The sequence below is a fragment of the Astatotilapia calliptera genome, chromosome 23, assembly GCF_964374335.1.
Source record: "Astatotilapia calliptera chromosome 23, fAstCal68.1, whole genome shotgun sequence".
NCBI classification, from domain to species: Eukaryota; Metazoa; Chordata; class Actinopteri; order Cichliformes; family Cichlidae; genus Astatotilapia; species Astatotilapia calliptera.
In genome coordinates, this window is record NC_137443.1 from 14,854,091 (window position 1) to 14,998,269 (window position 144,179).

Here is a 144,179-nt window from a genome sequence, read left to right on the forward strand (position 1 = left end):
AATTACTGCAGAGAGGGAGAGAGGTGTCTCTTTCTGGCAGGCACAAATTGAATGGGCTATTTGCAGAACAAATTGGTGTTTGAAGTCCTTGCAAGACCTAATAGGTCTGAAGGAGGGACCCGGTAATGGCTGATGCGCTTATCTGCGGAGTCTGCGGCCTCGCATGAGCTCGCTGCTGCCGCTGAAACAATGCTGCTCTTCTCCAGAAGGAGGCTTTGATGCAAAAAAAATCATCTCGAAAAGGAAAGGAAATGGACCTGAAGAGTAAACAGACCCTTGTGTTTTAAATTGGAATTTCAATGGCATGAAAATCACGCCGAGTGGATTTGTTCTCGACCTTCTAAAGCACAACCTAAACATAGCGATTGTTAGCAATGCGTCACTTTCAGAGTCCCGGTTCTGAACATGCTGATCGAAGTCTAGCCAAGTATCTAATACGACTCTGATGCGCAAACCTGAACAAAAAGAAATATTAAAAAAACAAAACAACAAATACACACCTGTTACCTTGAACATCACAACAAAAGGCTTTAATGGAACTAACAGCAAATCCTTTGGGTCCTGTGGGGCTTCCGGGATGGGGGCGTAATGGAGAGGAGTGCTTGGTCTGTGGTGGTGTTTCAGGAGGTGGTACAAGTCAGAATAACACAAATGGAAGGTCCCACTTTTCCCAGCAGGACACTGAATTAACGCTCACGTCACTCATCTCTGGTTTTAATGTTGTGGCCGATTGGTGCGTATAACAGATACACTAAACAGGACAATGTAACTAAATCCGTGGCTCAGGTAATAGATGGGCTTCGATCCCATGCTAAAGTATCCTTGGGCAAGACGCTTGAATGCCAACCTGCTTGCTATGGCGGGCGAACAGCTTGCATGGCAGCTCTGCCACACACCAGACCATTTAACAAACAAGTCGTTTCCTGGCAGGAACACCACTTTAACATTCTCGATTTGTATCTCTTTGCTTGCTTGCTTGCATTGTTTGAGCATGCAGGTACTCGCATGTACCTGACAAATGTCTAGCTTTGATTATCCATACATCACATTTTCCACCTCAGCCTTTTTTGTAATATTTACATTTTGTTAAATTTCCAGCACTTCCGCTCAGCTTTCTTTCTTTCTTTTTTTTTTTCACGGACAAATCGACGGGAGATGCACATCGATACAGGTGGAGGGAAATGGCTTTAATGGAACGGAGCCATAGTTAATGTTATTAGTAACACCTGTGCCTCTCTGACTACGACAAGCCAAAATGTCTTCCAGTGTGACAAAGGCAAGGCAGCTTATTAATGCTGCACATTTCATACACAGCTGCAGATCAAAGAGCTTTACTAATAGTGGAAAAAAGTGGGCATATTAAAACATGAAAATGATTATTAATAATGAGGAAAATGCAACACCAAATTGAGGACAGAAGTTCATTTATACACAATAGTAAGCAGGTAGGTTTATGTTTGGATTTTGTGGAACACTCTAAAAAGTTCGTATAGACAGAACGGCTCAGTATCAAAAACAAAATTAATCAAGCCGAGGTTTACTTCACAGGTTTCCTGAAAATCCCCCAAATTTAAACCGCCTCTCAAAGCAATTTAGCTGTAGTGGTAGGTTTATTGAATGTTATATAAAAACTGTTAACTGTCCCCTAATTTTCCAAAATATAAAGCGTCCCTCCCACCCGACCATCCCTGAAAAGAATCCAGAGACAACATTCACTTCTTAAAAGGAATTATGGAAAATTCCCAGTTGCTGCTTTCATTAGTTTTCCCAAAAATATACTTTTAGGGATGAAAGTCGGTCTGTTTTATTCATTTTTCAAGCCCTATTCTTTCTTTCTTTTTTTTTTTTAAATTCCATTACCTACAAAACTACTTGAGCTCGGTGCTTCAAGTATTTTACAATGAATATCTGGTACTATGGCTCTATGGATGTGGACCCTTGTGTAGCTTAAGTTAACAGAGTGATGGACGCTTGAAGTCCCGGAAATATTTGGATACCCGATCTCTGACAGCAGATTTGGATTCCTGCAGAAATCACAATGTTGCTGGTTGGGGACTCTTTTTGATTCACAGCTTCTCATATGCAAGATACATAATAACTCTATGACAATCCAAATCAGCTGAATGCTTTCACAGATATTAAATAAAGATATATATTTTTTTAAAAACCACACATTTCCACAACATATCAGTGTGATATTCCTCAGGTTTGAATAACTCATATTTATAAATTGTAGTTTTTTTAAATTTGATGAACTGAGATGGAAAGAATCCAGTGTAACGCACCGAGTGGACATACCAGAACTGAGGCAGGAAAGTTTATATTCATATTCAGTTTCACAATCATTGCATTAAATTAATCTCTCATAACAATTCGTATATTCTATGTAAATCATATATTGCTTCATACTACCGGTTTTCACCCATTTATGGACTAAATGCATTTCTATCTAGGCTAGCAATAGTCAGATTCGCAAAAAATTGAAACGATCTCAAAGGATAATTCCACTTTTTTTTCTTTTTTTTTACATGAGATTCAAATGGGGCTTTGGCTAGAGGTTCTATGAACCTCTTAAAACAGGAATTTTTTGTGTGGAAAAGGGGAGGATAGCTATGTAAACATCATTAAAATGTGGCAGTTTTAATACTTAGAGGACTGCAAAATGCTTCAAAACCATCATCCTCATTTAGCTTAACTGTCGCATTTGATTTAAGGGAGAATTATGAAACATGATGCCCATCCATTGCTGCTATTTCAGAGGTGATAACTGCAACATGCATCCCCACTTTCACCTGCATATGAATGGCTGTCAGGCTGCAGAAGCCTTTGAGTATCAGATTTAAAAAAAAAGAATTATCCTTTAAGTTGATTTTGGTTTAAAGTGATCTCAGTAATCCACATCAGAACAAGACCATTTCGTGCTACACTAACGTTGGCCTTTTCCATTATGAAATCCGCTTGGTTCCATTAAGCTGTTTACTCTCTCACACAGATAAATACATGCATACACACATGAATATACATAAGCCGTGCACGTGCGTACTAACAGATTTCATGAGTCATTTTTCAAATCAACTTATTGAGTCAAATTGCTCAGTTTGGGACTTAATACATATGTGAGAGTTTGCTTTGATGTGGTAAACCAGAGTGAGGGCTATGGGATCCCACCCACAACAATGAAGCACACTTAAATGGCACGGCAGCCTGAGGGAAATCACTTTGCTTCAACTCCAGCTCCTTCCTGCGCTCACTGGGGAGTCTACTGATGCACCACAACTGGATTACTTATGATTAGCCACCTTGTATTTATTTCTAATTAGTTTACGTCTTCATTCTGCTGCAAGTTTTTGATTATCATTTATCTCGATGTGATTGGAAGAGTTTTTTTTATGACAGAGTGGATGTTGTGTTCTGCATGACAGCCTGTGCAAACCGAAGACATCTGCCAAGCTAGTTTTATCTCCTTTTGTTTACTGCATCCGAAACAATATACTTAACACCTTCCAGATGCTTTGAGATAATAACATCAACACATTAAATCCATTTATTTATTTATTCCATCCTTCTAGTATTTCCTCTTTCTGAAATAATAGCATACAGAAAAATCTTCCAGCAGTTTGGCTCGGTGGATGATGCTTTTGTGTTATGTGTGCACAATTTTGTCTTCTTGGGTGCCATTGGGGATTAAATTAAACGTCGCACTGTTGTCCGGTTCATAGTCAGTTTTAAAATGAAGATAATTACTGCGACTTAGTCAGGATGTGTTCATATAGTGCAGTGTGTATACTACATCCATGTGGAAAAGTAGATTTTCACAAGACTCTTTGCAATTACATGAAAAATTAAGTACACCCTCACTGCTTCCATAGGAATTAAGAGGATAAGTAGCAGCCAGGTGCTGCTAATCAAGTGCACTTGATTAATTGATCATCAGCAAGTGTGAACACCTCTAAAAATGCAAAGGTTTTGGCATCTTGCTTGTCTGAAGCACTCAAGTCTGTAAATGAAATTGCAAAAAAAGAAGCATCATAGGTTCTACAGGCCTCAGTTAGCATGCTAAATGTTTAAGATCATAATGAAATGACACCGTTTTAAAAAGACTCAATAACTACGGTTTGTTTGGAGAGATTTGCTGAAGAAAACCTCAATATTTAAAAAAGAACATGACAGCACAGCTCAGGCCTGCAAAGGTGCATCTTAACAAACCGCAATCTAGACCACCTGGGACCTTAAGAGAACTGCAGACCTCAAGATACTGAAGCAACACTTTGAAGAAGTGGGAGCCAGAAACGGATAAAGTCATAAAGAAACTGATTACTTCAGTTTATTGCTGCTAAAGGTGGTTCTACAAGACACTGAATCATGGGGTGCACTTAGTTTTCCACAGGAGTCCCGGTGAAACCTTTCAAAATAAAATGTTATATACTGTTTGTGTAGTATATGAATTTGAACAGACTTTTCTCAAATTGAATACAGTGAGTCCTGCACTTAGTCAGACAACCATAGACTGTATGTAAAAGATGGACGTAGCCACTGTGAGGTCTAGTTTGTGAATGTAGCTGCAATTTATATAAGGTGGCATTAATATGAAAGATACTTCTTATGTGATGTGGCCAGGGATACGTTCTTAGAGGATGAAGAAAGGGGGGAAAAAGTACAATCATGCTTCTAGTGTTATTTACACTAGAAGCATGGTAAATGGTAAATGGCCTGTATTTATATAGCGCTTTTCTAGTCCTTAAGGACCCCAAAGCGCTTTACATATCCAGTCATCCACCCTTTCACGCACACATTCACACACTGGTGATGGCAAGCTACATTGTAGCCACAGCCACCCTGGGGCGCACTGACAGAGGCGAGGCTGCCGGACACTGGCGCCACCGGGCCCTCTGACCACCACCAGTAGGCAACGGGTGAAGTGTCTTGCCCAAGGACACAACGACCGAGACTGTCCAAGCCGGGGCTCGAACCGGCAACCTTCCGATTACAAGGCGAACGCCCAACTCTTGAGCCACGATCGCCCCACGATAGAAGCATGAGGAGATGGCTAACCTCAGAAGAGCTTAAAGCAACATCGGCATTTTTAAAGTTCATTAATTAATCCATTATCCATCCACCGATCTAGTAGGGGAGCTGAAGCATGTTGCAGCTGCCATAGGGTGAGAAGGGACTGGACACTTTGTTGCAGGGCTAACACGGAGAGACAAACAACCACTGACACTCACATTCACACTTCTGGGCAATTTAGAATCACCAGTTAATCTATTCCCTCTAACTGAGGAAGCGAGAGTACCCAGAGAGAACCCACGCAGACAAAGAAAGGCCTCGGCCAGATGGTGGATTTGAACCCAGGACCTTCTTGCTGTGAGGCAACAGTGCTAACCATTGTGCTACCCTAATTAATCCATTAATTAACAGTAATTCATTAATTATAACCTACATACGCTCTCAAGTTTCAAAAACTATGTCAAGCTTTACTAGCTTTTCCCATTTTTGGGAAACAGCTGCTGATTGTAGCCTGATGTGTAATGAACCTATATTAAAGCGATCAGTTTCACATCTATCAAACTAATCAATAAAACCATCAGGAAACGGATCAACATCACTTCCAGAAGGATGAACTAAATCGGTGTTAGACTAAAGCTTATTTGTTTGTTTTCTTTCATTTTATCTTTTGTTAGGTTTGTGTGAATAATTTCCCTTCCTTTCTCCGATACTCCCTGTACTTCTTAAACAGAACGTTCTCTATAGCATCGTTCAACTTCCATTTCTTTATTTGTTCCTTCATTAGTTCATCCAGCCATCTGTTTTCTTGGCCAGACTTGATCAGATTTTGCCAAAACCTGTGAAAATTATGCATCTCACTTTCACGTTCCAGCATTTCTGTAATTACACTGATGAGGTCCAAGGGGTTTTGTCTGTTCCTTTGTTCACTTGTATCTCATAAACCATTTATCAGGCTTTCACTAAACTTGAGAAAGTGAAGCATCTTTTCCCTCAGATTTCTAATGATTACGGGTCACAGTGAAGATTCAAAGGTGTATGCAGTTTCCTGCCAGCACTTGGCAAATCTTCACCTATAAATGTATCTTAGAAAGTCTAATTTCCATTAACTTTAACACCATCAGACATCCATAGACTATCCATACAAAGGTTACCAGAATCTCAGCTTTCAGTGAAACCTGAAGCCCCTTAAAAACACCATCATGGTGTGAAATGCGCTTCATAATTGCCTTGTTTCAGCCCACTGTGGAATCAGCAAACAACTGAAAATAATGCCTGGGCACAGCGCTCAGTTACTTAGCCGGGTGTTCAATAACACACAGAGAGGGACATGCAAATATTAGTGGGGTGATTATTGGCAGTTGTGTTTGGCCTAAAGTAGCAGGTAACTCTATCCTCTCCATTATGCATGCTGTGAAGTGTGGTGCGAGGTGCACTGGTAAAGCGTTGCTTTTAACTGACCAGAAGAGGTTCACTTTACACTCAGATGTCCTTCACGGTGGAAATGCACTCGTAATGCAATGAGAGAAATGAAGCACCTCATGCACGCAGGACCTGAAGCCACCTTTAGGCAAAGTGGAAATTGGAAAAGTAACAAATAATACTTGAAGAATTTACAGCTCCATCAAAGAGCAAATTGTTTTGTGTTTTTTTTTATTTAAAAGTGAATTTTTCACACATTTCAATTTGAGTCATAACTGATGTCCGTAACAAGAAGCAATCCAAGACGCTAAACATATGCCGAGGCTGAAAATTCTTCCATATCACCTTTGCATGAATTGAGTTACTGAAGGATTTGTATATCTGGATTTGTAAAAGTTTGTTATATTCTAACACAGTGCTTCCTAATGTTTTTTTCCCTTCACTTCTATTTGATATGTATTTGTGTAGCTGTGATGCAAAATGCTCAATTTTAATCAACCTCACAATGGTAAAGAATCCTTCCAAAAATTCCTGGCTCCAGATCCAAATCGATTCCAAAAGTTAATTGTTTCTAAGCTGGGCCAAGTCCCAACTTCTGTAAGATTTTCATGCAAATCTGTCCATAACTTTTTGAGTAATCCTGCTAACAAACAAACAGACAATCTGAACCGATTAGATGACCTCCTTGGCAAATCATGGCAGAAGACACCAAAGTGTTTTGAGACCATATGAAAAATAAATATTGCTTTTTCTTATGAGCAATAAACGTGACTTTTTTTCACTTATTAAACTTGATCTCAGATTTTTTTGTAAGCTTTCCCTTAAATTACACTATTAGCTGCTTATAAACGGATTACATTTCTTTGCCTTCAAACTGCAGCGTCTCTTTTAATAAATAAATAAATAAACACACAAATGGAATGGGAGCCACTCGTTCTCTGCTGACATAAATGTTTATTTCACAGGAGAATATTACAAACATGACATCTGGCTCATATTAAAAAAAGAGGATAAATACAAAAGGAATGAGACAGTCAACAGTCGTGTCATGTTTACTTTCTCGTGCACGCACGCACACACACACTCGCACACCATCTCCTCCCCTTTTACTGGTTTGACTCTTGAAAAGCATTCCTTGTTCCATTTTCCCCCATTCTCCTCAAGAATGTAGTAACAATAATAATGCATTAAGTGGGCTGAGTACTCTAAACACTCAGAGCTTCCTCTCACAGTAAGTGCAGAACCAGTTTGCCTGCTGTTGAAAGCATCTTACACACAGTCCTACAGAGAGTGGAGAGTTTGCCTCGGCACCCCCACCCCCACCCTTCTCTTTCTGCCTCGCACACGCACACACTCACAGACAGACACAGAATACGCTCCTATCTGTAAGTCTAGGTGAAGAAACTAAAAACACCGTCGGGCTCTCGTGCTGTCTGGTGAATCTGAGGACTTCTGCGTCTGGTATCGTTGCTTTTGTGCAGGCATCCTGCAGAAAGAGTCCCACCTGAGTTTTAGCGTTCATCGTGCTTCTGTCTGCTGGAGCCACCAGCATGGTGCAGCTCTGAGCAGGGGGTTAAATCCCCCATAAGAACAGCAAAAGGTCACCAAATGCTGTTGTTTATCAGCCATCCTGAAATGAAGCACCGAGCGAGTATCCTGTGGATTGATTTTAGCCCCTCTACAGTGAGCGGCATCGCAAACACACCATAATCATTATGTCCACGCAAATACTGCAAAAAATATAAAAGTAGTAAGGCTGTAGGCTTAATGACTGGGCAAGCTTACAACCAATATGTTTTTGTTTGTTTTTGTAAATATGATGTAAAGAAAGTGAATTTCTGTAATAATTCAATATGTGGATAAACATTTTTATTTTTGACATTAATGCCTTTATTACAGGGGAGCACAGGGGTACACAGAAAAGCAAGGTTATGGCACCCCAGCTTTAACGCCATCTGTTCTATATTACTGTGGCCTATAATTGCCACAAAATCCCCTAAATCACAATATGAGAAGGAAAGACATATAATTTAATTAAAATGACAAAAAAGAAGAAAAATTCACTTTAAAAAAGTCTGATAAGCCAAAAAAGTTTTAAAGCAAATTATGTCACAAATTTTTCAGGTTCCAGCAGACAAGATACTAAAGAAAGATTAAAATGATGATATCGGTTCAAATAAAGACATTTCAGATTTCTGACTTTAATCTAGTCGCCCAGATAGAACTTCCTGGTATGGAGTAGTGAGCTTAATTTGGGAACTCTTCTGTCTTGTCCAGCTATGGTTCAGTTTAAAAAACAAAAAAAACCCCAAGAAGATGATGGACAAAATTCAAGACTTAAAAACAGTACTCGACAAATCAGTGGGTGACATCTTGACAGCTAGTTCTATAGATAAGGTGTTTAAAAAATAAAACTCAAATTTTTTGGTCATTTTGTCATTTGAGGAAACATATTGGTTTCCTCAAATGACCAAACACAGCAGTGTTATAATCCTAAAAACCAGCCAACGTGTTAGCTTCCTGAAACGCAACCAGGAGCGCGAACAATATGCCGGCTTTTTCCTCTTCTTTATTTCTAACCACAATCTGTGAATTTTCTAGCTAGCAGTGGCCAGAAATGATAACTTTAGCAACATTGTAAAGGACACAGTCGCACATAACTCAGCCCACTTTCTCACTAATGTTGTAAAATGACCACTGTCACATATTAGCACGACAAAGGCTCAAAAAATAAAGACAGGCAAGTATTTTTACGATAAATAGGCTACACATTGAATTAAGTGTATGTGCTGGGTATTAGCACGTCTTTAAGATTTTAAAAACTTATGATGTAATGATGATCTAATCTTATGACCTAATATTTGGTATCTGCCCCAGGTGCCAAAACAGTAGTCGACAAACCAGTGGGTTTCTACATGATGGCGTATTTTTGCACTATTTTGTACTGTTGTAACATGCGGGAGAACAGTGACACACTTCAATTATATGAAGCCGAAATAATTTGGACCATTTTTAACTGTTGATGTTGCCTCAGTGTTCCTTTGCTTCCTTTGCGAAATTCACCCAGACTGTGACCACTGCTAGCAGAGGCATTACACTTCAAACTATACTAATAACAATGCTGTCTTTTAAGCATCTCTACAAGCAGCTCAAAGGTAGCCTACAAGCAGAGCGAAGGAATTTCTCAGTGTCTTAAAAGTTGGAGCCATTAAAGAGCACTAAATCAAGTTTCCAGTTGTCTCAGCAAAGAACTGTGTGATTTGGCATTATCTTTGCAATTACAAGGAAGGGAGCTGGATCTGCCTAAGATCTCTCTGTCTATGCCCTTTACACACACACACACACACACACACACACACACACACACACACACACACAGAGCGAGAGAGTAAGAAGACAAGCACTCCAGGGAGAGGAAAATACACCTGAGGATATCCTCTTTGATTTCATAGCTCTGCCTGAGTCCTAAATTAACTTATATACCATAGTAATATAAAAAGTGGGTGGAAGCAGTGAGTTGTGGTTGAGGATGGGGACAGTCTGTGTGCAGCTAAACTGAGTTATGTCTGTTAATGACTGCATCGCCATCTTTTTGCTGCAGTTGTCATATCCTATTAAAGGAAGTGCGTCATTAAGGGAACAGATTTCACAAAGACCCGAAGACAAAAATGCAAAGCACAAGTCCTGCAAGTGAAATTTCTTTTCGTCCCCCAGTCAATGACCTATACATGTAATTACAGGACCAGTTCAAGCAGCTTCAAATATACCCTGAAGAATGTCCTGCACTATCACTTCATCGCCTCACAACTGATGTTTTTTTTTTTACCCCCTATTCTTTTTTTGAAGGCATTACAGCTCGCTGTTTCTTCATATGTCACAAAGATTCAGAATCTGTGACCTGAAACAGCCTGAGGAGAGCGACTTCACAGGCGGTTTCCTCGGGGACTAATGTGTTTTCAGAGCGGCGACCATCTTTTTCCCTGTTTAATGAGCTCAGTCATAAATAAATGCATGGCCTTAATTAGCCTGCGTGTGGTGGGGGCACTGGAATTAGTGTGGAGCTGTGGAGATGGAGGCTCCATGCCCGAGTTCTTCTGGAGATGGTGATCTGGGCGTGGGGAGGTGGCCTTTAAGCAGATGCTCTCCTCGCTCTCTGCTGGTTGAAGCTTCCATGACTCCCTCCTTTCATCTAAAGCTATTAAGCTGCTTCTCACCGAGCTCCTTGGCTGGTGGAGGAGCTTATACTGGACAGTTGGTCACACCAGTGTACACACACACACACACACACACACACACACACACACACACACATATATATATATATATATATATATATATGCATGCATATATATATATTAATAATAATGGATTGCATTTATATAGCGCTTTTCGGGGCCCTCAAAGCACTGTACAATTCCACTATTCATTCACTCTCGCATTCACACACTGTTGGAGGCGAGCTACAGTTGTAGCCACAGCTGCCCTGGGGCAGACTGACAGAAGCGAGGCTGCCATATCGCGCAATCAGCCCCTCTGGACATCACCAGTAGGCGGTAGGTGAAGTGTCTTGTCCAAGGACACAACGACCGAGACCTTCCGGTTACAAGACGAACTGCCAACTCTTTGAGCTGCGATCGCCCCGATATATTAAGATTATAAGGTAAAAATAATTAACGTTTTTTCATTGAGCATTAAACTGAATTGTGCCCTTAAAAATTCCCCAAGCAAATGACAACAGTTAAAAAGCATTGAATCCTATAATGCCATCAATGAAAATGATAGTTATGTTGTAATGTTAAGTTGTGAATAAGACTGAAAAAGTGAGCAAATATAAAAATAAACAACTGGCTAATGTAGGCTGCAATAGTTAATCTAGCTGAGGCTCTGGGGCTCATGTAAATGTAATAAAACCTTGGGGAGATAATTTACTATTTCTTATTGTAAAGCTGTGTGTATTCACATGATGTATACTAAGGCAATTAAAAAGTATTTCTTTCCTTTAAACACCAGCTTAAATTTAACCACAGTTGGCTATACTCAGCTTTACTTTTCTCCCTTTTATTTTTATTTTTTTTTACTATACTGTAGTCAAGGTGATGTGTAATTTATGCCCTTTAGCAGCAATGGACTCTTGATATCAGTAATTTAATTTATAAAAACTGGACACTATGTTTAGCTACAAGCAGGATGGTTAGCTTGCCAGGTTATAGTGGCCAGAACTACCGATGATCACCTCTTAAATGAACAAATAATTACCATCTAAAACAAACACATATGCCCATATTTATAACATACTTGCCATTTTTAGTTACTTCAGGCACATTTTTGGATGGTTTCTATCTTGAAATGGGTAAGTATCTTCTTGAATGAGCATCACAAATTCTCTATTACTTTAGCTACATGCTAACATGCCACTTTTCCAGTTAGCTGTGCCCTGAAAAATAATACTTAAAACACAACAGTCAGCCCATTCCTGTGTTAATATCTTCTAGCAAGTATTTATTCATCTAAAAAATGTATTATAATCCTAGCCACAAATGCTAACACTGATAATAGGCCAGCCTTCTTAGCCTGTAAATGAGAAATCTAGTAAATCCAGTCCATACAAAACTGTAATTATCCTAGCCACAAGCTAGCATCCCAGCTAGTACAAGAAACAAATGTTACCAGTGGAGAGTGCTCCAATTTTGTAGTGCTTTTGCACCCGAGAATTTATACGGTATTCATGTGTATTCATGATATTCATCTCTTTCGGCTAGGGTCACCACAGTGGATCACTTGCCTTCCTCTTACCCTGTCCCTAACGTTCTCCTCTGTCACACTGACCCTCTGCATGTCCTTTACGCTTGGTCGTTTTCCTCTTTTTCTTCTGCCTGGCAGCTCCATATTTAACATCTTTTCCAATTTATTGACCATCTCTCCTCATCTTTGCTCTTCACATTATATCCACAACACCTCAGTCTTGCCTCTCTGAGCTTTCCCTCTGATACAGTCCATCTTGATCACTCTTAGCATCTTCAGCTCTGCCATATTCAGGTCAGCCTCTTGTTTATTTTCCAGTCCTATCATTTCCAAACCAAACCAACTCATCCACCTTCACTGCCTCTGCTTGCATGTCCACCTTTCCACCTGTCACCTTCTCACTCACACACATGCATTCTTGTCTTGCTTCTGCTGCAATTCCTCGTCTCTCCAGAGCGTACCTCCACCTCTCTAGGCTCTATTCCACATCCTCTGAACTCTTACTGCAGATCACAATGTCGTCTGCAAACATCGTAGTCCACGGAGACTGTCTGACCTCATATGTCAGCTGTCCATCACCACTGCAAATAAGAAGGGGCTCAGATCCCTGATGTAATCCCACCTCCACCTTGAAGCCATCTGTCACTCCTACTGCACACCTCACCACAGTCTTGCGATTCTCCTGCACTTCCCTGAGATACTCCTGACATTATCATGCAGTTGTATCGTACATTCATTCAAATCTGCTCAGACTTGCCATGTTTTTGATGTCCCACTCTATGCTACATAATTATTCAGCTGATGTAACTTGTAATTGCTGTCCATGTAATATGACCAGTACATAGTATATTCTAAAAACAGCAGACTCTAAGACATCTGAGAGTTAAAAGCGCATGATAAAGTCTCTCATTATCGGTGGGGCAGACTGATGCAGTCGGGACAGTGACCCCGTCGACTGGGAGAGTTGCTCAGGTGGGCCTGAGCTTGAAGCTTGCACCCCGCAGGGGGACATAGATACTTCTCGTGACTGATAGATGTGTTTTTAAAAGTGAGACAGTGTGCAAAGAGTTGTATTTTACTGTTTAGAGGATACTTGTGATTAAAATTTCTTTCAGATTTCTTTGCACCACTCTTGTCCATCCTGAACTGATTCATAAATGTCAAACGGACTAATAAATATTCTAGTTTGTAAAATGTTTAAGAGCAACAGATAATTTCTAAGAGTAATGAAAGGAATGAGTAACTGAGGGCCTGTCTACTTATTTTCATCTGGAAGCCATAACTGTGCAAGCAGATCAGGTGGAGCGTTTACAGTATGCAGGTGGTGACAAAAACCATTAGTGAAGGATGTGCATGCCTGTTGGGGACGTGGTGACTAATTCAGCTCTCGTGTTGCTTTCTAAGTTACAGTGCGACTACGAGAAGGCCAGGGGCTCCGCCCCTCCAGCGTTGACCAGAACCCGAACGCACGCTGTTGACTAACCAGCCTCGCTCTGATGAAAGCAGAGAGGGGCCTATTGTCTCTCTTCACCGGTGTGTTCGTGGTCCACTACATCACCGCTCTCAACCATGTAAACAGCTCTCACAGCAGCACCCTCTGCCATCTCCACGCACGTCAACATTTGGATAAAAAACAATTTGTGGATAGTGGTCCAGCATGAGGATTGTAAAAATACATTAGGAAGGGACATTAGTAATATTACAGGGCCATATGTGTGGCAGACCACTGAGGTCACCTGACACTGAAGGTCACCTCTTGCAGTTGAAATTATTAAGTGCTTCCCCTCTAATCAGATGAGACGTCCCACATACTGCCCGTGCACATAGCAACCAGTTTATTTATAAGCCTCAAACTGAAATGACCAGTTGGTTTAATTTAATAGTGAGCAATAGGATTATACATGGAAACAAATGACCTAAGTGGGGGTACTCACTACAAAAAAAAACAAAAAAACAACTCTTTTAACAATGATGGAAACCACGGACATGATGTCTCCCAGTATTATTTCATTATTGGGTTTAGCCCCTGCATCTGTCAGCTAGGCCTGGCTTCTGGATGGGCCCAGCTTGTGTCCAGACTGACGCACAGCTGCTAGCAGCTCGCACAGACCCACGCCCCGGCCATCCCACACTCCAGGGTCACAAATGGGAAGGGCAGCATACTATCCCACCACCAACCACACACCCTATTACCCAATTACAATTCAATTTCCCAGCCTGCTGCGGTCAAAAGAAACAACACGTACTCTATCTGCAGATCATGATATCTGTTATTTCGTCTCCCACATGCTCCCGGTGGGGAGCATCTATTGTGGAGTCGAGCCTCTTTAAACGTGAGGAAGAGCAGACATTATTTAATGTGATGGAGTACAAGGGGCCGATATCAGCATACGAGCAGAAAGCTCGAATATGTTGTAGCAAACCATTTCTCCTTTAAAAAGAGTTGTGCTGGTGACAAGATTTCTTTTTTGTTATTATCAAGGAATGCAATTAGACTTCAGCCTTAATATCTCAGAGGCTGTCACATTCTCAAACTACTCTGCTATGCTTGCCAACTGCAATCAGAAATAACTCTGTCCCTTCAACTTAATGAAAAACAAGTACTTGGCTATAAACTTGTAGTCATCCTCTATCCAATCACATTGTCTTGAGTAATTAAAATGATTAGCTTAATTAGCTTAATTAACTAAATTTGACTACAGGACATGGCCATATGGTGAAGAAAAACAAAGATGGGAGCTAATTAAAGTTAAAATAATGCAGGTTTTAATTAACTCAACCCTTAGGCATCAACATTTTCAAATTTATCCAAGCTGATAATTAAAAAGTCCTCTTGCCCAAGCAACATTTCTTCTCTGAGCTAATTAAATCTGGAAATAAATTAGCAACATGACGCTCCAAATATTAATTCCTGCTAGAAGATGACTTCACTTTCTAATGAAATTAATTAGCTGCACTGGACCCTCAATCAGATGCCAGGCGCTGTCCGTGAGCATAGACCTCATGTAATCTAGCGCCGGGCGAAGGGCCCGAGGGCAGAAATTTACAATTGTAATGAACACTCTTTAACTGTGTGTCTCTCTTAATATACCAAATGAACATGTAGATCTATTTATGCCAAGGGCTTCCTCATTTATAAAGGAGTGGTAGGACCAGCTAGTTAAAACTTTTTTTTTTTCCAGAAAGAATGTGTAGTGTGAGAGAGCGCATAACCACATAGCTGCCAAAAGCGATGCCAAGACCAGCTTCAGCAGCCTGTAAGGTTCCACAGGCTGTGCCTGTGTGTGTGCCAGCCTATTACAGAAGACCCTCATGAATTCACCCCCCTACACTCTCTTGGCAGCTTAAGGGGATGACACTGTGGATGGGGTGGGGGGGGGGGAAATGCAGTAAAATGTATCCGTCTGCATTTTCAAGTCTTTACTGTCCCAGTTGCCTATGCATTTAATTTACTGTATATGTATCAGGGCAGTGCTGCAAAACAAACTTCATTATGTGCCATTATGACTCTGTTGAAACAGATGTCTAGGGTGTGCGACACCTAAAAAAAAAAAGATATATTTTCATTTTTAGAGCGTAAAAATAGATGCAGTTTACTGCATCAGTGGAAAAGCAGGTTACAACGATTCAAACAGATTTAAAGATTATGATTCAGAAGATAAGATCAAGATGAAATTTTAATGATCCCCACAGGGAACAAGCATAAAAATTAAATAATGACAGCTAAATCCAAAAGTTCCAGCTCGCGGTGCCAAGACAACAAGGCAGGTACAGGATACAGTTTCTGATAATATATCTCAGTAATGTGCAGTAAAATCACAGTTTAGGCCAGAGGAAGCGAACGAAGCAGGTTGAAGGAAGTGGACTACCTGGGATGATTATGCACACCAATCTGCCGCGCTTCTTGTTAGCACACTTGTTTTATTTTCAATAATTAAGTGCGTACAAGCCTGATGCTCAATGACGCCGATCGATACGACGCACTTTCTGTTCAGCAGCCTGACACACAAACAAAGATGCAGAGAGCAGACGAGGAGGCTCTCCAGAGGCTGCACCCTCTCGCACATGCTTGTTACAGCCTATTGGCGGAAGTGCGGCGTGAAGGGTAAACCTTCATTCTACTGCACCGACTGAAGATGCTCCGGCCTTTGTGCTTGAGCGTGTTCTCTCAAATGTCTTTAAAATTGAGATAATTGTGTTTACTGGGCACAGAGTGGCTTTCAGTCAGCGCAGGCCACAAACTACGAGGGGGTGGGGGGAAGCAGCTCTTTTGATTCTGTCACTTTTTCAATAATTAATGCTCTCCTCTGGCAATTTTGATCCGATATGTAAATAGTTTCTCATCCCATTATGCAGAACATTGATGAATGTGACAAAAATTCCAAAAGATGACAGTCCAGCTCACACAGTTGCGGGCAAACATTACAATAAACTAATGACCCGACCCTTTAATGTCATCCCATCAGAGACATTAGAGAATCTGAAATTAAAGGTACAGTTGGCGCACACGACAAAGTGGCCATCTCATCTAAGTGGAATACCCACATCAGTCAGGATGCAGCCGTGATGCGCCCGAGCTGAGCTTAAAGCTAGTTATAGCTCACATCAAAGGAACGTCATCGTGCCCAACAGCTACCCTTGCCATTTGGATCCCACTGAATCCGATCCTTTAGTTACATTTTTCAAGCTCTCTCTCCTCCAGCTTCCACGCTTAAACACCATTAAAATGGAAAATACAGTGTTTTCTGCATCAACCCCGGCCTTCGTTATTTCACAGACTTGTCCTTGTTATCTTGATCGCAGTAAACAAGCCGCATATACTCCTCTGAATTCTCAGCTCTAGTGCGGAGTTGTCTGACAAAGTGGTCAAGAATGTAGACACAATTAGCGCTACAAAGAGATGTCTGGATATCAACGAGGTGGTGCAATGACCTTTAAAACAAAGGATTCTAAACACCGGCATCACAGAAGTGCGCTGGCTGCCGCCATAAGGCTCCAACTCATTTATTTCAGGTGGTTTTCATGTGTTCTGCTTTGAAGAATAATAAATCTAGATGCTCTAATCACGCTGCTCCAGGCTGTGACTCTTCCCTTAGATATTAATAACGCAGAAAAGTATACACAAGCATCAGATTCAGCTGAATCCATACGCAGCTTTTAGACAAAGATGAAGCATCTGATGCTGATTGTTTATTTGATGTTCGGAGAGCTACTTTCCTAATTATCCTGCCGCGGATTACATTATGAAGGAGTTTTTTTCCCCTCCTTTCTCCTCTCTTTTTTGATGCTGATTCTCTTTAAACTAGTTCAACAGAGCATGACCGTGATTAACTTTAAAAGGTCATTTAAAATAGCTTTCAGGGAGCACGTGATGAAACCTGGTTGAACGTTTGGAAATGATGTACTCTGAGATGAAGACCAGTCTCGCCCAGCGACCCCCAAAAGAATACACTTTATGCTTTAATAACCCCCTGACAGCATACAGAAGTCATCTCGAGACCTCCTGGCACATGTACCTGCAGAAAAAACAAGCCGTGTCCGCGCAATAATACATCAAGAATCCTTTAAATGAGTCTTAACATGTCTCGGGCTGCACCTCTCGTGACCTACCTCAGACACGAAAGGTTAATCCATGACAGGGTTAAAAACTTATCTGGCCTTTCTGGTCACATAACATCCCAATTACTTTAACAATCTCACAGTGAATGGAGGAAGAGGTGGTGGTGGGGGAGGCGGTTGAGGAGGGGGGGCTGGCCAAAGAGATGGGAGGGAAGAAAAATACAATAGATAAAAGTCTGTCTCAGAGTAAAAGATAAGTTCTTATCTTAATCTAATGACTCCACAGCCTTAATTTGTCAGACCTGGCTTGCCTGGAAGGGGAAAAAAAAGGCAAGTTTCTCGTGCGGCGCTGTGTTAATAAGAGACATCTCTCAAGTCTCGGTGAAAGAGGAGAAAGGATCAGCGGCAGAACATTCAGTGGCAACAGCAAGATGTGCTTCGCTCCGTGGATGTAGTTTTTTTTTTTTTTTTCTTACTTGTGCTAACAGTTGCTAATTAGCACCTTATCACCCTCCAAGTAGCTCCATACTGCGGAGACGCCAAGCACACGAGTATTTATAACCCAGTGACTGAGGAGATAAACAGCTCTGCGTGGCCGATGGCCAGATCAAACATTCTGCTGGTGTTAAAGAATTATTTAGCTGCATTGTTCTAGACAAAGGAGACGTCGCCTTTCAGATCACTTTCACCTGAACTGTCTGCTCCAGAGGCCGCTCTGTTTGGCAAGTTTAGGCGTCATCATAATACATCTCTGAGATGACTTGGGGGGTTGTGGGAGGGGGTGCGTGTATATATATATATATATATATATATATATATATATTTTTTTTTTTTCAGCCAAACTGCTCCTGTGTTAGCGCCTTGCTAATGCCACGAGTGTGTTCATTTACTGCATGGATGCATCCTTTGGAATCAAACCCTTAAACCTGGCAGCGTCGCTGACATGCTTTGCTAACAGAGCTACACACAACCAGACTGACGCAAGTGAAAGGAAAAAAAAAAAACATGTCTCTCGAGCTGCAGTTTCTTTGATGAGACAAAGAAAATAGAATGTGAGCTTTGTGTGAGAGCAAATCTCAATAGATTAATTTGAAGTGTTCACTGAATTGTGATTCCTTTTAATTAATGATAGAATTAACTGCTTTGTTAATGCGTTCCTGGAGGAAATGAGCTGCTGGCAAATTCTGCGGCGAACAAAAGGGGGGCACATCTCTCTTGACATTTATACAACTTTGCCAGTGTCAGGGTGCAACAGCTCATGCTGGGTAAAATTTGTCTTGAAGGAATGTTTTCCTGCACTGTTTGGAGACTGATTCAAAACTACGACTGGCTCCGACATCAGTAAAAGGCGCCTAACTGAACTCCTGGTTTCCTGGTAGATAAAAGGAGACGTGCTGAGGTTTTACACTCAAGTGTTTTATTTTGAATTCTGCTAATCAGCTAACCCCGACACGACCTCTCTCATTTTTTCTCCAGTGTCGGGTGGGTCAGGTGCCCTCAATGCCACTTCAGTGAGCGGCGACGGCGTTGGGCTTATTCCTTCCTGGGCAGATGTGTTCTCTGCGACCTCTGGGAGGTTGAATCAGTTCACATGAGCCGGTTCTCTACCTGCTGTCCCTCCAGCGCAAACTGCTGGAGGGCAAAACAAGAACTACCATCACCACATGTAATCCAAGATGGTGGAATCAGAGGCTCACTGGAGAGGCAGCTTAATGATATTGAGGACAACAACAGCAACCTGCCAGCCCTGCAGGTGGAAACACCTGAGGGTCTGTTACTTCAATTAATAAAAGCACAACACATGACTATGATGACCTGGAACTTTCTTAAAACAGGATAACAAACAACAAACTGTGAGCTGTGAATGACTCTGTCCAAACTATTTGTTCTCCCAGGCGAGGCGTGTCAGTGGAGTCAGTCATGTTGTAAATATGCACATCATTAAAGCCTGATATCTTCTTACTAAGGAATTCAAAATGACTGACCACTCAAATTTTCGCATAAAAAACTGATTTGAGAGAATTTTTGACCCTTTCTGAGTAGAAGCCCGGGTAGAGTTTATTACATGCTAGCACAGTGGGCCCCTTTAGAGGAAGTAAGCTTTAGAGAAGCTTACTTCTGCAATTCCAAGCAGTGTCTCTTGTTGCTTGGCTTTGACGTGACCTTTACCTCAAAACTATTTACATTGCTGATTTTCAAGAAAGTAAAACTAAAACTGACAGATTTTGCAATGCCAGTAAAAGTTCAACGGTGTCTTTTACAACTAGGCTTTGTGGGTTGTGCTTGAGTTAATGAATTGCATAAAAGTTCATATATGTTATAACTTGATTTTGTGAATTTAACAACAGCCAAAGTCACGCCCCAGATTCCAGATCCTTTACTGTAATCTCGTCCCTATTTTCATCTAACAGACAAACCCTGTTTAAAATAACTTTAACGCTTCTGCCCATCCATCTACTCATCCAAGTTCACAAACCCATGTGTACTGTACTGTAGCAGTGTAAGAAGGGCTGATCTCCCACTCAAAGTCTGTTGAGTTCCTCTGCTTGAAGCCCGGCCTTTGCTGCTCTCCTGTCTGGCGATCTGCTTCTGACATCTGACAATATCCACTTAATTACTTCCAATAAGAAAGAAAAACTCGAAACAACACTACCTTCCACTGGATAGACCATTATGGACTACATAAGACAATTATGAATGGCTGCTACACCCAGCAGTGCGCGTATGGGAGCCAGTGACCCGGCGAGACTAGTGAAAGAAACAATCTGCTGTATTAAAGCACCTGACAACATCCACGATGCTTATTACAGCATTTTCTTTCACCCCCTTCACTAAAGTTTTTCACAGCGTAGCAGCATCAATGCACCGTGTGCTTTCTGACAACAACACCAATGCGTTTGTGGAGAAGATTTCATGTTTCAGAATATTTTCTGTTTGACGGTGTGCTTTGTGATGATTCTGTGTTCGGGCAGAGACAGAAAATCATTGAGATTTCAGGAACAGGGATATTGGAAGTGGATTTGAGTGAGTGTTACGGCTACATCTCGGCAGCAGCTCCTAACACATACTAAATTACAGCGCGTCCACGCCCATACTCGATATAAATCCATCAAAGGGGATTGTGGTGGTGGTGTGGCAGTTACATGGTTTCATTCAGCCACTGAGGGCATTTAATGAACAATTTGGGCCGTGTCTCTCCAGTGATTTCACACATGAATCCTTTAGGAAAAGCAGATTTTAAATGGGTGTTTACTCAGTAAAAGCGGCGTGTTCTTCACTCCTGTACCGCCGGCTGTCAAATGACAGCACACTGTGCTCTTGAAAAGGGCAGGCGACCCGTGCAGCTCAAAATTTAATGACTTTTAACTCGTCCTGATGGATTGATAGGTACATACAAGTGTTGACATAAGATTTTAAAGAGGAGCTTCACCTATTGAGCAGAGTTGCACTCAAGGAGCATACATTCATGCAAATGTCACCTTGTGTGAGTAGTACTTCCCCCACCGACCCCCAACAACAGCTGCATATTCTATTCAAGAGCAGGGCAACGGGGCATCCATATGAGCATAATATCACCGAGCAGGCGATTCCCTGCATGGACCTGTCGAGCATGATGTACGTAGCAGACCGGTATCTTCCCCAGCAGAGCTCAGATTGTTTTGATATTTTTATTAACATGTCCTCAATCATAAATCACTCTGAGGGGAAGTGAGGCCGATCCCTCCTCTCCACGCGGCATCAGATTACAGGTAGAAGACAAAGCTATCGGACACCTCGCCACGTGTCCTGCGTTTAACACTTCTTCCAGCCGCTGAACACTTAAATTCAGTTTACTTTCAAACATTAGGACGCAGCGGAATACAATATACATAATATTATGTAAATCGACTCTCCAATATAGCGGCCGGGACTCAAAAGCAGCGTTCTATCCTTCATCAGTTTTTATCAAAGCTGGAGACAAAACCAGCCGGACGGGCAGTAAGCACTTCTCGCAGTGTCAGGATGTGATGTCATATCGCTTTAAATAACCTCGCAGGATATCATTTTGTGTTACTGTGCGTCTTCTGATGTTATCTTCACAAATAGGGGACAGATTAATGCATTGTTTAAGCACAATACGGTGTCCATTTGCATCACAATAAGATTCCATTTTTTTTGACTTCTCAGCGAGCGCTCCGTGCCCCTGACTCAGGCCACGTGGCAGCCGTGCTGTTCTGCAGCCACACACATTTTCATGTCATACTAACTTGCCAGTGTGCGCAAAACTGTCACACTCCCTTAGAGGCTCTGGATGCTATGCGTAATTCCTTTAACACAAGGCCGTGCAGATATCCTTATCATTGTTGTAATGGCGTGCTCATGCCACCCTGCATCCTGCGAACTTGCACGAGGCAGCTGGTAATTCATTTAATTTATTCAAGTCGACCCGCGGTGGATCAGACCGCGCTGGGCTCCTGTTGTGTTGATGGCTGGAGTACACGGACGGACACTCAGCAGCCTTCGTCCTTCAGAGGTGATCTCAGGGCCACAGAAACATCATTCAGGACTTTCTATCTGCAGCCACTTGCTCAAATGTGAAACTCTGGAGGCTCGTGGAAAGGTATAGAAGCAGTGCGTCACAACAACAAATCAAAATGTTCTACTTTAAAATGATGAAAGCACTCTCCTGTCATCATCAGAGCAGAGCCTGCCTTTGTTTGCTTAATATGTAAACACCATCTGTATTTTGTTTAATCCTCCTCAACAGGTAGCCAGCTCTAAAGCGGATCCCCTGTCACTTGCAACCTAGGACATTTGGCGCTCTGACACGCTCATTCGAATCCGTGTGTTGGCGCTTCAAAGCAAATATCTTGTTCACATGTGGTCTGAAGCGCTGCGGGTGTGTTTGACTGGATCTCAGTCAGCGAAGAGCGGGAGCTTTATCTCTCCTGATGGATCTGGCCACTCATAATGAGGTGGACTCTTCTAATGAGCTCTGATTTCACAAAGCCCTGGGCTTGAGTTCAATCTAATGAGTGAGGGGCATTAATAAGTTTGGGTTGAGTTTTGCGAATGTGCTCCGTGGAAAATTTTTATTAGGAAACAGAACGATTCGGGTTCCCCGATACGTGACAATATACACATCTTGGATATATTATGGTCTAATTAGACATTTGTAGGTAGCGCTTTTTAACTGCAACACATATTGTATCAGTGTCATAAGGTGATTATAGAGGTGATGCACTTGTTAACAAATCAAATGCCAGTATCAAAGGCAAATCCTCCTTATATTAGTACAAATTTATTGGAGTGAAGAGTCTGTCCTTCCCACGCTGTAATTAGATTGCCTACCTATGCACAAAGGAGTCACAAGAAATGAAATGGCAGGTAATCGAGTCACTTTCTTTCCTCGCTACTGCAGTCAGTGCAAACGCAATATATAGAGTATGCAACATATGTCACACAGAGTAACTATAACAATATATTTTAAAAAATGTATCACATGTAAAAAATCATGTAAAAAAAACCCCTCCAAAATACTGCAATACAACTTCTTCAGATTAGTCAGTCTAAACCCTAAAGACGTTTGATTTGCAATACTGAAAAGCAGCAGCACCAACTGTGTGTAATGTGAAAGACATCCCTAGAAATCATGAACCCACAAATACACTGCACTGCTATTCCTCTCGGTGTTGTGGAGCATTTTAGTGTCATTTGGTTTACAAGCTCAGATAAATCCAATTACACAGCAGCAAATGACACAAAGAAAATAGCAAGTGCACATAGTTGAGCATCCACAAACTAGACCTAGACACATTTTCATGCAATGGTGGAGACCAAAAGTGAGCTCAGTGTAAAATGAATATTGGACACATTAGCTGTTAGCATGCTTTACAATATCAACTTTATAAAGTTGCATTATCCCTTTGCTACTATGATAATTCAGCAGATTTATGCAATAAATAATAGTTAAATTTGTTGACTAAAATTTGGAATTGTGCAATTTACTATATTCCATAAAATCTCTTGCTGTGTGTGTGTGTGTGTGTGTGTGTGTGTGTGCGCGCTCTACACGAAATATATTAAGTCATTAAGTTACTTACCAACCATTTTAGCCTTTATGCATTGTGTCATGCTTATTTCACCACAATAACTTGTAATAATTTGTATCCACGAAGCTTCAGTTACTCATGATACATTATAACGCCAATTAGGTTACCTGGCAACCACCTAACAACAGGCTAGAATGACCTATTTTTAAAAGATTGACGTCTACCACCTCATCTTTTTTTTTTTTTTTTTAACTTTTCTCAGGGTGATTAAGAAAATGAACTCACCAACAGCTCAATCACACAATAATCATTAATTAGATTTAAATTTTTATTAATCTACCAAATTACTGAGTTGTTATTTCAGCAGTGGATTTTCCTAATGCTACACAGCATATTGCTCCCTTACTGTTATCACATGATCTTACTATTTCCACCACTGATAAATACTGAACAATGTGATAATGTGCTGATGGTGGTGGTATGCTCCTACAGTACTATGGGCAGCTGTAGCTCAGGTGGTAGAGTAGGCAGGCCATTAATCATACGAGTGGCAGTCCATTCCCTCTCTCTTTTTGTCCATATGACAAAGTGTCCTTGAGCAAGACACTTTAACCCAAATTATTCCCACTATGTGGATGTGGTGAAATATGTTTTGGACAAAAGCGTCAAACAGAAACAAACTAAGAAAAAAAAAACACAACCTGAAGTCACCTGGAAGCAGCAGAATGCTGATGACACACAGGAAGTTAAGGACAGAAGAGGACACCGGCCAGGATTCGGAAAGGCATTTGTCTTGCAGGATGGTCTCGTAACCTTTCAGTCTGCCATTTGCGGAGATGTCTTGTCGGTGTGTATAGATGTAAGAGAGCCCACTGGAGGTGTGCCCTCCCCATGTGCCCACCTGCCTCTCTTACTGCAGTCTGCTGTGCCATGTGGAGCCCCAGATGTAGCCTACAGAATAATCCACACTTGTACACTCATGAAGGTGTCCATCTGGTCCCACGCACTCAAATTAAGTCCCAGAACCCATACAGGCGTCGGGACACTGTTGTTGTGGCATTTAACAGATTCGAGAGCATGAGATACTGCTGTACTTCTTCTATTCTGTCTGTAGGAATGCCCGAGCTGAGGCGCTGCACAGCTGAGAGTCACTTGGCTGTGACTGGGAGGTGAAACGGAAAGGGACTGAGCAGGATAAGCCTGCAGAGCTCACTGCTAGCAGAGCAGAGCGAGGAGGATCTTTTTACATTAGCTGAGCCTCGGGCACATGCAGATAACAGCAAAGCTCCTGCCTGGCAGGAGAGGCACCAACACTGCAGCCCTGCATCACAGCTGGCAATGTTTATCCAATCAAAATAAAAGAGCGCTTTTTATACTTCAAGGTTTTGTCTTCACATCTGAATAATATCTCATGTCTTTGCTTTTGACTAAATATAGACTGACCTGAAAACAACTGAATACAAACATCAGATAGAGGCCCGCCTCAGTTTATAATAACTCTCATTTACTTTAATCCCCCCCCCCCCACACACACAGTGATTTAACAAAGGACAACACTCACTTATTTGACTGTTTAATATACAAGACAGTTTCCTATGAAACACATTTATACAGGAACACCAATTTACAGCACATTTGAGCGAATACTGAAGGAGAGCTCCACTCAAAACCTGGATGATGTCATCAACGTGTCATCACTCGGGTGACAGCTTGGGGGTTAAGAGTCCTTCTGAGTGCAGGTCTAATTCCCTCCTGGGAACTTCAGTTTCTCCCCCCGTTAAAAACATGTAAACGAATCCCGGACAATCTCCCAAAATTGCAGTATATTTACTTCCAGCAATAACCTTTATATAACCTTTAATTAACCCCCTCCCCCCAAAACCAAATAGTTTCCTATTGCAGGAACTTGCCATAACACTGATGTTGATATTTTTTGTTATCAGTTTGCTGATTATAAGTTATTTGATGCTATAATAAGATTATTTGTCCTCATTACAGATCGCTGTGACTGACAGCTGCTTTGAATAAAGAAGGAGCAACTGCTGATGTCTGAGTGGGTTGTTCTGATGTAAACTATTCAAAGTGAACTATTCAAAGGTTTTGTGGGAAGCTGCTATGGGAAACTTTATTTGAAAGTAATGCAAACGTACACCAAGCAAGGTAATTGTGCAATCAACATGTTAGGTCTCTCCTCCAGAAAAGCAGTTTATTCACCAGGACCCACTGGCTGCAACCATGGCAGATGGGAATCGGTACTATTTAATATTTTACATGATTCATTTAGCAGCTGCAAAGCTGATTGGTAACAGTCATCAGGAGCTGTAGGCTAAAAAGATGCACTTGATAGATTAATGTCTGTCTTACACCATTTTCAACTGCCCACAACGTCAGTTTTGGAAGAGACCAAAGACACAACATATCGGGGGTTGGTGGCGAGCTTCAGAGCTCACCTGGTATGCAGATTTCATCAAAGCCAGGCTCTATGTTCCCAGACTTTGTGCTAAGCTAACCTAACCAGCAATAATTTTATATTTAATAAACAGATGTGTGTTTGATTATCATTCCTCTCATCCATCTCTTTTGCTGCAAATGGCCCAAAATGTTAATTCCAAGCAGTTATAGGTGAAAATAATGTGCAGACAGTGTGATGGTAATATAACATGAGAGCGACTTGTTAGCACGTTTTCTGTCTGTATAATAATGGTTTATGTTTTAAGAACTAGTGTCTCTCTGGGAAGCTTTAGTCTCATTTCTGAAGCAGCAGCGGGACAGACGTTGCTCTCGCCCCCGTCCTCGTCACCACTTCACAGGCTATTCAATTAGCAGAAGAAGCATGGGAGATGGAGCCATAATGGAGCTGATGAGATGCACAAGGACAGGTGACACTAATCAGAGCGGCGCCCCATTGTCTCTGTGTGGGCATCATTAAGGAAAGGGAGTAATTTCAGGCTTTTTTCCCCCTCTCTGAGACTGAATACACTCATGCTGCCTGCGTGCATTCCCTTCCTTGTTATCAATTTGCAACATGTGTGAATATATCCACTGAAACGAGTGAGAGTGTAAGGAAAACAAGAATATTTGACACCTCAAAAATAGGTTTTAAAGTGTAAGTTCTTATAAATGCCACACTGATATACTGATGTGTTAGCTTCAATGGCTCTCAGACACATCTAATTCCCCAAGGATTTACTCTCACCCTGTAATCTGTAAACTCCTTCTGTTGTTGGTTCAGAAAAGGCTGAGGCATCCACTCTTCAACACATCCACTTTCCTCTCCTCCATGTGAGTGGATGAGGCTGCTGATGAAGCGCGATCTGCCGAGGCGGCCTCAGGCCGATCCCAGAGGCCGGGGTTGCTTCTGTCTTCTGTCGAGTCTCTGGGCTGGACTACGAGGGAGTTCTGCGCCGCCAGCCGGTACCGAGAGCTGAAGTAACTCCACAGACACCTGAGAAAATCCAGCCAAAGCACAAAGATTAGGAAAAGACTCAAGGTTTGACTGCTTCATCCCACATAATTTTGCCGAAAAAGTCCAATTAGCTACATTCGCACTTTGGCAAATCCCAAATAACTTTGTTAGTGTAATAACATAATCCTAATCTCATTACTAAGTCCCTCTCCTCCCATTAACTTAGTCGTTAGAGAGCGTGGAAGCCTGCAGCTGAATTCAGAGGGCCTCCCATACAGCCCAGTCTTAAAATATTCACGAGCTTCACCGTCTCATGCTGACATTAAAATTCTTTTGATGCATCAGTAAACACCGATAAGCCAAACTTTTACGACCACTAACCCAAATATGCTGTGGTCCTCTGCTTGCCGCTAAGCATCTGAATCCAAGCTGAGGCACGATCCCTACACGACTCATCGTTAGCAACAGATTCCTTAAGAGCTTGAGGGGCCGCAGATCATACTTTTTTCATTATATTATATATTATATAAACAGCTTGTGGCTGTTTGTCCCTCCTCACCCTGCGGTTGACCCACAAATTTTTCCACTTTGGAAACAATCAGTCTTAGTCATCAGTCGTTATGTCTGGATTACAGGGATTAACACCTGGTCGTGTCTCCCAAATCCAACATACTGATTACACAAACCAACTGTTCACGTACCCTTTGAACATGCCATGAGCCAATCATCATTACTCACTTCCTCTGCGAGTTCTTGTAATCATTTGGCTAATTTGTGTAAATCAGAACCTGCTACACTGGAGTGAAATTACACATTTTTCTATCCAGCACCATCTCCTGCAAAAACATCTATACAAGACGTCTTTGCTTGGTCAAAAACATGTTGGAAGAAACTGCTCGGATCGTCTAAGCCAGGATGTTTAATACTCCTGCACTGCAGAGAAAAGGTATGAAAGAGGTCAGTGTGGGCAGTTAAGATTCCAAAGAACAGGACTCCACAGAGAGGTCAACAAAGCTGCAAGAGTGTAAATGATTAAATACCGTTTCTGTGAAAGTCCACAAGGAGTGTCCGGATGCTGCTCAATATTTACTGTTGTGAACTTCTTGTAAACAGGCACATGAAGATGGAAATAAGTATTAACAGAACCAGGTCTGTGTGTTTTAGAGTACATCAGGGCCATTAACTCCTTAACATTCACCCTCTTTATTAAACAGGGATAAAAACTTGGAAGCACTTTGTTTGTTGGACTCTTGCATGCAAACAGCACATGTGACCTAATATGACCAAAACCTTTTTGCCCTTGTGTTACAAAAAACTGTTGCTGCTGAACTGAGACCAACTGAACTGTGAGGATGTTTTTTTAAAAAACAAACAAACGATGTACTTCTTTGTGCACAGTAGCTCAAAATGTATCTGAAAAGATCTCACCAACCACTGCGCTCACCTTTTAGTTGCTATGCACAAACAGTTGTTACGAGAGCATTGTTGTATTGTTGTGCGAGCATCTGGTGCCTGTGTTGTCCTGCGGGCGGATTTTGCTTACATGGTTTGAGTCCGCTTATGAACAAAATGAGATACAAGTTGAATTTTGTTTAAATAAAGGTCAGCACAATAAATACTACACTCTTTCCTGAAGGGAGAGATCGCTTCCAGGTTGACAATCTCCTCCGCCCACAGCACAAAACTAGGGTATAAAAGATGGACAGAGCTCGCGGGTCTTAAAGGTGAATCCAGTGAGGAAGTGCTTAAACTTTCATTCTTTTTAATGACCAGTGGGGTCCTTCACTAAAAAAGACTTCCGGTTGCATAAAAGTCTCTGGGATTTCAGCCCTCGGCGCCCCCGTTTTCTGACTTCAGTAAATATAAATTATCCTCATTATTAAAGCTAAAAAGGAGGATTATTTATGGCATGCTAACTAAGTAATAACTCAATGACAACTCTTTAGTCAATACTCCTGCACTGCAGATTGTTGAAGAATTCCTTTGAACAACAATTAAATCCAACCCACCAAGATACTAATGAAAAATAGACTCATAAGAGGTCTTCACTAATATCTCAGTGGCTATGTTCATCTTCTATAATGTCTGTGGACACAACGGGTCACCGAGTGGCTTGATGAGTATAAAAAAAATGATAAAGCTTTTAGATTAACCAACTCTCAACCCAGAGATAACGGGCCAGTGCATTGGACTGTGTTCACCATCAAAACACCAAATTAAGAAATATGCTTTGGTAGAGTGGCATTTATAACTCGAATTGAATTCCAGAAACTCAACAGAGAATCAATGCCAAAGAAGCCATCAGTGGTCTTTTCTTTAATTTTTAATTAATCTGAATATAAAATGTTAATGGGTAAACCTTTGAGGAGTTGGTGATGGGAGCCAGACTAGCTCTTTCCACCTTACCTCCCACCTACACATTAAGCATCAGCGACTCAGAGAATGTTTGACAAGTGAAAAACAAAGTGTCCCATGTCTGTTTTGGAGTGGATGTGGTGGACAACAAATACATACATTCATACATACAACATACATAAAAAGAGAGAAAGAGAAAAAATGCTGAAAATGTAAAATTCTACTGTGACACTGGAAAAAAAGCATGTTTCAGTCTTGGGAGACCTTCCATGAGTGTGTTCTTGTAGGCACAGTGCATACCAACTATCTCAGTAATCAGTTACTGATCATTGGGTTCATGTGACTGATGTAGAAGCTAATCATGATAGCTTGACTCTGACGTGGCCAGGCAGCAACACACTGTATCATTTCCTACAATCAGCAGCCACTTAATATGAAGACATTCACCTTTCAGCGCTGCCTTCAACCTGATCGAAAACTAAGCGAAGACTGCTTATTTCCACCTGGATTTTTTCACCATTAAAAAAAAAACTGTTTTAATTTAGCATTTTACAAAATAATAATAGGTGAACAAAAAAAATCCTTTTCCCAGTACACTGAATGCATAACCTCGGTCCACCACAGTAATTGGGTGCTGAGGCAAATCAATGCCTCAGATCAGAATTGAAGCCTTCGGCTTGTTTACAACATCTATCATTTGTTCTTATCAAGAGTGATCAGAGCAATTTTCCCTCCCTTAATATAGGTTTGATGGGACAAAGAAAAGCTCAATTCTCAGAGAATTGGAAAACACATTTCTTGTGCTTTGTGGTAACTAAACTGTCAACAGATAAGAGAGTCCATGGTATCAACTCGTGGGTAATTCATCTTACAATTGTGCTGTTGTGTTTTCCTTTGGAACGGCTTGCAAATTTGGTTTGAGGCCTTTTGCTCATATGTCAGCGCGAATGCTTCGTCCAAACGTTCACAAAAAACGAGAATGTAAAGCAGAATGTACGCTCAGAGCACTCGTCTCCAAATCTGCTCAACTTACGTGCAGTGGCCACTTAAAAGCAGCACATTTGTAGCCTTGTGTGCACTTCTAAATCTGTAAAAGGGCGATGAGCTATTCGTCCTCAGGCAGCTCTGCAAACTGCTGTAGACAGTAGCGTGAGGTGAGAGAGCAGTGTAGGCCACTTTGTATCATGTCAGTGCTAGCGGTTAGACGCCATCTCCACAGTGTCCCTTGTCACCAATCACATCCTTTTAAACCACCCAGGGAGCTCGACACCCCCCCTCACACACACACATACACACTCCCTTATCTGTCAATGCTGCTTAAATAATGTAATTAATGACTTAATTAACATTTCCATAATCTATTTTAATAAATCTAACACGGCATAATGAGAGTTTCTAACCTCCAGGCAATGGCATATAAAAATTCACAGCGCAGAGCTGCATGGTCAGGGCACTGTCGCAGCGCCGCAAACTCTCACCATGACAGTAAAGGAAGGAGAGAGCGCATACTGTGTGACAGCCCTCTGAAAGGCAGTTCAAGTCTGACAAATATCATGTGACTTCGTGAATGTGTCCAATAACAGACCTGCAGCACGAGGAGGAGGCAAGAAGATTATTTTGGAGGGTCAAAATGCCGGAAGGAGGCCAGAGCATCGCTGAAAGAAGGATTGTTCGAGTTTTTATGAGATGAACAAAAATGTATTCTTGAACTCAACTGTGAAATAAAATTATTATTGTCAAGTTGAGCTAACATGTGGAGCTGGACCTGCTGCGTGGTTTCGTCTAAATAAATCTTACACAACAAAAGATGCTGTAGCTGACACACAACAACTACACAGATCTGGGTGATTAATCAGATTTTAATCTCAGTTCCATTTTGCTTCCCAGTGATTATCCTGTTTTCCTTCTCTCACCCCAACCGGTCGCAGCAGATGGCCCCGCCCCTCCCTGAGCCTGGTTCTGCTGGAGGTTTCTTCCTGCTAAAAGGGAGTTTTTCCTTCCCACTGTCGCCAAAGTGCTTGCTCATAGGGGGTCATATGATTGTTGGGTTTTTCATTCTATGGGCAGTAAAACTTTTTGTCGTTCAACATCTGGCGAGTCCGTCCGCAGCTGCCTTTGTCTCTGGATCATCCGGGGTCTGTCACTTTTGGTAGCAGGCAACAAATAGCTTCTGCCTTTTGTTGTTCACCCTGTAGCTACTGAGTAGGACCCTCAAGATGTGCAAGTCCACTCACCCTTGAGTCTCTCATTGGTGTCATAATCTACCAGGGACTGACTGGTGGATTTTCTTGCAAGACGAGGTTTTATGGTCAAATACACCCCCTAATTAGCACTTAACCCCATAGAAGATGAACCTGTGTCCTGCACTTATTTTCTCCCATTGGTTTTTTGTTGTGAACTCAAATTAAGCAAATGAGTTCACAACAAGGATCCAACATGATGCAGACAATAAAAGGTCATTCTGAGCGGTTTGCTTGTTTATCTTCATCTTATCCCTGTCTGTCAGACTAACGGGCAGAGTCGTGGGTGGGGGTGAGTTGGGGTCGTTCCTTACTAGAGCTCCCACCCTTGGGGCTGAAGTGTGACTGAGATGCACACTGACAAGGGGCAGCAGGACACTGGCACATCCCAGGCAGCACAAGCACAATGAGACACAAGGTCTGTGTAGACCACCAATCCTAATGAGGGCTCCCATTAACCTTCTTACTGTACCAGTAATAATGTACAGTTAGGTCATTAACTATTTAGACAATAACAACTTTTGCAGTTTTACCTCTGTACACCACCACGTGGATTTTAACATTCACTTTTAATTAATTCAAAGGGTTTTTAAAAAGTATTTTATTAGCTTTCTTTTTTATACACAGTGCCCCATTTCCAGAGGCTCAACTGAAAACTCGATGACTGAAAAGTTGATCCATTGGGTTGAGATCTTATGACTGACTTGTCCATTGAAGAATTTTTAAATTCTTTGCTTTGAGAAGCTCTTGGGTTGTTTTTGAGGTTTGCTTTGGATTATTATCTATTTGCACTATGAGTGCCGTCCCACCAGTTTTCCAGCACTGGGGTGAACGTGAGCAGAGAGTGCTGCCCTGTACCCCTCACAATTCATCCTGCTCCTTTTATCAGCAGTGACATCATCAATAAAAACATTACTGACCCAGTTCCACTAGCAGCCATACATGCCCATGCCATAACATTACATCATGTTTTACAGATGATGTAGTATGCTTCAGGTCCCAAACTGTTCCTTTTCTTCTCCATGTTTTTCTCTTCCCATCATTCTGGTACATCTTTCAGTGCCAGTTTCATCTTGGCTTCTGTCCAAAGGCTGTTTTACAGAACTGTGCAGGCACTTTTAGATGTTTGTCTAATCTTACCTTCTTTTTCCTGGGTGTAACAAGTTGTTTGCACTTTCTTGGTTGTAGGCTTTCAATCAAAGCAGAAAAATATAACTAGTAGTTCAACTTTAATCGAACTGAGTTTTTTCACACCTGTTGGTGTTACTGAGCCGGTCAGCACAGGCCTCTTTTTAAGAAGGACCCAGATTGTTGATTTGGACACTCATGACGTTTTTACTAAATCTATGATAGTTCAAATGCCTTCCTCACTAGCACTGATATTTCTTTAGGCCTCAATTTCAACACTTGAAATCAACTACAGATTGTTTATCTGCATACTTTGTCATGAAAATACAAGGCAAGCAGGCTCACTTGGATATCAAACTGCTTGTCCATCAACAGTTTAATTTTTTTTTTTAAACCTTGGAAAGTGGTTTGGCTGTGTGTAAAAATGACTATGATTGTTAAACCACTTGAGTTAAAGTTGAAAGTCTGAACTTCAGTCTTATTTTTGATTGATTTTTAATTTAACATCCACTGACTGTAGCTCTGTACAGGGGCGAGAATTACAAAAAAAGACAATGCATCATTGTCCAAATACTTATGGACATTATGGACCTAAACAGATCATCTGTTTAACTTGTTATGTAGACACATGGGAACATGAATAGCACAAAGGAGATGCTCCAATGTGCTACTCACTGAAAACCACATGTCAGCATGAATGGTTCCTGTAAGAGTGTGAGCATTTGAACTAAAACATATTTGAACCTCTTTTGACTTAATTATCGAGCAAATACCTGCAGCTGAGATCTGCTGAGAACGCAGCCCATCTGACGCTTCCAAACATGCTGTAAACAAACCAACTTCCTGTCATAAAATTACAGCTCATTACTAGTGTGGATAAGGGCTTCAACAACATAATGATGCAGAAGCACATTACCACCACTATATTTATTAATTACCAGTTGAGTAGCCACATTCCTTGCAAGGGCGGTTAATGGAGAGAGAGGAAGGGGAAAAAAACGTTAGAAGCCTTGTTGAGTTAATTACAAACAGCCTGCCTTTTTTTTCCCTCCAAGTTAAAACAAATACTAGAGGAAGGACACATGTAGAACACAAAGTTTTAATTTTGCTACTGGCACAGAAAGCTGTTTAGGGTGATTGGAGGGTCACTTCCACTGCCACCATCATATTTTAGAAAGTATGTTATTAAGCAGGGGAGCTTGTCTGAATCCCAGCATCCAGTTTAATTAAGCAAAGTCGGCAAAGCCACATTAAAAACATAGCTTGATTTTCAAAAATATTATTAGGAAATATAATTCGAAGTAACCCATTATATATTTATCACTAATTTAGGCAATTACAGGTTACATAACCTGTATCTGTAATCTGATTACAGGACCTGCCATATGCTGCTTTCTAATCAGAGAGTAGTTATTGTTTATGCCAGAAATCTAATGCATTATTTACAAGTAAGATGTTAATAAAAACAGACTGTTCATTTACTAATGGTTTACAGTACCGCAGGCATCGTTCCAATTAGCAATATAGAGATGGAAAAGGAGACTAAGTGAAAACAAGAGAGGTGGGAGGGTGCTGTGGGTCAGACAACAACATGTTTTCAGAGATGATTATTTGGATGACACAGGCACTCGCTGCTTCTTGTTTTTAAACTCACATAAAAATGAAATGTTACTTGATAATATTGTTTTATGCATTTAGCAGAACAGAATGTGGAAAGAGTGCGGAAAGAATGTTATCACCATTTTAATCATTAATCATTCTGACCGTGTTAGACTGAGTTCAGCCCAAGGGCACTCCATGGTGGGAAAAAAACAGTACACATATGAGTTAGTTAATAAATGCACAGTAAAACAGAACACACTCACTTGATGAGCAGGGTCTCTGTCAGTATACCGAAGAAAATTGCTGCCACTTTAAAGGTGCTGGGAGGAGGAGGGCTGGTGAAGGCCGTCATCATGCAGTAAACAGCGTAGGGCACCAGACTCATCAAAACGGTCGCTGTGATCAGCACGAGCCACGTCTGCCACTGGAAGCTCACCGACCGCCACGGGGAACTCCTCTGCAGCTGGTACTGGACGACACAAACGAGGAAGCCTCGTGACAACATTCATTCTACATGTAGAAACGCAGAAATGTTTTTGATTCTGACCTCCGTGATCACGTTTGGATGAACCCACTTTAAATGCTCAAAGCAGTAAAAAAAGCTCAAGTTGCGTAAACTTCATATTTAATGCTACAATAACGTTCCTGCGACACTTTCATTTTTTAATTTAGCACCCTGATTATTTCGGAACAACTTCAACTACAGTGTGGATGAAAAGCACCACTTAAAAGTACAATTACCCTGTGCTCATTTCGACTGAATGTGAGCTTGTGTGTGCGTGACATCAACATATTCATGCTATTGGTGAGGGATAAAACGAAAGCATTAAAATGAGTCCTGTCAAGCTGAGAGTATTATGCAAGAAAGACAGGAGAACATGAAGTAAAAGCAAAGACCAACCGTCAACCTGTCTGTCAGCGTCACTCTGTTTATTAATAATGTCCAGACTGCCCGCCTGGAAAGTGAAGGGTGTGCATATTATGCATGCGTTATGTCCTTCTAAGTGGTTTGGTAAATTATATTTTGTAGTCAGTAGCTCAGGTTGTTTTGTTTACCTGAATATGAGCTCAGCAAATCTATGACACGAAGAGTTAAGTGAGCTGAGCCGATGACTATCGCCACGTTAGCGCAGACAGGTAAGTGCAGAGCGCTCTGGCTCAGTGTGAAATCCTCCAAAGTCAAATTCAAGCTGTTTCTCTGAAGTTTGCAAGATTGCATAAATAGAGACTCACAATTTTGAAACACAATAACATGATCTGCATTCTTATCTTATTGTTTGTAATTTAAATTTTTGTCATTTAATAATGTATACTTTATTGATCCCTGTGGGGAAATTACTTTCTCTGAGTTTACATGAAATGTTTGACTTGAGTCCATAAATTCTGGAGAGCACCTAAACAACACTGTACTTTCTTTATTCTCCAAAAGAGGAAATAAAATACCCACATTTAGCATACTTTAGACATCAAACATCATTCAAGCTAATTTCATCTATTGGTTAATTTCAAGAGCCAATAAAGGCAAAACGAACATTGAAACATGTCTTAATAAGGTGTTATAACAGCAGGAGCGCTGTGAAAGGACATGATATTAAAAAGAATATTATTAGCATAAAAAATGGCATAAAAAACAGGTTCAGGCACTCCACAGATTTGGATTAGTTTGTTTTTAATTTCTCTAGCTGACTAAAATAATGGCCTGTTACTGCTTGTCCAAACCTAACTTAAGTGCCTGGAGTGTGCTGACTGATTCACTGGAGAACATACTTCATGTTAAAACTACCAGCTGTGGTTAACGCATTAATATTAAAACACGAACAGGAACAGTGAAATCCCAACAAAACTAAGAGACGGACCTTTAATTGTCTGAAGATAGATATCCTTTCATTATTTCTTCTGTTTAACATGGAAACACTGGCAGATTTTTGTCATTTCAATCTCCTCCCATTCTGTTAACTTCATGGATTAAAACAACCCAACCTTTCCTGTGCAAATTCACATCAAAAGCTCTCAGAGAAAACACTTGTATTGTGAAAAGTTTGCAGTAACTTGTGTAAAAACAGATTTAAGAAAAACTGCGCATAACATTGTTGACATCTAGCGACTGATTTATGTGTCATTTGACCACAACAGAGAATAAGTGAGAGAGCAATACCATCCCGAAGGGAAAGAATGAAGGATAAATCATCATTAGACGATAGGGAACGGTCTCAAGATAGCACTGCGCGCCACTTCTGCAGCCCACATGGAAATACCTAAATGCAGCCAATGCTTACTCAGCTGTGATTGGTCAATACAACTTGGACTACAAATGGAAGTACAAAAATGTTGACCCGATCGCCACAGATCTGGTATATCCATACAAAGATCTCAGTTTATAGAGATTAATAGCTGTCCACCTCGTAGAAATTAGAGGCACTCTAGCTTGTAAATGTGTCCCCAGCTTAAAGCAGTCAGCATACACTGAGCAGCAGAACAAAGTTTCTTCATATCCAAATCCTAGTACAGTAACTGCACTTTGACCCTGTAATAGAGATTAAACAAAACCTCCTAATATTGGAAGAAACTCAAACTAATGCTTTAACCTCACACCTGCTCTACACATTCAGTGCTTCATTACTTCAGGCTTGGCATGGTTGTACATAACACCTGAAAGCAAGATAAAGCACACACACACACACACACAACACACACATATAAGCACTAAAAAATGCATGCAGTCATTAAGTGTGCATGCAAACAGTGCCTTAAGTCCTGTCCAAATATTGCCTCGCTCTGGAGACAAACCAAACCACTTAAACAGTGTTTGATTAGCGTCTGGAATTCATCTGCAAATGCACACTTGCCTTGTCCTCTTTCATGGCTGTTATTCATTAATTAGATTCTTTGTGCAACTGAGCTATCCTCAATGTTTAAGGTTACATCAGGCCCCAGTAAGTGGCTGGCTGATAACAGAATGCATCCATCTTCATTACTCAGCCCTTTCTGTCGAGGCTTGCTCCTCCACAAGTGAGCAATGTCAGTAGGTTCTAAGAAGCTGATACATTTCATTGCATTCAAATCCTGAACTTTTGCCTCCTTTGATTTCGGTTGATCTGATTAAATTACTGGGTTATGGTTTCCACTCGTGTTCTCTCGTGGTTCTTTTGTGGTGTTTTTTTTTCCTTGTCAAGGTCGAGCAGTGTCGCAGCCAAATGAAAACCAATCACCTTTTGGGGTTTATATGTATATATATATATATATATATACATATATATATATATATATATATACATATATATATATATATATATACACACATATATATATATATATATATATATATATAGTCAGTGAATTTAGTTATTCAGAAATGACTTCTTCTGAAATTGAATTTTCTTAAATATCTGTTGGTGAAAATGTTTTTATTAATACAAATAAAAAAAGAAAATACTGCGAGCCATCGTTCTTGCCAAAGAAACTCCAGACGTTGAGATAAATGTCTGCATAAACCGAGACATGACTGTACTCCCAAGGCTATCTTCTTTTATTTTGGGAACCTTATAAGGAAAGCTATTAAAAAAAAAACCCCAGTTGTGGTGGTCAGTCCTTAATGTTTGCGAGACTGAAAGCATTTGAACACAATCCTAAAAAGGCAGACTGAAATGAAGCTGTTAGCGTCATATCCATCAACCGGGCTGCAGCTTTTAGTCACATCAAGGCCAAACCAGTCTTAGTGTGTTTTATTGTAAGCTCTCCGTCAAATTAATTATCTGTGAAGACGCTGAGTAAGGCGACAATAAGGAGACAGCCAGTCACATCTGTCTCACCTCCACGTAACTCTGCATAGAATGAAAGCAGGTTTTGAGTATTTTGGGGAGGAGAGAGAAAGGAGACGCAGCGGTGCATCGTCTTCGTGAAGGGAACTGATTACAAACACAGTACATAAAGGATATCTACCCCCAGGTCTGCCCCTTTATGGAGAGGAACGCCGTCTTGCCAGAAATTACATTTGCTCTGCAGCCAATCCCAAATTCAAATAACACGTGGTAATCCAAACACTACACTGAGAAGCAATAATTTAAAAACCCAACAAGCAATACATTAAAAAAAAATCAGTCTGTTATTTACTCCTGATGTTTTATGACTATGACCTTTAAACACTATACTAATCAATCAATACAGGAGGGAAGAAGCCTATTGGGAATATTTAGATTCTACAGATTGTGAAAGTAGGGCACTATTTATCCAAACACAATCATTATTAATAGCCCGACTGTCAACCCAAATACATTTTCTACATATTTTCCACATTAGCCCCTCTCCCTCCAGAAGTACTCATACACAATGTCCAGCAAAGGAGATAATTAATGAACCACAGCTGTCACGTCAGTGTTATACAAAAATATGTTAGAATCCTCATAAAGTCATGGTCAGAATGTTTGGCCCATCATTTAAAGGACTGTCATGGCGATATTACATCACATAACTCCAATAATAACATCAAAGTTTTAATATAACGTGTTGGAGAGGAACAAACCGCTACAGGTGATGTAATATGGCAGAAGATAATCTGATCCAGGTCTGTATGTTTTTCTGTTTCATCGAGGTTTTTACGCAGCGTTTACATTCAGAAAGAGGACAAGAAGCGAAATGAAGTCTTTGATTTCACTTACAAGTAGAAAAACAAAAAAACTTACAGCCTTAGAGCTGCTCTAGCAATATTGCAATTTTTCATGTTTTCAGTAAAATCACATAAAGATTAAAAAAATGTAAAGTGCACTTCTAGTTGTTAAATACTGCAGAAAATGTCATGATGTGTTGGTTAGCTGAATGCTAAAAGTACAGGAATGAGTATCCATAAAATGCTAAATACATTATAAAGTGTTTTGTTTTTTTTATACTGTTGAAACTTTTTGTGAGGAATCAAATTTTTTCAAGTTCTAATGTGTTTCTAAGGAATCAGAGATTTTTTGGGCAAAAACCTTAATATTAGGAAACTGACTGTCAAACACACATAAAAAAAGGCTTATGCAGCTAGTTTTTTACTGGTGTCTGGAACGATACAACGAGCTACTACTGCCAGAACTACAAGATGTTTGCTGACAGCCATTAGACAACAAAAATCAAACGACATGCTTTCACCTACCAGACACTGGGCTGTTAAATACGTTACACAGAGAGATGGGATGGTATTATACAGTCAGGAGTAATATGTTACAGTTATTTTGCTTGGAAAGGCCAGTGTCTAATTAACATTAAGATCCATTACTCTTGCCACAGTAGATATCTAGATTGGGTTCCCCAAGCTGCGTCAGTATTTAGTAACCTTTAACTGGCCTTTATAGGTGTATCGACAAACTCTAGTTAGATCTCCTAATTTCAGGTGTGACACAAATTAACTCTGTAACATGGAAATGCCAAGCAGCTCCTGAGACCGTCTCCCGTGTAAGTGCTGCTTGTTTGCAAGCAACAAGGATGAAGTTCTACTTAGCATGACCAAACTCGAAAGTCTATTAACTTATTGAGATTAAAAGCCTGATGCCTTCCCTCCCCACTCACCCACCCCTCCGTGGCCCCATCCCCCGGCCGACATCACACATCCAAAGGAGAAAGGTGATTGATGAGAGCCATCAGGCTGCTTGGAATCTCTTCTCTCATTAGACTCCTTATGCATCTGAGCCTTTTCAACACACACTGGGAGAGCAGGGGAGGGGGATGGGAGCAAAGGGGGTGTAGATCCTCTGACTTTTTAGAAGATAACTACTTATACTAAAATATTTACCTTGTACATTAATCTCTGGGAAATTAATTTGCCATTATACTTTCTCTCTGGGAAAAAAAGAGACTTTTTTAATTGAGAAGTTTGAATCCCGACTCCCTAATCTTCATGCTTAGTGAGCGCTGTCTCTTTTGACTCACTCATTGGACTGGCTGGAAATTAATGTCCCAGAGGGAGCAGTGTTTGGACAGTCAGGGTGGATCCTATCATCGACCACTGAGGTTCTCCTGAGGAGGGTTAGCTAAAGAGCCGAAAAGGGAAGCAAAGACTGTTATGTATGCATATCCCCAACAGACACGATCAATCACATTAATGCAAGTGCAGCACATTATTATGTACTTAATTTCCAATGGATAGTAACATTACTATAATGTGCTGGTGATTGCACTGCAGTAAACCAACTGGGGTCCATTCTGTCCAGACAAATAATCTCATTACATCAAAGACAACAACCAAGATAAACAGTGAGAATCAGAGCCTTCAATTTAAACTGCAGCTGACTCTTTTCAACTTTTATGTTGCAGATATTTTAGGTTTATAAAGCAGCACTTGTAATGAATTAAAAAGGAGTGTAATTCTTTAAATAACAGGAAAAAGTATGAATTTTACTCATTAATCTTTATTCATTTTATTTTCTGATTTTTAATCAAGTTAAATTTTTGGTTGCTTTTTTCAATAGTTTCAGTTCTATATTAATAACAATATGTGTATTTGTCATGTGCAAAACAAGTTCAGACCAGGTGCTACAGTACAAACAGTTTGTGAACACAGTTTACTCACAGTCATCCCAGTACCAACAAATATATACACCAAAGCCTTCTTAGGCAGGCAGATAGATTTTTCTTAAATTTCCTAACAAAGTGTTTTTTTTATTTCTACGCTACAGGGTTTTAACTGGCTCAAGATTAGCCTTTAGGAGGTGCACGGAAGCAGGACTGATGCACGCATAGTTTAGCCACTGATTCTGTGCAGACATACTTCTTTCTAGTAATTAGATAAACAAAATGCATTTTATTCCCAAGTAAATTAAACCCTACAATGTTAAAGATAATTATTATCACAGTCCTGGTGATTTTCCTTCAGCGTGAGGTCACCACCTCTTCAGTGTTAAATTAAAAGTACGGCAGTTGACAATAATGATAGAATCACTACACTTGTAGGATATTCACTCGGCTCTTTTATTTTGTAGGAAACAATTAGATCAAAGAAAACTATTTTTATTTTATTGATGAACATCCTGGCTTAATCTAACATTCCTGAATCAATTTAAATTAAATTATTGTAATTCAGAAATCTTTTCTAGATCACATGAAGGGAAAAAAATACTGAATCACTCAGTGTTGAGGAAAAAAATGACAGCGTTACATTGAAATGTGTTTTTCTAATCTAAATACCTGAATGTATATATGATAATCTCAGAGACCTTAACATGATTTTGCACCAGACTGAAACAATGGAAAGGGTTACACAACTCCTTCAAGAAGGAAATCCAACACAAAGTGTGGCAAAAAACTCAAACTTAAAGCGACATGCCTATAAAAAACAAGCACATTTACCCGCTCGTTTATGATATGGGTTGGATGTCAAGTGAAAAACCAGGAGAGATGGCAATCATTCGCTCACACTGTTGCTATGCCAGCGATAGAAGTTGGTCTCAAGCAAAGAGTGTTAAAGCTGATAGTGATGTCTTTCTTGATGATTCCATAATTTTTCCTCTACTTAATCTGTAAAACCAATCATACCATTAATTGAAATATTATAATTGAATTTGTTTGAAGTCCCAAATAGCTTTGTGTCATTTCCTACGAAGCAAAAAAAGTTGAATGAACATCCTCCAAATTTTTTGCCAGGGGTTGTAGTACGATCACTGTGTGAGAGCCAGAACTGCAATGCAACCTGGTCTTTTTACCTCCTCCTGTACTTGTTACCTGAGATTCGAACCCGACTGTCTGGTTCTTTAAGCCTTTTCTCTTGTATTGTGTAAACCCGACACGTACTGTGTGAGAATGTGAGCAACAATGCATAAATCTAACCATGCGGTTTGTACAGATCAGCCAAACGGCATCACGTTACAATGATCTGACATTTCTTTCCCATATTATAATAGCAGGGTTAATCAGGCCCAGCTTTCAACAAACCCACTAATGTATTTCCCTTTCTTTTACCTCAGCAGCGCAGTATCATGCATATTTAACACCCTTTCACAGACTTGGTGTGTTAAAATGAGTAGAGAGAGACATTGTTTTCAAACAACTCATCGAATGAGCTTTAGCTTAATTATGGTATTGGCTCAGGTTGATGAAGCCTGTCTGTGATATTGGTCATATAAGTCTCCAAAAAAAAAATGATGTTGCCTGCCTCTGTCTGTTTCTCATATTCATTTCAAAATGCCCTTGCTAGTCTCAAACTACTGATGAGTAACTTGGAGACTGGTTGATTGTGGCTGAATGTGCATCCTTGTGGGGAAGTGTAAGGCACCGCATGTGAGTGGGAAAACAGAGGATGCATTGTGTGGAACAGATTGTGTGTCAAAGAGACAGAAAGAGGGAGAGTTTGTCTATGAAGGGTGGGGTTTTGGTCATCTGCCATCGGATAAGATATCCTGACAAGGCAATCAGAGAGAAACAAATTCTGCAGCCACACGGGTTCAACTCTCTCGTTCTTCACCCTGATGAGCTTTTGAAAAATGGAGCTCAGTTGAAATTGGTTTTGTATGAGAGGCTTCAGATCTGTCGCTTGTCAGGATTATTGCCACCTGTCTTCATTGGCTGCAAAGGTCTGTTAATTAATCTGCCTCTCCTTCTTAGTGGCCAGAGAGGACGGGGTGAGCACTGTGCTGTCTTCCCTTCTCAGCACTGATGTGTCAGATGTGGTATTGCAAACAAGCCTGATTTAGCATAAGACTGCTGCGATGTTAAGCAGCAATCCTAATCAGTATCATTAAAGTACTGCATCATGTCCCCTTCCTCCCAATTTTATCGGGGAGGCTCGTTAATTGCATATTTAATTTAATTTGGTTAATGAAAGTCATGAGAAAATTTATTTGATCGATAGTAATATCTCTTGTGATCAATGAAGCTGCAAACAGAGCTCTTCATACATTCTCTCCTGACTGATCATGTTAAACCAAAATGAAGTGCAAAAACATCTATTTGGTGCCAAAGAAATTAACGCAATGTGCTCTGTTCTATTAAAAGTAACATCCTGATATCAGTAAATGTAAGTGGAAGCCTGCAGCTAAGAGCATCAACATGTAATCCAGCATTGATTAATTGGACATGGACAGATTAATATGCCAGTATACTCATGCCAAGCTTATCAGAGTAAAAGTGTTATTACACAACCATCAGCTGTGTGGCTGTAAATGAGCAGAAGAGTGGAGATGGATTCAACCAGCCAGGTTACTGCACAAATACAGGGAAGGGTTGGGGGGGCATCAGTGGACTTGTTTCCTTTGTTACGTGGGCCCCAATCACACTCCCACAGGAACTTGCCACTGGCCCTGGCCCTGCAAAGTGTCAAACTGATCAAGTGTTGGCTGTGATTGTCTGCTGCTGAGTGTCTGCACCTGTGCATTCCTCTAAGTGTTGAGATCCCAGTGATTTCTTTGAGTGAAGTTTGAACTTGGCCTGCATTTTGCAGTCCGGGCGTACCCAGACTTGCCTGGCTGCGAGCGGTTTGTATTGTACACACACTTCTGTCACTCTCTGCCGTTCCTTTGGAATGCAAACCGCCAGTGTCACAGCAGAGCCATATATTGGGGCTGCGTGTTTTTGTTGCGGTGCAGGTGCAGTTTGGGATGCAGGGCCGAAAGGCTTTGCCAAGTCACGGCGTGCAACTGATTGGAAAGAGCAACAGTTGGAGTTAACCGCATACACAATGAAGTTTCTGTTTCAATAACAAGTCTGAACAAAGAAAAAAAATCATTAAGTAATGTTCATTATACATTTCCCCTCTGAATACATGCCACTGTATCCATAATCAACAGTACTTTTACATATGTTTGATTAAACTAAAAATGAGCTGCTGTTTCTCCAAGGACATATTTTCATGTGAAGAATACTTTTTCATTTAGCAGATGCTTATATGCAGAACAGCGTTGTTGCCGCCCACAGGTATAATCAACCAGAAAATTAATAATCCTACTGCAGGACTACAATAAATCATTATGCTTTGGACAATTAATAACGGAGGCGAAGCTTGGGGTGTCTGATTACAATAGTTACGATGCATATCATCAAGATTTAAATTTAACATTTCACAATGGAATTTCAGACACCAGTGCACATTACTGATGTTTAAATTTGGCATTAGGGCGGGTCATGGGGGCTGAGGGATGGTGTGTGTCTTCATCCATTACTAACCAAAGTGCTGCAAAATTACAGTGCAGCACTTTTTATAGCTATAAATTTACACTTAGTGCACAGTGATTAAAGGGAAAAGTAGGAAAAAAGTGCTCTGCTCCATAATTGGGAATAAACAAGTTGAACACCAAATCTTTAATTTAATTCAAAGATTTTAATTTAATTTAATTCATTCATATTCCAGCAGAGTTTCAATTAATGTAATCAGTAGTTAACGGGTCAGACCTCGCTTTCTTTATTGAACTTGAGAAACTAATTATATGATGGAACACGACCTTTAATTTTTTTGCTTTTCTGAGTGAAGTATGCTACGGTATGGTGTTCCACAGGGAAGTTGTCTGGGGCCACAGTTTTTCTCATTTTTCTTTTAGGATGAAATCCCTCTTAATGCGACATCACCTTGAAAAACCAAAAGGATGAAAACAAAATGAGGTTACTGAGTTTTAATTCTGTAAACTTTTTTGTTTCAAGTGTTTGGACATTGAAAACACTGGAGGGTCGTTTTTTTCTATGACCCTCCAGAGCTTCTCATGGCTCCAAATGGGCCTTTGATAGGTTACTATGCACATACGAATATTAAGATTGGTCCATATATGGTTAAGGGGAATGAGTCTTTGCTACCTCACATAAGAGAAGTTTGTGCATTTTACCGTTAATCCTGTTTTGTTGAACAAGAATAGATTTTATGCTCAAACAAAATGCTTTAGGCTTTATTTCAATTTAAATTCCCTTAGGGTAAAAGCTATTGTTTACAGGAAAAAGATATCTTTCTATTTTATAAAATCAAAACCTACTTTAAAAAGTACTTATTTCAAAAGAACTAGGTTTTTTAAAAAACTCTGATTAAATAATTCATCAAAAAGAGGACAATTTCATATTTTCTAACCCTAACTGGCATCTGTAAATGATCCTCATCTACCAGTCCACTATTTTTTTCCCCAGTGACCTCATAATCCAGGTGTGTAGACATCTGACACTCTGGAGGCAAAGGAACACGGGCTCCTCTCAGTTTTGACATCGAGCTTTCAAGAGTCGAAGAAGAAACAGAGAGGGGGAAAAAAACACCAGGGTCCAATACCTGAGCAGGGTAGTCAGCTCATTGAGTGGACATAAACTTCCTCCACCTGACATGTGGTGGGAAGAGGATTAGTTACACACGCTCAGCCTTGGCTGACTCACAGTTTGTGGAATCACAAAGTAATCTTGAGGCACATTCACTTAAGAGGCAGCTTGATGATCCCAGGCCAGTGATTTATACATCTTAGGAACGTTGCGAGGCTGTAAGAATTTGTCAAGTTAGAATCCTAATTAAAACTGTTAATCACAGATTCCTGTTTGTTCAGCACTCGGGCGAGATGAAAAATGTGATCAAATTATTCATTGCTCCCTTTTAGACAGGTAAAGCTAGCATAGCCTTGAGCTCCAGAAGTTTTTTTTTCCTTCTTTTTTTTTTGCTTCTCCTGAGTTTTTTCAATTAATTTGATTTACATCAAAATTAAAGGTTTACATTAGCAACTTTCCCATCTGGTCAATTCGGACTTACCCGTTCATGAATATTGGCATACATTGAGAAATTCCGAAAATTCACTCAGGGCAGGTTTTCAGTTGACTGGATCAGAGGGCATACTTAAAACTCACAGCAGTATATTGCTCCTCTTAAGAGTGAAGCTTGGTGCTACACTGCACTAAGTCAATGTGTTTGAGTGAATTATGTTTAATTTTCTTAGCCCTAAGATTTCATACTAATCACTATGCGTTTTCATTCTATTGCAATTAAATTACAATTCGAATTTAACAATTACCTGTTGACCCACAAAATGCTTTTAAGGGCCACTTCACCGATTTTCCTCTTGTTTCATATCAAGAAGGGACAGCTATGCATGCAAATGATAAATATACTATATTTACCTGCACTGTAAACTGGGAATTATCTATACTGGCTGCAAATAAAAAAAGCTTTTTATTATTAACAAAAACAAGTATTGTATGTGTTGTGATCAAGTAATTAAAAAATAATCTACAAAAAGTTCAAAATAAAGCCCATTTCTGACTGGCCACAGCTATAACATCTCATCCAGAAATTGTTTTGCACTTCCTGTCACTGTTATGTACTGAGAGCTGAAAACGTGGAATGGTTTATCATCAGAAATTACCAAGAAATACAAACACATACCAACGCATGCTGCAGACTCTTTTATTTTTGTCTCTTCAAGGCTCAAAACCAACCACAGGTACTTGTGTTATAGTTTTGTTACATTGTTTCCATTCATCCATCCATTCTCTTCCGTTTATCCAATTCAGGGTCACGGGTGGGCTGAAGCCAATCCCAGCTACATAAGGGTAAGAGGTAGGTACAGATATGGGTGCACCCTGGACAGGTTGCCAATCTGACCCAGTGCTAACACAGAGACAGAGGTAACCATTCCCACACACATTCACACCTATGGGTAAGAATCAAAAACTAACCCACCCCACTGATTGCATCTCTTTGAACAGTGGGACAAAGTCAAAGTGCGTGGGGATAGCACGCAAACCCCACACAGAAAGGCCACAGCTAAATGGTGGCGTTGAACTCAAGACCTTCTTGCTATGATGCAGCAGTGCTAACCACCGTGTCATCATGCTGCCCATTTCAATGCTTCCTTATTGTATATTTCTGCTTTGGACTTTATCAAAACCCCCATAACTATTTACTATTAACTATACAGTTTGTTTTGCTTTGATGTAACAGACATGAACAAGACTCCTGATCAAATGGACTAACGCAGCCCTCTAGTAGGAAAACCTCTGTATTCTTTCAGTTTTAGTTACAGACACAGAACACAGGAAGCATCAGGGAGTCGAGGAGAAGGGCCGAGAAACACAAACGGTAGTATTGCTGCCCGCTGCGAAGAACCTATTAAAAACAATGTGGACACCAGCAGGCAGTCAATCTAAAGACCAGTAGTGGCCCCCTTTGATGTACTCTAGCCGCTTGATAACAGCATCAGAAATGTATGAAATATTACATCAAATAGTTTGACCACAAGATACTCCTTGGTATGTGGACAGAGTGAAGATGATCTGAGACCACAGTGCTGTTTTACTGTATTCCAATTTTAAAAATGCGAGTTTCAGTTTGAAAACATATTTAATTCTCAAAGAAATGCTATACCAAGAACTGTCAATCATTATGATTTATTGTCCTGTAACAGCACAAATGGGAGCCACAGGGCAGTGAGGGCTGTACAGGGGCAGCTCTGCTTTGACTCTAAGTGAAACCTTAGAAAATGATGAAGAAATAAATCTTATCACTGTTATGAGAAGTTACAACCCGTTAACCTGGATTCCCATTCCCATTTTCTTCACATATAAAGAAATGATATGTTATGTTAACCTTAAAAGTAGACTAGGAAAGACGTGACACCCTGGGTGAGTTGGGTAGTTGGTATGATGACCATATATTTATACACAGAAATTCGTTGCTCTTATAAAAAAAAAAAGTTTCATGCACAGGCCGACGCATCTTTTCAATTTCTAATCTAAAAGAGCTAAAGGAGGTGTATCAGAGTGAGGCTTTCTACTTAACCATGTCCATTTATTCCAATCAATGAAATGGACTTAAAAGCCTGCCTCTCATACAAACCTGGTTCAAATAAAGGTCAGCTGCTTTCTGAAGTTGAGGTGAATAAAGGCCAAACTTCATGAAAAATTATCCACATAGGTCAACATTTCATAAAACATAGTACACATACATTTAAAGCTTGCTGCATGTGTAAAGCACAGCCTAGGTGATGTTAAAGCATAATGTGTTCATAATGGGACGTATTCAGTGTAAATTACAGGTGAGACAAAAAGTGATGTCCGATGGCAAGTTCCACGTCCAAGCATCTAAAATTCATACACGATGGATGTCTAATATTTAGATGTTTATTTTATGTGTTTAAATTTGGCTGGTATCATATAAACGTAAACATATATTTTTCAAACAGTGCACAGATATCGGTTTCGAGTACCAGTGAGAAAGCAAACAAATGTTTACGCTGAGTATAATTTCAAATAGATCAAATGTACAGCCCTGGGCAAATGTAATTACTGAGATTATATCCCGAATTAGCAGCATTTTTGTTTGTGGCTGGGCTTACAATGTTTATTATGATGTAAAATAAGACCAATCTGTTACATGAATATATATATATATATATATATATATATATATATATATATATATATATATTTATTCGAACCCTGAAACTGTTTGGTTGAGGGTTTGGACAGGAGACAGCACTAGAACTCATACATGCCTCAAACCAGCGCATCAGGATCCTCCCCCCAAGCAAACAGCCACTACAAACTCTCCAGGGATTCCACTTTGAGAAACTCCTGGTTAGTGGGTAACAGTGAAAAATGTGGTGGTGGGTTCTGGAGATTAATTGGCCTACTTCCTCTAGTGTGACACCCCACTTCTCATACTTCCACCAATGAAACAAGGAAACTGTAAAACTGTACATGATAAGGCTTGTTGGAGGTAACACTGCCTCATCACCACAATCTGTAATGAAGCCAAACACACACAGTACAGGACACAAGGGGCCTCATGCTGTACACTAAGTGCCTATGATAAGACAGAAAACATGACATCATGCCGTGGTATATCTCTGTGCACTATCACTATGCAGGTTAATGCCTCTAAGCTAACAGCTGTTTTTGATCTCTCCCTGGATGAGCTAAAAGCCATTCCAGTGAAACGCTAAACTACAGAAAAGGATAGATTGACATAACTAGGTAAACCTATCTAGGCCATAGCATCCAGACCTATAGAGCATGGAAATATGAAACTAAATACAATGACATCAGGCCTATTGATGCTACTTGTGTCTAAAAAGCTTCTTAGATCTACTGCAGAAACAATAAAGTGCTAAAGTTATCCTGTGAATACCACTGTATATAGCAAAAAGGCATTGTTTGTTGAATTCATATGAAATACAGAAAATGCATTGCTTCTAAGAACTAATGATAATGACTTGTAGTCATTCTGAATGACAACAATAGATGTTGATATACCGGCAATGACAAAGAGTGTTCAAAATGTGGATAACGCTGCACATTATCGATGGGAACGATCTGGGACACTGCTTCAGTTCACTTGCATACTAATTCTGATTCATTCACCAACGTGTTCAGTGTGTATACCACACAAGTAGAGGATAAGGTTTTTCTTTTCCCTGTCTACACGTTCTGACTTGTCTCCATTCCCAGTCTTATTCCCATATCCCTATGTTTATTCCGAGGCATAGATAGTTTAAAAGATGGGCATAGCTTCTGGGTCTGAAGTGAAACCAAATCAGAAATGCTTAAATTTGAAATTATTTAATGGTCAGTAGGGGGAGACTCTTGTGGTTGCAAAAAGACTTAGAGAGAACTTAAGGGAAAACAGCCCAAAGGGTTTCTTCCTCCATAAGCATTTTACTGATCACTTTATGGTCTCAATTATGGGCTATGCTCATTAGCCAATGGGCATGCTTTTAAAAACTCATCAGTTCCCCCCCTGCACGTCATGTCTGGTTTCAAAACACCATGATGGTGACAGCAAAAATGCTCAAGGGGTAGCAGGGAGAAGCAAAAAAGGCCAAAATCCAAATCTTTAATCATAAAATAGGCCAAGGCTATCAGGCAGTAGGGCAAACAAATCCAGTAAAGTACAGGCAGAAGGCAAAATCCACAAGAAGTCCGAAAAGTCAAACACAGAGAGATAAATAATATCACAAAGGAAAAGCCAAAGTATGCGAAAAAGACGATCTTGGAGAGCAAAGCTGATTATGACTGAAACAGCACAAAAGAACAAAGTATGGAATTTCAGCTAACTGAAGTATACGAGAAATGGAGATTTCTAAATAAAAAACGAAGGGACTAAGACGAGGATAGAGAACTAGAAAAAAGTAACTAACTAAAATAACTAAAACTCCACATTGTGGCATATATATTACCTTTAAGAGTCTTGTACATGAACACTGCCACACATTTCAGGCAGCTTTCTGAGGCGATGATAATAATGTAGCACACAAGTGCCACAAATAGTAGAGCAACAAATGTAAAACGTAAGAAGTGGGGGGAAAAGGGAAGTTCAGTTCATTGCTAACTACAGTTCATGCCAATTCCCATTCCCCAAAACTACAGATACTTTTTGATACAAACAAACTAGCATGGCTTACAATGTCTCCTTTTTTATTTTTGTGGTGGTTCTACAAACACTTACAAGGTCCTGCTGCTCACCTACAAGGCTTTAAATAGTTTGGCACCTCTCTGATCTTTTGCAACCTTATGTTCCATCCCGTGCTCTCCGATCCCAGGATTCTGGCCTTTTAAAGATTCCTAGAGCCAGAAAAAAAATATATCAGGGAACGTGCTTCTTCTTTTCGTGCCCCGTTTTTGTGGAACAACCTCCCTCAAGATATTAGGCAGGCATGCTCTGTGGAGGTTTTTAAAGCTAAGTTGAACATCCACTTGTTCACCCTATCGTACATGTCTTAATTCTTTGCCTTTTAGTTTTTTTTTTAATCCTTTTTATCGTTTTTGTATTGCTATGCATCACTTTTATTTATTTATCTCTTTATTTTCAAATAGCTGTACAGCACTTTGTCTGAAAGCGCTTTATAAATAAATGTATTATTATTATTATTATTATTAATATTACAAAGTATTTGGCCCTGCATCAATGTGAATTACATATACATACAGTCTCTCTTTGTGAAAACTTAGCCACAAAGAAAGAATGCAGTGAAATACAGTACAGGAGTATCTGGAGGAAATGAGTTATTGCTGGAAGTTTGGTTATTTTTCTAAACGCAGAGAAACACCAGACATTTTTAACTGCATGTACTATAGAGAGGATCAAAACCACAGTCGAAAATCGCTGCTGATTACTGCAAAAGACTGCCAGTCTTCCTTTTCATGCATGTGACTTTATGAGTCAAAACACTATGCCATCTTGGAATGATGTGGTGTTGGTCCATTATGTTCTGCTAAAACGGCTGCCAGCAGCTGAGGCATGGGCTCTACGAGACCTTTGACCTTGTGGTATCTGGCAACAAAACATTAACAGCACATCTGTTAAATTCTAATTTGTGAGTTTGAGTTTAAGCTATTGTAGAACAAACCTGCTCCAGCACATGTTCAACCATACTGCCACAGGTTCATGGTTTGTCAGACTGCTGCTCACAAAATCAAGCCCACAAGCCTTGATATTTAGCAAATTCCCAAACCTGGAGATACACATTTTGGCATTGCCATAGTTGCTCAAGTTTAACCCCCCCTTCCCCCCCACATCTGATATTCTGATGGAGAGAACTGACTGTTCATTTAATGTCCAATAATGTAGATATTCCAGGTCTCGAGATGAACCACTGTTAGGAGACAATCTTAATACTTTGGGTCTGGACATCTGGAAAAAGGTTTCCTTGGAGATCAAGTATAAATAAATATCACATCTTGCTACAGGAAAGGGACATCAGATTTAAGGATGAACTCTTGTATTGTTGTTCCTTTAAATTCTGCTTATCATATTTTGATGCGACACACTTTTGCAGTGTCATTGCCGAAAAAAATAACAGTGACCCTGTTGCTTACCATTTTCACTCTTTCCTGGGCCCCCTTATCAGATGATTGGATAACATACATTCTGTTCATCAATAGCAAAAAGCAATCAACAAACAAATCTGTGATTACCAGAAATGATCAGGTAAATTGCTTCTATTGCCTCCTTAGCTTTATTTATTGCATTGGTTCTGTGTTAATGTGATGTTAGTGATGCATTTCAACCTAATGAGCTGAGACAACGGTAAATTAGCAGCTAGTAAATTGATACATTGCTGTTGTTTTCAGTGAATTTCCCTATGGGAAGCTGCTGCTAGGCCCTGGTGGGCATTTGTGTCACTTCAGTACAAAACAAATGGAGGCAGTTATTTTCTGTGGAAACTTATATGCTCTTAAAAATAACTTAACAGTTTAATTAGTGTTTAGGACATTTTTTCTTATTATTTCAAGTATGTAAGTGGTTCTTGTAGTTCGTAACAGGGGTTTCAAACATATGCCCAGGGGGCCATAATGTCCCTGCCAAAGGTTCCAATCAGGCTGTTTTCCAAAGCACATGCTATTACATCATGATAGTATAAAACCTGTCTGTTTCATAATCATCTGCTTCATCATCACACTTACATGCTTCTTACTATCAAAGACGGTGCTCATGGCCTCACATGCCACACAAAAATAAGGACCAGTAGCATTTCTTCGTAATCCGAGAATGTGCGTAGCAGACCTCAAACACACTGTTCAAATTTCTCTTGTTCTTAAGACATCTCACTGTGTTCATCTGCCTCTAAATGGATGCTTCATTAAATATGAACATTTTTAGAATGTGCTGTTTAGCACAATCGCCTCACAGCAAAAAGGTCCTGGGTTTGAATCCACCAGCCTGTTTAGGCCTTTCTGGGAAGAGTTTGCAAGTTCTCACCATGCCTGTGTGGGTTCTCTCCAGATACTCTGGCTTCCTCCCTCACCCCAAAGACAAGGATGTTAGCTTAATTAGTGAACCTAACTACAACTTGGCCAGAAGTGTGAACATGAGCGTGAACCACTGTGACCCTGAACTGAATAAGTGAAAGACAATGGATTGCCTACATGTGACTCATGAACTAATATGAGTTTGACACCCCTGGTTTACGACATTCTAAGATAAACATTGTATAATATGTGTTAATTACTGATTCTCAGTTATAGCCAGTTATAATAAAAACACATTTTTTGTTAACTAGACTATTATTTCCTGGAAAAAAAATCTATCCTACTTCCTGTAATCAACTGTCTCGCCCTGTGACTGAATAAGATGATCCATCAAACTTTATGCTGCACTTACATTTACACTAAATACTGACCAGTGGAAACTGTTTGAATGACGTATATATATTTCTTGTCTCTGAAATTAGGAATTTAAAGGCAAGTAAATGAAACTGAAAGGTTTGTAAAATTATGTATAACTACAATATTTTTTAGATGCCAGTGAGGGTGAAAAAAACATAATTCACCAGTTGCAAAAACGCTCATGAGACAAACATCTCTCTGAACTTCACCATCCTATTAACCATACTGGGACCCCAAATATTAATCTTGGACCCCCGGAAGGGATCCCAACCTGCATGTTGGACAGCGCAGTGTAATAACTATGTCCTCTTATATGTTTAATGAGGCTGAAAAATCAGTGACATTTTAAAATAAGTATGGTAATGTTAGTCAGGTATTGTAATAAAGTTCAAGCCATATTGAAATTCTGAACAAAGTGTTTAATGGTTGGAATAATTTTTAAATGGAAGGTGTGGTTCAACATGGGGTGCGCTTATGAATTAGGCACAGCAGCTGTCACTCAAGTCCTCATCTGTTGCAAATACCCTCGTCCTCCAAGCCATCTCAAGGTGTTCATTCTACCATGTGACAGCCCCCTTTGTGAGTGGGCCCCACTCTAAAAGCCCATCCAGACATAGATGCGCAGCACTGGTGACCTTTAATTTCATTCAGACTGTGTACAAATGACTGCAGCATAGCCCACTTAGGAAAAAAAGCCTGTGAAAGAAAGTCTTTGCGAGATTGTAGCTACTCTGGGTTTCGGCTCACTGGCATTATCTACTCCCTTGCTTTAATGACTTCCCGCCGAGAGGAGCCACGGTGAGAGCCTTGGCAGTCAGACTAAGAATAGCATTAGACACAAGGTTATCTGGGCATTACACTCACTGTAACATGCAATTAACTCTACTCGTCCATTTTCATTATACAATTATTCATTAATGTCAATTTAATTTTATGCATTGTTCTACATGACCAAGGCCTGATTACGAGGCCCTTGCACTCCAATATCCCAAGTTAACTGGTGCCAGCCTCACTTGCAGGCCGACTAATTGCAATTTAGCCCTAGACAGCACCTCCCTCTTTAGGCCCTCCATAATGGAGCAACTGATTCACAGACAGGTAACGATTGGAAAGACAAAGTGCTTCTCTCGCTGAATGGGAAAACAAATGCACTGCTGCTAAGCTGTTTTCTTTGTGATAGCACTGAGGTCTGCCCTTTGTATTCAGAGAGGGACAAGAGGTAATATGTTTCCTTAAATCCTATTTGTCTTCCAATTCTATCTCCATATAGAAATAAGACCCTATTAAATCACACAGGAATGTCTATACTGCGACTGCAACAGAATTAAATTTCTAGACAGATAATTTGCAATCCCCATGTCAAGACTAAGAGGCCCATATGTAGGTTTTTCATTCTAAACCAGTCAAAATAGTGATGCGGAAAAGAAAGTATTTCTGAAACATTTATTGGTTCTTTGGGCTGTTTGCAACATACTGCATGCCAGAAGAACAGCCAGAGAAAACTACTGTCACCGTGTCAAAGCCCGAATCAAAGAAGCAGAAACGTACAGTAGATAGACCAAAGCAGGTAAATCTGAGGGTGAGTTTATTTCCTGTTGCTTAAAACTTGTGGCACAAAGTTAGATAAAACAGGATCAAATGCTCTGAAGAACACAGAGAGCAATGAGGGCTAATACTTTGTTGTTTGTTGTGCTACAGAACTAGAGTGCCTTCACTGCAAGAGTTTCTATCATTATTCCAACTGTAGCTAAGTTCAGCCCAATTGTTCTTTGACAAACTAAAATTGCAGCAATTTTATTTTGGAATTTCGAATTGTTTCTTACTGCGTTGAAGGAGTTGGTGTGTCAGATATTTTTGGTACAGCGTTGTTGATAACTGATTAGGGAGACTGATTGGGGAGGTTAACCAGACCAGCGCATGCTGATTTGTTTACTTGTGTGAGCTGCAGATTTGGATTTTATACCCTGGTTACCCTGCGACTCAATTCTTATGGAGGTCGGGAAATAGTGTAAGTAGTGGGCCTGAGTTGCCAACAGTTTGGATGACTTCCTGGAAAAACTTTCTGCACTTAGCTCATTAGGTAGCTTAATAGCGTTGCTGATTCGGGATGTGCACAACAAGCTGAAAATATCTCAGAAAAGCAAGACCCCTGCGGGAGCCTGGGGTTGCCTTCCTAGGAAAAGTTGTTGAGGTCTTGTTTTGGCCAATCGCTTTACTCAATATATTACCGACAATGATTTATGTGTTGCATGGCAGTGAAACCCCAGACCCAAACACAAGTGGCTCCAATGCACATTTAGTGAGCTGTACGTGAAGCTGGACATCAAGGGAGAAGATAACACAGGTATGTCCAGATGACATGGAGAGTTATGGAGATGTCCAGTTGAAAAGGCAGTGAACTTTTTACCTGGACTGTTTAACATAGTCTTAGAGAGTGAGAGGATGCCTGAAGAATGGAGAAAAATGTGTACCGGTACAGAGCTATAATGTAGTAAGTGGGATAAAGCTGTAGAGACATAGCATGAAGATATGGGAGAGAGTTGTTAAACTTGGTTAGGTAAAGAGGTGACAATCAGTGAGCAGCAATATGGCTTCATGCTGATAAAAAGCATGAAGCCATATTGCTTTGAGAGTGTTAACAGAGATGTATAGAGAAGGTCAAAAGGAGTTGAATGATGCCTTTGTTGATCCAAAGAAAGCATGTGATAAGTGATAGGTGCCTAGAGTGGATTTGTGGTATTGCACGAAGCAGTCAGAAGTGGTAGAGAAGTATGTGAGAGTGGTGCAGGACATGTATGCTTCTTAGTTTTAAACTAGTCAGTTAGTCTAATTTTTTTCATGGTTAGTCAGCTAAGAAAAATCGCCAGGAACATCCCTAGTTATGATTTTGATTCCTTATGGTGAACCCTAAAGGGAGTAGCTGAAAGAAAAGTGTCAATCCATGATGCTGAAGGACAGGTAGCCAATGGATGCAACAGCAAAAATAATAGTCCAAAGCATGATTGTAGAGCAGGAATGGGAACGTCACACAGCTGGGGCTTTTTCTTAGCCTTCCACATCTCCTCCCCTGTCCCCTGGCATCGGGAGAAACCAAGGACTGGAAGCCTGGCCCCCACAGCAAACTAAAATCATATAGATTCTCAGAGGACAACCATGCAAAATTGCCTTCTGGATCATTTATATACTGTTAAATTTTCAAGGACACTATAAAAAAATGGCCCTTTTGAGGCCAGAAAAGGTTTGTCAAACTTTAGCTTCAGCCGCACTCTGATTATTTTAGCTGTGCTTTCTTTGGAAGTGCGTCAATGTTGCTGCCGTTGCTAATTTTGAGCATAAATGGCCACATCTGAGTTTTGAATGTGTGTAGCATTTACCTCCTTTCTTTGCCTGGAAGATATCACCTTGCTGCTATATGTGTGTTTTTCTTCAGGTTGAGCGTTTTATTAAAAATGATCAGCACATCACTAAACAACAGTATTATCAAACTCAAAATACAAATGAGATGATGCACACTCCAACCTGCTGGAAGCTTAAGAAGAAACATCAGGAAGAAAAGAAATTAGAATTTATTCTCTGTGGACTGTGAATGCCTAAACAAATATCACAGAAATCTTTCCACATTGTTGAGAGACTTTAATGTGGACTAAAAAACTGGACTGAGAGACGGACAGACCAACATCGAAGTCCCTAGAGCTGCCTCGGTTGTGTAGCTAAAAAAGGCTATGACTGACCTTTCAGTTCCATCCATCTGATGGTAATTAGGTGCAGCGATCCCAGTGTTTATGAAGGTATTAACACAACAACTGTTTGGGCTTTTCCTCCCATCTTGTCTCTGTCCTCTTTAATGTCTTTCACAGCACGCAGAGCTTTGTGCAATAGCTAAAACCATATTTAAGGCCAGCAAATGCTTTCGCACTCGTCTGACAGGAAATTTGCCTCATGCAATAATGGTAAAAAGGAAAAATCATAAACCACGAGGGGCTTTTTTTCTTTTTTTCATACACCTGACATAGAACACATGATTAAAGAGTGCAAATTTGAGGGTGACCCCAGGCCAATTGGACCTGTCTTTCATGCACTGATTCACATCAAAGACTCTCAGGCAAGACTCCTCAAGGCATACAGTATGTGATCAAAGCGCTCTCCTCTTTGTAAATTCTATTTTATGCTTGTTGTTCATATTACGTTTCAGAGTGACCATACAAATCTCACGTGTAATTGAGAGGGTAAAAGACATTTTAATTCTTACAGAGCCATGTTTCAGGCACAAAACAAGAAACTGTAATGCAAGATAATGATTAATGTACTTCTTTGCTGATTGACCATTGAAAAGACTACTCTTTTATTCTTCTGTTCGGCAGACTTTGTAAGCAGTAGGGCAGCAATTATTGTTCATTTTCAGACGGGGAATAATCAAGGCCTTCAAAAGAAAATTAGATAATAAGCATATAAAATATGAAAGGAAAGAAACAGCCAACTCGAGTCTTCAGTTGGAATAAAAGAAGATGTGATTAGCGTCGCCAAAGGTTTACAACATTTTGTTTGAATATAGCTGATATAATTACTTTCATGTTGAACTGAATTCACTTCATAACAATATATCAGAATGAGGTGAAATATGTCTGGATTAAAAGAGGGATAGTTTTTTTCCCCTTCTGTCTGGATGAGGATAATGTTGCAGTCTATTCTTTTAATTTATACAGCTATAGTCATTACAATTAGAAATTAGAAAAGACAATTTTGTGCACTTTAATTAAGTCAGTTCAATTCCATTCAATTCAGGCAATTCGGGTTTATTAATAAATATATACACATTATGTGGGCTCTGCAAAATGATTCAATATCTGTGATGCATGTAAAGACTTTCACTGACTTAACAAAAGCTTCAGAGCTACTTAACAGTAGTGCTCAGCTTTTCAGCACTTTTTTGTGGCTGCAGCAAGGCAGGGAGTGTAAGCACAAGCATGTATACACACAAAAGGACCAGATCCCATGTAAAGACAGCACAGAGGCACTAATCATGGCTGCACAGGAACAAGCTCTGAGCACAAGATCCATAAAGGCGGGGGGGTCTACCACACCAGGCAAGACCCCAGGTGCAGGCTGTGTAAAGATGCCCCTGAGACAATCCAGGATGGTTGAGAATGATCGAGCTAAGATCCTGTGAAACTTCCAGATACGGACAAAGTGGTGATGGCTAACCAACCGGACATAGTAGTGGTGGACACGCAGAAAAAGATGACCATAACGATAGATGTAGGTCAACATCAGGAAAAAGGAACACGAGAAGCTTGAGAAGTACCAAGAGCTCAGAGAGGAAGTTGAAAAGATGTGGAGGGTGAAGATAACAGTGGGCGCGAGGCTCCAGCAGATCCCAGGAACAACATTCAAGGTCTTTGTCGAGAAGAGAGGAGTCCTAGGAACAGCAAAGGCACTGCGCAGGACCCTCAAGATCCCAGGCCTCTGGTAGAGATCCCGCAGGGCGAGACTGGATTTCTTAATATTCACTCAAGCATAAAGCACTATGTGACTGACACACAATTTGATAAAATCACTTTTTAAAGTAAGAACAAATTTTACACTTTAAAATATATTCATTCAGAGCCCTCTCTTTCCATAAGAATGGAATTCAGCAGCATTTCATTGGCTCTAAATCTAGTTTCAAATCTGTTTATTGAATCAGAATCGTTTGGAATCCCTCCTCCCATCTATGAGCAAAGTAGCAAAGAAGAAGAAGAAGATTCTATATGGGATGCAGGAATGAATAAATCTGTGAATTTTACCAACTTGGAACTGAATCCATGCTGCATTAACTCACCTGGAAGAGCATGGTAGCTATGTGCGGATGCTCTTCGTGGATTACTGCTCAGCTTTTAACACCATCCTTCCACACAAACTGGTGGCCAAGCTACAAGACCTGGGGCTTCCATACAGCACCTGCATGTGGATCAATAGCTTCCTCTCGGGCCGTAGACAGAGAGTCAGAGTTGGCCATCACACATCCTCAGCCCTGAGTCTCAGCACTGGCTCACCCCAGGGCTGTGTGCTCAGTCCACTGCTCTACTCTCTCTACACACACGACTGCACTCCTCGCCACCACAGCAACATCTTTGTGAAATTTGCAGATGACACCACAGTGGTGGGGCTCATTTCCAAGGGATACGAGTCTACGTACAGAGACGAGGTGGAGCAGCTGACGTCATGGTGTAAGGCCAATAACCTCCTCCTCAACACTTCAAAAACCAAAGAACTCATAATAGACTTCAGAAGGAAAAAGGCAGAGATCCAACCACTATTCATAAATGGGGACTGTGTAGAAAGGGTGGCAAGCTTCCGCTTCCTGGGAGTCAATATAGAGGAGAACCTTTCCTGGAGTGTGAACACCTCCGAGCTGCTGAAAAAGGCCCAACAGAGACTGTACTTCCTGCGAATTCTCAGGAGGAATAACATCACACAGAGACTGCTGGTGTCCTTCTACAGAGCCACCATTGAGAGTGTTCTAACTTACTGCATATGCATCTGGTACACTAGCTGCACAGGGGCTCAGAGGAAAGCACTCCAAGGGATCATTAACACCGCCCAAAAGATCACTGGCTGCCCTCTCCCCACACTGGAAGTTCTACACAACGCCCACTGTTTTAAAAAGGCCCAAAACATCATAAAAGACACCTCACATCCTGGCCACTCCCTGTTCGAACTGTTGCCCTCAGGCAGACGGTACAGGGCAATCAGAGCAAGGACTAATAGACTCAAACACAGCTGTTATCCAACTGCAATAACACATCTGAATACTACAAAAAAATGTCCATCACGCCACTCTTGTGTTAATCTATGCACGGTCTGAAGCATGTGTGTGGGAATGTATGTGAATGTTTTACTGTTATATCTTATTAGTATTTTAAGTATTCTATCTATTTTATTTATTGAATTTTATTGTTTTATTTATATTTTGATATTGCTAGGGATGATGCAATGATCGGGGACCATTCTTAATTTCGTTGTTCTCATGACAATGACAATAAAGTTTCTGATTCTGATTCTGATTCTGAATGAAACCAGTAATCAGAATCCATTCCACAGTACAAGCTTAAGGTAAAACAAGAATCCCAGTGGGAATTACTGCTCCACTGTCCATAATTAAGTCGATGCCAGTGATTTCCAGATGCTGGTCTTCAACACAAAATATATACAAACTCTATTTTTGAGGGATGTTGCTTCAAGCTGCAAAGAGGAGTTGAAGAAGTCAAAATAAGAGTCCATGGAGACACAATACCGTTCTTCTGAAATGATTATGGTAAAAACAACTACAGCACCAACATGGTATTCCTGCATTTATTGAATGCATCTTTTAAGAGTTCATTTTCTTTAACGTTAAATTAAAGAAAGTGAAATGAAAAACAAATACCACACAGATTTAGGAGTGGAGATCTAGGAACATAAGATGATGTGGAGCCAAAGGAAGATGTGGCCAGTGAAAAACCATTCCATTGTTTCAGCTATGCCTTTTACTTCTACATCGATCGTGTTGACCAAAGGCTCTCTTTTACTCGTCTTGGCTCGAGTGAGTTTGAGCTTCTAAGGGAATAAAAACATTTCAATATAAAGGAAAAGCTATCACTGGAAGAAAAATGAGAGCTTTCTAGGGAAAATGAATGCAAAAGAGTTTCTTTTTTTCTGAGTAATCGCCCAGCAGCAACCACCAACACTCTTTTTTCTCAAATGGTGCTGGGTGAAATAGCTAGCTAAGTGAACAACCGCCCATCCAGCAGATCACACAAACCCCCTGGTGTACGAAACGTAGCTTGTTGCGCTTAGTGATTTAAAATATCAAATCCAATTTCAAACAGATGATTGTAGATCAAATATTTAACAGTTTCCTATGTTTAAAAGGCCGTTTGAATTTCAAATGAAAAGTGACAGCCCTAGTGTCCATATTAATGTCAATAAAGAAACATGTCACTCAGTGCAATGGTGTGGTTCACTGGTGTGTTTGTAATAGTTTTGGGACCACAATAGAGCTCTGCAGCACAGAGGAACAATCTCAAATACAGCAGGCTTTAGTTTTTAGAAGCAATTCAACTGTAGTTCAAGTCCTTCACACAATTTCTTCTAAAAACAACTACAGACTATAACTGGTGCTCTCTCTTCAACTTGATGCAACTTTTAACATTTTACAAGAGCCATGTCTGTGACAGGAACATCTGTAATATAATGAGCGCAGTGTATTTAGAGAAAAGGCCTAATTTAGGAAAATAAAAGCTTTAATAACAGAATGCATGCAAGTAAAAAGAAAAAACAGTTATCAATCATGATCGTGGCTGATTGGTGGGGACTGATTAACAGCTTTTTGCACCCCCTGCTTCTGTTTCTTTTTTTGTCTTTTAATTAATCCTTGTTCACTTCACCTCTGGGTGTACTGTGCATCAGTATAACAAAATCGAATGAAGTGCATCCCTAGGGGGGTAAGAGCAATCCTCATAAGATTATAATTGTCAAGATGAAACTGTCCAAAATAAGCTGGAGAAAAACAAATGTTCAAACATGAATTAGATAGTGAGTTCCCTTGTACAGTGAATACATGCATAATATTTTTGTTATTGTTGCATTATTAATCCATGCTTTTAAATCATAAATGCCACAGTAAGTGTCTTTGGAGAATGAGACATTTTTCAGTTTTTTTCTCTCCTTCTTTCATAATTTACAGTATTTGGCAGAAAGGAGGTCCGCCACAAAAAAAAAAAATCTTGCGCTAAAAATCATCTCAGATTGGTTGCTTTTTAAAAATGTGACATTTTTGAGATGGAAAGCTCTCGTATAACCGAGCTGAGTGATTTTCTGGGTAATCATGACAATAGGATAATTACAGCTTGAAGAAAACATGCTGCATTTAACGTGCGGCATATCAGCCTGTCTCAGCATGCAATTAAAGGACATATGGGAATACATTAGGGTGGTAACGAGAGACCGAACCCTCTCTGTCCTCGGCTCTCTGGTCGGGAGTGTTGAGATGGGCCCTCCGATTGTCCACTGAGAGTTGTTTACATTTCCTCAAAGGCTCCATTTAGTTTCCCCTGACAAGGTGGAATAAGTGACTTGGCCATGATGGATGGAGGCACCTGTCCTAATGGTGGCTCAAACTGTGCCCACTAGTGCACGATACATTGATAAATTGACAACAGTTGGGACATGCTCTGCTAGCAGGGAGAATGAGGCTACTAGGACATCCGACTGCTCACCATGCTTCCACGTCAGTGCAAGCGACCCTCACAATGTGGAGGTCCCCAAACAACTGCAACACAGGAATGAGTATTCAGAGTAGGGGGCTGACGACTAATGCTTGATCTTTGCCAAAAAACAAAAAAGCAATAAAAATAGTCTTGGTTACATTTTTAACTATTGCTGAATTGTTTTGTTTGAAGAACAAAAGTATTTTTGATTAAAAGTTAGAGTAGATCAGTCTTGCTTAGAGCCAATTTCACTTTTTTTATTTGTCTTTAAAGTGCTACGAGTATTCCTTTAACTTGAGCTTGAGCATGGATTTCTTCACAAATAAAACTGGAGAAAAAAATATTAACAGTTGTATCACAGACATATAATTAAGTACAGTAACCCTAATAACTCCTGATATTTACTTACAGTTTCTGTCCTATCAATCTTTCCAAACTACAATAATTTCTCCTTCGTCTCTTCCATCATAAACATATCAGCGTGTCTTTAAGATCCCACTGCTGCAAGACTGTTTAAGGAACTCTCACCATTAATAAAGACAACAATTCCAAATACGATCAGTTACATCTACCAAAAGGATATGTGCCACAGGCTTTTGAGGTGGCTGTCTTTGTCTTAGCTAATTATAGACCAATCTCCAACCTTCCTCTTATTTTAAAAACACTTGAAAATAGTTGTCAAACAGCTAACTGATCATTTGAATAGAAATGGTTTATATGAAGAGTTTCAGTCAGGATATAGCGTTCATCAGAGCACTGAAGTATCACGAGTGCAGGTTACTAATGATCTTCTTTTCACCTCTGACACTGGTCTCATCTCTGTGCTTGTCCTGTTAGACTTCAGTGCAGCATTTGAAACACTGATCATAACATTTTAATAGAGACACTAGAACGCACTGGTGGTATTGAAGGACTTGCACTGCAGTTACACTGGTTTTAATCAGATCCATCTGATGAACTCCAATTTGTGCATGCAAATGGGGAGTCTTCTTCACACAAAAAAAGTTAGTCTCACTGTTCCACAAGGTTCTGTGATAGGATCAATAATTTTTGCATTATACATGCTTTCCTTAGGTAATAGTATTAAAAAAAACTGCATGCATTCTCACTGATATGCCGTGGATATCCTGCTTTATTTATAATGGAGCCAGATGATGCAAACCAATTAGTTCAACTACAGACATGCCTTAAAAACATGTATTAACTCTAATTTTCTATTTCTTGCAGCAAACTAAAATGATAATACACAGCACTAAAAATCTGAGAAAATCTCAGAAACATGGTGTCTTTGTGTGGCACTACCTTGGCCGACAGCAGCACTTTTGATCAGCACATTTTTGATGCACTTTTGATGTATCCTTCAACGTGCACAAATGACTGCTTTCTTTTATCCATGCAATATCTCTAAAATTAGAAATCTCCTGTCTCAATGTGATGCTGAAAGACTAGTTCTTGCTTTTATTACTTGTAGTTTCGGACCATTGCAATTATTTTTTTATCAAGTTGTTCTAAAAGTCCCCTAAAAAACACAGTTAATCCACATCACTGCAGCCAGACTAATAACAGGGATGAGAAAGAGAGATCATACTTGCTCCCATTCTGGCTTCTCTTCACTTCTACTTGTTAAATCCAGGATTCAATTAAAAATTTTCTCCTCATGCACGCAGTCTTGAATAATCAGGTTTCATCATATTTTAAATACCTCATAGTATAAAATATTATCCCAACAGAGCACTTCTCTCTTTGCAGGCTTTCCTATAGTTTTAAAGAGTAGAATGGGAGGCAGCCCCTTTAGCTATCAGACCCCTCTCCCACGGAACCAGCTCCCACCTAGATTCAGGAGACAGACACAGTCTCTACTTTTAAAGTTACACTCAAAACTTTCCTTTCTGATAAAGCTCATTCTTTGAGCTGGATCAGGAGACCCTGAATCCTCCCTTTATTTATGCTGCTATATGCTCAGGCTGCTCCCGATGTTCCTCTGTTGCAATGAACACTTTTCCTCCTTCTTTCTTCTACCTATGTGTTTATACACCACTGCAGCATTTCAGATTTGTATCTTCTCCACCATAGTCTTTGCTTTGTCTTATCTCCCTATGCACTGTTTTCTTTCTTTTCCATAACCCCCTCTGGTCATGGCAGAAGGCTGTCCTTCCCTAAACCTTGTTATGAAGAAGATTTCTTCCTGTCAAAAGGGAGTTTTTCCTTCACACTGTCACAAAGTGCTTGCTGTAAAGGATTGATTGTCAGGTTTCTTTCTAGAACAATGTAGGGTCTCTTCCTTACAGTATGAAGCAGCTTGAGGTGACTTGTGTTGTGATTTGACGCCACATAAATAAACCTGAATTGAATTAAACTGAATTACCAAAGCCAACTTTGCAGTTCATCTCAGCTTTGTACCAATTCTATAGACTCTTAAGTCAGCTAAATACATCTCTGTTGAGTTATGTTTGCTTCACTTCTGCTTTTTATGCAATACATTACATTTTGTCTTTGAGTTCTTTTTACTGCTCTGCAGTTTTCTACATTTAATTAAAACACTGAATTGCTTTAGATCATTTCTGTGAAGCACTTTGTGACCCCTTCCTGTGAAAAGCTCTATACAAATAAATACTGCTTGTTATATGAAAGACTTTTTTTCCCTCTTTTAAACAGTCTCTAACTTTGTATGAGACCAATTTGCATGGTTACACAATAACATGGAAACATATTCAGTCAAAACAACCTCCGCTTACATGACCACAAGTTCCAATATTATCTGGAAAATAAGCTTATAAAGCTTTAAGGTCTGCTAGGGGAATTAGTTCCCTGAAGTATTTAAGACAAATCAGGTAGTATTAGTAATAAGTTGGTAACATAGCAGAGCACTGTCAACCATTTGTGGAATACACACTTTTGTGTAAAAATGACCAGTGTTTTTATTTTTACTGACTGTTTTCCAGGGCTGATTGAATGGGACTTTAGCAATCTATTTCACAGCAGCTCCTAGCAACCTCCAGCAAACCAGTCGGGGAACAACAAGTGCTTACCAGATGTTCACCAAGGTCACCAGGTCTCTAGGCCTGTGTCACTGGGGCCTTACTTTAGTTCCACCATTTTTACAATTTTCACTGATTTTATGCACTATTATTGTTCTCATCAACCTTTTTTACATATCAAAAGCAGCATGGAGGGAAAATTCTGTGTGGCTGGCAAAGTTACCAACCGTCTGCTGAAAATAATAGTGCATTTAGCAGTTAGCTAGAGATGGGGGAGCAGGTCACATTGAGCATTTTAGATCTATCCTGCAATTATTCATATGTAAATACTGTTAAATATCTTTATGGGAAGATTGTCAAGTTTTATGCCACATTTTAAACTATATACTCAGAGTACTGTAAAGAATTTTAATCTTGGGACATTCTGTCTGATCTTAAGTAGGTAGTAAGTCGCTGCTAGCATACATGGCTTAAATTACTTTGCATATGACGACTCTCTCCTGACTCACAGGAACCTCTCTGTGTTCCAGTGGCAGGAGACCTTTACTCTCCTGCTCAACAGAAAATGCATTTTGGCAGTGTGGAACGACACTGCATGTCTTTGCATTTTGCAAGAGATTTTTTGAGGCTCATATACACAGAAAATGCAGGAAATGGCTGAAGATTGCGGCTCAGATTTATTTGATTATTTTTAAGTTGTATTGCAAAAACTCAAAATGTAAAGGTTTCCCACATAGCAAAATAGGTATGGCCCGGATCTGGCCCACACAATGTCGTTACACATTGCCCACATCCCGCAAAGAATGACGGCCCTTTGGTGGCCCAGACAGAGGTGGCCCACACATGCCAGCAACAGTTTCAGCTCTGGCCCCAGATGTCAGCCTATTGTGTACCTTAATCAATCCATGTAATAACAACATATGCCGGAACATAATAGTGCAAAAGTAACTTGAGGAAACTCTGTTCAGACAGTGAATGGATTGATTCTTGTATAGCGCTTTTCTACTCTCCCAGAGTACTCAAAGTACAACATTTACTCATTCACACACTTTCTCTAAACCGAGTGCTTCCTAACTAAATTCATATACATTCACACTCTTGACATGCAGACTGGAGGAGCCAGGGATCGAACCACGAACCTTCCGATCACTAGGTGACCTGCTCTACCTCCTGAACTACAGCCACCCAGTGGTAAACATGAGTAAACCCTCAATAGGTTTTGCATAAAGTGTACACTCACAAACCTGTCAAACCTACATGGCATTTGGGTCTTCTAACTAAAGTAGGAAAATAGGAACATAAATAGTGCCATCATTGCCAGACCTGGCCCACATCTGGTTGACATACACCCTGCCATAACACTAGTCAGTCAGAAGTGCCAGCTTGATGCCAGATCCGGGCCAGACCTGTTTTCTATGAGGCTGGATCACATAAACCAAACCACAATCGAGGCAGATGTGGCATGCCGTCACATAAACAGTGCCATCTATGCCAGGCCTGGCCCATATCTGGATGACATACCAGTTACCATGCCAGAAGTCAGCCACCTGTTTGCTATGTGGGTTAGTGTTATGTCTATGAAAGAAACAACTTTTTAAACCCACTACTGTTTAAAAGCAGTATCTATTATCTAATATATTACATATATTAGATAAAACATGCTTTCTTGACTTCCAACTTCTGAATGGTAGTGTGCAATTGTAATGAGCAGATGAGTTTGGGGGAGTTTAATTAATACAAGGAAAGAAAGAAGAGCAAAGTGTTTTCAACTGGGTTTCTTAACCTTCCGCTTCTGGGTTTAATTCAGAGAACAAGGAGCTGTGCCCATTGCTATTTAGTTGGCAACAAGCAGAAACGTCAGCCCAAATGATTGTTCCTACGGGATGTGTAAACAGCCAAGTGTACCTTCATGAGGTGGTATTATTTCACATTTGTGTTTACAGCTTGTTCCACTGTGCCAAAAAAGAAATGCACTGCTGCTTTAACCAGGTCAACAAACAAACCATGCTGATTTTTCCTGGTAAAGTCTTTTGATTCTGCATTCAGGGCTGCTCGCGGTTTGAGACATCACTGCGCACAAGTGTTTCCTTAGAGATATTCAATTCCACTAATACCAACTTACAAAGTGAAAATGGTTGTTTTAAAAGCTCCAGATAGTTATGTAATCTGTATGGCTCACAGAACTCATACAGTTTATAATGAGCGTCAGTTCAGCTTACCTCAAATGAGACTCATAAAGCTTCCCTTGGCATCCTCCCTGCTGTCTGTTTCGCCTTAGTGTGATATGGGGTCCATAACAATCAGCACCACCCTAATTATTTTTGGCACTCCAAACTTGTTCTGAAGGAGAAAAGACCAATTTGAGGCCTTTAAAATGCCTTAACCTTATTTTAAAGAGCCAATTAGCCAGCATATCTACCCATGAAGCCTGCCATTACACCATTTCTGTCACTTTGTTGGAGAGAAACCCATTTTACACAATTAATGAGGATTCCTTGCAGCTTGCACTTCAAAGTCCAGGCTCTATTGTTTGTGTTGTCTGAGCAAGTTTGTCTTTCAAAATCCTCTGCATGTGTGTCAGCACACATTCTCCAGCTAACAACAAAGACCCAGTTTTAAAGTGTGTTAAATTAAATTAGAACATCAACACAGAACTTTGAACATACCTTTGTGCTCTGTAACAGCACATATCCCTGCACCCCCGGCAGGTCAAGTTGCACTGAGGGGAAGGAGGGGAACGAGATGGGTCAACTGCCTATCACCACTCGTGCTGACAGAATGACTTATGAAAATCTAAATGCAGTTATTTCGAGAGCCTGCATCTGCAATTATCTCACATCTGCTATAGTTTACTCGGGTTACTCAGGTGATTAGTCAGAGTCCTCGGGCCTTATATAGATTAAGTCCAGATGTCTGTTTGTTTGCAGCTATGTGAATTTAAACAACCCATCTATATCTTGAACTCTGCAAAAAATAAAACAGGGAAAACATTATCTACTCATATTGATTTCTAAATATGCTGCCTAACAGCCTAGCAGCCATGGTTTTTATAGAGTAGCACACTAACATCACATTTCGAGGCTAAAGCTGGTGTCCAACACATGTGACTCATGAATGTTAGTCATTCGTCTCGCAGACATAAATGTCTTCAGTGGTCCAAATAAAGCTGCTGTCTATTGATTATGTGCAGGAACTGAATTTCACTGAACTCAACTGCGTCACACACACGTCACTTCAGCCTGCTAAATCTTTGAAAACTTTTCAAACTTCCTACACGATAAAATAAGAGCAATCCGAAGGTGCATATCTCCGCCAAGGCTGATAGTTTCCCCAATAGCATGCATTTACTGAGTGATCTATACAAGATTTAAGATATTTCCTCAAGAACATCATTCTTAATGCCCCATTTTTTCTTCTTGCAGTTTGATGTTCATTAGCAAAGCGGTGATGTAAAATGTACATTTCAAAATTTCCTGGACCAAGATGTGGGTTAACTTTAAAAGCTGAATACTACTAAGTTGGGCCTAAAATCACTTCCGGTAAAGTTTTCCCCACAAAATTTGACACACCAAACTGACCGCATAGTGTCCTTAATTAACTGTGTGACAGAGCAAAACTGTGATAAGCGTCCCATTTCTAAGACTTTTTTGTGTTCCAACACTTTTAGTCATTTTGTCAACAGTGTATATTTAGATGACAAAGTCAGTAAAGTAAAAGATTTGCACAAAGAAACCAGGCAGAGAAGGGTGAATATGACTTGATTATAATTTAGAATAATTTTCAAAGTGGTAGATTTCAAGCTTTGATTTATTTGTCGAGCGCATTGTTCACTACTCTCTGTGTTGGCAGTCCTAGAAGGTACTGGATCTACAGCTAATTGTAAGCCCGCTACTTGCTTCTACAGGTCTGTGAGGGAGGTTTATTAAAAGCACTATATGCTCTGTGGACTTTAAAATGTGAGCGTTCACAGTGACCTTAGTAAATGTTATTGTGACTTTTATTATAGAACTTCATGTGCATTTATATATCAAAATGCAGGTTAAACAAGAAGCTCCTTTATATTCTATAAATTGTGACCCTGTTTAACCAAAATGTATCTTTCTCTTAAGATATATAACAAAATCAGTCAAACACTAAAGGTACTAATGTTTGTTTCTGCCATTGTTTCTTGTCACTGTGAATACTTAACAAGGACTAGTGATTCTTGTGATTTGTGGATGAACGGGTGGACACCTTGCCATGGAATGAACTCATTGGTCTTTCAGCTGAATGAGCTAATAACTGTGCTGAACAAAAATGATATTTTAACTTTAGTTAGTTTAGTGCCTCATAGAATGGGTGTAAAATTGATTTGGGCGCCGTTTAAATATATATTTTTCCAGCCCAGAAAAGCTCAGATGAATATCTAAGAAATGACTGAGCTCAGGAATGTCAGAAAAAAAGTCAATTTAAAAGCACCACATTTTACCTAGCTCTATGTTTTTCAAGAGCTTGCAACTGAAAAGGGAAAAAAAACCATTACATGAAGGTAAAACATGGCCTTGGCTTCATGAAATATACTACAGTGATTCTATAAAAACAGAAATCAGCTGATTCTGAGGGCACAGGTGGGATTTGATTGATTTTATATGGAATGACTGCAATGACCCAAGTTGGCATGAATTCAAATGTGAAAATTCATAGTGTAGCAGGGCTTTTTTTCTAGAATTAAGAACAACTCTGGCTAGCATGATGTAGTGTAGTGATGTATATTCTAACCTTACTGTAATGCCCCTACACTATATCTTAGAGCAAGTCTTTAGCTTTGTGTGAATTCCAGCAAATTGTGGTGTCAGTTATGCTTAATAAGATGCAGAGAGTCATCCAAGAAAAATCTGGGACTATGTTTCGCATATTGGAGCTTTTTAAGGGGAATGTGTATTCGCACTGTGACTGACACGTATCAGGACCGCCTCCCCCTCTCCCTCTGAGCCTAAAATCATTTATAGGCCTGTAAGCAGGTTGCCTTGACTTTTGTCATTTGTGTGATGTTGTCATCAGCTTAGCCTAGATGCCGGGAATTATTGGAAATTTTGAAACCGTGCGGCAAGCTTTAAAGCAGCACTAATTCATCCTACGAGCTTATCACACCTTTCACTTTTGTAAAGCAACATAACCTAGGCGATTTATTCAGCATGTCAAACTGTTTAAGCTTCGGCAATCAAACAGCAAATGCAGTGGGTATTTTACTTTACGCTGAAAAATGGGAAACAGTATGTGCGTAAGCGAGGAGTCTCGGCTTTTTAAACTAGCACTGAATCAATCAAAGAGTACAGGCAATCGGCTATTTCGCCAATAGCTGGAGGGCAAAACTTTTGCAGCACCGGGCCACACTAAAACAACACCTAAAGGCTGATCTATTTTCTTGTTTGGAAGTAATATGAGTTCCAACAAACCTTCTTGGGATTTAAATCAAGGTCATTAACTGTGATGTGCTGGAGGATGCAGAAATTGGGACATTAATCCTGAGGAAATAGTTATCTGCCTGAAGAGGTGTGATCTGAATGCAATAGGACTGGATATCAGTGGATGAAAAATGTGACAACAAGTCCATGTCACCAGACATTATCTTCCACAACTTTTGCACATAACTCCTGAACTACTCAAGATGTCACCAGGGAGGGAAATCTAGGGCCGGAGCCGTTGTTCCCATGAGCCTCATCGCCTCCACTATTTATTGTGCATTGCTCAAATTCTGCCTTTTTTCAGGGCCTACTTTTCAAGACTAAAGACATTAATAACCGGCTTTACTTACATTTTAGATAAAAGTAATGACAGCATCCCAGGCGTAAGCCTCGCAACAGTCTGGTATAACAGAGGCCATTATTTCTAATTTCCTCTGTTTTATCTCATATATTAGTAAGACAGTTCCCATGTTTCTAAGATATGGTCATATTCTGATTTGCTGTTGATGTTGGCAAACTAGACACTTTCCCTGTTATCTTGATAAATTCAATGTAATATACACTTCCATAGGCATAATTAAAACGAAATCATGTCATACTAAAAACCTCAGCAGCTCTGTTTCTCTTCTCTTCGGTTTTCTTTCTTTTTTTAAGTGAGGTTAAGTTACCATCAAAGAATGTTTCACATTAAAAGCATTCAAACAGCTCTGAGGATAAAAATCTATGTTTGAAGGGCTTTTAATTTCAAACACCTGCACTGACGAGTTGAGTTGAAGTAATCAATTAGTGATTTAAAAATATTGTTTTATTTGAAACGGGCACTCAAACCACTATGGTGAATACATTTTGTGGCCAAGTCAACTAATTTCATTGGAGAGTTGCACTTGGTGGGGTCACTTTTTAGGACAAAGTAAATATGTGCAGTTGGAGAAGTCAAAACACAGGATGTTGTCATGGCTCATTAAACTAGACTACAAATCGTCCACCTCCATATTTTTACTCCTGGAGTTCTTCTACAATAATTGTTTTGCATCACTGACAATTCAAACTAATCAGTAATTCTCTTATACAGAGCCTTGCAGACGTCGAAACAATTGCCTGAAATGAGTGAGATGGAGAGTTTGGAGGAGTCTGAAGTCCAGAATTTATTGAGTTTTAACTATAAATTAAGGTTTGTTTATTGGCTTGTACTACACAGAAACAAGGTGTTATCAGCATCGTGTATGCTATATATGGAAATTCCAGATTTCATATTAAACAGAGTGAGTTGTCCAGCAGTTGTCATCATGCGCTTTTTTCTTTTCTCTTCTCTTTCCGCTCTCCCCCAACCAGTCACAACAGATGGCCTACCCTCCCATAGCCTGGCCCTTTTGGAGGTTTCTTCCTATTAAAAAGGAGTTTTTCCATCCCACCATCACAATGTTTGCCCATAGACGATCATCTGACTGCTGGATTTTTCTCCCAAATACCGTTGGGACTTCACCTTATAGTATAAAGTACCTTGAGGTGACTGTTGCTGTGATTTGTTGCTAAATAACAAATAAATAAACCTGAATTGAACTGAACTGAATCATGACTGGAAGAATTTAGGCTGTTCATATTTAGCGTTTGTTGCTGCAACATAGATAGAATATGAAAATTTATGATACAAAAACGACAACAGAAACTGTGCCAAGATAATGGATTTACTCTGCAAGTGGTGATGATGAAGACAGTGGCAAAGACGCATAAATATTAAAGGAGTGAGTGCTTCATCGTGCTCCTAAATGAACTAACTGAAAACTCAATATTTTTCTTATTTTCCAGTGTTGCACGGTTGACCTTTTCCAGGGCTTATCTAGTGGCACAATGCAAAATTTCATTTGAGTAGTCAAAAAAAAAAAAAGAAAGTCATCATTTACAACTGTACAACAAAACAAAAATGTAAACGTGAGCATTTTACTTTTGAATATTTTGCTTATTTCAACTGGGATTGGGCAACATGCAGGGTACACCATGGACAGGTTGCTACAGTCTATCACAGGGCTAACACAGAGAGACATAACTATTCACACCTACAGCCAAATTAGAATCATCATGTCTTTGGACTGTGGGAGGAGGCCCAGAGCAAACCCCCGCAAGCACAGGGAAAGCATGCAAACTCCTAAAGTATTCTTCAATTCAACGACTGGAACAAGAAAGGAAAAGGATGGAGGAGGCAGCAGGAACAAGATGAGACTTTCACTACTGAAAGTTACTGTGTGACTGAAGTAAATTAGAGAACAATAAAACATTCATATCATCAGCTTCTTTCCAGTTCATTTTTATTGCATTATCAAAGCCAAGTATGAAACAGTATGAAAGCAAAGTACGCTGCGTAAGACATCATGTACAAAGCTGGACTATTCATCATGCACCTAATAAATACCAGAATTTGATGCTCATAGCTGGAATTATGTTTGTTTTATGCACACAGTGCCAGTGAACAATACAGTTAAGAGGTTTTAATAGTACATATACATTTTGCAGTCTTGTACAGTCTAGGAAATTTGACTGTTATACATATTAGGGCAAACATCTTAATGCAAATATGATATTGACAGATTGTGTGTTGACTGACAAATATTTTGTGTGGTCTGAATATGGTCCATCAAATCTGGGCTGCAGACAGCCAGCTCCTGGGCAGATTTCTGCCATAGGAGCTATCCCCCAGCAGAAGCCAATGGAGCAATCACTATATTAATACATTTGTATTTAAATTTAAATAGCAAGCCATCATCAATACCAAAATATATGAAATTAATCAAGTGCATGGATTTCAAAAACTTCTATTCTAATGATAGTATGAAAGTAACCTCTAGGCGAAAGCACAGTTCATCTAATGGCTACTTGAAGCAGGCTCCAATCCCCAAAGACTCCCATGTTAAAACACCCAACTTTGCAGGAGTAATAACAATGTTTACAGCCTGTTTCAAAAACATTCATCTCTACAGCCATTTTCATCCACTCAGGATGAATGAACTAGCATGACATTTAAACAACTCACCTTTTTAAATAGTACTTCAAGCCTTCAATTATGCAGGTGTGTACTAAAGGACACTCTGAAGAGTCTTTTTCTGTAAGTACTTTTTGTTTTATGCCTCTTTTTCAACATATAAAAATTTCTATCCCATTTAAAATTACAGTAAAAAGATCTAAGCTAGCTAGTGAATCCTAACATTAGTGGAACACTCCGGTATAAAAGCACGGTCACACTCTCACAATGGGAAGTTATGAGGGCAGGGGAAATGGGAAAAAGCTGCTTCACATATCACAACACCACTGTGCCCCCTTAGCCTCTGTGAAGCAGTCATGGAATAAAAAAAATAAGGGGAAAATGAAGGCCGTAGACCACATGAATACACATACCTATAGTGATTTCACACTGATGACACATTTGTGGTATTTTTTGGTCCAGAAGTGACCATATTTGGATGACAGAGTGAGACACCAAGTTATCAGCTAAAGCTAGTTTGGTTAGAACTTTCATTTGTAAACTGTATGGGTGCAACTGCTTAATTAATGCTAAATAACGTCCAAAAAACATTCTAATTTTCAGACATCGACACTGATGCACTGACTACTTGTCTGGTAATTGCTCATCAAGTCATATTGGGAGTCAGGTATTTTGATTAAAATATTCCAAAAGTCCAGATAGTCCAAATCTGTGAAGACTGACTCACTTTTGGAATTCAGCATCAAGTGGTCAGTAGAGGAAGTGGAGTTTCTGGAACATTTCCGTCCTGGAGGTTGCTGCCTGACGAAGGCATGCTTTAGGAATCTCTTCTTCAAGTAAGAGCACGCTACTTGACAACAAACACTATAATCTGACAGCCCTGATGCAGATTCCTTTCGCTCAGTGACTCAAAAGTACCGCTGAGCTCAAACCATTTAAATTCAGAGTACACCGAGGGGTACATGAGGCCTCCCGATAAGCAATTTTCAGACACAAGTGGTTAATCAAATTAAATCTGCTTTTATTTCTTCTTTTTTTTATCTACGTACTGCTTTCCAAAATCTCTTGATCTTATGTGTTGGATCACATGCACGTCTTCTTTTGTTGCTCTGTTAAAGGGAGATTTCAGTATTCTGATCATGATTAATTAGGCTGGTGCATTTGTAGCAGGTGGCAAAGGTAAATCCCTTTGTTTGGAAGTGGCAGGTGGGTAAAATGTCTGAGAGCTCCTGCCCATGCGCTAACATCTTACTGTACACATTTTATTTTATGGTCTTTCCATTTCCTGCCAGTGGATTCTATACTGTAGGTTGGAGAGTGAGATTAGATCAGTGTGTATAAAATAAGATTTATTTCAACATTAGAGCTAAATTGTGACCAAAGAAGATTAGTTAAGCTAAACCCAATCTAATTTCAGCTTTGCTCTCGACAGTAATTTGCATATTCTGTGGCTATAAGATAGGATGATTCATCTTTTACACGTTCACAGATGGGATCATCGAGGATCAACTGATGCATCAGTGTATTTTGATTTTCCTTTTTTCCGGCATTAAGTAGCTTTTGATAAAGTCTTAATTTCCTTACTACATCATTATTAGCTTTTGATACCAACGTGCCATCTGGCAAATGTTAAAGCACCAGCAGATAAGAATTCATAATGAATATGGTTGACTCTATGACAGATTGTAATAAAAGAGTGGGGCTGTGACAATTATCGCAGAGACGGAGCATGAGGGCATTTGACAATGTGGCAGGCCTGCACTTGCTAATTGCAAAGCTGCTTGTACATTTCCACTCTCCCACCGACCATCAGAATTCAGTTATGTGCAATCACATCATCTTTTTTTGTTGTGTTTCCACCTCTGAAATCCCACTCTCCTACGTAAGTCAGATTGTGTATTTAAATGGATTTTATTTGGCAGTTAAATTGAATGCAGCGATATATAACAGAAGACCTATAACACTTTCCCACCTACACATGGTGAGAATGAATCCAAATCGTTCTATTTCGCAGCCGTGTCAACTCCTCCCCAGCACCACCTGTCATCAGGATATTTTGCAGCAATATCAGAGGAAACACTTTGGAGATTGTGTGAGCTGTGTGCTTTCATCAGTGTCCCTTAATTAAATCTACCTTTCCCCAGGCTCTTCCATGATCTCTGCAAATAAAATACAGAGTAAACACACCTAATTAAAGAAGTTAAAACAGCCCAACCTGGTTCTGCCTCAATGTCAGCAGCTGGCATATCTGCAGAGGCTCTGCACTGCACTGTAATTCCTCCCCGGCTCGCAGTCAGCGCAGGGCTAAAATCATGTGTCATTAGTAAATTACACAGGTGCCAGAATGAGTTTATCATCTTGAGTATGAAAAGCTTCATAATAACCTAAGGAGGTGCTTCTAAAACGGTCCTATCTTCTAAGCTAAATGAACACGCCACACTGATATGAGATTATCCAGCTTTAGAGCAGACACTGTTGCCCTGAGGCCTGCAGCCAGTTTATGATGCACTATTTTCCCCTAATCTTTTCTTTTTTCAAACCATTCTCAACAAGCACAAGTGCAAGAAGAGAAGAGAGAAGCATGTGTAATATAGGTGATTTTTTTTTTTTTTAAATGTGCTCCTATTTTTGTTTCCCAGAAGAAAAAATTCAAATCTTGGAGACTAGTCGAGCGCAGTGAGGCAGCGGGGCTGTGCACCCTTCAGTCAGATGCCTTTAGAGGCTTCTAGGTTTAGGGTCCAAGTTACAAAGTTAATTTCCCCACCACAAATAAACTGATTTTTATGGTAGAAGCAAATAAAAACGGAAAGCAAATTATATTCACTGAAATAATAAAGGATTATTGTCCCAATGACAGCAAACTCCACTAAATAACTAATAATTATACATAATAATTAATATTGATTCTCTCTTTACTTTCCCCCTGGTCATCCAAGCCTGTCCCCTGTATAGGTACGGCTCCTCTGAACAGGCAAACTGCTGCCCGTGAGACACACGAGAGAGGAACAGCAGGGGGTTTATTAACCACCTCCCTCACTAACAGGAAGCAAGACTATTATAGAGAACAGCTAAAATTAAACCTAAAAATAAGGCAAAGTGTGAAAACATGCTAGTTAACTAAAAAGAAAAAGAAAAAGAGTAACAGAAACTAATAAACACTAAACTGAAACAAGCAAAGCTACTGTGGAAACTAAGTGAAAGTAAACAGAAAAGGATAATAACCCTGATAGGAAGTATAGCACAGGGGTGGAAGAAAACTAACAGTTGATATCACCGGCACACTGTTTTTTTGTGGGTTTTGGTCTTGAATTCTGAATTAATCTATTTAAGTTTAGGTCATATTGTTATTCTTGCATCTAAAGTTTGCTTTTCATGTTTGTTAGGCTTTGGATTTCTGTCCTGTCGTCTTCATCAGTCTTGTAAATGCTGAGCTTTTGTTTGGCTCCTGTTTTATGGCTTTACTGTTCCAGTGTTCATTTTGAAAACTTCCCATTTTAAGTTTGTTATTTCTCATTTATTTGGTTCCCTCAGTGTTTCTGATCCCCGTCTCCTCTTTCTGCATTCATGTTTTTTCCCCTCAGTTCTTCTTTGCCGCTAGTTCTTCTTTTCTTTTCTTGTCCGTGTTAGTTTTACTTCCTTTTCCCATCGTTTCCTGATTGTTTTTCACTTGTGATCTGCTTTCTAGTGTTCCTTGTTGATTATTCTATCCTCAGTTTGTCTATCTATCTATCTATCTATCTATCTATCTATCTATATATATGTGTCTGTGTCCTGTTTTCTTATGTTTCTACTGCCTTGTTTTTGATTTTGAACTCAGCTATTAAAGTTCATTTTTGCTGGATTAGTCTGCCATTTGTGTCCTTGTCTCTCAAATCTCTACACTCCACCTTTTATAACACATGCATTACTTTGCTGATGGTGACTGAACATAATGGATACTAACTGAGCTGTTTTTAAACATGTTTACAGTTTTCAATCTTAATCGTATGTGTCGAAATAGCAAACGTGAACTATAGGCGAACAGAAAATTTGCTTTGAAAAGGGCGGAAAAGTATCCCGGAAAAGTATAACATGCTTCAGAAAATCTCGATGTATGATATGTTAAGCCATTACACATTTTAATCATCCTTTCTTTCAATCAAAACCTGAAATTTCTGGTTGTTCAATCAACCATCCAAAATATGGAGCTCACGGTGCTAAATACTTGCTTTTTTCCACTGAAAATCCCCACAGTGTCTAATCAAGCTAAACGGCTGCTTCCTCTGTGGTGACAAAAAAGTGACGAACTGCGCATTTCTACTTGTAATGGTTCGTATAATGCAATTATCAACATTCTAAATGGACGTGTAGATTTTATATGCTTTAATCTTGAGAATATATCAGTCTTATGATGAATCATTGTTGATTTTAGTGTCATTGTTTTGTTCATTTTTTCCCCAACTGAGAGCACTGAGTGCTTTAAATGTTAGAATTATGGACTGTTTACTTTAAAAGACCAATTGTTCATAACCTTTTGTTTTGTTATGTTTTCCTGAGCTGTGGCATTTTACTCTTGTTAGCACTCATTATCATCTTTAGGAACAATTCAATTCAGCAAATAAAAACACAGATTGCACAAATGGAACTTAACTCCAGTCATTTGAGTTCCCCCCTCTACAGTACAATTTATTAGGTATACCCAGTGCAAAATACATAGATCTCAGGGGTTCTCGGGCTCCTCAATTAACACGTAGAACCTCTAAAACTGGAAATTTGCAGTCTTAAAAAATGACAGTTATTTTCAACTTTACAGTTGCAGTATAATGCAAACAGTATAACACCACCACCGCAAATTACCGCGTCAAATTCTACAAATTCTTAACGCCTCTCAGCCAAAACTTTAACAAACTTGTGACGTTTTTATCTTTATTAAAATGTCATTTAATGTATTATGTCAACTGAATTGGCAGTTACGGCGTTTAAACTTCATGATATCTAAATGGAGGACAAATATGACCATATCCTAATTAATAGATGATGGTGGCATAAATGGGACCTCTGAAGGCAATGCTATGATTTCTGCCAGAAATGTAAATGGATGTGTCTCAATTATGACTCCAAAACTATTGGTCGATTTCTAATGTATAGTTATAAAAATTTAAATATATCTCATTGTAAAATGTAAAGTCTTAATAGAGGGATGAATGGATTAAAAATTGGATTAAACTAATTTTAATGTGTTGCTTTTTAACTTAATGCTGCATACATCTTGGTTTATTGACTGGCATCTTGATCAAACTTATGCTGACAGCTGTGTCTACTCTATAGATCTGAGCTATCTGCATAGTAAACATGACTTTAACTTGGCATCCAGATGAATATCTAATATAGAAGAAACTTTGAATAAATCTTCGTAGTGACGTACATGGAGAAAAAAAGGGCTGCTTCCATCCACGATAGCGGCTTAGCAGTATATAATTCACTCAACAGTCCTGACGGTCCAACGGCTCAAACATTGTCAAACAAAAAAGATATTTAATCAAGATTAAAGGAGAAAAGAGTGTATGAGGTGACAGTGAAAGTACCCAGGACAAGATCTGGTCCTCATGACACCTCATCAAAATAACCGTCTTATAGCGAACAGTTGAAACTAAAGATCTGCAAGCTGCTGCATTTTTAAGTCTAGACTATAGGTGTCAAACTCTGGCCCGCGGGCCAAATTTGGCCCGCAGCCTAATTATATTTGGCCCGCGAAGCCATACCAAATTACTATTAGAGCAGGCCTACTGGTATTATACAGCTAATATATATATTGTTTAGTATTAAGCTTTGCTTGTTCCATATTCAGTTTTTCAGCAAAACGTGTTTGAGTCCATAAGAAAAGACTCATTCTTATATCTAGAGGAAGATTTTTTTTTCAATAAATATTAATGTTAGACCGCGACTTTGTTCCAGTTTTGAATTTTGGCCCACTGTGTATTTGAGTTTGACACCCCTGGTCTAGACTGTTGCTGTTTTTAAGTTAGGAATCTTACGTAGACGTAAATAAGGGAGCTTTCAGTTAGACTGTTAGCAATACAGACCAGATTTTATTGGGGTTTTGCCATGACTAATAAAATGATGAAAATGCAAGAATAAATATAAGAGATGTTATCATACTGTAGTAACTGGAAACACAAAATTAATAAACAAAAAGATGAAATATTTGGAGAAAGAGGTCTGAGTTAATGTACAAAGTTTTCAAAGGAATCTAGGATTGCTGAACCTAAGCGCCTCACACCAAGCTGCCACACATTTTCAGGTCTCCAGTTTACAAGAACACCACAAAATGTAAGAACAGAGAGCTAGTTCCACTCCCTTATTACAGCACCTTAGTAAAAGGAATAAAAATACAACCACCTCCTACGCCCCACACCAACACTGTAAAGAAGCTGTAGCAGCAATAATAATTAGGAATTTCTCATTTGAATTCTGTTTTTTCTAAATGTAGCACATCAGCTGTTAGCATGAGAGCTAACATAGCATGGAGGAAGCTAACAGCAAAAGTACAGCAATTTAAAAGCAATTCAAACCGCTTGCCATATTTAGAGATTTTGACTAAACTACAAACCTTTCTCATTTCTTCTGTGTCTTGTCCACTCTACTTCATGTGTGAAGACATATCGTCACGATAGCGAAGAAAGGAGAAACTAATCAGAGTACAAAAAACAGTAGCACATAGTAAAGACTCCCACACTAAGCTGAAATGAGACCAGGGCAAATAAATTAGATAATTTATTTTTTATTTTTTTTGGTTTATTTTGTTCTTTTTGTCATTAATATAATACCAATTCAGTAAATTTATACTGGATGCATTTTACATAGTTACATTTTTTCCTACAGAGAAAAGAAAGAAAAAGTGTATTTATCCAAAGCTAAGGAACGTTATTATTATCATCACATTTCTTCTACTTTAATTAATATATCACATTTCTCAAATACAACTAAATATTATAGTATAAAATATTTTACTTAATATAATATTATATGATTTAAGCAAGATGTATTACGATAGACACATGACAGCCTAAATTTTTAGTCATATTTCACTCACAGCAACTCAGCTTGCACTAGAGTATTTCTAGCACCTCGACAATTAACTAAATAATTAATTAGTGAATTAGGATTAGATAAATTAAAAGAAGTTTCATTTTAGTCGGTTTCTTAACAAAACCCTGCTGCTTTCAGTGTCTCCACCATGAGGGTTTCATGTTTGTTTTGTTTTTTGTATCTCGACAGTAAACTGAATATTTTGGGCCCTGTGACAATATCAATTTGGCCTGTGGGAAAATATAATGATAGATTTACGGCATATTTAATTGGCTGAACAGTAGCTATGCTGCATAATAAAGCAGTCAGGAATAAATTACAAAATGCTTGTTGGAACAGCACTTCATGGGTAAAAAGTTGCCTCCAACACACAACTATAAGTTGCTCGTGTCCTTTAGCCTGTAAACGTGTTTGTCAGTCCGTTGCACTTCCACTTGTAAGGCCTCCAGTGTGTGACTGTCTGACGCTTATCTCTCCAGGAGTTATAGGAGTTAATGAGAGCAGCTTGACAATGTGAGACTACCTGGAGCCCGAGGGCATGTCGGGGAGTGAGTAAACCATTAGCCATAGCCCGGGGGTAAACGACTCCTAAAAAGTAGAGAGTTCTGCAACACCATTTTCCTACTTAGTCTCAATGCAAAGGCTAAACTGTGCTGGTGTTTACTGCCACTGCAGATATCTAATGCCATTTACTGTCCTGAACCTGAAGTCCAAGCTGGTCAAAACAAGCCAGAGATACAGAATATTACTGACATACAGTAATCCCTGCAACCAACTCACATGCGCCAGGCTTTTTACAAAGGCACTGAGAGCTGATACAGACAGGAGTAATGGGTTTCTCCGCCTGTAACATGATTCTGCCTTTAGAACGAGGCCCGAGGACGGCTGGGTGTGCCCACCCTCAGTCCTCCCAGTTGGACACCACTATTCTGCAGCTCATTGTCTTTGTGTGATGGGTCAAGAAGATAAATCCTCTTAGCTCTCGGCTTTCGCAAACAGGCACAGAAAAATGATAGTCCTGGGAGCATATTTTTGGCATCATATAAATAAGAAATGAAAAAAAAAGTGCTCCTGAAAGGAATATCAAGCCTTGCGGGGATCCACAATCACACACCACAGACACAACTTATTTTAGCCTCCTTATTATGAGCAATGTACATGCAATTAATAAATAATAACACACATCTGAAAACAGAAAAGTTGTGTTTTTAGTGTTTTTAATCCCAAAGCACCAGAAGTTGTTGTATTAGTTATAATAATATCCGTTATCTTAAAAAGACCTATAGTGTGAACCTGCAATACATATATATGTTTATGAAATAATCCTATGAGAAAGATTTACTATCAGAGGTATTTTTAAATTTTGTATAGCTTTCTCTTTTAACATATTAGATCTTGCCAATGCTTTATATACAGATTAGTTAGATATTTATTGTCTTGAAACAGAGACTAGAGCAAAGTCGGTAATTTAAGTAATGCAATAATAATCCTCACACATCTTTTTAATAGCAGTGCTTAGTACTTGCAAATTGACAAAGACAAAAAACCCCACATATTTTCTTTTGTCTTGAACACTAATTGTGTTTCTAAAATTTTAAAAATAGTTTTAATTTGTGACAAAAATATTTTGTGTAGTTGTCTGCGTCAAACATTTCGTCAAACCGATTCACAGTGGAGGGAGACTTGAGAGTTAACAACAGAAGGGTGAAGCGCTGGAAACTTAAACAATTAAACCCGAATGTGGAAACATTTCCCCAAATATAAATATACACAGACATGTAATATCTGCTGTTAAAGAAACAAAAAAAGTAAAGCTGCAGATTTTAACTGGAGAGCTCCACATTTGAATTTAAACCAATGAAAATAAATGAAAGATATAAAAGAGATAATGTGCTCTGTGGAAAGAAGGAGAACAGAATTTGTATGAAATCTTAGAAAGATGACACCAGACACTGCCTCAAAAGTTTATGCTTAACGGACCATAGAGGTTTGTAGATTTTTGTTTCCCATTAAGTCAACCCAATCTCATTTTCCATTGGAATGTGTCCCCTTATGCAGACTATACAAATCTCAAAAGTTGGAAGTCAAACAGTGCACGGATCAGAAGAAATGAGATGCAAAACTTAAGGATAAAATAAAAGAGAGACACTTTTTCTTATTATCAGTCAAGAGAGAAATTTGAACATGTTACAAGTTTACTTGCACAAAATTAAAATGTAGAAACGATAATGTGGCACCTGCTTTAAAAAATTCTGCAACTTTACCCAAATTTTTGCGATATAGAAAATAAATCCAACATTCATTTCGGAGTAACAGGAGCAGCAGTAGCAGTCTCTTCTGTCAATGTGCTGCGCCACGTACCAAATGGTAAAGGCTGGTTAATTCAGATTAAATTACAGTTTAACTAATTAAAAACTATTGTATGTTTAAAGTGAAACTCTTCTATATTTAATTAAGCACATTTGGGAAGTTATGCCAAAACTAAAACTCTTTATTAGTCATTAAGTCTTTTCAAACTGTGTGTGTGTGTGTGTGCGTGTGTGTGTGTAGAGACGCATGGATGGTCGCACATGCGTGGGTGTGTTTTTAAAATCCCACACAGCCATAGTGCAGTGCCTCAGCAAAGCCCTTGATTAGTTGCGGTTTTATGTTTGGATGGTCCATTTAATTAGGTTATGTATGAGATAAAGGCCAGCCAAAAGTAATCACAAGGATTATTTACTCTTGTTAATTGAGGTTCCATCTTAACACCACAACTAAAGGTTAATGTTGTCTCGGTATATTATTTACTGTCCACACTGTCTGCTGAGGCTGGCTCCCACCACGCACAGCAGGGGGAGGACGGGAGAAGCCACAGGTACAAGTGATTTGTGGCGTGATATTGACAGTAGTTGAACTTTGTAAGTCTTCTGAAACACTCTCCGTGCTTCATTTTCATAATCTCACTTTGGCTGAAGGTGTGATGCTCAAGTTTCCTAGAGGTGGGTGCAGCCCGACGTCACTCCTAATCTCTCCTTTAACTAACTGCAGATAATTCTCCATGCACATGTAAATCACAGAGCGAGCTTTCAAGAGAACTGAAAGGTAGATTTGAAGTGACAATGTGTGATTAATTCAGCTGCTCTCTAAATGACCCATGGTTCTGTCTTCATAGGAAAGACGTTCTAATAGTCTTTCCAATAGTGATTAAAATTACAAAAATATGAACCTGTAGGTTAATAAAAATGGTAATTTAACTAGTATCTGATTTAATTGACTCTGAAGAAGTACTTAAACGTGTTTGCACTCTGGAAAATCTACATGGCTCAGCGGCAAAGAAATTGGAATATCCAGCTGTCAAGATAATAAATTTGACTATTTCATCACTGTAATCTTCATACAATCTCCCTTTGTGCTGGTCTCCACCACTCGCCGCTAATGTAATAAATCACCTCCGTGTTTGGAATAGTTTCATGTGATTTAGAGTAATTGTAATATACTCAAAAGACCCCGAGTGCTGTGATCCGCTTGTGTTCTTAACCTCTGTAGATTGAAAATTTTGAAAAGTTTAACTTAACCTTCCACCTCCGTCAAACTTCTCGAGTGTTTGGCAGGTTTGATTGCATCAATCATAACCACTTGTAGATAGCATTTACGAGCTCTTCCTGTCTCAAACCTACCTTTGTGAGTCCAGGATTAATTAAACTAATGATTAAAAATGTAGAAGTTTAATTTTTATAAATTCTATGAACATCAGAATGATCTTTGGTGCTCTGTGATTTTTAAAAAAGAAAGTAGAATCATTGATTTTGGCCTTCAAAATAATTGAAAAATCAGGGGAGTAGATACACAAAGACCACAGGAAATTCGTAGCCTATGCTTATAATTTGGAGAAGTACTTCTGTGTAATATACGGACACTATACAGGCTTTTTGAGTAAAAAAAACCCAACTAATTTTTTCACATTGTCATGGTATCATCCTTTTCCAAGTGGTGCTTAGAGATGTCCTCAAAGAAAAATACAGTCTACATCCACTCGCATGCAGCCTGTTAAACCCCCAAAAAGGATGTTTAATATTTAAACGTATTACAAAATATGTCAGAAGCTTTAATTGTAATTAAACTGGTGTGAGAAGTTCTATAAAATGTAACACGAATTTACACAATTGAGCCATGTATAACGGAGAAGCTTTACTTTATTAGGAATAATATTCTCCCTTCCACTGTGCTTCATTTCTCTCAGCGTTTTGCTTCCACGGCCTTACTTGGTCTGGTATGACCAGCAGCTTCTGGTGGTTTGAGTTAGCTAACGTCAGAAAAATGCAGTAGCCAATCTATAAGACTTGTCATTTGTTTTATTTTCAAACAGCTCTAAAGTTCAACCTATAAGCGATTAAACATCCTTATTTTTAATAAACAGCACAGTCTAATAATTACCTTCCAAAAATGAGCTGCTTCACATGGATTCTTCCAGTAAAGTTATCAGTATGTATTTTATTCTACGTGAGCTTTTTTTGTATATCATTAAAATAACAAGATAAAGCTCATTAAAGTCGTTTGGCAGATGTCAACTAATTGCTAATTGTTTAATATAAAATTATAAACATGGAAAAAGCTACAGTGCAAATGTTGTAATAAGAGACAAAGTCTTAGCCTAGTTTAAATTTCACCTTCACCCACTTCCATGCAGTAGCAAAGCTCCCAGCCTTCCTGCTGTGGTTAGAAAGTTCTGTTCAGTATGAGCATCAAGGGCCATCTAAGGCTCTGGACTTCCTCCGTGGTGGCAACGTGGAAGCCCTTGAGCTTTTGGGGGAAGAACACAAAGCCACAGGAAACCAAATTTAGGCGAGTGGTGGACAGCAACAGCTGTTTCGGTGCAGCCAGCTCTTCTATGGCAAAAAGTTTGCCGTTTGGACTCCAAACTCTTTGCTATGAAGGTTGGATCATCCCTGGGCTGTAAATGTGCACAAAAATGCTTGTAACACAACTCCTGATGTTCCTTGCGCAATATCATGCTGAGTTGTGAAACATAAGCTACCGCTGCCAGAGATGTTCCATCTCAGAACTTTTTCTGATTTTACCTTGTAGATAACTTATCAGTAGTTTGCTCACTCTGTGGATGAGTACTTCAAATTTTAACCAAGCAGTCTTTGATTAGTCCAGGAAACAATTAAAACACATTCTATCGCACATGTAATTAGATCAGGGCTGTCAAGAGGAGAGGAAATAAAATGCAGAGAAATGAAGACATGTGACATAAAGGACTTAGACTTCATTTTAGCAATTACCTGACAGCTAAAGTTAAACGTCCTTTAAAAAATGCAGCTGTTTGGATAAACAATTAAATGCTGGTACTTGTATTTTAAATCTAGTCAGGTGAGTTTTCTTTTTTGTAGGATTCCTGACTGCTTCGGATCGGAAGCTGTGGACACAGATGCTTTGGACAGGTACCAAGATTCTTGTTTTTTTATTATTTGTGAAATAAAATGACTCAAATGAAGATTTATTTTACATTTCTAAACTAAGATTATCTCATCAATGTGAAAAAGATGACTACATGAACATGTTTTAATGCATAAACTCATAACTTGTTAAAACCTGAAGCCTGTGTGCGTTAGATAACAGCGTGAAAATGATTAAAGGAAAGTAGGAAAACAATACCACGCTGTGCCTGGAATAAAGGTAATTACCGTGTTAACAAATGGGAGCTGTTATGTAAGAAAAATGCTGTCTTTTTGAGTTATATTAAATTTCAACTTCCACTGCATTATTTGACTAAATCATTTTCACTTTGGTTTGCATTTCCATGTGTCTAACATTACCTTCCAATGCTTGCTATGCACATTGTCAGCCAGAAATGTTTCTCAACTGTTTCTCAGTGGACAGTTGAACTTATTTGAGGTCTTAGTTCAGTAATATTGGATTTGGTTTCATTATGTTTGCAGGTTGGATTTGGTTTAAATAGGCCATAGGAAATTGACTCTATTTAATCTGAGCATTGAAATGTAGACCGTGTAATCAGTTCTCGTTCACATGTGGGCCAAGATAAGACTGGTTTTATTTGTGTGTAAATCTATCCTGAGAGGCCTCATTCTTGGCTGTGGCTATAGTAAGCCATGCCTCCGAGCAATAGCAGTGTGTGTGTGTGTGTGTGCGCGTGTGTGTTTGAGAGAGAGAGAGAGTGAACAAGAGTGTGTGTGGACATAACTGGTCCTTTGCTTGGGTCCCCACCCTCTGCCTCGGGATCCTTGTGTAATTGAGAGATGATCTGGGCATCGCACACAAAGCGTGGCCACACCGCCTCAGGAAGTGAACACAATAATCTTTGTAACAAGGCGAGGACACTTCTCTTTCTCTCTCACTCACTCCTCCCGTGATGGAAATAAGGAAACTCAAGGGGGAATAATTTAATTATTTCAGCGTATCGTTCAATCAGAAGTTCAGCAGAGGTTACCTTTAAGCAAAGTAAAATCTGACATGAATTATGCATCCCCGACACCTCCAAAGTACAGTAATAGGAGTGCATGTGAACAGCGAACTCTTTGTTTCAGCAAAAGATGCGGTGTAATCCAATACGTGTGTGTATTCCTAATCATTTGCATCCGTATCCGTTACCTCAGCTCCATAGTGGCACAACACATTACGGAGAAAACTTGATTGCGAGTTGTCACCTGAGCCACATTCCCTTTAATTACAGCCTCTACATGGACATATATGCATACAAATGGCTTATTTGAAGAGTGCATGAAAAGGAGTTCATTTGAAAAACTACAACAAAACCATTTGTTTCCACCAAAACAGCACTCGCTGTATGACAAATGATGCTTTAGTCTTATGAATAATTCTCAAATTCTAAGCAATCAAGTTTTAAAGATATCGTAAATCCTGTCTAAATGGCCTCATTCATTACACGGCGGAGATGGGAGGGATACTAATAAAGTGTTACGTCTGAAATTGTCACTGACTTCATGCGTCTCTGGGAGATGTTCGGCGCTGAGCTGATGTATGGTGCGACTGACTGTATGGTGATGGAAATGTCGCCGTGGCCTCGTTAGCATTCTGCTGTAACCCTCGGGCAGGGGTGTCAGATTCTCTCAAAATTTACAGCTCAGTTTGGAACCAAAAGATTCGGTGCATAATCGCTGTGGGGACCCTCATAATGAATATACTGATCCTCACTAGCAAGGTCCGCTGTGAGGAAAATGTTAATGAACAAGTACATATGTGAAAGGTTAGCGCTGGTCAAAAGCAGCACAAAAATAATGCTGAAATAGTTCAATTAACTGCGGTTTTCTTTCGATCGCTTTTAGTTGCTAAGGTAACTGCTCTCTCTTATATAGGCTTTGGGCCTTCTGCCCAAGTGTCAGCTTCAGTTATAAGGAGGTGTTATGTGTGAGTTTTTAATGCCAGCAAATCACAGTAATGAGGCCACCGCCAAATGGTCTCATATTGTCTGACTCCAAGTTGAAAGAAAACACAAAGGAAAGGAAACTGATGCCATATTTACTATATTATATTTATGATTAACACACCCGCGCGCACACACACACACATAACCAGGACACAGCAATCTGACCGAGTCCTCGGTATCTTTATCCGCAGCCAAGCTGAGTAATTGCAGCTACAACTACAGTGCCCTGATTTGGTAGTACTAAAGATTACATCAGCTGTCGAGTCCATGACTGTTTTTTTTTGTATCCTTTTTCTTGTTGTAATTTGCTAATTTAATGATCAGCTTCACTGAGAAAACAGCACAATGAAAAGTGTGCCCCAACAGAAATTGGCAGTTGGATTTGGGACATATTAGTAGTTTGGTTAATGTGTTCATGGCAGCGGTGAATCGCTCTGGTCATCGTTCCTCCGATGGCCAGAGCAATAAACATATTTAGAGCTTGTTTCATATGAAAACTTAATTGAAAGGCTTTTAACTTTGATTTTGTAAAGGCCAACAGCAGCCTTGCAGGTCTACACTCATCAGAGTCAATGACAGGACTTCTTGAACCTTCTTTGTGTCTCTAAGGCTACGTTCACACTGCAGGTCTTAATGCTCAATTCTGATTTTTTGATCAAATCCGATTTTTTTGTCTGCTTGTTCACACTACAATACTACTAATAATTATCCTTATTGCTGTTTTAGAGAGGAGCGGTGCTTCAAAGGATAGCTGCAGATTTCTGTCAGAATCTGCAGATTATGCAGTACAAATAAAATGTTCAACGTTGTCCAACGTTGTCTTCCCAGCAGTTTCACTAACATCTACACTGGATGGCCAGGAAGCGTTCGCAATGTCTTCTCGGGCGTTTCTCCGGAGCTGATAATTGGCTTGTGTCAGTGACGTAAAAGACGGATTTAATGCGACATGACCGTTCAAACAGCAGTCGCTTTCTAAAACATCGGATATGTATCGGATTCAGTACCACATACGAAAGTGACCCAGGTCGGATTTGAAAATATCGGATTTGTGCCGTTCACACTGTCATAACATGATCGGATATGGGTTGCATAGGGTCAAAAAAAATTGGATTTGATGCGCTTTCGCCTGCAGTGTGAATGTAGCCTTAAAGTATTTTAATATCTGACAAATGAAATTCCTGTATTAAATTTCTGTGCTAACAAGCCATTTTGGCTACACACCTGGACACACCCTCTCATTGGTTACTGGTTTTTCTGTACATGTGCGAGGAAAATGTAAGTCAGCCCTACGTTCCCAGCCTTTCATCAACGATGAAAGTACACGGTGTGCTTTTAAAGACTTCAACAGGAACTGTCAGACAAGGTAGGAGAGTCAGAAAGCCCTCAGAGGGGGAGCAATGAGTTTTATCCTGAGCTAAATCATTAGTGCTGCAATTAAAGATTTTCATTCCTGATGAAAGAATTTGTTTTCTCAAGTCATCTAACGAGAACACGAAACTAGTTGATTTGAATCAGAGGAATCTGAATATTTTGCTATTTTTGCTTTGACAATTACTTCAGTGTGATCTTTTATCAAAAGCGTCGCCAATTAATTTTACATTTACACAGGCTATAATTGCTCCAACTGAAAACTACATGAAAGATTTGAAAGCTGCAAGCTGATGTTGACATTACGGGATAGGAATGATTCCAGATCTGGATTTATGTTAAAATTGTTAAAATTAGATACCAGAGTTAAACAGAGAGACTGCAGAATGTTTTTTGTTGCCTCCCAAATGTCACTGAATTTTCTCATGTATTTTAGACAGTATTTAAATGAATGAAGGCTTTAAAATGTTCCTTCATGCGGTGCTCCCATGTCCTGCTTTAGACGTCTCATTCCTTGAGCACTCTGCTAAGACGGGTAGGAAATGTGAATTACAACTAAGCTACTTAACCACAATGAATTAAAGCCTAACATTTGAAAATTTGATACTGAAATTACTGTCATTATGGTGCATTATGTCTGAGCATAATGATTGCTTTGGCGCTGTTTGAAGACAAAGGCAGACTCTGGGGGAAGAGTACATTCAGAGGAAAAAGTTGATTTCATGGACGTTAATGACATGTGAACTTCAAACCTTCATTTTAGCAGCCATCATTTCCTGCCATTTCACAACTCTTCTTTTGTTAGCTACCTAAATAGTAACGCATCTGCGAGTGATTTCTCTTTCTTTGGACTCCAAAGAGAGCCGTACCCACGGAGAGGCAGAAATATCGCTGCTTTTCCATCTTGTGTTTGCTGTGTACAACACGTGCTTAAATGAATAACAAATAGGAGAGAACGTACAGCGAAGGCTTAAGAGGAATGCAGAGATTTTTTTTTTTCCATCTCACGTCGCTAACCGACTGATTTGGAGCGAAGTAAATGTTTTCAAACCACATGCATCTTTTAGGTCAGGGAGGAAAAATAAGATACACTATACTTACGCTGAGCTTTCTTTGGCATCTGCTTTGTTTTTATGGGTACAAAGTTTGCACCAAACGTCTAGGGTGTTGACAAAGAGACAAAGTGCATACCGAGAGCGAGGACCACACAGCAACTGTGACCACGTTTTTGCAGCTGCATTATCAAACGTCCAAAACAGACACATGGAAAATGGGACCAACTCAGGCTCTTAGAATGTTTCCAGGGTTGCAAACAGTTTGGAGACCTAGTGGAGCTGTTATTAATTCCCCATCAGTTTCAGTTTAGATGCCTGAAAGCCAATTAAAGGAGAACATAATTAAATCACCCTCCTGAACAGGAACTCAAATGAATTGTGTTTGGCGACGGATGGCAGGAGAGAGGAGGAGGAGGGCACGGAGGTTAAATAAGGAGGGTAAAATTACCAAGAGTCCCAGTCTTTGCTCAGAATAATGGTTAGAATCTGACCCTGCTATGATGTGAATTAAATTGCATTTGCAACTACATCCTGCCAAACCACATGCTGTAGCTGTCGACAGACGGGGTCTACAAAAAAAATTCCAAACTCGTATTAGCCTCTATTCGTTTGTTACCTGTAGTAGCTTTAGTATACAAGCGTAAACCTCAACAACGATCTCGGCGATGAATTGACAAAATTGAAAATGTCCACCTTAAAGTCCTCTCTGTTCCTCACGTGAGCAAATCCGGAGAAAATAGTTATTGACAGCCAGGGAGAATGAGAAACACAAGTTGCATTTCAGAGCGAGAAGTGACAAAATGCTTCACTTTATTTGCTAATGAGTAAAAACTAAATGAAAAAGTAATTACAGCCTCAAAAATGAAAATTCCCCACTGCTGCCTCTGTGTGAGAGATTATTCAGAATTTTTAAATGCTGACATACCGCTTCAGATTTTCCATTTAACAAATATGATTGACAACATAAAAAAATCAAACTTTTTAAAATTTAATTTTAAATTTCTGTTCACATTACGATATAAAATATGCCCAGTTATTTATTTTAACTTTCTTTTGAGATACTGCACTGAGCTTTTATTGGTAAAATGCACTGACATTGAACTGCAGTATAATCACCTCTTTTCCCCATGCCTGCGTCACGCTTTAAGTCTTTTATTTTACACAGCTGGAGATGGAGCTAATAAATGCTGAACAATATGGTTTGTGTATATAGCATATTGGTTCCAAGCGGACCAATAATAGTTTCCATTGCAGCAATAAGCATCTATACATTTATAGAGATGTGTATGTCAGGCTGCAGTGCAGGCCAATCTGAGGCTGACTAGCAGGTCACCTGTCAGCATGGTTAACCAGCTGTTAACCTGCTGACTGGACTGGGAATGTCTAAAAACATGATCTCATGTTAGTTGAATATCTGTTTGATCTGCTGTATTGATGTTATCAGGAGCAATTTACTTGGCACAATGATTATAAAAATTTCATATATGAACTAAATCTGCAACTTTACATCAAAATTCTGTCTATTCAAATTTACCATAAATAGGAAAAGTAGCCACAGTCCTCAAAACCTACTATATGACAGGCTTTAAACATGTTTTTGTGAATACCCTGCTGAAGGTTTATGGTTTTGATTAAAACACTTTTTAAAATTATTTGTTTTGACCTGTTTTTGCTGCCATTAATAAGAAGCACACAGATTTAACCCTGCAGCGAGTATTTTAAAGATGGTTCTGGTCTCTTTTACCTATGATTCATGTTCCAAAAGTAAGTAATCTCATTATTAGGTTTTTTTCATGTACAAAGCAGTTAATAGGCACAAAAATGACACTTATTTTGACTGCCTTTTCTGTTACTTCTAATAAACCAATTTATTTGGTTAAGTAATCGAAGAAAAACAATTTCATTTATAATGTAAGATATGTTTCTGTGAACAGGTTTTACAGACTCTAATATGTTGATCAATGAAGTCGTAGTGGGACATCTGGTTTGTAGTAATCTTTAAATATTTTGTGGAGAAACCCTTAACGGCAGTAAGTCTTGCTACTTTTGGTTTAGTACAATGTACTGACTACAAGTGGAAAATTACAATGAAATCAAACCCTATAATGTTTTTTTAAAAACCCAGTATATTTCCACACAGCTTTCCATTATCATTGCTACACCAAAGGGCCAGTTCCAGTGAAAAGCTATGAAAAGCTGCAGGAAAAATACATTGGCGAATTCACGGTTGGAAAGATTTTTATGATTAAGAAATCGTAACTGTGCGCATGAATACAAGGGTGGGGTCTTAAATGACTCCAATTGGTCACTTGAAGGTTAAATAGATTTATGAACTGAACTACATTCCAATCCATACTTATTAAAGCAATTATCAAAATTAAAGAAAAAAGAAAGTGTCTGAAGAGATTTACAAAGAAATGCTGCTGTGTGCTTATTCTTGGCAGCTAAGCATGGTGTGTGTGTGTGTGTGTTCACATGCGCACGCGTTTTACCTCAAGGCCATACTCCATTGTCCTGGGAGAGCCACAAGGAGGAATTCCTTTCATGTGTCATCTCCTGTCACAGTGCTGTCCTGACAGAGGCTTAGTGACATACGAGAGGCCTCGGCACAATGTCCTGCTTTTAGTCAAATGAAGTGTCTGGCAGCTGCTGCATTCATCAAAATCAAAGGATAATCTGCTTTCCATATAAAATCAAGTGATGATTAACTTTTTTCCCCCCCAGAGGGGGAGGGTGGGAGCGTAAATGCTAGCACCTTTAAGGAGACACTTGAGAGACAAGAGGCGGGGAAGGTTCGCTAAAAGTGCAGAGTGGTGCTGGAAGATTTGAGGCTCTCAGGTTAGAGAGCTGCTCTGTTTAGGCTCACTTCTGAATTAGGAATTTCATTTTATCGTAATCAGGATTAATTTCAAACAAAACACCAATCACACAATAGGCTCCTGTACATGATTCAAACTGAGTGCTACCATTACCCACCTTTGCACATGTGAAAAGCATAGATAATGACAAAGAAGCAGAAGCAGAGAAATGTGTAATGTCAGCATTATACACAGAGGGAACGTAAAAATGTATTTACACTGAAGTCATTATTTCATATATAAATGAAGGACAACCACAGCAGAGCAGCTTTTTTATATCAGGGTGTAAAAACCAAACTAGAAAATTTAGTATGGCTGGAGGAGCTCTCTACAATCTGCTACAGCTTAGAGCTTAGCAGGTTATAGTTTGGCCTGTCCTTGGTTGATGATAATTACTGTTAAAGCAATGGAAAAATCTAATTTTATGAAGGACACAAGCTCAGTATATGACAAAATTGCTCTATATACTAGAAATGTTGCTGGAGAATCTAATTTCACAACATTTCTTAAGTCCCACAATGTTCATGCTGATTTAGCCCTGTTTTGGAAAACAAAACCTTTTTCCCACAAAAAAATTTAATGTCCATTTAAACTTATGCTACTAATGAGTTGTAGTGAAAAGCGGGATATGATAGTCAATCTGGGACAGGCGATGGAAGCAAGCTTCCTCCGAAGGGCGCCTGGGCTCTTCCTTAGAGAGGAGCGTAAATAGCTGCTCCTCCACATCGAAAGGAGGCAGTTGAGGTGGTTCAAGCATCTGAACAGGTTCCCTCCTGGGCAGGTGAGGCGTTTCGAATGAACAGGGAGGAGGCACGATAGAAAAATTATGTCTCTTGGGTGGCTAGGGAACATCTACACCACCAGAAGAGCTGGAGGAGGTGGGCGGGGTTTCTGCTGATTTATGCTTGAGCGGGGTTAGTGCAGACGCAGTCCAACTGCAGAGAGTGTTTGCTGTCAATGGAGTGGACAAAATATGCAGTAAATATGATACTCTAGTTTGTGCTGTTGGTCCATCAGTCCGCCGTGGAATAGAGTGAAGTTATAGCATACAAAGAGCTGAAGTCACACTGAGTGCTAAAACAATAAAAAGTATTCACTGCATTCACTGTCTGTGATTTTCATGGTGTAAAAATATTTGATTATGTTTTGCATTTCTCCCATTCCTGGTGAACTCTGTTGCTCCCTTCCTTATTCCAAACCACTTGTCAACCAATAAGCATTTGACCGACGCGTAGGTCATCCACATCCAGCACTGTGCAGCTCGGATTTTGGAGGACTGCGCTGGAGCTGTCCAAATGGCAACGTGTATGCAGACGGACGCATTTGCAGGACCATAAATTTAGCTTTTGACTGCTGCCTCCGTGACCCAGATTGAGATAAGCGTCCAAAAACTGCTAGACATAAAAAATGTGGCATTTTAAGTTTCGAAGAGGATTCCTTAAGTTATTAGCGTGCACATATTTGATTAATATGCACTGTATACCTCGTGCATTTTTAAAACCTCTGAGTCACCCTGCATTTATGTGGCATCGTGGCCTCAGAGAGCATTCAGCAAGAGACTCCAGTGTTTGTTGAATGACTTAAAACCACTTTTCTAAATGGTCCAATCCTTGTCATCATGTACTGTGCATTAGTTGCCATGGAAAAACCCAACTCTTGTTCCAAGTATAAAGCCACAGCATCTCACAAAGCATGCTCTGTATCTTTATTTCTTGTTTTCTGGGGTATTCATATGTTTAAGCAGCAAATAATTTGACAGATATTTCAAACACATGCATCATATTTAAATAAAATTGATAGACATAAAATATAAATAAAGATATCAAACAGTTATATTGGATCCATGCAATGAATTAAAATCATTCCTGTTATAATCAACACAATCAAAGCTATTAAGAAGCTTCATACTACTGATTTAAGGCATCCACATACACAGAAATATTATTTGCTTTTGTTACCCTGTATTATTCACATGCTGTAATAAAGCTGTTATACTTTACTGTTACAAAGCCTTGTAACACCCCAACAGATCACTACTGCCACAGTGAAGCTGCAAATATATATTCCTGATCCAATTTAGGACCAACGAAGTGAGCTGTGAATCTGTTCATCACAAGTCATGACCAATATCATCTACACTGGACTGCAATCTGACGGAGCAGGGGCCATTAGACGGCCTGGAACTACCGGATCTCCTTTTCTTTAAAATTACACCCTCCTGGATTGACCAAGCACCAGCTAACCCTCTGCTATTTGTGGTAATTAGTCCAGAATGTGAGCTGTCAACATGCAAAAAATCGTGCCAGTAGGCCCACAATGTCGCAGACACCCCCACTGTGTTCAACAACAAGCAGCTAGCCTCGGCCACTGGAATGCATTAACTTTCTCCTCTCTTTTTTTTTTCCCTCGGCGACTCATGTCAAATTCAGGTCCCTCAGAACAAAATCTTAATAATTAACTGGCAAATTTTAACATGATTGCTTCTGACACACCTACTCTGGTAATTATTGCTTTGAGGCCATGTGCTAATGAAATTAATGCATTCATTGCCCCAACAAATTAGCATAACTCATACAAATGGCCCACATTTGAGACCCCGTTGCAATAAGGGGAAAACAACATACAGGAAAAAGAAGCTTGAAGAATAAAAATAAAGATGCAAAATGAAATGGCTGGCGCATTGAATCGGAGACTATGATGAGCACTGCTCGCTCAAAGTCGTAATGGCTAAAGCCTCTTAATGTTAACCAAGGGTGATTGCAGTAATGCATTATAGAGCGATAGCTGCGCAGGACAAAATGATTATCACCATCATTAGAGTCATTGCAGATCTACATATACATCTCTCTGTGGACAAATATTAAATGCCCATGCCACTGCAGACATTAAAATGTTATTATACTGATGCATTAACTTACTGTAGCAGAGTTCATATCAATATATAGTAGGAGCTTCCCAACAATCACTCTCTAAATGGTGCAGCTGCCACTCGCAGCACTCCCTGGCCCTGCCACTAACCCCTGTTCGTGGCTGTTTGGTCTCTCAGTGGGATGTCTCTCAGACACTTACTCCTCGGCATTAATAATTGACAATGATGCCATCGGTACAATAGGCGAGGACAAATGCAACAGTCAGTTGGAGATGCTGCAGAAGTGCGAGAAATGTCCCCTCGTAGCTAAAAGAAGGGGAGGGATGGTTGTAACACCTAAAAAAATGCGTTTGCCTGCAGCCAGATACTGTCAGGGAAGAAGGAAAGTAATGAAAATGGCCTCAACACTGGATTACATTATTACAGTCAGGTGATAGTCTGCAGGGTAGTGTGACAGCTCGCAGTAGTGCTTCCATAACTTCTCTTTATATATCATGGCGACTTCATTTTATACAGCAAATCGGTAACTCACAGCCCCACAGTCAGGTGCATGATTATATCTGTAGGACAACAGAGCAGCAGGATTTGTGCTAAAGGATAAACTGAAATGAAAATGTAATTGAAAGTGCATGAATCAGCATGTTTAAATAGGTCAGAAAGGAGAAGTTCCCCTGTTGTTGGTGCCACAGCAACACTGACAAGTCGGAAAATAAGGACACTTGGTCTTTAAGTGCCGTGTTTCTTTGACCAGGGAGTGAAAGTCAGAGTAAACAGTGAGTGAAAAACGCAGAGCTCCCAAATGGGACTTAAACAGCCATTGCCTGGTTAATAGTCATAGAATTTATGGCACTGCCACCTTGCCAATCTCCAAATACACACTGCAAAAAGTGTACAGTTTGCTCCCGGCATGTAATACTGCTGATGACAGAGGACACCTTTTGTAAAAAAAAAAAAAAATGGCAGAATTCGACCCTTTGAAAGCTAAAAGGCATTGGGACAAATATGGTTTCTGTGATACTGAGTACTTTTATGTTTGTTCTAATGTTCATTTTCCTCAAGTCAGTCTTGTGTTTGATTAGTTATTTGATGCCAAAAACTGCAACATTGCTGATTGAATGAAGTACACCTGGAGGCATCTGCAGACCTTTGAAATTAGACATAAGAACATAAAGGACGGCTCCTTTTTTGGCACCTTGTGATTTGTCACCTCTCTCCAACCTCCAAGAAAGTTGCTCTGCAGCAAACTGCACTAACTGAGACTCTGAGGGATTTTGCTTTTTTCTTCTTTTCTTTTTTCTTCTGTTTAGAAAGTTAGTTTGACTTTTGAAGGCCAGCTGAACTGACAAGATAATTTTGCTTTAGCTGGTGAGTCAGGAGCACAACACCTAAAATCAGAAACATTAGCAGTTACTCTAAGAGTTCTTCATTCAAGGGACTTTCCAGCAAAAATAGGACCTCAATACCACAACTGCAGTTTGTTAGAAATCGCTTTACCAGAGTAGGGTGACAGCCCGTCGACATCGACCATCTTCGTATACAATCTCAGCTCGAAAATGCTTCAATGAGAATTCCTCGCTCAGAAGCAAGAAATGCTCATTTTTAAGGAGAAAAACAAAAGAAATAAGAACACAATTCTTAAACCAGCCTTATTAGATTATCATCTTCTTTTACGTGAAACCCATGAAAAGACCTTAAAAACATACTCATCACCCCGCTGCCAAAAAACAACATCTCACTGTTTTTTTAGCCCCACAGTGGCAACGACACACACTCGAGACTTCCACCCCAAGCTAAATGTTTCATTTAATTTGCTCAGAGTGAGACTGTGGATGTGCACTCGCACGATTTCATGTTTAAAATATCTTCGACACCTGAAAGGTCGTCGTCAAAGTTACTGTGACATTTTCTCCCACAGAGTGGATCCTTCCCATACGTACACACAGGACCAGACAGCGAATCCGACACTGGAGAGCAAACAATGAATAAAACACTCAAGAGCCAGCTTGTGATGCTTTGACCCACGACACAAGCATGAATACATACAACACATCAACGGCATACTTCCTAATCTGAGATGGTTAGTAATGCGGCCACCTTCTCCAGCATGCAGGCCCATCTGTGATGACACATCAGCTCCGCCGTTTCAAACGAATAAACTCACAAACACGAGACACAATGTGTTGACAGAAAATTTGCATTAGGAATGTAACACAGGAAAGCATGATTAATTTCTGCTCACGAAATGAATACAGATTTTGTCATTACATGGCTTGTATCCTCTGCCAAATATTATAATGCTTCGCCCTCCTTTTCCGCAGCGAGTGTTCGGCTGCAATAATAAGGAATAAAAGACAGCTTACAGCTCATAAGCAACACAACTGCTGGCAAATCAGCTAAATCACAGAGCAAAACAAAGACCTGATTGCTCATTAGTATTATAGATCTGCTCTCTTTAAATCTGCTTGTGAGATGCAGACACTGTTTAATGGCTTAACTGGGGTTTGTTTAAATGTGCACCATCTACATTTCACACAGTAAAGATTAAAAGAATGAGACATAACCAGATATCTCACTGAATTTGATATCACGGCCCCCTTTTCAAAACACACATGCTCGTCGATACACTTACCTTGGCCTTGCAGATGATGCATCGCGCTCTGTCTTCACTCCCACATCCCTGTAAGGAAAAGGATATTTAAAAGTAATTTAGTGACAATGAGCCGTGAAAACAGCGGCTCCAAAGTTCCTGAATGACACGCATGAACAACGAATCATTTGTTTGTTGTTTTGATCAATAAACTAATTAAGTTTGTTGGGGAAATGGTGCACTATTTTAAACCCAAAGGTGCACTATGCATAACAATGCTAATTTAATTAAATTGCTTAAAAGCCTTTATAGTATGGTGGCCTTGAGGAGCAAAAACACAACTTCTTTTTTTTTAAAAAATAAGCATTAGCCAAAAAAAAATCATACAGAAAACCAACACTGTATAAAAAAAAAACCACAAATCGTAAAAATAACACTAACAAAAGCATTTCACAAGACACAAGGACAAAGGAGAGAACACAATTCAAAAAATGCATTAAAAACACAAAGGATCAGAAAACAACCTTTGACAAAACAACAAAATATGAAACATCAATATTTCACAAAACTCAAAAAACACATCAAACCGAAAGCAACATTTCAGACACCGCACTCTTGTTGTTTTACTGATTGTGTTTTTTTTTGGCTGGTTTGCACACGAGGCCTCCTCTAACTACAATAAATAGCATGAACACGTGCGCGTATTTAACGCTTAGACTAAATGCATCACTTCATATGACAGAAGCACGCATCCAGTAACATGTTTAACAATCTTTAAGCTGGTGCTCGCTCGCTAAACACGCTAATAACAAGAAAAGCATTTGTGCGTGCACAAACCACTAACATGCATGGCATGCAGGAGCACATTTTGATAGATGTTAATGGCATATAATTATAGAACACTGCTATTAGGCAATGTGATTTTATAAAGAGGACCATTGCCCCTGGCACTGTGGCCTGATTGCTGCAAGTGTTGGTTTGATGAATGTAAACCAGGTCTGTTTGCAGAGATGTCAGCCAATGAGAGTGAAAGGGAGAGAAGAGGGTTAGACGCTTAACTCGCAATTAAAAGGAGACATAGTCATGCACCCAAACAAATTTATCACAAATGAGAAACATATCTAACGTACGTCAGAAACTAAACTCATTTTCTGCACATCTCATTATGTTTTTCATCACTTCACACATTCTCCATTGAATCGGTTCTATATTTAACTCTTCAGCGTGACTTCTTTTTTCCTCTGCATTTTTTCAAACGGTTGGAATTACAAATTCTAAAGAGCATTTTTTTTCTGATTAACCTCAATATAATGAAACCAGATGGATAAAAAAAATAAGAATTTATTGTAGAGATCCTAGTCAAGTACTCAAGCTGTCAGTGAGTGGGCAGGCAGTGCTCACACCAGTCCACACTCAGCTGGTGCTATACAGTCTACTCATGCCCTTGTACTTCGTGCTTTGAGGGGTTTCACCCCTCTAGGAATGCACTCCCTATAATGAGGGTCAGAGGTCAAAGTGCTGCCGTGCCTGGAGGCCGGGATCTCCCAGGCACACTCAGTCACTGACTCTGTCCCTATATTTAAATCCTGCCTCAGGACATGTTTTTCAAAGGGCATCTCCTAACTAGTTCCTGGTTACTAATTAGTTCTGTGCCATGCTATTTGTCTTTAGGAACCTGAGTGAAGAGGAGGAGGAGGAGGAGAAGGGGGAGGGAGCCAAATGAGGCAGCCCTAAAAAAAGATAGCGTATGTTTTGCCTCAGTGGAGACGATAATCACTCAGACAGTCCTCTGCTGCAAACATGCTGAAGTATGTATCAACAGCTGAAATGAATGCCAGTGGTGTTTCGCCGTGTTTGAATTCTGCGTGCCCACTCTTTAGTGACAACATCTGTGTGATACTGTTGTGGCTGAAATTAAATAAGGACGTGGATTTTTTTTTTTCCCCCTCCCCGTACAAGCTGCTTTTAGAGGAGTGGTAACTGTGCATGCTATCACTCCCAGCTGGCTAGCTCTGTCTCTCTCAAGTCAAATCATTATTGGATTACATTTTCTGGCTTCATAAAATGCGGTTAAGAGGCACTTTAGACATATGTGCATGACCTGCTTTCCAGAGATGGCTATCAGAGCAAAAGTGACAGGTCAATTGCTGATTTCTGTTCCGTAAAAAGGGAAAGGGGCTCCCAACCCTGAGCACTCTAAATGGATGCATGTTCCCCCCTCTCTCTGTGTCTGCTTCTCTCTCTCTCTCTCTCTCACACACACACACACACTCACGTTAAAAGTACTCGGCACACACACTCATCCCAGAGCGTGTAGCATGCCCGTTTCATAAGCCTGTGTGTATGTCTGTATATAATTGTATAGTGGGAAGACACACACTTAATGGAAGAGGCTCTTCACTCTGACAGCTGGGTGGTGCAGATGAAAGGTCTGCTGTAGCATGTTGTCTACCACTTGTGGAGTATCCAAAGAGACCCAAAGCTCTCTGGAGTGGACGACACAACAAGCTTACGCACATTTTTCTTTGATTAATCTACAAGCATCAGTATGCTGTGAAGTGCATACATTATGATGCAGAATTAGATCTTGATGCATTTATATACAGCTGGAATTTGTTTATACCTCAAATGGAATCAAGCACTATCCAAACGTGCATTAGTGACACAGATGAAATTACTTTTCAGTTTATTTGCTCTTTGGCTCTACAGTCAAATCCGAAATCAGATGGTTGAAATTTGTGCCAACACATCCTCACATTTAACTCTCTAGAAGGCGTAAACGCCACACAGACTGAAGCCTACTACATTTCCCACCATGCAACTGTGTAGTCTTTATAGTTGTCCGTGTGTGTATTTATTCAACTTGAGAATAGATTTTATTTGAAAAAGCAGAAAACGTGGAACATTTTAGGAAGATTTTTTTCCACCGTTTGACTTTCTAATTTATTGAAATTATCTTCTGCTTTTTTTTGTTGTTGTTGTTTTTGGGAGCATCCCTAATGGTGACAGAACTTCATGACAAGGTTAAACTTACATATTTAACTTAAGTTTAGTTATAAAAAACGGTCCGCATCATTGTGCTCATGGTTGCCATGGTGATGTCGTCCCTACACAAAATATACTTTTTCCTGAAATGCATCACTCATCAATTTGTGTGCATCAGATTATTTTCTGTGGCTAACGTTAGCTGTTAGTTGCCTTGTCTTACTGCAGACTAGCATCCACACGCCTGCGCAGGATGTAGTTTATGGAGTGTTTCAGTCAAATGGTTATGTTCACTTTTGAAATCCAAATACTGCAGCACTGCACCGATTTGCACAGCTGTCTGCTTACTTTCCACCGTGCTCATTTACAACTTCCCATTAAAGCCGTCTGTGGGGGCTGCAGACCCTGTTAATGGTGCGTGGCATCATACCATCTTAATAAAGTAAGAATACTTTGTTTAACTGATTAGCTGACTAGCAAAAGCAGCCCCTAGTTGCCACCCACAGTTTAGGAAAATGTGGCTCTTTAACTGCTAAATGCTTAAATATATTTACCAGCTTTTTCCTAAAACTGTCAGTCTGCATGTTGGTGACGTTCAGGGGGTTTATCAGAGCTACCTGCTGCTACAAGGTTGGTAAGACAGCTAAATGGAAGCGCTAAAAATGCTACATTATAAAACCACAGCTCCTAGCCTAAGAGAGAGTCATTACACACAACACATAGCCATTCAATCTGTTTTTCACTTCAAACATTAAATTAGAGCTTTAACTTTCACAGTGCCGTCTGCTACGATTCTCAGAGCTAACAACCAGTACTTTTAGAGTCATATTGTGATTACTGCTGTATGACGCCCTTTAAGGCAGTTGTACAGTGATCACATTATGTAAAACTGAACAGCGCATCAGTGCATCTGTCCAAGCAAAGTAACAAGCTCGTAAAGTGCACTTTCATGTCCTGTGACATAAAAACTCATTTGCATACAGAGAAGGTTTTTTACTTCTGTGAAAGACTGCAGCTGAGGTGTTAAAGTCCGCTGCTGAATTTACATTTTCACATCAACACACCTCTTCACTCGCTTTTTAGCTTTTATCTTTTATTTCTGGGAAAATACTTGGTACACAGCGGTAATTATACATTCTGGCAATCCAATTTCTGGCAGCGACAGCAGCAGCAGTTTGTTGGGAATTAATGGTGGAAGAGTAATTAGCATGAGCAGAAAGAAGCTCCATGACTGAACAGAAAGAGAAATGTATGCCACCTACGGAACCTTAGATTTTATCAACTGAGAAGAGTGTAAAGTGAGCTTTTGGGAGGTGCAGTCCAAAAACACCGGCTCCCCGACCAATGTTTTAGTACAACTGCTGGTTCAAGAAGGACTACAGATGTTAATGAGCTCCTCTGTGGTAGGTGACCTGTGCTGGGCACTTGATAGCTTCCTGGATTTCAGCCAGTCCATTAAGAGGTACTTCTCACTGTCTTGGCCTCCGTGTTTCAACTGTATAACGATGACGCGTCACCATTGTTAGCAACCCTCATTAAAACTAATTGGTATTTCTATTTGAAAGGTAGCTCATTAGGCAAGCAATGTTTTGTCTCAATAAGGCGAGACGGCAAATACATTTAGTCAATTTTGGAAAACCAGCACAGACGTTTCACCGCTTACACTTTAACAAACAGCTGATGGCAATTCAAAAATATCACAGTTCCCTACATGGAAAGTCTGTCTTACCCTCTGGATCCATGTGGACAGACACACGTGATGGGCAAGTAAATTCTTGCAGTCGCAGAAATTCCTCAGCGGGTCACTGGCTTTAAGTTCACCATCCCTGCATATAAAGCACTCTGATGTCTCTGTGGAAGACGAGCAGAAGATGGAGATTATGAATGGTTTCACATTGGATCAAAGGCTAATCCCTGATTCGCGTTAAGATTCATATCAAATATTCATCCATGTATAGCGATACTTATTTCCTATTACAGTGTTCAACACACACAGTACGGTTCCACAGAGCATTAGACATTCATGTTATTCCCAGTGGGAACGCAGAGAAGGGAATGTGGGCTTATGATGCTTTTTCATTATTTTCTGCCACATATAAACTATTAAAATAGTGCATGCTCACATTAAATACGGCCACAGTTTCAGATAATGAGGTCCGAATATTTACAAGTCATCCCTGTTAGTTAAAAGTTCAGGATTGAGACTGCTATAAATATGAAGTTTCAGAGAGTTTTTTGCATGATGTCAGTGTTAGCAGATATCCTAATATGGTCAGACACAACTGTCTGCTTTCGAGGGGCAGCCAATAAGGAGTAAGAGTTAACTGTGAACTTTAAAAAGCTTCAACTGTACAGGGAGTGCAGAATTATTTGGCAAATGAGTATTTTGTCCACATCATCCTATTCATGCATGTTGTCTTACTCCAAGCTGTATAGGCTCGAAAGCCTACTACCAATTAAGCATATTAGGTGATGTGCATCTCTGTAATGAGAAGGGGTGTGGTCTAATGACATCAACACCCTATATCAGGTGTGCATAATTATTAGGCAACTTCCTTTCCTTTGGCAAAATGGGTCAAAAGAAGGACTTGACAGGCTCAGAAAAGTCAAAAATAGTGAGATATCTTGCAGAGGGATGCAGCAGTCTCAAAATTGCAAAGCTTCTGAAGCATGATCATCGAACAATCAAGCGTTTCATTCAAAATAGTCAACAGGGTCGCAAGAAGCGTGTGGAAAAACCAAGGCGCAAAATAACTGCCCATGAACTGAGAAAAGTCAAGCGTGCAGCTGCCAAGATACCATTTGCCACCAGTTTGGCCATATTTCAGAGCTGCAACATCACTGGAGTGCCCAAAAGCACAAGGTGTGCAATACTCAGAGACATGGCCAAGGTAAGAAAGGCTGAAAGACGACCACCACTGAACAAGACACACAAGCTGAAACGTCAAGACTGGGCCAAGAAATATCTCAAGACTGGTTTTTCTAAGGTTTTATGGACTGATGAAATGAGAGTGAGTCTTGATGGGCCAGATGGACGGGCCCGTGGCTGGATTGGTAAAGGGCAGAGAGCTCCAGTCCGACTCAGACGCCAGCAAGGTGGAGGTGGAGTACTGGTTTGGGCTGGTATCATCAAAGATGAGCTTGTGGGGCCTTTTCGGGTTGAGGATGGAGTCAAGCTCAACTCCCAGTCCTACTGCCAGTTCCTGGAAGACACCTTCTTCAAGCAGTGGTACAGGAAGAAGTCTGCATCCTTCAAGAAAAACATGATTTTCATGCAGGACAATGCTCCATCACACGCGTCCAAGTACTCCACAGCGTGGCTGGCAAGCAAGGGTATAAAAGAAGAAAAACTAATGACATGGCCTCCTTGTTCACCTGATCTGAACCCCATTGAGAACCTGTGGTCCATCATCAAATGTCAGATTGCTGCACGCAATGTTGATGGTGAACAGATCAAAACACTGACAGAATCCATGGATGGCAGGCTTTTGAGTGTCCTTGCAAAGAAAGGTGGCTATATTGGTCGCTGATTTGTTGTTGTTTTGTTTTTGAATGTCAGAAATGTATATTTGTGAATGTGGAGATGTTATATTGGTTTCACTGGTAAAAATAAATAATTGAAATGGGTATATATTTGTTTTTTGTTAAGTTGCCTAATAATTATGCACAGTAATAGTCACCTGCACACACAGATATCCCCCTAAAATAGCTAAAACTAAAAAAAAACTAAAAACTACTTCCAAAAACATTCAGCTTTGATATTAATGAGTTTTTTGGGTTCATTGAGAACATGGTTGTTGTTCAATAATAAAATTATTCCTCAAAAATACAACTTGCCTAATAATTCTGCACTCCCTGTATCAGCGTTTAAGTATACGTATATTTAGTTGGTAGAAAAACGGCAGCTTCTTTCTAAAACAATAAAAGCTTTACAAAGTTATTCTACAGATTGGTTGCCCCACAGTCGGCAGTCAAAAGCAGTCTGGGCGTTTTCAACTTTGAGAATTCTCAGGACGTAAAACATTGTCATACCAATGTGTGCATGTTAGGTGGTAGAAGAGTCAACTGACAGGCCTTTATCAAACGTCCTGGTGGCTTACCTCTGAACTTTGGATTATTTTTGATAAGCTAGAGACAATATAGAAAGTACAGAAAATACATCAAATCCAACTCAATAAAGAGATGAAAAACAACAACAATGTTGTTTTCTATTTAGTCATTAAGGGAACATTAAAGGGACAATCTATTTAAACCTGTATTTCTACACAGTAAACTGGATTTTAAGCATGAACTGGGTTCACTGGGTTTACCATGATGACACTGCAGTGTTTATTCAGTTAGAGCAGCTTTTACAAAGTTCAACTAGTGCGTGCAAATAACAAAAACAAAAGGTAAGAGTAATTCTCATTCAAAAGTCAGTTTGGAAGTTTTCACATTGCATCAAAGCCACATTTAGCCTAAAAAATTCATTTAAAAAAAACTGATTTTAGCTTAAAAGTATACAGAAGGTGAACACTGGCCACTTTCAGAACTAACAATATTAGCACTGCTGGAAAACCGGGCTGAAGTTGAAAAAAGAAAACACTCACCTTGAAGAACTACTGAAAGAAATATCTGGAGAAACATTTCGGTTTTTAAATGTTCCACAAAATTCACCAGCTAGCTGCTAAATCTGTCTGCAGTTTGGGGCTGGGCAGTTAGCATACACTGGGGATAAGGGAGGTTTTTTTTCCACTATTTTCCTATTGGCAGCAATGCGCATGAGAGCACTGAGGCATAAAACCAAAATAATGAGCTCACACATGCTAAAAACTCCATTAATTGCAGTCAGGTGACAACTCTGTGAGTCTGGCATCTTTTGCATAACCTCCTGTCACTATAAAAATCCCGATGCAGCTGTAGCTATAAGTGTGATTATACCACGTAAAACATTCACGGGTCATTTCACGAAAACCCGATCCCTCCCACCTGACCCCATCAGAATCAGCTGATGTTGTTTTTGTGTAGTAACTCAAGTATAATAAATGAAGCCATGCGTAATATTCCTTTCATACTGCAAATATGTTTCAAGTTACATGTCCCCAAGGTACGTAAAGGTGGGTCAAAATGTAGCATTTTCCTGTATTTCTTTCTGCATCATAACTCATGACATGAAATTTTCAGGGCTTCTAAAACCAGATCGATTTTACACCAAGCGTCACATTTGTTTTGTTTCTTGCATTTGTCTTTCTGACCAACCCTGAGCATCACTGTCATGGAATACCTCATAGCTTCAACAGCAAAACTGCACCAGTTTAATCTCTATGACGTAGAGGAACAGAAACAAGCATTGGTACCCTGATTGTTTGATCTCACAACTCACTGGAGAAAACTTGAAAAAATGTATTTTAGGTAAACTTTCAGGGTTTGCATCATCATGTGCAATAGGCAGGATATGGAAGGACTCGTTTTACCCTATATTTTGATAGCAGGCTCATCTTCTAACTTTGATTCCTTCTTGGTGAAAAATAATAATTTCATTTGTGAATGTATCTTAACTGCTATGTTCATATGTTATATATATATGTTTGCAACAACCACGGGTCCTTACAATCTGAAATCTGAACCGACCCTTATATAGAATAGAATAGCCCTTTATTGTCATTGTACATATACAACAAAGTTGTGGAAATATACGTTAATCTAAGCTAAGGTGGTGTTTTGCCCCCTGTAGTGCCGAGGTTAGTACCACACATTCTAAAACCCCAAATTTCCATTGCTTCGGTCCTCATGCAAGACTGTGTTAAGCAACAGGATGTAAAGAAAGGTCAGGAGCTGCTAATTGTTAACAACAACACTTCATCTGCTGCCATCAAAACTCCTAACAGCTGCTTTGAGCTCACAGCTGAAGCAAAGCCTAAAGTCTCGCAGTAAAATGATCCGTCCCGGTTCAATTAGGGGTGGGCATAAAAGTAGAGAAGAATACATCATGTGCGAGCTGCCAGACATGCGGTCCTGGCCCTAGGCTGGGGTTAGCCACAACATCCATCCAGCGCTTTAGGCCCCATTGTGCTGCAACCAGCACCTCTGATTTAACAGCACACTTCGCCAGGACCGTCCGTCAGTGATGATTCCCAAGCAGCAGCTTTGAAGCTAAATATTGGACAGTAGCTAGAAGCCAGGTCCGCTGGTTTCATCCCAGAAAAACACTGAGAGACGGCAGCGAGGGCTAGCTGTCATCTGTGCTCTCGCCTGATAGGAGGATGAACTGCTGCCTCAGAAGCTCCTGTCTCTTTTGGGCCTCTCACTGATCTGCATTGCTTCAGGTGAAAATCTATCCTCAGATGAAAAATCTTTTAATCAAAGGAAGAGTCTTTAATGCAACCCATCACGATCTGCGTAAGCAGATTTTATTACTGACCGTGCATATATTTCACTTTGCATTAAGATCTCTGAGACAGGCTGTGTAAAGGAGGAAACCCTAAACTTTTATTTTTGATTCAGTCCCAAAGCTGGCACTTCGAGATAAATGTCTGGTGTTTAGCTGCTTGCTTTAACTCGCTGTTATTGACAACAAGCAACTGGCCTACTGCTTCCACTGACACACTTTCCACATACTAGTATGTCAACATTCATCTGTTTGCTCGCCTTTAGTCTGCCTTCCTAACAGTATAGCAAGTTTAGTTGGTTTTCAGTCACTGTCAAAATAAGTTTGTATGTGCTGAAGAGTTTGCAGAAAATAATGGAGCCATGTACAGACATACCTATAGAGAATGACAATCTAGCTAACAGGCAGTCTGAGTGATTCAACAGCCTGACCAAAAATATTGCCAAAGTTACTGTGATGGCAGGTTCACCAATTATACGCACAAGTCCTTTTTAACATTTCACTCCCCCGAATCTGTGCTGCTTTTACGATCATTATGGCAAGCCCTGGGGCACTTCTGGAGCTAAATAACAGCACTACTGCTGGGAAAATAACTAGAAAACAACATTACAACAGAGATGTAAACATGCAGTGTGTCAATCGTAGTCGAGCTGGAACGTCTGCGTGATCTGTGACTCCCATAATTAACTGTCAGTGGTGTCAGCGTTCAGCAGAGTTTCACATGAAGGTGGGTGCTCCACTAACTGGCTGAAGTCCTCCTCTCTGCACGATTTAACAGCCAACAAAACTTGCTCTGTACAGCAGCAGCAGCTCTCAGCTGTGCGCTTCCATACAGGGTGATGATCTTATCACAAAGCAGAACGTACCAACACTCTGTCAAAAGCTCTGTTTATGCTACTTGACTGTGAAACCAGCTTCAGTTGCAAGGCATGTCAGTGATGTTTTAATTCACCGCTGCTCAGCATCACACATGAAACCTGAGAGAAAACGACAGAAGGATGGAAACCATAATGTCAACAGAGGCAAACTGAGCAGTGTTACTCGAGGTTGAAACACTGTACAGTGCACTACAAAGTAAACAAATGAGGAAAATGCCAGATTGGGATAATTTAATTGTCCACTGCATTGCTAACGACCTCATTAACAAAAGAATGATGGGAAATCAGCATGGTCTGGGCGAGGAACCGCCTGTGTGACAGCCATCTGGCTACAATGGTTAGGGGGGGTTGCGATGGGGGTTGGGGAACTTGTAAGCTAACACCACGACCATCGCAACTTCCAAGTGCAGACCTAGAGCACCTCTAGATGGAAGTTAGTGGTGTTTTACTAAACAAGTGTAAATTCGACATTTTTCTCTTTAATTACTGAAAATGTGACCAAAGTCTGAAAATGAGAGAAAATATTACTAATACTGGACAAGAGCTCAATGACTTTTCTCAGCATTTAGGTCTATTTGTAGGTAATTGCAATATACAGTATAATATCCATTATACATCAAACACAGAGTGCATTTATGCACACCTAAAAACACTGTATCGTCCTTAAACACCTGACATTGTAGTGTTTTATGACTGGCCTAAGACAGGTAAAACCAAAATCTTTGCAATGGGAAGACCACCACCTCACATAGTGTAATAATTACTGGCTGTTGGACTCTGGTAATAAGAATTCAATGATAAATTCATTTTGCAGTGTCGTTTCCAACACTGCTAAATGGGTGCAAACTGGGTGTGGCCATAGTTAAGTTAAACTAAACCAAAAACTAAAATTAGGTGGGAAAAAGCATTTTGGTTAACATTTATTTTTACATTTTTAAATTTAGACAAATTCCTCAACACAACCAGTGCAAGGAGGCTTTGTTCAGTGAGGTGGGATGTCTACATGACTGAGTCAAATGCTGTGCTTGAAATATATTATGGGTTCTGAATTTTAAAAGTAAAAGTGAAACCAATGACAGCTCGCCATTTTCAAACAGTAAACACTTACCGAAACAAGCAAAAGTGAAACCAAATCAATATCAAAACTAAAACTCAAAAGAAAACTAAAAAAAAAAAATCACAACAGTCAATAACCACTGATGCTTCGAGGTATGTAAAATTTAAAAAACAGCCATAAAACTTTGGCTCTGCTGTTGTTCAAATACATTTTCTCAACTGCAACTCCTCCAAATTTGGTAAAAGAGAAATCAAGCACAACATCCACTGTAGTTATACAGAAGGCGGCCTTTCAGTGAATTTGCCCACTACACCTCTATACTCCCATATAAATGCTAACTGACGTAGACTTTTGAGCAATCAAATCGATGTGAAGGACCTGATTTAAATCTCCTCACTGTGACCTTAAGAAGCTGCCCACTGTTTACTTACAGCCCTCTGTGCCAATAGCTTATTATTAAATGTCAATGATATTTAAGCTCTTTATTTGTTTTTCATTTGCTTTTTCCGGCAAATTAGAAAACTTATCTCCAAAAGTCTGATAACAGAAGAATGAAATTCATGTTCTTGCTGCTTCAAACATTTGAATCTGATGTCAGAGCAGGACAGAGACAAAGGCAGATCCTGACTTTGTTTCACACACTTATATGCAAACAGCACATCATATATGTGTGTATCATACATATATAAAGCTTAGAGAATTGCATTGGTTAGTCACTGTCAGTTAGCTATAAAAAATGAATCTGCACTTTATTTTTGTGTTTAGCTTAGGACAAAGTGATGATAGATTTCTTATAATGTTTAAACCAAGAAAACAAGCTTTACATGCTACATGCTCATTTACCACTGGTCCCTTGACCATATTGATAATGTATTTCCTTGTTATTTTACAGTCAGCCATAATGCTTTAATTTAGACATTGCTGGTGTAACTTTGCTTAACACACTATCCCGGGTTTGTTTGTGGTAGCAGTAGTTACATCCATTACATCCATGCACATGTTTTTTAAAGCAAACACTGCTAACCATCAGGTCACTTGAATTTTCTTCTGTTCACAGGCAAATGTCTGGTAAATTATGTTTCTTCGGTTATACTTACCATGTTTGTCCATTTATTCAGGTCCTGTATTTAAGGCAAGTATATGGGAAGGGCCGCCTCAGTACTTCCTGTTTATATAGGGTCATGAGGTCACTGCGCGCATCACTGGGTGCAACCAAATGAAGGGTTTTTCATTTTGTTTAGTATTGTTTATTTTCTTTAAAGTAGCCTTTTGAGTTGTATTGTATGTAGTGTTTTACTTTTCAAACCATTTAGCTGAGTAAATGCGTTTGTCAGTTTCATGCATAATCTTATTCCTGTTCTTTGTTTAGAATTGTATTGTTTGGTCTGACCTATTTCTTTCAATGGTAGAGACTAACGAGGTTCAGGTGTGGGTAACGTCCTGTATAAAGCAAGTGGGATTTTTGCGTACCAGGTTGATTGTTTTGTGGTAGATGCCAGAAATAAAGTATACTTAGTCTGCTGATGCTGTTTACGTTATGCTACCTCACACAGTGATGCAGACTGAGACCAACTGTTTTTTTAAACAACCTGAACCTATTATCTTTAAAGGTAACTTTGATAACTTGGTTATAAAAACTTGTATGAATGTGTTCAAATATGCGCTTTGTGCCAGCGTGCTTTGACAACAGCACATAGACTCCCTCCCTGGAAGAAACAGCCCAATGATACAGGCTGTGGTTTCTGTTCTGAAACATCTGGCTGTCAGAAATGGACAGCCAGCTGTTTCATTTCATTTCCAAGAAAAAAAGCCAATCTATCATTTCTGTTTGAACACATAAACTGAAAATTGTAACATATCATCAAACGTCAAGCACATACCTATAAACAAGCTTCTACATGACTCTGCCGGAGACAGAGGTCGGTACTCGGAGCCCATGTCTCACTCTGTGTTGAGAAACAACTCCTTCCACTCTCCTCTGACTGTTTTCAGATACCAGCAAGTTGCTCTACTTCCTGTTGGCATTCCTCTTTTTTCCCTCGCTGAAGACGGATGAACATTTAGAGACGAATTGACATGTCAGAACAGAAATTTAGCACAGCATAGCTCCACTTTCTGCTGCTGCACTCGGTCAGCTGATAAGCTGTGTTTTTGTTTGAACGGAAGTTGTGAAAGTGAGCAGCCAATTACAGCCGTGAGCTGCAGCACGTCACGACAGGAAGCCACATGAAAGAAAAAAAGGGGAGAGAGAAAGCGGAAGAGAGAGAGAGAGCTGGAGAGGGGGGCTCTCCGCTGGATTTCATTGTGTTGCTTTCAAGAAGGTCTAAAAAACAGATGCTGCTGGCGATAAAGTGATGACTCACACAGCACAAAGGTGCTTGTCTGTTTGCTTGTTTAGAGTAAAATGATTTACAGTGAGCATTGTTTCATGGTGAGGGAGGAGCATGAAGTGGATGAGACTTTTTCCAAAAAACACCAGAGTTGCAACAAACCGTCGTGTACAGTCCCTGCTGGGAAATGATTAACAGGTTCTGGAATTTCCCCACACGTCTTTCTGCATTGTGTCGGAACACATTCATCGATGGAAAGTTCCTCACCAGCAGTTTGTGACATTTACTTGTCCCTTTACTGCTGCATTTTGATAGATCTCCTGCAGTTTCCTTTTTGAAAGTGAGGCCAGGCCATGAAACACACACAAAATGTTACAGCTGTCACAGACACAAGGGAATAAAGATTTTCAGTTTATCTGTCAGTGTCTCTGGGTAGAAGCAAGTAAATGCAAGGTTATAACATTTCAAGTTAAGAAGCACATCAAATGAATGAGAAGCAAAAACTCATTATAAAATGAGCTAGTTGTTGTCAGTGTGTTAGTAAAGGTTTTCTAACTGCTTATTTCATAATGTATGAATGAAAGGTCAGCAGGACAAGTACCAGACAAAGCACGACGTGATACAGAACATCCAAATATTCACTGCAAGATGCAGACACGATCCAACTCTTCCCAACTTGAATCAAGAAGAAATAATAAAACTTAAATCGTTTATAGCTCACCTTTTCTTATTTCTACTTTCCCAGTCTAAACCTGGTAGAAAACAAGTAGTCTGGGGTGTTGTCAGATGACGTTAATGCATTCTTGGCTCCTAAATGTCTGGAATATGTTTGGCAAAAAGACGATTTTTCTTACCAGCGTTTATATAGTTTAAATCGTGCAGCCGTGTTTTAAAACACCAGATCACACAGTTTATTTCTTTATACAGAAATCTGAAGAGTCTCATACCTGTTATAACGAAGCACTCAGCTTCAGAAATAGTAATAAAAATATATATATGGAAAAAAATAAAACACATTGGAGAAGTTGTGAGGATGAGCTAGGTCTACACTCTGCCTAATTAAATGGCACGTCTCCTACTATTCATGAAGAGCACTTATTAAAACAAGCATTCACATCCAATCCACTAGATAAATGACTTTACACCAAGTGCCATGAAGCCCATTAAATTGCTTCTTTAGAGATGGATCTGGTCCAAACACACAATCAAAGGATTTGACTGGGATTATCTCAGATTAGAAACACTCAGGGACAAATGAGGAGATGACAGGATATCATACATTGAAAGGATAAATTAGCAGTCACATACCAGACCAAATTTGCGATGGGTGTTAGGGAATAAAGAGCGTGGAGGGGGAGACTGAGTGCTAAAAAGCAAAGCAGCTCTTTAGTTTTTAGTAAGCCCAATGATACATGGCCAACGTAAACCACAGTAAAAGCTTTTCCCTCTCCCTCTAAAACCCCCTGCCATGTAAATAAAGACCACATCAGGGGAAGAATCAAACACCAAAGTCTAAGAAATGAACGCTAAGTAACTTTTGAGAAATTAATATGTTCATTTGTTATGTTTCTCACGCAGCTCTCTTACCTAACATACACTTTGAAGTGGATTTGAAGCCCAAGTGCCCAAAGTGGAACATAATTTTAAAAATGAAGTAATGTTGGCGTCCAAATATTTCACAAAAATGATCATTAGAGACATTTTTACTGTGTGACTTCGTTTCAGCTCCACTTCAGTCTAAAGTCAAACTTTAACTTTGTGAAAAACGTGAACAGTTGTCAGTACTTGACTGTATTTCAGAGGGAAAACTATTGATTATTGTGGAGCGCTGAGCCTTCGGCAATTCCTTTAATAACTGCGGTGCTACAGAATTTGCAATGCACCAAACTGTATTTTAACCAAATATATGAGAATTGTGAGCTTAATTTTCAAATCCAGAGTTAAAAAGCGCTGATTTTTGCAAGGTGGATATTTTAGTTCTGCTCTAATTTGAATATTTTAAAGTGAAGTAAAGCAGGCCTAGTGCTGATAAAACACTTTTCAGGAGGATAAATAATGTAGGCACTGGTTAATGTTAGCATGTACTGCTTTGCATATTTTAACACCGATGAGGACCTCAGTTCTGTCGCATTAAACCGAGGCTTTCGCTTTCTCCCAGACAGCAATAAAAAGGTATTCTGGAGGGTTTGCGCATTAAAGAACTGTGACCTATGAACTCCACATAATCTTCTCTGCCTTATGCTCAGTTGTCAGGCTCGTTTCCCCATTGTGCTAGGATTGGGTGCCACGGACAGTGGGAAGTAATACCCTACCTGCTCTGCTTGTTAAAAGTTGAAAAGCTCGATTCATCTACTCTTTGATCTGTTTTATCGTCTTTAATGATGAATAACGTGACTTACAGGTTGTCTTTGTGTAAGATTTTGTTTGAATTTCTCCAAAGGAGACAAAAAGTTCACTCTCGGTTAAACTTTAGCTCTGGATCTGCAAATTGAACCTTTCAAGAATTTTGACAAGAAACTGATCGGTGCAGTTGATACACATTTATGCTATTATGTTACACTACAGCTCAACTGAAATCTTAATTCTCCACATTTTTATTTTTTTTAATGAAGGACACTATTTCATCTAATGCGCGTAAGTTCCAACTTCCATTGACCAACATTTTGTAAAACCTGTACATGCTATACAAAATATATACTATACATAACGGTCACTAAATATACATGAAAAAATAAATATACACTAAAAAGTATTGAATAAATAGAGTAACTATGACTGTGTTTGCAAAATAAAACCATTTCAAAATTGGTGACAAATTAAATGAAAAACATTGAATTTTTGGATTCCAGTGATCCAATGAGAGAGAGGCCTCACAGCAAATCAATGTGTAATTGTTCTTCATGATCACCTTTATCTTATGACAGTTCTGAAGGCACTGATAAACTTCTGAAGCAAATGTCCCCAACTCCAGCCACCTTAGCAAGCCTTCCCAACATTGGAGCACAATAAAAAAAAGTATAACAACTATTATTACTAATGTTACTATTTTAAAGGAGTTTGCACTGAAACTCTGGTTTCACTCTCCTAGCTATACCCTACATCACAATAAAATGCCTACAGCCCTACAGTACACAGCATGACTGCTGCTTTTTCGGAGTAGTACAAGAAACTTTCATAACAAAATGGCACTCCACATTCAACATGACAATAAAATAACATGTGAAATAAAGAAAATGTTATCTTGATGAAGGTTTATGAAAATCAAACAGCTAGAAAATGACGCCTACGTCAAAGTAAAAACTGCAGTTCCTCCAATGGCCACATGACAAAGCATCTGACAGTGATCCAAAACGCACGGTATGTGTGTAGAAGCTCTCAGCTCTTATTTGCAGTTTATGTGTCAGAAACTATTTAATAAACTACATTTTAGAAAAGAATAATTACTGGGAATATGACACAGTCCGATTGGTTTTTGTAGGTCTGGTTTCTGTAAAATTTTGTGATATTTTATTTATTCTGTGGTGATATCTTCCTATAAATAAAGAAATACAGTGTATGGTAGCATATAAATTGTGTTTTCCAACATGCTCTCATTAATATTAAGAAGTATGCTCATCAGTGAGTGCTATAAGGACTGGGAGCTGCGAAATAAGTCTAATTAGCTGTCAGTTCAAGCTGTTGTCACGGGTGATTGGCAAAAGTTCAAAGTTGAACAAATTCTAATACTGCTGCATTGTTGTCACACACTCCATATACGATAATTAGGAAAGGTGCATACATTAAAAAAAAATCAAATCAATACTCTAACACAAAGAGTGCTCATATCACAGATGGGACTAAGCAGCTGCTAACAACATCACCCCTCAAGCTGATTAACAGCCTGTGTGCTCTTGAAATTGCTGTCAAACTATTTTTAGTGCTTGCCCACACAGACATTGCATCAATAAAACTACCAATTACCAGTACCAACATTGTCAGATGAACTGTAAATTCAAGCAGAAGTGACAAATACATTCAGAATTCCTCTTTATGGCAGTCACAGTTTTGACCACGAGTGCGCAAACACGACGAGTTTGTATGAAACGAGTATAAAGTCTCGGTCTGACATTAAATAAACCTCCTGACACTGTCACCCCGTTCTCACGCTCACACACACGCAGTACCTCTAAATGCAGTACTGAATGCCTTTGATCATTCCACTTGATCACAGCTCTAAGATGTCAGCTGTGTTTGAGATAGGGAGAATTTGTCATTGGCTGCAGCCAGCCTTCTCTCCGTCATCCAATTTCACTGCCTTGATTTACAGCAGACGCCAGCAATTTAAGTGTGAATGAGGGTGTTTCGCAGACACATAACTCCACATCTAACACCTTCTCATAAACAATAAATTGCCGAAGTTATTTTGTTCTTGTCTCATCCTTCTCTATTAACGAGGCGTTATTAACAAGCGCAGCAGGGAACAAATTCTAATCTTTCGGATTGCTCACAGAGGCTTTTGCTTGCCGCTGAAAAACAAAAAAAGCATTTTATTGTCACAAAGTTCTAAAGCAAGGTCAGACGTTCAAGGTTGCCGCACGGTTTTAATATTCAGACTTGACCATGTAAAGCTTCAGGAGGTAGAGCATTTTCACTCCATTAGAGAAGGGACAAGCATAATTATGAAAATGAGATAAGGGAGAATCAAAATGACCTGATTGAAAAAAAGAGAAAAAAGTCCTCCAGTGCAGAACTTAGTTTGATTGATTCAGAGCAGATGAGCCCAGGGCTCCACTGTTGGCAGCCCAGGGTTCATGCTGTAATGATAGCTTTATAATTAAGATTAAAGACCACAGAGCACAGACAAGACACTCGAGTGGTGTTGGGGGCTTCTCTGATGATACTGGGAATAATTGGAGAGAAGTATCTACAATCCCTACCTCCCTAAAGAGCAGGCGAATGTGGGTATCACTATATGCAAACACTGGGTGTGACTGACAATCGGAATGAGCTTGAAATACCACAATCGCTGACGTCTTTCAGAAAGCGTGATAACTCACGATCTCTGTGTCGCTTCAGGATGTTAAAAAAAAGGGAGAGCTTGATTTATGTATTACTGTACTAGTTCAGTTCAAAAAAAATGAAGCAAAAGGCATGTGTTAAACAGAAGATTATGTATTATTATGACTATTCGCTCTTTACACAGGGCAGATTGGAGAGCCATCTGGGCAGCAGTTACGACTGAGACAGACTGACTTCTGTTGCTAATGAGTTGGCCAGCATGAAATGAACAACCACATTTTCAACAACTTTCTCCTTTTGTGATATTTGAGGAGGTGGCGACACTTTCTGCTCAACTTTTTTAACAACATTTTTTTTCATAACGTCAGCACGGACGGGTCGGAGGCCCTCCCCCCACCGCCCACATGGCCGTCCTTTGTTAAATAACGTCTTCAGTCGCTCGTCTGATTTTCACCATTTTTCCGCAGCTCATCAAGGTTCGTGTTCAAAGTGGCCATCATTTCTCACCTTTGCTGACACCTTCTATCTGATGAGGGTGAAGTCAAGTCGCTTAGATGACTAATAATCATATCAAAGGTGCCATGTCATGCAGCAGATTTAAATAAGAGGGTTTGAGGGAGCATTTGCATGCATCTGTATGCCTGGGCTAAGAGGCTAATGTCATAAAGTACGGCGCAGACATGATTTAATGTAATCTGTCATGTCATATGCTAATCTTCAGTCCTCTCGGTAACATGCAGCATGTTAGCACGGGGAGCTTTCAAGGAGCACTACAGTAAGTCAGAGGTGTGCTATGAGACGGCCTACAGCGTGTGTTTGCGTTCTCCTACAACTCAGACTGCCTACAGTTTGGGCTGTCATAACATTACATGACTGAAATCATAAAAAAAACACAATGACAACATTTTAACATCTATAAGAAAATAATACGAAAACACAAAATAATATTTTTTTTTAAAAAGCCGATGAAATGAATTGCAACCAAAATAATAAACAGCACAGGGAAAACCATATCTGTATAATATGATGTGTATTATACACATGCTTTGTTGGAATTTCACATCAGTGTACTGGTACATTAGTTCCGTGTTTATTTCCCAGTCAGACAGACGTTATTAGCAGGGATGCACAGATTGTGAAATTCGTTGCCGATGTTTAAAATAACAATTTGGCTGATAACCAACACCATTTTTTCCCCAGTATTTAGATTTTTTTTAAAATTTATTTAACTTTTTGTCCCCGGGAAACGAGCAAATTGTCACTGTAAAAAACAAAACAAAAAAACAAAACAATTCTGTGCCCCTGGTCCAGATCCAGATCGGGGGATGGGTCGGGGCAAAGATGCCCAGACCTCCCTGTCTGGAGACACCACCCCCAGCTATAATTTTGGGGTGGGGGTGGGGATGTGGGAGGCATTCCCAAAACAGCTGAGAGAGATCATCTTTCCAGCATCTCCTGGGTCTGTTCGACAGTTTCCTTCCAGTTAGACGAGTCCAAAACACCTCACCTAGGAAGCATCCTGGCCAAATGCTGATCTACATCTATCACCTCCTTCTAATGTGGAGGAGTATCAGCTCTATTCTGAGCTTCTTCTGAATCATCAAGCTCCTCATCTGATTTGTAAGACCGACCCCAGACACCCTTTCGATGAAGCTCATCTATGCAGCTTGTACATTATCTTCAGTCTTATCCTTTTGGTCATGAGCCGCAGCTCGTGGTTCGTTGCTTTAGTGCTAAACCCTATCTTTACCACAAGAGAACGGTACATTAGAGTGGTACAACGGGCTGGTCTAGAAGTTCTTCTTCACACATCTGTCAATCATTTAGCCAGCACAAAATTAGTGGGACAAATCATATAAATATTACACATTCACATCGCCAGTGTCATCAACAGGACCAACACTAATCCATACCAATGTATGGATTGGTATGGATTACTGTTACTGTTAAGCTTTAACAGTAACAGCTTAAGTTACTGTTAAAGCCTCAGATTGACTAAAAAACCTACAATAAAGTCACTTCTGCTATGTTTTATCCAGATATTTACATATTCTAGTCTCCATACAGGCAAATTATTTGATTTGATTTAGTCTCTGTGCTTTTGTATCTACTTTCTGAGCATTTGCGTCCAACCCTGACCTCCTCCAACACTGAAAGCGTTCATTCTAATGAATCCAAGTTGATCCCTAAGCTGGTGACAGGGCAGCCAAAGGTCAAACCAAAGCAACAGATAAGACCCATAGTTAAAACAAAATCATCGTCAACTAACTAAACAAAAGAAAAACTGCAACTAAACCTCCTAGCAACTCAAAGAAAAGAGAAGAGGGGAAAATGGCAGCGCTCCTTTCAAGCTTTCTCTGGCAAGGTTAACACGAAAAGATGAAAACAAAGGATGAATTAGCATAAGAGAAGCAAACAAAATAATACGGTAAAGTGGAACCTAAACTAGACAATAGCATAACACAGTTGCACAGCCTCACAAAAGCACTCTGACAGATACAAAAATAACCAAAGCTCGTCTATCCAGTTTGCTGTTCTTTGCTGCTCTAGATTTTTGCATGTGGAGGTGGATGCTAGTGACTCAGGTGTATGATCCAGCCTTCTTCAGGATGATCCCAAGGGAATGAGTTCAACAAAACTAAAAACAGCATATCTGTATTTAGTATCACCGTTATCGTTTGCCTTTAAAGACAGGTAATTGTCTGTTATGATGGTTAGAGGTTGGGATCTGTGTCGTGGACAATGCCTTCTTTTATAACCAAGGCACACTTTATGCAACGACAGCTGAAGAGACAACACATCGTACACGTCCTTCGTGGTTTTGGTTGTTTACATTAAAAGGGCTTTGTGGGAAATTTGATTTTCTTCAAACCATAGTGTTTATAATTTTATGCCCATTTCTATCTTGGATAAAATACATACACACACACACACACACACACACACACACACACACACACACACACACACACAGACATCTAAAGTGATGAATTACAATCTCATAAAACACTGGTGCATTTGGCCGCTCATCAGTTACACGATGTGACCTTTTCTTGATGAGGGTAATGCTCTCTTTTCATAAAAAGTGCAATTTTCACACATAGTTTTATCACTGGCTCACAGTGCACATGGTGAAGAGGGGAAAAAAGGAGCTAAATTTGGTCACAAGTGGCACAACTGCAAAAATACCAGAGAATGAAAAATAAATTCTTTGGAGGAAAATGTCAGGTACGAAGCTGTGAGAGCGACTCTGGAGGTCTGACAAGACACAATTACAGACCAGCCCCCTGCTGAGAACTGGGATGTGGTATTTTCATGTTGGTAGTCTCTCAAGTAAGCACCATAGCAGCACGGCACACCCCACTTTGATCTGTGTGGAAGGGGTGGCTGCTGCCTCCCACTTTTGTTGCTGATATAGTGTGAGAATGAACGTGGACAAAGTCAGCAAAGGGTCAGCCTCTTCCAAACACAGAGCCAATGAATGACTATATAAAAGATATATAAGAGCATGAAGCCATAACCTATTACCTGCCCATCTGTAATGCATTTTATACTATAAATATAAAAAGCAACATACATTGTATCTCCTTAAAGTGTACCATATATTCTTCTGCATACATATGCAGCTTACTTTGATATATCCAGTATATATTCTCATCTAATAATATTTCCAATTATTCATGCCCTGAAGACAGCCTGATAAATTGCCTGTGGTAATTAAAATGATTAAGTGAGAAGTGCAAAATGGTAATTTATCCTTGCATGACAGAGTTAAGTAAACCTGGTTATAAAACCAGCCTAATTAGCTGTCGTAAAACAGAGCTGAACGGTAAACCAGCGAGCAGGTAGTTACAAAGAATTAAGGATTTTATTTCTCACTCTCCAGATGGCCTCCTTGCATATTTTTCACTTTTATTAACTAAAGATCTTTATGTGTTACATTTATTTGACCTAATGCTCAACTGTGCAGCAAAGAAAAATAATTTTTTATATTATAATATTCAAAGATTTTATTTTTTTCCCTATTTTGAATTAGAAAATTCAGTCACCAATTATTTTAAAAATTCTAATGAATTGTACTGAATTATTTTTTTTTAAATCAAGTATCCAGAATTACTTGGGTTTTTTAGTGAATAATAATAATTATTATTATTATTCATGTTACCAATAATTTATTGGTCACATGATCCTAGTATATTTGAAATCCCTTTCTAATGCTAAGGTCATACTAGGGAACAGTTGCTGGAGACTGTGGCACCGTCGAAATTACTTTGACCATGTGGAATGTGATCTTCTTACTTTTGAAATGGTTTTATTAAAAGATGTGAACCAGGACTACGACCAGCTGCAGTTAGTTGTTGTCTTCAAAGCAACTTTAAAGCAACTTTGTCTCAAAACATCAATAAAAGAGCAATAACACAGAGTCAGTTTAACTCATAATAATCTGCAAAAAATTGACATCATTCAAAATTTCCTTTGACTGACTTTAACGTGTTGGCAATCTGTGGGCTTTTATAAATTAAACAGAAATTATTTGCAAACCACTGCCAATCTGTCAGAGTGATAGCAGTGATAGTCAGTCCAAGTTGGACCTCGATTCTTTAAAGATTGTTTGTCTCCCGTGACCAGACCTGTGCAATTGTCTTGCAATCAAAAGCGGTCACGGTAACTACTTGCAATTGGTCACCAAATACAAAAAACGTCATTGCAATCACCAGAGAACAACCGATTGCACAATCGTAAAGAGTGCTTTGTCCTGTTTCTATTCTAGTGTGACAGAGCCATAAAAAAGAGACGCCAGTTACCATCTTCCAAATGTACAACGTCTCCAATTAGTCATGCTACTGTTTTTAACTGATAATAACCTAACCTTCATCCTCTGTTTTCCACAAGCTAAAGATTTATATTGACCATAGTACATCATTACACCCAACAAACTTTGTTAGTATTTAGTTTTTTGTCTTATTTTATGTCTCGAGTTTTAGCAGTGCTTTTCACTTGTCCAAATGCAACAAGGTTCAAGAGTTTTCTGACTGTTTTTGGAAGTGTTACAAATATGTCAAGGCATTCATGAAAACTTTACTTCCTATAGTAAGATAATTTAAAAAGACTAAACTAACAGTAACACTATTAAAAGCTAAACATAACCTTTTCAAACAATAAAAACCACATGAAAAAGGGCCAACAAACTCAAAAATGATTAAAAAAAACAAAAACAAATTATAATAATCTGCTACTTCTACAATAAAAGAACAATGCTGTGCCAAAGTAGACTCAACTTCTAAAAAATATTTCTTGTTGCTTTAGCCAGTCTTTATCCACATATTTTTTTTTACCATGGCAGAGCTTTATGATAGATGATGGAGCCTGAACAGATGATTGAGTCTATTTAGGCTCTGTCTGCTAAACTATTTCTTCAATTGCATTTTAGTCTCTTAATTTGACCTTATTTATCTTTTAAAATTGATGTGAATTTTTGCTTTTTAAATTTGAACATGAATCAGTGGCTGTATGTTAGAAGTTCACTGTTTGTACTCAATTTGGAAGTTTTATATGAGCAAAGGATAAAGACTCATAAGCACATGCATATAAATGTGTTTGGCAAGGTAATGTTCTTTTAGGCATAAATGTTTATGGCCTATGCTTTCATCCACGGCAGGTGTTGTAGTGAGCTTTTAAAGGCAAATCAATCTAAATCGTTAATTAGATGACTGTTTAAAACTTGCAGTCATTCTTAATGCTACTCTTAATACATCAACTGCCAAATTTACTTGTGGTGTGTGAGGAAAAAAATTTTAATAAATTCAGCAGGCTGTAAGTATTTCTCTTCTCATTTATGTCCTTTGATATCTTCTGTCTCAATTTGGCAGGCCTGTTCTCAGTTAAGGTTAGTCTCTCTTCTCCCATCCTGTCTTTGATATGAAGTTACACTGGATCTCCGACAAACAACATGTCGCAACCAATGCACAGCCCACAGAGACACGCACAATAACCTTTCCCAACATCGCCTATCTCAGCACAAGTCTGTCACATGCTCAATGGCATTGCATGTGACACTACACTCGGGGGCAGATTTCTCCCAAATATGATTTGAGATGATTGAAAGCTTTTTGATTTAGAAGTGTATTCTCTTAAGCTAAGTGCTCTCAGAGACCATCAAGGAAATTTAATTGCCTCACTTAGAGAAAAAAGCAGGTTTTCTGACCCAAATGATATCAGATCTTAACATCTCAATAGAAACACATGGAATTGGATGGTCAACTGGGCGCCTAATGTCATTGGGAAATGCAATTTTCTGATGGCATTTCCTAAGTCTGTCTCACCGAAAGCACAAGATTGATCAAAATCTTAATGAGCCATTTTCAGAAGTGGACTTTGGCTTTGGCTTTATGGTAGATTATGGAGCCAAACAATCATAAATGTTGACCTTATAAAAGGAAAGTTTCTATATTTGAAAAGCAGGCAGCCTGACATGACTACCCAGTAACAGGGCCAAGAAGAAAGGCAAAGCTTCACAAGGAACGCTGGTAAGATAGTAACTGTGTATAGAACCCACAACCTGTATATTAAAAAAAACACAGACAAACACATCAATGCACAGCAGGGGAGTATTTTGTTGTGATTGTGATGCAGATCTGTGCTGATTTGTCCTGTTCTTTTCTCTAATATTATGTTGTATAATATCTATCTAAACAGAGCATCTAAATTTCCCACAGCGATCTCAGCTGCCCAGCAGCCTTTTGCTGGATAGCCTCGATCTGTTAAAGCCAAGTCCAATTGGATCATCCCAACCTCTTCAAACAAGGTGGAGATAATGTCTGAGTTGAGAGGGTAACACATTTCAAAGTGAGAAGGAGAGCCATGAAAGATTTTTGCATAAACAAGGACGAGATTTGTTTTACTAAGCTAAAATCAAAGAAAGTTCATAACTAGGCATTCAACGTGTACAGTGCCATACTCAACTAGACTTTGAAGACAAAAATAGTTAATAATAATAAATATTTCCCACAGAACTGAAAGAAAGAGATACACTGTCCAGGACAAAGCCTGCACTTGTACGCTAGTGTGTGCGCCTGTGAAACAGATGGCTGTAGTCATGGTGACATGCATGAGCCATTTCAATGCCTTGAGCTAAGCATTTTCATTGTTGCCATCTTGGCGTTTAGAAACCAGTGACAAGCAAGGTTTAGCAAGCAAGGCCTAAAGTAGTCTGCGTTTAATATGGCTTTTGTGTTGTTAACATGTTTAATGTTTTGTATTTTCTTCTATTTAATCTAAAAAAGCTCCTAAAACAGTTAGTGATCACTGTTGACCTCCCTCGGCTTTTATTACCACTAATCATTTATTTAAACTCAGTTTTTAAAACCTTAGGATGTAACTACAGCCCAGCCCATGCAGCAGTATATGAATGACTAACCTCGTATTGTGGATGGATTATCTCAGTTGTTCTCCTGGCTGAAGTTTGGTCCTTTTACAGCATCCTGCCATGCGATTACTTTTGTTCCTGACCACCGAGAACACTCACGTTAACTTTTATCGAGTGCATGTTTGTGTCTGTGTGTGCCTGTATGTCTGTGTCTATATGTCAGGTTGGGTATCAGACGCCACCTCTCTGGGGACACCTCAGGCCCTCCAAGGTTTGGAGGCCTATCTCCGCCCACCACCACTTCCCCTGCCAGTGGCGGACTCCCTCAGGTGTCGGTGCGTTGGTGGTTCTTTGTGTCTGGGGGTGGGCGTCCAGGTACACACCGGCTCACTCCTTGGCGGCCGCTTATCGGGGCCTGGAGCCTAGGGCTCGCTTGGGCCCCTTCGGAGGTTGGGTGCCCCCGGCCTCTCGGCCTGGGGCTCGGTCACTCAGGCACAGCTGGGGGCCGGCGGAGCTCATGGGCGCGTCACTGCAACTCCCCCTGGCTTCTGCTCCGCGGCTGCTGAGTGAGCCCTCATCTGGGACTCTCCTCAGCTCTTACTGGAACAGTGGCGCGGCTGCCCCTCTGTTGGTCTTCCATGGTCTCTTGTGTTCTGGGGGCCTCTGGATGTCTGGAGTTTTGATCTCCTCCATACCCACTTCACACCCCGGAGGACCCCCACACACTCCCTAGCAGATCATTACATGGAGAAACCTTTGGAATGCAAGCGCGCGGATCCACACAGGTATCCACACAGGTATGCACACGGGTGTTCACTGCTCGTAGACCCAAATTACACCTTTCTTGGCTGCTACTTCGAAGCACATCTGTCCTGCGTGCTGCACAACAACATTGAATATTTAGTATTTACTGCTGTTTACACTTAGCTAGATTAATGCGATGGTGTTGTGTTTAGTATGTTGCTTTGTTTTTTTTTTCTGCTTGTTTTCTATTCTTCTCTCAACAGGTGATCCAGGAGATTTTTATTTTTTTTCTCCCCCCCTTTCTCACTGTCCCTCTCCCCTTCTGTTTTTCCTTTCCTTCCTCTTTCTTTCTCCCTTTCCTATCCCTCACTCATGTCTGTCCCGTCTGTAACATCTGAAAATAAAATATAATAAATAATAAAAACAAAGATCGACCAAATGGACCAATACGGCAATGCCACGATGATCCATTTGGCAAAGTAAATCCATTGGGTATCCTTGTTGGTCTTCAGACAACAATTCTGATGGCTAAAGAACCAAATGGGACCAAATGGGACAGGCAAAAAAAAAAAAAAAAAAAAAACTTTTATCGAGTGCAAAAAAAGTTATCTTGTTTATATTATGCTAACATAGCTGTGTCGCTAGCGGTCACGTAGCACATCATTATATACCAGCTAGCCAAACTTCAGTAACCCTACAAACGTCACTGCTGTTTAGTTTTCTGTCTTCATTTATGCTGGAAGTGATAACAGAGCTGTACGTTTTAATTTGTTTCCAAAACCCCGCAGTCAGGACATGCTATATTGTATTTAGATAGAAGCTAGTGAGCTAACTTCCTGCTAACTTCTAATCCGTTAAATGTCATAAATTCCGTTTTCATGGATGCCTGGATGTTAAACTCAATTGTTACACCTGGTAGAGCAGAACGCTGATCATTTTATTAAAGATGAAAGACATTAGACAGTTTGTCAACTCTCAGTAATGCCATAGTGATCGTTTGATATATGGACCTGCAGCGGAGTGACGTCAGACTTAACGACCGGATAGACTTCCACACAACCAGAGGTCTTTCTGCAGCTGTAGGAGTCATCACCCATGTCTATCTTTAAATATTGTCCAAGGCATGAAAGGAAGTTCCATCATACTTCATTTTATGTTACATGTTGGACAACAATGTTTCTGTTCTTCAGCCTTGGTGAAGTAAAGCTCTGGTCTCCACCTCCTTCACGTTCTGGTTGGAGTATCGCCCACTGCAGTCCCAAATGTCCTCTCTGAGGACTGCCACTACAGTGACCAAACCAGAGTGCTAGTAAGGAAACACAGGACAGGAAAGACAGGAGCTCGCTTGCTAACAGCAACTGAGCTTTCAAAATAAGAGGGAGGGGATTGTCCAGTAGTAAACCACTCATATTGTTTTGTCAAACTGAGTAAAACGTTAAAATAAATATCCACAACATGCTTCTGTAGCACTACCAAGTACATGTACACATGCATACGCCATTTATCTTCATCTATTGTATTTTCTCTTACACAGTCACCCTACTGCAATTACAGGGAAACTTGAATGTGCTCGGTTCATATCATGTCTTCATTCTTATAATGTTGGTAGTTGAGAACCCCTCTTAGTCTATAACAGTTAAACACCCACCTATAAAATGTGGGTGGTCAGTGTTCATCCTGGCAGGCACACACTTTATGTGAGGGACCATTATTGCTAATTGTGCAGCCACTAGTAAAGGCTGGCAGTGAGCTGAGGAAGAACTAGGCTTTTAGCTCCATATTATGAGCATTTGTAGGAGCGCTTTTCCACTCAGCTTTCTGGCACCGAGTGAAAATTGTTTTACAGACAGAGCAGAGTGAGACTGACCAATGAAAACAGCACTTTGAAGCATTTCTGTGCATAACTGATGTGGTCAAAGGTAACATGCAGCCATACAGCAGCTCTAGACTCCTGCGTGCTGGCATGTTCAGCAAACTGTATAATCAAAGACAAAACTGTTACTACAACGAAACATCAACACTTTAAACTTTCTTCAACCATTTTCAGAAGTTGCTAAATAAAGCGACTGCACATTTTAAGAGTTCTGCACGTCTTTTTTTTGTTGTTGTTTTGGATCTTTTTTTAGCCATTCATTCAGGCTCCTTGTCACTGCTGTTCTAAAGCTCCATTTGGATAAGATTTTATGGGGTGATTTTAATATTGCCTGCCCTGGACAGTGATTGTAATCCCGTATGGGGTGTGAATGCAGGTAATTTTTCACTCCCTCCCCAGCAATAATTACAAGCGAAATTGCCTACTGTTTTTCAGTGTGTTCCTCCTGTAATTTGAAAACGGTGTGGAGCTACATCTTTGTGTGTTAAAGTGAGGCGTTCCTGTAGGAAGAGCTTTTTCCATCTCCTCATTTTATCACCTCAGTGTGATGTTTTTTTGGCCTTTGTGTGAAAATGGAAGATATAATTTTCACACAATTTTTTGCCAATCTAATGTAAACATTCAAACTAGAACATACAGACCTGTTTGGTAGGCAAGATGACCACAGAAAGATATCAGGAACTACAGCCTACGAGCCCATTAATGGGTAGATGTACCGGTAACAGCAATTAAGGAAGATACAGCTTTATATTTGTCATAAAGCTGCCGTCAAAGTGCGCTGAATGAGCCAAATTGTTTTTGTCGCTTTGCAGCTTCACTGTTTGCCACTGGAAAGCAGTTTTTATAAGCCCAAACTGAGGAGGCCACATCTAAGGCAGAATAACTCCACAGACAAATTGAAACAGTTATACGTGATTCAAAATCTCATATGGACTGTGGATGTTTCCTTGGAAATATATTTGAATAATTTTTGAATTTCTTGAGAATCATTTTGTGCAACACAACATTTTTTTGATCTCTGCATTATGTTGTTTACAGACATCTGTGCAGATGAAGATAAGGGGGAAAGTGCAGTCTAGTCAAGCTCATCTCAGACTGTCCTTGAGGCTTTGAAACAAGATCCATTTAGATTGTATGGCAGAGTAAGGAATATGACCTATAATATCTACACCGGCTTTGTAGATAATAATCAAGTGAAGAGGTCTTAGGAAAATAGATTGAACCCCAATTCTAATTAGGATCCAATTATAGGGTGGGAAACAAAATCTAATTAATTTTAGAATGGCCTGTAGTTCCCATTGTTTTGTGATTTGATCTGGTTTGGAGGAGAAAGGCAGGGGTTTTTCTCAGATTGTTTTTATTTTATTCGGAAAAACCTGATTAGGGCTAACTGCTGAAAATACTATTTTAAATGCATACTTTATTTTTTCCACATTACTTAAATGCATCGTTTTTCTCATTCACTTGAGAAGATAGAAAATTCTGTCCAAAGAGAGAGAGAGAGAGAAACTGAGAAAGACTTGGATACTTAAGATGTACAAAAAGTAATGGTGAGACCAATATGAAGAACTACAGATGAAAAGAATTATAGAAACTCAGCAAAAGAAGTAAAGAAATAGCAGAGTCAATAGAGAGTGTTTTTCATGGGCACAACCCATATAGTCAAGCTTATTTTTAAAATGCAGGCTTAATATAATGCAATAACATAATAAGTATTATAGATATGATATATAATATATATGAACATGTCAAAGGAGCTTGCAAAGGAGAAGCTTCACAGACATATATATGAACATGTTATTTATTCTTGGAATTTTTAATTTAAAAAAAAGAAAATAATTTTTTTACATCAAAAGTATTTACATCAAATGTTGGAAAAAGTTACATTTATGCATCCCTGTATTTATTTATTCAAAGAAGCAACTTTTAAAAGTGTTCTATTTCCACAGTTTCTTATTTTATAACACCGCTAAAAGAAAAGTAAAATGAATAATGACAACAAAATACGTGGAACAGACATAAACTATTCCACATACTTTGACGGTAAAAATAAGACAGATTTGATAATGTGCAAAGACTTAAAAATTAAATGTTAAATGCTTCAGATTTACATTAAACTGAATTTTTGTCCGTATCGAATCTTATAACGCTATATTCAATGCTAGTCCCAGTGGATTTTTGTCCACGTTCACATGACATCATCACACAGTTGCTGCAGATTTGTTGGTTGTATATCTGTATATATATATGAAGTGGTCTATCAAGGTGCTCTATTGGATTGAGATCTGGTGACTGTGGAAGCTATTTCAGTACAATGTTTACACGTTCAACAAACCAGTTTGAGATTATCTGACTTTTATGGCATGGTACACGTGTGCTTACATTCTTGTATTTGCATAAAAGTGTTTAGAAACTATGATTTTGGAATATCTTCTCTAGATAAAATATAATGGATTTATAAACAATCTCAGTCACTTGGTTGCTTGACGGTAAATAAGATTTGATTGTCAGCAAAACTGACCTTCCCATAAATATTTCCTAATAACCACAAAGGTATCAGGACAATCTCACCTTACAGTACTATACCATACAGCTGACAAAAGTTATCAGCTCTTAAAAAGAGCTAAATCAGTTTCCACATGGATAATATCATATCAAGGTGTAACAAATAGGACAGAGTTAACACCAGCATGTTCCTTTAGAGTCATCCTGGGACTGTACGACCTACTATGGTGTTTGTTTGCCATGTAGTAATGAACTTGCACGATTCACTAAAACCAAGCCGCTGCCATCACACTGTGATGGCAGAGCTCACAGCTGCCTGGGAAATAAGATAAACTATTAGCAGATGAAACTGAGCTATCAGTTCCATCTCACATGAATCAGGAACTTGTTTGCCTCTGCACAACCTTCAGGAAATACGCAGGGCCTCGGCTGGTACCACGAAATGACGGCCAGACACCGCGCGCAATTAAGCCCAATGTGGCACGGGCAGCCATTATGCATGAAATCAAATTACCTTCATTAACCTGCCAAGTTGGCTGAAGGCGTCACTACCCACCAGTTCTTTCTCCGCCCTCGCGGAAGAAGATGAATGACAAACCGAAAGAGGTGTAGCATGCTGATATCCCTGTGGAGTTCTAATACAACATCCCCTCCCAAAATTTTCTAATGCATTCATACTCATGGAAACCATTTCTGCTGCCTCTACCACGTGTGTTTTAATGTTGCAAAATGAAATGCATGGCTTGAAAACAATATCACACGGTATGAGATAATTAGTTCTCCTGGCTTGACAAATGGGCCAATACCTATGTGCATACATGCTTTTGAGCACTGCATATGTTGCCTTCATGAATAGGCATTGTGCCGCATCCCCGGTCGTAATACATATATTTATTGCCTTAACGCCTGAACAATGGCGGCGCAGAAAAACAACCATGCTAAATTACAGCAGACTGCAGTGAATAAAGATATCGGACCACAGATAGGGATTTTGGCCACAGCGGTTTTCTGCCTCTGCTTTTACAAAGTATCCTGCCTTTCTACCACTGACCTCATTTTCCACCATGGAGGATGTCAAACAGTGTTGAATTTACACTCTTAAAAGGGAAAAAATCTCCCCCACAAATGGTTATTTCTCACAGGAAAACAGGAATCAAGTTAACAACAAAATGCAATCCTGTCTGGTTTCACATATAATCATTTGGCCTTATGTAAAACTGCCGGCAGAGGCACCAGGGGAACTGATATTTGTGGTGACTGGCTATCAGAGGCAGCATCAGAGGTAAGTGATTCTATTTAGATAGATAATAAATATGCGGTCATGGGGAACCTATACCCAAAACCCACATAATGACTTTCTGCTGTGGCTGGAAGAGGAGGTTGCCAATCAGTCTTTACAATATTTACATCAATTTGCTCCCGTTCATCCTTTTCAGTGCTAATTCTATTTCCTCTTCATTACGAACACCATATTTTTAATGAGAGGGGCCTTTTCCCAGTCGAAATGTCTCCTCAATTCTCCTTTTTATCAGTCACACAGAGGCTTTTAGGCTGGAGGCACACGGGTATCACATGGTGAAATCAGTCTTGAATTCCACTTAGCCGGTGCTCTGACTGATTGAGGAATTAGCTTGAATGCTATTTTGAATGATGGCACTGCAACAGCCAAGACAGCTATACGAACAAAACTAAAACTGTATACTATTTATAAATTAAAGTGTGTAATGTTTATTTACATTTCACCCCTGGCCACTGAAAAGGCAGACATTACCTGCATGCTTTTCAACGTGAAATTTTCCCAAATTTTTTGATCCCTCAATAACTAATAAATTATGTATGAAAGCCAGTGATGCTTTGTCTTAATAGAGTTATTGCTATAATTTTTTTGTGCTCATGCCACCTGGAGCCTTGCGACTTAGTAATATAATAGCCTAAAATGAAAGTAGATATTATCAGGGATTTTGGCTGTTGTAATATTGCGATGTATCCTAAATGTTGCCTTTTCCTGGTACTAAAGGCTGCATTACAGTTAATGGAACAATTTTCCTTATTAGACTCCTCTAGCTGAGTCAAATGAAACACGAATCCCTCCACCTGCTTGGCCATCATTTCAATTCCATTTTCCTAATGATCAGTTCAAAAACCTTTAATATCTTACAAAAGCAATAACATCTGTCCTCAAAACACAGTCGCATTAATTATGCGAAGGTGGTAATATTGTATTTTGTCAATATACGGACGAAATTGCTTTTCTTGATCAGAAAGTCTCTGTTTGGGCATAAAGCCACAAACATACAGACAGAAATACAGAATATCCTTCTGACCAGAAACCAGTGATGCCTGCACTGAGGCCTTTGTGTAAAAAATCATTATACCTACAAATGTTCATTGTCTGTGCATACTCTTATATAAAGCAGAAATATGTCTTTTTTTAAATTAACGTTGTTAACACTGTAGTTAATATTGCTTTTATGTTGTCGATATTGGTCTACAGCCAAAATGCTTCTGAAATTAACATAATCCCAGTTCTGGGTCACTGAAACTGAGAAACTGAATAAGGTTGAAAACTATTGGTTGGCTTCAGTTTCTGTGATATCGTAATAGGTCAGTTTTAGAACCACAAGTTTTATAACTGAAATCCAAATAAATAAAATATATTTTTAGCCCTGAAATTTGGCAAATAGGTGTGGGGGCTCATTTTCAGATTGTCATTCTTCCAAAACTATTTCTCTCATTTTTATATATATATTTTTTAAAAGGGCTTGTATTAATTGGAATTCAAACCAAATAAGAAATGCAAGTGTGAAATTCTAAACCTATACTATATCTACTTGAACTTTTGGACTATTTCAACATAGATTTGTTCTTTCTAGAAGGTCAAACATGTTTTCAAAAACTGTGTTAATATATCCAACAAGTTTTATATTATTTTTCTTTCACAACATGCTGGCACTGTGACTTATAAAAGCTCTTGCATTCTTTCAACTGGTGCCCTTCGTTGTTAAATAATTAAATAATATTATGTTAGTGGTGACAGCCAGAGGCAGACATGTAGCCAAGTGATGAAACCAACATATTCAGATGCTATAATGTGAAATGAATGAAATGAAACCAGTGTTTGTCCATGTCACAGTGTATGTTTGGACTGAGCGTGATTGATAAATACTACACTGTATTTCCAGAGTAGACGACTTTTGAAAAATTGTAAACCAGCGTTATATCAACTTAGCTTTGTGTAACTCAATGCCACCATCTCAGCATGTTTTATAAGCCTGTTAAAGCCACAGTTTTAAACTGAATCTGCATCAGATTTTGGGAGGAAGAGTGATGCTAAATACAGGACTGTCCAAAAATCTTGAGCAAACCTATTTGCACCACTTGTGGCCAGTTCCTTCAGAAGAATATTGATAAGACCAATATTATTGTAAAGAACCAACTACAGACTTTTACAAAGTGCCTTGCATATTGTGGTTTAGTGACTGTTTTCAAAATGCCTTATAATCAGGTATGTCCTACATTTGGGACAGTACAACTCAGCAATACCACTCTGAAGATGGGCTTTGTAAAAGCATAACATTTAAATGCATCACTGAAGTAATAAAGTTACTTCCTGTTTGAGAAACAGTAGAGGAAATCTCAGCTGGGAGACTAAGGAATTTTAATTTTGTGTAAAGAAAAAAAGAAAGGTTCTGGAAATTTTTGTCGGATGCCCTTGTTTAACAGTCAAAAAGCAGGAACATGACTTTGGAGTCGGTGGTCCTGGCCACCTAAAAAAGTACAGGATTCACATTCTTAACTCTCCTTGGGTCTCCACCTCCTTAAAACCAAAGAAGTCCTGGAGGAAGAATCTGGCTTTTCAGCAGCTAAATGCCCCAGAAACAAGCTGTCTAAAACAAAAAGTTGAATAACTCTTCAATGCTGCATGAACAGCTGAGGTAACGTTCAATAGAGGGTATGTGCCAGTAAGAGGTAACAGTCCAGAGTTCAGAGGGAAAGGGTTCAACAGTCTGGGGAGGGGGGCACTGTTCCAAGAGCTCTGTCTCCTTTACCTTTCAGCCTGGTATGATGCACAGCCAGCAGGCCCTGATTACATGACCTCAGGGACCTGCTGGGACTATATCGATGTAATACTTCACTGACACATTAAGGCAAGTTTTCTTATATACAGTATCTTGAGATGCAAGACCAGCTATAATGGTGGCAAAGTGTAAATTACAAAAATAAAGTTTTACCAAGTAACCAAAATACAAAAATCCACAACTACAGGTTTAATTTTAAAATAGTAAAACTAATTTAAAAAAAAATAGTAAAACTAATCCAATATTAAAAGTCAGGAGGAGATAGAGGTTAACCCCTGTCGGCATCCCTGGGGTTGTGGTTAAAGCCTCTGAGGACCAACTTCCGCTTATGAAGCGCCTTGAGGCCACTTTTGTTGTGATTTGGTGCTATATAAATAAAATTGAATTGAATTGAATTGGTAGGGCTGTTCCACCAGGCTGTTCCACTTCTCCCTGACTCGTGCCACCGTTCCCACCTGTCTGAAGGCCACCATCATCATTCCCATCCCTAAAAAGACTGGAATATACAGCCTCAGTGACTACAGACCTATAGCCCTCACATCTGTAGTCATGAAGTGTTTCAAGTGGATAGTGTCTCAGCACATCACAGACTCTTTAGCCCCTTCCCTCGACCCCCACCTGTGATAGAGCAAAGTGCTGAGCCATCTGGAGAACAGGAAGAGCTACGTGAGGATGCTCTTCGTGGACTACAACTCAGTGTTCAATACCATAATCCCAGACATCTTGGCCAACAAACTGGACCACCTTCAGATCCCCCCAGTCACCTGTTCCTGGATCAAAGACTTCCTCACAAACCAACCTCAATCAGTCAGACTTGGCTCCCACCTCTCTCCCCCCACTGTCACTCATCACCGGATCCCCAAAGACCTGGACACCCACATCGCCGCTGATCTTACCTGGGCCCACAACACCAACACCCTGGTAAAGAAGAAGTTGGAGAGCGTGCTCTCCTACTGCCTGGGTGTTTGGTACAGAGGTGCCACTACTGAGAACAGGAATGTTCTGGAGGACAGAACCTCAGGAAAACCAGGGCCCTCCATAGGTGACCCCTTGCACCTCGCCCACCATCTGTTTGACTCGCCGCCCTCTGGTAAATCAGGTCCCACAACTTCAGACTCACAAACAGCTTCCTCCCCTGGGCCATTTAAACTGTTAACAAACACGATCACCCCACACTTTACCCCTGCCCACCTCAACAATCTGAGCCACGGTCTGAGTAACCCCCATCACTCAGGGCACTCACACACAGACTGTATTCAGACTGTTCAAAAGTCACCCAGTGCGATGGTATGTCAGAGTCGTGATACACATGGCAATGGAAACTTGCATGTCTGTGAAGACACCATTAAAGCTAAATGATACATATTTGGAGGGACATATCCTATGGCCAGAAAACCTTGCTTATGCCAAACCACACTCAGAACAGCACTGCTTTCTAGCAAACACTCAGACTAAAACAGTCAAGAGTTTTAAAACATTTGGAGTAATACAGATTAAAAAAATACAATAAAACAGTCAATAGTCAATATATATATGTGTATTAAATGACTGGCAAGCAACTAGATTTTTTTTTATTTATTTAACTTTATGATAACAACTGTAACATTTGGGAGGGCAGGGTTATTTTTCTGAACTACTTCCAATGTAAATAAATGTGTTTTTTAATTAAAGATCACTTTGCAAATATAGACTGTATGTAAGTATAAAAAGAGCTCAACAATATTTTTTCTATTTAGGTAAAAAAAAAGAAATTATATAAATAATCTTTGAGTGTTTTTGTGGGGTTGTGTGGAAACAATATACATAATACAGCTTTTTTACCATCTCATCACAGTTCATTTCACTCCTAAAATGAACTTCTTCAGAATTTCAGCTGACATGCAGCATTAGGGTAACTAAAAGAATCCTGGGTGGTATGTCACTGATTGACTCTAATAGGTTACGGTAAATCACGTTTTTTCCCCCTCATCAATTACTCTCATTTATTTAGTGGACCATAACTCTATTTGTGAATGAAAACCTTATTCAAAAGACGAGAAAAAAATAGCTCACGGGTGCTGGATTGTTGGAAAAGGAAGAAAATGAGGTGTCTAACCCAAAGTGACATTTACAAATTACCTGTTAATTTCAACTGGGTTGAGGGATGATAGGAGTGAATTACACTGACAGGAGGGTAACCGGGTAATGAAAGTCGAGTCTGTAGTGGCCAAATAAGTAACCTGCACTTAGAGAGAAACTGGGTTTATTCCATGTGAGCACCTGAATTACGCTTTTATTACGCTTTTATTATGCTTTTATTTGTTCTTGTTTCTAATGTCTCTGTAAAGCACTTTGAATCACCTTGTTGTTGAATTGTGCTATACAAATAAACTTGCCTTGCCTTGCCTTGCCTTGCCTGAAGTATTTCCAGCTCTTATCTGAACTGTATTCTGTCCACACCCACCTGAGAGACTCATGGCGCCCTACATGCAATCTACTTTTGGTCCAATTAAGCAGAGGCTGGATGATGAATAGTTACAATCAGCCTTGTTTTAGGCCTGTGCTCAGGAGGATACTAACAATGCAGGGAGAAACCGTCCAGGTGTCAGAGTGCAAGGTGAAGTGGCGGGACTTACAACAGTGTCACCTTGCATCTTTTCCCTGCTAATGTCTGTGAAAAGTCCTTCCCAAGTGCTGAGAGAACACTGAAAAACCAGTGCCCCTCCTCCCTCCCACATGCCCCGAGCAAACATTAGGGAAGAGAAAACAGTGCCAAGTGGAAACGGGTGACATTTGAATTGAATACCTCAATAATGGATGCCATCTTCCTGCAACCTCCATTTAGCTGGCAGAGCCGTAGCGGCACAAAATCAAGACAGGATCCCTCAGGTCAATGGAAACAGAGGACGCTGGTTAATGATGCCTGTACTGGTCTGAAAGCGCCATTCGAGATGCAACAGGGAAGATAAAAGCCTTGTAACTATTAGCAGTGAGGACAGTGCACATTTCCCAGAATCTAGATTTAAACATAAGTATAATACCCATGTTTGTGCTGTCATGTTTATTGAGTTTTCTCATAGGTCAGTAGTTTCCTGCATGTGTGAGAGAAAGAGAAAAGAGATATGGCTGCGTGTGCGATTGGCCTTAAAAAGGTCGCCCGAGTCTTCACAGCAATCTTCCCATTGTAGCATACTGGCTGAAAACTCCTTAACAATCTCTACTGTGGCTGCACAAGACTCCACCCTGACCTCTTTAGAGAGGCCTTCCCAGCTTCTCCCTCACTCTCGTCTGACCGGAGAAAACTAATGAGTGCGAGGCTGTGGGTAAAACCTAATGGGGCTCAGTAGTTTTTCGCTCCGGGCTGACTGCTGAAAATGAACATTTAACCACAGCTCGAGTAATTGAAAAAATGACAAGCAGTACATACAGGCCATCGCCCCACACAAACACACACAGAGTCCAAATTATTCTGATTATTTGCCACCTCCGGATTAGAAGTGCCTTTCCACGCTGTCACTTACACTACCAACCAGCAGCAGCAGCAGCAGCATCGGAGTACACAGGAAGAAGCAGAGATGTGGAAGTAACATCAATTAGAATGAGACTATTAGCCTCTAGTTATAATAGATATGGGCTAAGTGTGGAGAGTGGAGGTCTTGATGTTACACAGACTTATCTATGTGGAAGAAGGCTGCGCAGTAATAATCTCTCTCTGAGGAACCTTCTCAGGAATAAAGCACCAACACGTCCCTCTTCAGAAGAGGGAAAAAAAACCTAAAAGTAATGTTGCCGGAGGTTTTCTGAGCTTTACTTTGCTCACAGCTCCACCTGCTTGTCATTTATCGACACTGACATCTTTTGAAAGTCAAACTGCAATGGTGTATGTCTGTATGTGTAACCTTTGACACCCTATTATATATACCACGCACAGTGCATTATGTTTCCTGTGACAAAGAAGTCAAAGAGGGAAATACGAGCACTGACGCAAAAGAAGAAAATGCAAAGAGGTAAATGATGGATTTATGTATACTATGAGGTTTGATGCCTAAAAGGAAAGTGTGTTTCACTGCTCAGCTTTGAAATTTAACATATAAATCAGACAGAAGAACTGAGACGCTCAGAGCTCCATCAAATACACACTAAATCAGTAAGTCGCTAGTGCTTTTCCCCCTAAAAGTAGGCATTGATCCTTCACATGAATACAAATCTTACACTTTAACATATACAACACAGCTTCATTGCAAGTAAACAAACAAATGTGTGTTTTATTGTTTTTATTTTACTGTGATTTTTGAGAAATAATCTACTGAAAGTGGAAAGTTTCTATGTGTGCTCTGTATTATTTATTCAAAAATAGTAGTTGATTAATACTTTGTGATGAGAATGATTTTTTTTTAACACAAACCAAAAGTTTAAGGTGAATGAATTGACATTAAGGCAATTCAGAGGGACTTACAGCATGAGTGGAAGTAATTTCTTCTGCTTACCCATTTATCAGAAGCATCCTGCACTCAGAAGTATTCTCTCTATAAAACTGACTGATGTCACTGGGTCTTGAATTGTATCATTCATTTCAGGTTTTGTAACTAAACTTAGATAAATTGACGAAAAGGCAGCTACAAAATACCCCAAAACACGTAGGTAGACGTTTCTCTAACTGAAAACGCTACGTCCAGATGAACAGAATCAACTTTACGGGGGGTGATGCAGGCAGGAGTTTATTCAGGAGTAAGTTGAATTATCAGGCAAAGTTACATTTACTTGTTTTAAAAGCTTTCACGTTGTAACCAAAGGAATAATTCACTTCCAGGTTTAGTTGTTGCGCACCATATAAAACAATCCATAAGACATTTGCAAAAGAAATGTCACTGCATTAATGTTGTTCATGTTCCAAGGTTCGATATAACCTGCGGCCAGTGAAAAAGTATGCAGGCCAAGTTGATTGGCCCCTTCTGGCATGTTGGGGTAAGTGATGGATTTTCTGCCAACAGCAGTTATGAGTTCACCTGTTAAGCAAACTGACTGAAGGAAAACATTGCTAATAAACACCATTTTTTTTGTTTTACTGTAATTATATTAAAAGAAAACACTGATAAGAGTCCTATAATCACACAAGCTGATCAACAAGCTTTAGCGTAAACTTGCTCCACACTAACAGCAGAGGTCCATCTTCCTGTCACCTCGAAGCCGACAGCAGGCAGGGGTAAGCTTACAGTCTGATGGGGTGTACTATGGGCAGCACAGTGGCATGGTGATATACCCTGTATCTCGCCCTATGGCAGCTCTGAAAGGCTCCAGCCAAATGTGACCCAGAATTGGATGACGATGGATGGAATGATGGATGGATGGATGGATGGATGGATGGCATGTAAAACATGGTTGTAACACAAACAGATACTAAGTTTGACAAACAGTCTCAGCTGTGGGCAAAAGATGACAACCGCTAAAATCCTAAAATGTAAATTATTAGTTAAATTGTGCAGATCAAAAGGAAAATAATCATTCAATAATCTGCTACAATAACCATATCCATATCCAACTTGCAGAAAAAAAAAGAAAAACTACAGGCCAGGGCCTGCTATGCCACAAATCAGTTACATTTTGCATGTTGACAACTTCAACAGGGAACAGCAGTTGTCCTCCAAGACTCAGTGCCCCTGTAAGTCAGGGGGGTGTCCAAACTTATTTTCAAGAGTGCCATATTTATTAATATCACCCAGGGCCCAACAATTCTTTGTGCCTTTTTTGAAGCATAAATGTTATGCTTTTTTAAATTTTATTTTGAGTAACATGAGAGTTGTCATTATAAAATAAATCTCCTTTTCATTCACATATGGAGAAAAAAATAACAAAGATCAAACTATCCGGAATGCCTGAAACTTCAGTGAAGCTGCTGAATATCAGTATCACAAGTTCATTTTAAACGAGATGTACTCTTGTGAGCGTGTATAGAACTTTTATACATTCATTTGTTATGCCACATGGTGCTGCCACCATGAGGTGAAAAGACAAATTACACTTTATTAATTGTTTTTGTGATAGCGGGCAATCCGGTCGTTAAGTGATGACGTGACAAATCCTACTTCCGGGCCTAAAGTAGTCTGCGTTTAATATGGCTTTTGTGTTGTTAACATGTTTAATGTTTTGTATTTTCTTCTATTTAATCTCAAAAAGCTCAAAAAGAAGTTTGGTCCTTTTTGGTCCTTTGGTCCGTTTACAGCATCCTGCCATGCGATTACATTTGTTCCTGACCACCGAGAACACTCACGTTAACTTTTATCGAGTGCAAAAAAAGTTAGCTTGTTTATATTATGCTAACATAGCTGTGTCGCTAGCGGTCACGTAGCACATCATTATATACCAGCTAGCCAAACTTCAGTAACCCTACAAACGTCGCTGCTGTTTAGTTTTCTGTCTTCATTTATGTTGGAAGTGATAACAGAGCTGTACGTTTGAATTTGTTTCAAAAACCCCGCAGTCAGGACATGCTATATTGTATTTAGATAGAAGCTAGTGAGCTAACTTCCTGCTAACTTCTAACTCCGTTAAATGTCATAAATTCCGTTTTCATGGATGCCTGGATGTTAAACTCAATTGTTACACCTGGTAGAGCAGAACGCTGATCATTTTATTAAAGATGAAAGACATTAGACAGTTTGTCAACTCTCAGTAATGCCATAGTGATCGTTTGATATATGGACCTGCAGCGGAGTGTAGGCCCAGACACGGCTAGTGACGTTAGACTTAACGACTGGATAAAAAAAAAAAAAAAAACATTTTAAGATAGGACTAAAGGGGCCATATAAGATCTGACCTGTGATTGGCCCCTGGGCCGGACTTTGGACAGGCCTGCTGTAAGTAGTAGGCTGGCAATCAACCCGGCCTCAGCAAGCCAACTCTGCCTGTGTCTGAATACAGACAATGGAACAATGTCAGTCTTAGTTTTACTGGATCTCAGTGCAGCATTTGATTCAGTTGACCACAACATATTACTCAAACGACTGGAGAACTGGGCAGGTCTTTCAGGAACTGTACTAAACTGGTTCAAAACATACTTAGAAAACAGGAAATACTTTGTATCAATAGGTAACTTCACATCTGAGCAGACAAGTATCACATGTGGAGTTCCCCAAGGTTCCATCTTGGGACCCCATCTGTTTAATATTTACATGCTCCCACTGGCACAGATTATAAAGAACAACAAAATAAACTATCATAGCTATGCAGATGACACACAAATATACATCACAATGTCACCAGGGGACCAAGGCCCTGTACAGGCTCTTGGTAAATGCATTGAGGAAATTAATGACTGTTTGTGCCGCAATTTTCTCCAGCTAAACAAAAACAAAACTGAAGTAATAGTCTTTGGTGCCAAAGAAAAACGATTGCAGGTCACCAGAGAACTTCAATCTATACAGCTAAAAACCACAAACCAGGCGAGAAATTTGGGTGTAGTGATGGATGCAGACCTAAACTTAGAAAAACACATTAAGACAATAACAAAATCAGCTTACTATCACCTCAAGAATATATCAAGGATAAAAGATCTGATGTCTCAACAGGACCTGGAAAAACTAGTCCATGCATTCATCTTTAGGCTTTATTACTGTAACAGCATCTTTACAGGTCTACCTAAAAAATCAGTCAGACAACTACAGCTCATTCAGAACTCTGCTGCTCGAGTCCTCACTAAGACCAAAAAAGTGGACCACATCAGTCCAGCTCTGAGGTCTTTACACTGGCTGCCTGTCCGTCAGAGGATAGACTTTAAAGTTCTGATGCTGGTCTATAAAGCTCTGAATGGTTTAGGACCAAAATACATCAGTGACCTCCTGACCCAGTATGAACCTTCCAGATCCCTCAGGTCATCTGGATCCGGTCTTTTATCAGATCCCAGTGTCAGAACCAGACACGGAGAAGCTGCATTCAGCTTTTATGCTCCATATATCTGGAACAAACTCCCAGAAAGCCTCAGATCAGCTGAAACACTCAGTTTATTTAATTCTCAGCTGCATTTGAATAAAACACCAAATCCACACTTTTAAGCTTAAAATTCAAAACTTACATTTTAACTACTGATTTTATCTACTGTTCTGATTTTATCTACTGTTTTTTTAAATCAATTTTAAATCATGCTTTTTATTGTTTTTGTTTTTTAATGTCTCTGTAAAGCACTTTGAGTCACCTTGTTGTTGAATTGTGCTATATAAATAAACTTGCCTTGCTTTAAAACCAATAAACCTTTTGTCCAAAATACAAAATTAACACTTAATACTTGTGCTGTATGTATGCCCACAAACATGATAAGTCTGAAGCCAGTCATGGTCTGATACGCAACTTAGACCAGCATAATGTGGAAAACTAAAGAACCCATATACTAAGAATTAATCGGTGAGGTAAACACGTGCATCCAATGTTTGAAATGAACAATTTTTGCATATTGGACTATAAGATTTTTCCAGGGAGGAACAAGTAGTGCTTGTAATTAAATGTGGAAAAAGCTCAAATACAAATTATATTAAAACCTGTCTGGAGGGGATCCTTTGCACATATTTAAGTGTAAATATTCTCACTATAAAGGCAAACTGACCCTGTGTACTGTGTTCAACATTATCTACTGCATTGTCATTTGAGATGTATTAACATATATTATTATTTATCATATCAGGCTGTGGGGGATCAAATTTCTACAGCAAATACCGAAGTCCATTATGTGCGCTTTAAGCCATTGCGTTATTAGTGGTGGACCACAACTGTGCCTCAGGAGGTGGTGGGGATTTCAAATATACAAAATGAGACTGATTAAAGCCAAATGATTATCTCAGACATTAACCAGATTGAACACGAGCACTGAAACTGTGATCCATCATAATAGTTGAGCATTATCTTAAATGTCCAATGGCTATTCCATTTATGAATGTTATACTTGATGGATGATGGCAATTAACAAAATTTAATCTCCAAAGAGTTCTCTGAATTCTCCCCCCACATTTAAACATGCGCTCATGGAAAAGGTAATACCTTGTTTGGTGTGCTGTCCTTCAGTGCTTATCATTTCACTGATGCTTTGATAGTTATAAAAGAATTACTGTGCTTTAAGAGTCATTTTTAAATATTACCTGAACCCAGTTTGTTTGCTCTAGCAAAGCAGATATTTGTACAAGCCAAAGTTAGAAACGACCGAGCCTACAGTTAATGAAGCAGTCTCACGTTTTGCACCTTGTGCCAGTGAAAACAGCTTTTCTGCTAGTTTCCATCTCAGTCATATAAGCCCCTTCATCTTGCAGTATGTGTCCAGAGACACTAATGGTCTACAGTCATTAATCAACACTCACTATACAAAAACAGTAAATTATGTTCAATACTAAAGGTGCAGACTGTAACATAGTGTATATGCATATGTTTTTGTTAAAGATTAATGGCATGATCCATTCATCCATCCATTTTCTTTGCCACGCCAGTGCATGGCAGCATGCTCCCTGGATAGGTCACCAGTCCATCACATTCTTTATGGGATTTTATATCTACAGAAACCAAGAATGGAGACACCATCAGAGTAAACAAAAGTATTTTAAAACAGGCAGCAGGACATCATCGCAGCAGAAATCATTCACAGGGTTAAAATGTGTTGTTCTGCATTACAAATGCATATTTGACAAAAAGATCTCTTAGGACTAATAATCAAAC

The 144,179-nt window shown here is 39.6% G+C and overlaps 1 protein-coding gene across 4 annotated transcripts; it reads right to left on the reverse strand.

The window, feature by feature from the left end:
* Window positions 1-25,319: 25,319 nt before the first annotated feature.
* Window positions 25,320-112,770, reverse strand: LOC113015627 (uncharacterized). 4 transcript variants are annotated; one of them, XM_080297720.1, is made up of 6 exons: window positions 112,496-112,770; window positions 104,043-104,164; window positions 99,371-99,418; window positions 34,754-34,959; window positions 26,956-27,204; window positions 25,320-26,616 (listed from the first exon to the last, which is right to left on the reverse strand). In XM_080297720.1, exons 1-5 carry the CDS (start codon window positions 112,551-112,553, stop codon window positions 26,988-26,990), a joined length of 651 nt encoding a protein of 216 aa, XP_080153846.1. In that variant the 5' UTR covers window positions 112,554-112,770; the 3' UTR covers window positions 25,320-26,616; window positions 26,956-26,987. The 4 variants fall into 4 exon arrangements, with proteins under 4 accessions (XP_080153846.1, XP_026013468.2, XP_026013469.2 ...); XM_026157683.2 differs by having other exon boundaries at window positions 25,320-27,204; XM_026157684.2 differs by lacking the exon at window positions 112,496-112,770 and adding an exon at window positions 111,713-111,757 and having other exon boundaries at window positions 25,320-27,204.
* Between the last annotated feature and the right edge of the window lie 31,409 nt (window positions 112,771-144,179).

Excerpts from the sequence above, each read along its gene's own strand:
- LOC113015627 (XM_080297720.1), bottom strand. The coding sequence starts at position 112,553 with ATGGGCTCCGAGTACCGACCTCTGTCTCCGGCAGAGTCATGTAGAAGC. Across the intron at positions 104,165-112,495 it reads ATGTAGAAGCTTGTTTATAG|AGACATCAGAGTGCTTTATA; the intron begins GTATGTGCTTGA and ends CGTCTTCCACAG. Across the intron at positions 27,205-34,753 it reads ACAGAGACCCTGCTCATCAA|GTGTCTGTGGAGTTACTTCA; the intron begins GTGAGTGTGTTC and ends GGATTTTCTCAG.